This window comes from Serinus canaria, chromosome 7, assembly GCF_022539315.1.
Source record: "Serinus canaria isolate serCan28SL12 chromosome 7, serCan2020, whole genome shotgun sequence".
NCBI lineage: Eukaryota > Metazoa > Chordata > Aves > Passeriformes > Fringillidae > Serinus > Serinus canaria.
In genome coordinates, this window is record NC_066321.1 from 8175131 (window position 1) to 8319309 (window position 144179).

Consider the following 144179-nt stretch of genomic DNA (forward strand, 5'->3'; position numbering starts at 1 on the left):
CAAACTCATCTGGCAAATACTGTATGATCTTACTCAACTCCAGTTCAGTTCAGTCAAACTCCTGAAGTTCAGTACAGGTTCCCTACATTCAAAGACTGCATTCAGACTTCTCTAACCCATTTCAAAGGGTTTTGATGTCATCACCTCTGGAGACACCATGCTTGCTATATCCCAGTCATACACCAGCTGTATCTCTAGTGGTAAAACATGCTCATCCAAGCAACTTTTCTTTCTCAGACTATGCAGAGCCTTTTTCCAGACACCAGCCTGGAAACAAATTCATGCCTTCTGTCTTGTCCTCTTGACATCAGCTCTAAAAACACAAACCTACAAATGAAATGCTGCCTGTGAAGTTTGCTGCCCTCCTACCCTGATCACCAGAAGACAACTTTTCCTTTTTGCTAGCAGCACACCCCTGTGAAAACTTCCTGTTGGCTTGAAGCAAGCAAAGCAGAAAACATTCCCATATGAAACAGAGTGTATTCCATTTCCCCAGGCAGTGCAATGCCCTGAGTAACCCCAGCACCAGTCAGAAATAGTTATAAATTAGTACTTATGACTACATAAGCTGACTTCTGGTGATAAACTACTTAATCATGAGCTAATGGCTCTCTTACAGTCAGTTATTCCAGTGCCAGAGTCTGCTGGCTCAAGTTGCCCTATATGCCCTTGTGTTAATTACTTTGACTAACTACAGGAGTGACTTATTAAATTTACTGATTGCCCTGTCTATAAACCAATATTTTCCAATTCTTCTCCATCCATAACCAGAGTACTGCTCTGTTTAGCACTGATAATTTTTCATTGGCCTATGTTGCTTTTGTAGAAATTCAGTGAAATTTCCCTCTGTTTACAGGGCCAGATTCAGTGATTAAGTTGTTTTGTTATAGCCCTCTCCAAGGGCACTTTTTCTTCCAACTCCAAGGTTTTACATTTAGCAATCAGTAAAATAGACAAATATTATATGCCTTTGATATTAAGATGTATGGGACCTCATTCAATTTACATCTTCTTCCAATGCTGCTGAACCATTCTTGCAATTTGCAGAGATGCTGCAGCAGTTCAGGCATTATTAGCAGTGCCATTTTTAACTTCTTTCAAGTACAAGTTAATGTCATTATCATCACTATGTATCAGTGCCCCACCTGAGCTGACAATTATGAAAGGAAGAACACCACTGGAAAAAGTCAGAGACTTCCTCAGCATTACTAATTGTAATGCCAGAGTGCCTGTTAGTCTGCATATATGTATCAGGAAATAAATTATTTCAGTTTACTATTACATTTTCCATCCTCTCCCATCAGTAACTAGTTTCTGAAATTTCTGCTTATTTTGGTCATCCAAGACCACAAATTTAAATATCTTTGCATAGTGTGTCTTGAAGCAGACTAAAAAGGTCACCCTTCTGCTAGGAGCATTAAACTTGGCTCTCTCAGGTGCAGAGTTGGTGAGCACCTTGCTCCCCTCTCAATTAGTATAATTACTTATCCCTGTACTTCACCAGTGGCAGAATCCAGAGCAGGCAGGGATACAGCATTGCCTCTGGTACTGCAGGGTAACAATGGCAAGGTCTCACATTTATTTCAGACAACCTGAAGAGGAACAGAACTGTAATTTCTGGTGTCTCTAATGCATTATCTTCCATACATGTAATTCCCTTTAGCTTTTCAGAGAGTTATCTGGATTTGGAGGTCGTGCAGCAGCACAGCAGAGGCTGCTCAGCGCAGGAGAATTAAGGACTCATTAAACACCTTGGTGCCAGCTCCTGGAGGGAATGCAGCTTAATTAGGATAAGGAGAGGCTTTCCAAGGTACAGTAACCTCCCCAAACTGTTTTATGGCATTTTAGTATTGCCTAGAATGCCAGCAGAACTTTTTTTTTTTTTTTTTTTTTTTTTTGCAATTCAGTTCTCCCCATGCAGCATTCTGCACACTTTGCAAAGGAATTTTCAGAAGGCAGCATCTGATTATACCTAAGACAACAGAATATTTCCATGGTCAAGTGACAGACTCCTAGGAGTCATTCACCTTTATTTGGAGTAAGGAATGTAAAGAAGAGACAGACAATGAGGATTTCAGACCTTTCTCTGTATAATAAAAATTTCAATACATTTTAAAAAATAGTACCATTGTTTATATTAAAAATATTTATACTGTATTCCAAACATGGGAGCCATTGTAGAAGACTAAAACCAAAAAGCAATTTAATAAATTTCAGTTTTGTCACTGAGCTGCTATTTTACTAGGCACTAGAATTTAATAGTTACCCTGTATCATCATGAAGCACAAAGTTTTGTGAGTCCATGCTGTTCTGGAAGTAAGCCAGGCAATGAAATAATGAGGGATTTGGACATGAGTCAGAGATAAATGCCTCTGAATATTAAAGAAGGAAGGAAAAAAAAGAAAGACTCAGAAATATAATTGACCACAACAGAATAAAAATCTCAGTGTTTTAGAAATCATTGGTCATTTTTCTAATGCTGCAGCCAGAAAGATAATGAAGAACCTAAACCCAAATGGCTTTCTTTTCAGAGATTCTGAGCACTCTTTCATGCAGCTGGAACGGTTTCTGCTCAGTTTAAATGCTATTCCTTTCTAAAAGAAGTAATTTCCCACACTACTTCAGTCACCTTTCACAGTGTTATGACTACAAGCAGTCAAAGCCTTATGATGACACAGACTTCTGTTGAAAAAGGACAATTAGCTCTAAAAAAATTATGTTTCATGGTGAAAGCTTAGATTTGCAAATTTTATAAAGCTTTTCTACTGGAAACCTGGGTCAGACTTTTCAACTCTGGAGCTCATTCAACTTGGAAACATTTAAAATATTGCTCCCAAGGAACCAGAAGCATTATGAATCCCACAGTGAATCAAAGAATTTAGGGTCAAGGCAGTGCTTGGCATTTCACAGATCTAGTTTCTCTGTCACAAAATTTTGATCTTTAAAATTACAAACCTTCTGTTCCAAGATGATGATATTAAATAAAATTCTAAAATCTCAGACTACCCAAAACCCATATTTGCAAGTGTGTAAGATCCAATTATTCAGCAGCCCAGGATCTTTTTGGAGACTGAGGTTTCACCTAAAATGAGACAAATTACATGGCTTTTGGTTCTAATCTCTTGGAGATCACAGGGAACAAAATGAAATCTGTCACAAAATGAAATCTGTCATGTGTCATCTATAAGCCTTTTTCTCATTTTTTCTGGATTGCAGCTCTGGACCTAACATAAACAAAATATATATTTTTAGTGTGGGAAGTTAAGGCTCACAGCCAGGTTTAGACAGCGAGATACCCAAGAACCATTTCTTTACATTTCTATAGAGCTCCTTGGGACCTCCTACTAGAATGCGTAAAAATAATCATTAATATGGCAGAGCAGAGTCAGAGGGGCCCCAAGATACAGGTGTAACCTGAATTGCAAAGAGCAGAATATAAGGATTTGTGCCCTTTTATTTACTTTTTTACCACAAAGACAAATCATCTTTTTATCAGTCCACACTCCAAGCAGTAAATAAAAGTGTTATGGAAATTATTGATAAATATACATTCATATTCCTTAAGTAAGCCCTTCCACTCAATGACACTCCAAGAATGGGGAAGAAAAAATCCCAACTTCTCTTGATACAAGGCACAAAGGATTGAAGGACTTTAGAACCACCTATGAGGAAAAAACCCAGAAAAACTGATTTCTGTTCCCCAAATCTACCTTGCTCAAAAGAATGAAAGATCCATATCTTAAGTTCCCTTCCAGACATTCTCTAAAGCTTGCTCTACTTTACATCCTCAACTGTTTGATCAAAACTATTTCCTAGATATAAAAAAATGAATGAAATTTTTTTAAAAAGGGTTATTGACTTCTAAAACCTTCTCACTGCAGATGGATCAATAAAGCCTCCAATGGAAAAATCAGCTCATATCTCATTGTCCTTGCTGCATTTGCACTTACATCCACTGGATCTCCCAAACTTCCCAGGATGTGTGCTAGAGGGAATAGTGTGTGTGTGGATGGATGCCTGTACACCAGAGACTACCAAAAACTCAACATAAAAAATTTAGCTAATACATAGCCTGCACAGGAGAAAATAACATCTTGTAGGCAAATTTTGTTAAGAATTCCTGAGGATTTTTTCTGAAAGTGGTTTCAAATGTTATCAGTGGATTTCTCTCTCCCTGCTTCTCAGTAATCAGCATTGATTGGCTGGGCTGTGTACAGTGTTGTGCATGCAAACCAGGTACAAAATTGTTGTTAGCACTGGAAAATCACCTGCCTTCAAGCTGCACTCTGTGGAGGCAAATTTAGCCTGCTTATAAATGGAAAGCTTGAGAGGGGTACAGAATGCCTCTACAGCAGCTACAGCTCATAATATTAATCAGTTTGACATATATTTAGGCTGGATGAGCTGGGATTAATAACATCTCAGAGATAATAGATCTTTCTTCTTTAGATAATCAATCCAGGTTTTACTTTATCACTGTTTTATAGCAGCATGATGGCCCCTGTGAAACAAATTGGAGGTCCTGAAGTTTCCTAGTGAACAGCTTTGCCCACATGTCAAGGTCTTCCATCTCCAGCAGTATTTGTGGTCCCAGATGAAAGGTGAAAGCCTGAGTGAGCAAAAGTATATGCCAGGCTGGGATTTTCAAAGGCTGGATCAGGGCATTTTGTCAGACCCAGAAATCTCATTTCTTCACCTCCCACCTCAGGGTTAGAGAGCTCACCACTGCTGGAGAGGGCTGCTCTTCATCACCACCTCAGCACTGCCAGCTTCTCACTGAACACCAGCATGGCTGGTGGAGGCTGAGGGAGGATTCCTCTGAAATGCAGTGGTTGAGTGCTCTCCTGGCAAGAGGAGAACACATCAAACATTCCTCTGCCTGCAAAGGGACATCTGCTGAGCCACATTTCCTGGTGGGTACAGCTGGTGCATGAGGTCACAGGGCTCCTGTCCTCTCTTCTTCCTTGACACCCAAATTCTGTGTCCATCTAGGTTCAGGCAGCACTTGAAGCTGGTCCCCTTTCACTGTGTTTAACACAGCATTCCTGAACCTCCTGCAGGCACTGGGTATCTACAAGGATATCCATATAAGCACAAGCTTTGCCATACCTGCAACTCAACACAGGTATTTACATGGATGCCTCCCATTGCTTACAGCTGAGTCAGGAACTTAAATCCCTCTGAAAATGGTATCCTGCAATGGGATCCAATGGGATCCTCTTTTTCTAGCCTCACCCCATCAGGCTTTTGTTCCCTATGCTGGGAACTATCATTTTTGGTTACAAAAGGCTTACACTCAGACCGTACTGATGACCTAAATACAGCACTTCAATTTCTGAGAAGTGATTTTGAAATATGAGATAAATATGCCACAGCTCTTCTGCAGCATGGTTTCCAACTTATTTTACTGCTGACTATCAGCCTAAAATGAGATTTCATACAACCCAACCTAAAAATGGAAGTTTATCATAGAACTGCTGATGGACTCTGTGTAATATGATATATGCCAATGCTTTTAAAATGCCTTACCCACAACTGAATTTTAAGAAAAGTAGAAGAGAAGAATGAAACCTCACCACTTATACAGTCTTTTTACTGTGAAAAGATCTTAGGGTATTTCCATGCTTTACCCAAGGGTAATTCACCTTTCAGTTGCTAGCAAAAAAATTGCTATCGCCATAAAAAGAATTGCCTCAAGGAACTTGACAAAACTTGAACTATTCCATTAATGAGATTTTAATGAGCTACCCAGTAAAGATAAGGGAATTTCACAAGGATTTTTTTCCCCTGTTCCACAACTACAGTTGTATCACAACAGACTAAACACATCTCCACAAAAACGTTTGTCATTCTTCCTGGTTTTACAGAAGGGCTAAATTAGACCTAATACTTCTTGTGGCAGTTCTGTAGTGCTAGTCACAAAAACACCTTTATGCTTTTCTCTCAGCAGCAGAAACTTTGTTATTCCAAGCACTGAAAGCTGACCAACTGGATGCATCTCCCAGGCCATGTTTTGCTAGTCTTGGCAAAATAACCTCAATGCAGAATTTATTTCTTCTAAAATTGCATTTAGTTACAACACTTCAGCCTTTTGTCCCAGAAACAAAAAGGGATCAACAGTCTTATCTCAGAAATTTCAGCTAATACTCTTGATCTAGATTTTTCTGGTGTTACCTTCAGGTCATTATCAGTATGTTGGGTATTTCCTTATGTAGGAACTCCTCTGGATGTTTATTCTGCAACATGCAGATCCCCTTTCCGTAGGATCCTGCTTTCCAGTTGCATGTCTGTTGCTGTCACCAGCATTTCTCTTCTCCAGCTTATTCTCTGCACCCCTGTACCCAGCAAGGAGGATGGGATTGTGGGGGATTGGACAGCTGTGGGCATTTCCCAACACAATTACACAAATATCTTACTTGACAGCTATCACACCCCCCTTAAAAAATAGAATGGGAATCTCCACAGTCACTTCATTTGCAGGAGGGAAAGAGATAATATTTATAATATTTTAAAATCAATGGAAAAGCAGAAAGAAACTTTTCTTGAATCTAAGCTATTTTTTACAGTTACAGCTTTTACATACTTTTAATTCTAGATCCTCTCATCTCCAGCTGTAACAAATTTTTGAGCAAATTAATTACCACAGAAGTAGAAGAGTGCCACATACTAATTACACTCATAATTTGTGAGGAAATTAAATTGTTGTGATCACTGACAGGGAAAACAATACCCAATACAGTATTTGTTCAGAACAAATATAAAAATAAAAGCCAAAACCAAGCAAGAGTAACATTTCTCTTTGAACTCCTAAATTGTTTGTTTCAACTAGAAACTAACAGGCAGACACAGCAGAGGCTGACCACCTCAGAGGGATCAAAAAGAACTTCTTCAGCTCTCCCCAGAGGACATTTGCAATTGCAAATCAGACCATGGAACAAGCCCAGAGCAGTAACAGAAACCTCTTCCAGTCTGAATCTAATCCAGCTCTGTGACAGTAGTGAAGCTAACTTAGGTATCCTGGTTTAATAACCTCTTTTACAATAAAAACAACAATAAAGAAGGTTTAGCTACTAATTTTTATTAAGTGCCTTAATATTTAGTTTTCAGGTAAATTTAGAAATTGGGCTTTTGTTTTTCCTTCATTTTACCAAAGGCTGCAGCACAAGAGCAGCAGTGTCACCCCAGGTGGGGAGGGTCAGCAGCAGAGCTGGAACAGCAGTGTTCAGCTCACTGATATTCTGTGATCCCCCGGTCCAAGAAGGCAACCAGGAAACGGAGGCACCACAGTTTGTCCAGAGGTGCTATTTGTACCTCTGGAAGCACTCCTGACCCCTAATCTGGAGGGTACACAGTGAGGAACCAGAATCTAGTAGCATGTTTAAAGGTCTTATCCTGAGCACCTAGGAAAACCATAAACCTTTTTCACTGTATGTCCATTTTCCCTTTACATTAATCTACAGATGCACCCTCTTCACCATTCTCCACCTCAATCAGTGCATGTGCATTACTCAAAAATTCCCCATAAAATCCAAGTGTGGTTACAATTTTTCATAAACTGTATAAAATCAGCTCCTTTTTGAGATGACACTTTGTTTCAGTGTTTGGTTTCTCCACTCCCACACACATTTCAGATAGCCTAAAATGGCACAAGGACTCTGTTGAGCATGATTTATTGCCTTGATTTACAGAACTGAGCAATGACAGAGCTCCCACTTGACAAGTTTTCGTTTCTTCATGGCAAGTAATTAGCCTTCATATTGCCAAAGGGCCCTTCAGCTGCCCTGTCAATGCTGCTCCAACCTAATGAAAATACATCATCTTATCATGGTAAGACATTTACATTATTCACATGCTGCTTTCCAGTAGCCTCTCATTAGCTCCAGCCTGCTGGTTTATTTGTTGCAGCAAAACAAAAAATATGATGCTCAAGGAGGAAGGGAATCACCCAGCTGCAACTTTGCCTCTCTGCTGGGTTAAAATGACATCTTCTGACACCCCCATGCCAATGATTTTGAAGAGGGAATGTGAGGATCTACACCCCAGCACACATTCCTGGCTATATATTTTCTTTCTAGCCTTCACAGAGCTGCATCCTGTCATTAGGCACAGTCACAAATAACAGGCAGTGTTATAATCCTCACTTCATCACAGTCATAATCCCTCTCCTACCTCTTCCTCCTGACAGGTGCTTTACAGCTCTCTGATCCTGATACCAACCTCATCTCCTGCCAAGCTGCCAGTGCTCTAGCTGCAAACAAAATCTATAACCACATCCCTGCCTCTTCCCTGACTGCCTGGGGGGAGGATAAATGTCAGTTCAACAACCCTGCTAACTCCTTCAGGCTGGGACCAAGCCCTGTAGGCAGGCAGTCCAGCTGGGGAGGAAGAGGAGAGTGAGGGCATGTGCCCAAACCACAGTGCTGCCAGGGTTATACACGTGGTCTGCTGAGAAATCCCATAAAATCACACAAACAGTGCTCCCCCTGGAGATTTGCAAAGTACCTCAGCACCTTAGCACACATCACACACAGACCTACCCAAACAACTTTATACAGCCAGTGCAGCTGCCAAGAGCAATTCTATCCAGCAGCAAAATCTTCAAGGGTGTACCAAACCACCTTGGACCCCTGGTTAGGAAAAACACATTGTGCAAGAAAAATCACCTGGTGACAGTTTACAGACAAGCTGCCACAAAGTATAAATTCATCCAGGCTCTCTTATAAACAAATCATGACAGATCTTTTCAGAACTCTTTTAGCATTCCAACCCACAGATTAAGATTTTAAGGTGCTTTCTCCACCTTACAATTATTTTGTTCCTGTTTCTGGGGCAGGGAATCTCTTCCACATCCACATAGAACTGGTCGGTCTCTTGATTGGGAGTCTGGACTGCCAGAGAAATTAGAAAGCAAGGCATCATTATGAAGAAAATCTAATTTCTTCATCTGGAATGGATGATGAAAAAAGATGAGTTACACCTTGTAGACTTCAAAGTTATCAGTGAATTGCTTGTTCTATGGCAAGATTTTCAGTCTGCCACCAGCAAGTATTAAGGAGAGGGATGAATCCTACTAGGAGACAAGCACCTGGCAAAGCTGCTTCTACAGAAAGCTGCTTTCTTTGCAGAAGATACCTAATGGCCAGTGGAGTATTTAGAGAGTTTACTTTCAAGAAGCCAACTTCCATCTGGACTGCCAGAGCCCTGCTTTGGTCATGCCAGATAACTGTCTAATCCTAGGTGGATGCAAAAGAATAAAATAAGGAATAAGGCCCCCACAGCTCTGCTAAACTGTGCCTTGTGGCTTTCCTCAGACCTTGCCTTCTCCAGAAGATATAAAAGAGGGAAAAGAAAATCTCACCAGCCTCTGCTTAATCCTATCAGACAAGGATAGGGAGGAAAGGGGAAGTACATTCTCAGTCTCTGTACTCCCACTGGATTGCACACCTGAGAAATACAATTGGAAATATTCATGAACTGGGCATATTGCTCCCAGCAAGTGAGAGATAACAGATAAAAGCAGTGTTCTTCAAATCCCTCATTCTTCCCCATAGACCCTTTGGGGCATGATAAAGACATATCTAACTCCAAGTTCTGGTTTTCTGCTTCTGCCTTTTACTGTCCATAGAAGGAATGCCTCATCATCAATCTGCTCCTTACTCTTTTGTTTTACTTCAGCTTTCAGGACAAAAAATTCCCTGATGTAAAAAAAACTGTCCAGTAGAGCAAAGTCCAAAATGGATGTATTCTTCTGTTTGCTTGTGTTTATTTTTGCTGATATTGCCTTTCATACTAACAGTGTATCTTTCTTCCAACCTTCAAAGCACTTGGAATACTTTCTACTGCCCACTTAAGAAATATGAGATACTCATATAACATTACTTGGGAGTTACAAAAATTGAGCTGTCCTACAGCCATGTATTCTGACATAAAAAAAAAAAAAAAGTTTGATTAAATTCATGCTATACAGTTTAAGTGTTGCTATTCCAACTGTGAGCAAGTAGATACTTCATCTTAAGCTTGCTTTTCAAGGCAATGCCTTAGGAGGGTCTTTAGTCATCGTTCCCTCCTCATTTCAGAAGTTTCCCCATGCCAGTGCTACTATGCATAAACATCCTTGGAAGCTGTGGAAGAAAGCAAATATTGGGCTTCTGCTATTAAGGCCAAAGGCTGCAGATAAATAAGGTTGTGAGGACCCAAGGGAATATGCTGTATTTCTTCTAATTGCTTTTTTCATTTTCAATCTGAATGTACAGTGACAAAACCCTACTGAAATTTCAGGGTAGGGGAAGAAGGGTGAGAATAGAAAAGTAATCGCTTTTTCAAGTTTCCTTGAGCCCTGAGGAAGATTCAGTGTGAAGGCTTGAAAGTCAAAAAGTAGGTCCTGCTTTTTCATCTGAGTGATCAGAAAAAAAGCAATATGCTGAATTTGCCTAATAATTAAATCCTAAATGTAAAAATTAAAAAAAAAAAAAAAAAAAAAAGCTGAGAGTTGAGAGAAAACTTAAGTACATTTGTAAGGATTTTAATGACAAAAGAAAATCCGCCTTCTTTTCTTTCCTTTGACCCACCTAATATCAATTTCATTGAAATCTTGCTGTGGGTCATGCAAGCTCCAATGCCTCTCCTTTAAGCAGTAGGGAGCTTTCTTGTAGGCTGAAGGCTGTATGGCAGATAAACAGGCTCCCCAAGATGTGGGAGCTTCTCAATATCATTGATCCACTTTTGTATCCCTATTCTGCATTTCCTTATGAGGCCTTGTTATATATCTGCCAGCTCTGGAATTCTTACCTCTCCGCCTTGTTTTTTTTTGTTGTTGTTATTGTTTCCCACTGACACCTTTCTTTCCTTTCCTTTATAAGAAATACCCCTAATATTTCATTATTTGTCCTTTGGTCACATCTTCCTTCCTTGATTCCCTGGGTGAGGGGATGCTGTCATTCCCTATTGCATGTAACCCATGCAGGATATGCTGGAATTTCTCAAAGTACATTCCACTGCTCAGCTCAAAACCAGAGCTGTTTGCAACAGCCCTGGATCTGGTTTTCTCACAGAATTCCCAAGCCCTGCTGAACTGCAAAGAGCTGTCCTCAGAGGTGACAATTCACATGCAGACAGCTCATCTCTGAAAAGCTTTCTGTACTCACCTTGAGGAAGAGCTGGTAAAAGCAGGGGGAAAAGCTGTGTATCAGGGATTCTTTCCTGGTTTGAATATTGTTCAGTGGCTCTGAAACTACAGGCCAGTTTGCAAAGGTGGGGTGCAGCCAAGATGGGAAGTGCAGATACAGATGGTAGCTGGAAGGCAGTGGCAGGGCAGAAGATGATCTATTGTTAGATCTTGACAAGCTGGCACCAAGTCCTACAAGCTGCTGAGTTCATGAGTTTTGAGAACAGGACTGGAACAAAGATGTCCCTCAGGATAAAACTGATGTCCTTCAGGGACTGAAGCAGAGGCCTTGGAGAGAGGCTGGGTCAAGAGCAATTGCAGTTAATCAGTAAAACCTCTTCTTGCTGCAAAGCACCCACAAATCCCTTTCATTGTGAGTTACCACTCTGTACCTCAGAGACCTTTACAATATACCTTTCTCAAGCATCCACAAGCAAAGCAGATTCCTCCACAGAGCCCTTAACTACAGTTTTCAGCTCACCAGTGTATTACAGTCCTTTGTGTAACTCATGTGAGTCAAAGTAATACAGAGATTTTGCTTGCAGCAACCAAGTAAACTATAAATATCCTTTTTAATTCATGTAAGGCTTATACAGAGCCAATGGGGTTTTATAGCATTGCCAAGAAACCAAATATTTTACATTTCTCTGTTTTTCTTGATCTTGCAGAGTTCCTCCTCTTTAGGTGAATTTGTGAAGACTAAACAAGACACAACTGAGGGCAAAAAAAAATCACCAATGTTTTAAACTTTTCAGCGGTGTTTTTCAACGTTTTACTTTTTTTCTTCTGTTTGAAACTTCCAAAATAAAAGAGTTTAAAAAATTTTAAAAAAGAGGGACTTGGGGGTGGTGATGTTACAAGCATGATCCAAAGTCTAATGGCTTAGATATTCTTGGGATGCACACTTCTCTAGTCCATGCACCCCAGTGAGGGAGTCTCCCAAAATGCAATAGAAAGGATTTCTGCCCTCTATTCCTGCATTCCTACACAGAGGAGGAACCCAAGAACTCTGACAAACAGAACAAAACCAGAATGGAATGTCATAAGGGCTTTAAGATATTTCTTCTGATATCCTTTGCTCATCACTTTGTCATATCCAGATTAGATTTCCAGCATGTAAGAGATTGCAGAAGCTACATACAACAAACATTTTTTTATCATATGAAAAGAGATAGCAGTAAAACTGCCAAATATATATCCAAAACACCAAGCAGAAGAGTTAATAGAAAACTCACTTCAGTAGACATAACTCCCTTATCTTCCTCTCAGACCTGTCATAGAAAGTGAATTAGCAGAGACTCTTGCTGGGTGACATTACTTGTAGCACTAATGTGATTATGAGAATAAGAAATTGGGGATATAACCTACCTTCTTTTTCTTTCAATACATTTGTTCAGTCACAGAAATTCCATTAGAAAAGAAGAAAACTGGGGTGAGGATGCATCTCAGCAACACTTGGGTGGCAGAGTAGGAAAATAACATGACAGGTCTTTTTTATAAAATGAGATATTAGAAATGCCATCATAGGGTTTATATAAAGTGTACAAGACATAAAGGGTACCAGACATGTACAATTAATGCATCTAATCTGCATGGATAATGTCCATGTAATGTATATGCCAACAGTCCCTATTTGAAATGGCTGATATGAAATCCTTACAAGAGTTAACTCAGGAGATTCTGTGCCTGAATCTCCACACAGAGTGGAATTTACTCACAGTTAAAACAAAGATGGGTGAAAGTGGAAATTACTGGCCCACAGACAGGATAACAGAGAGGGGACTTACGTATCACTCTTAAAAGTTTAAAAGCTCTTCTGCAGAAGGGAAGGAATAATCCCAGTGTGCCTCTAAACCCTGAGGTCAGTGTTCCTCCCAGAAGCACAAAAAGGAGAGAAGTGCTCCCTGGTGCACTCTGACCACTCTGATCTCTTCTATGCAAACCCTGGCTGAGCTGTCTTTACAGCTTTGATGATCCAACTAAGAATTTTGGCATTACAGATGCTAGCCCAACATTTAAGAGGAAAAACATACACTAATAATACAGCACTGGATAAGAGTATTTAAAAGCGTTTTTTAATTTCAAAAAGATCAGCTAAACTTGTTTGCACCTTCTAATAAGAGTCCCCTATCTATTCAAAGAATACAAATTGAACTAGAGGAGATATTATACAATTTTCATATAACTTATTAAAATAAATCATAATATCATCTGTTGATTCTTGTTATTTGTTACAATGAGATGAAGGAACAAATAAAAAAAGGTATTTTAATTAGATGTTTCTTCACGATAATATTCTTATCAGTACTCATTTCTTAACAAATGCAAGGCAACCATGTCATTTTAGGAAAAAAGCCTGGGAAATAATTACATCCTTAAATAAAATTCAAAAACTCTTTATCCTTTCCTTGTTACTGGAAGGTGAGAAAACACATAAAAAATGCACAAAGGTACAACTGCTCTCATGCAACCCCAAAAATTCTGCTTTCTGCAGGTCATGTTAACAACACATTTACGTGTCAAATCCAAACTGTCAATGCTTCAAAGTGCCAAGAGGGAAAAGGGAAGTAATACTGGAAGTAAAAAATCAGGGCTCATAGGGACATGGAAAGTTATTGTTTACAAAGCAAATTTGGGGGTTTATTCTCTGATAAGGATTTGAGCTATCAACTTTGGTGAGTCATTTTAAGAAATGCTTCAGTTCCACAGCCCTGCCTAATTTTAAGCAATGCAAATCCAAGTTACAGTCCTGAGTAAAATCATGCAGGTGACACTCCACAGACTCTTTACCTTCTTTCCCTGTCCTGTGTGCTCTCTCCTCCACCTGCTGAGCTCTGCAAGGAAGTGTCTGGCTTCCCCCACACCTTGGAGGGGGACAGTGGATGTCTGGTTTAGCTTAGGTCACAATGTCCTGGATGAAGTGATGAGCAGTAATTTTAAAGCCAGTACAACTCAGTGGCAAAGCTAAGCTGAACTGTTGGGCCAGCTCTGTTGGGACCCAGGCTTTAGGAATAAAATTCCAGGTTGCTGCAAACACAGCCCCATCATTAGAGAAGGAAGAGCTGGAAACTGAACTACTAGAGGAATGTGACCTCTAGAAATGGATGGGCCCTGACAATGAGCACTGAGGGTGTTAAGAGAGTGATTGCTGGTGTTGTGAGGCCATTCTCCATAATCTTTGACAAGTAATGAATGGATAAAGAAAGAAACTGTTGCTGTTTTATTGCCACACTCCATGCAGACATTCATGCAGAGACAAATACTACCTTATTGACTTCAGTAGCCACAGGACAGCTTAAGGCACTGAAGAAAACAGTTTTAGGAAGGCAGAAGCAATGGGTCCAGAGGGAAAAAGGGTTGAAATACGCTCCTCAGTTTTTGCTCAGCTACAGCTGCCCTTTCTTTTAGCTGGGCTGCAAGGTGTATGTGAAATATTGACAGACACAAGGAGAGTGTGTATGCACAGGCAGCTAATGTGGCAGACCTTGGCCTGTAAGACTGTGTTGATAGACAATCTTCAAGGGGTGGAATGCAGAAAATTCCCACTAACATAATAGGAGCAGTTAATTAAGAACAGAAAAAAGGGAAATAGTGTAGGGAAAGAAGAAAAAATTCAAAAGAAAGAATACAAGGCATATTAATCCATGCCTGGCCTGTAACAAATTAAAGGAACCCCATCAAAAAAGTTTAACTTCAGTGGGAAAAACAACCCAAAACCAACCAATTTTAAATAAAAGTTTTAAAAGGAAGAAACAGAAAAGAAGTTGCAATTTCACCTTCAGATAAAAGCTACTAAGAGAAAAAGAAAGTACAGAATGTAAAAGAGCATTTTCTTTAAAATAATATTTTACATATTTCAATTCTCATGTTCCCCTTGGGGTTTGCATATTTCAGTTACACAGTTATCCAATTAAAATGAAAACTCTGCATTATCCTTTAGGCAAGGACAGCTGCCAGCTGCTAAGTTTTATAAAGTCTTTAATCTTGTCCATAAATATTTAACAAGAATTGGTTGGTACACAAACCAAAGTAAAGTAAGAAATCAAAGGCATGAGCTCTGCAATAACCTCTGTATTGTCTGAATGGAGATGAACTACTTGAAGAAAATTATGACTTTTCCCTTTTTATGTTAAAATTATTATTAAAAAGTATTCAGGCAACTTTTCTGATCATTTTCCCATTTTCTCCTCCTCATGTAATGTAATGTAAAAAAGAGAAAGGAAGAACTAAACATTTCAAAATTGAGATTTTTTTCCAAAGAGAGTTTACAGCACAGCACAGCAAAGCACCAATCTCTGCCATTTTATCCCATGGCTTTAGGTGTTAATCAGTTGTTTCTCAAGCACATCTTGAGAAGGGTAACATCTTCTCATGATGCAGGTGCAATGAGCCTGCAGGTGCAGCCCACTCCAGGTCTTTGCATCATCAGCACCAGCACACCCTGGCACGTGGGATGCTGTGTAAAGCCAGCAGTGCTCACAGCCTTCTCATTTCCACTGATCTTCACCAGGCTGGCAGCCCAAGGCACACCCAGGAGCAAGGAGGAGCCTCTGTGTTTCCATGGATCATGTGCCCAGGAATGTACCTGGGAGGAAGGAGCCTCCAAAGGCACATGTTTGAGGAAAACGGTGATGCAGCAGCCCCGTGCCAAGCCAGGGAAAATTGACAGCCCTTGCTAGGACATAGAATATTCCAACAAGTGCTGAGCTGAGGGACTTGTACATTTCCATTTTTAAGGCTGCATGCCTTACATAGCCTCATTTTCCCAAGAAGCAGAGGAATGTTCCTGTTGGCTACAATGAAATGTTGTCCAGTGCTCCCTGGTAGGCCCAGGTCTCCAGCCCAGTGTTCTGCCCACCAAACCCCTCTGCCATGGCCTGGTCCATCATCCCCCCAGGATTTTACACCTATGGCACTAGGGAGAGCACACAAGGATGAAACAGCACCTTCCAAGTCCTCTCTACCAGGGATGGACAATTCATGCCCAAGACAGAGAATAACAACTGCTGACTCACGCTTGTAGTCTCTTTTTCCCAAATATTTGCAAACAGAGTAACATATTTTTGTGTTACTGTTTATGTTTTTGTGTTTAAGTGGATTTAGTCTGATTTCACATTCGCCTCAAGGAATTATTGTAGTAGAATTTTTGTTTGGATAAAATATATACTGCTAAGTATAATCAAACTGAGAAAAGGTCCTTTATCACAGCCTTCAAAAAATAACCATTAGAGTGACCAATTTCTTGCCCATTCAATTATTTGGCCTGTAGAAACTCAGAATTGAGAAACAGCACAGTGAGCAGTCTGAGTCTAGTAGAAAATACACAACAGCAAGCACTGCTCCTAATCCTATTGGTTTGAGAGCAGGTCTTCAAATATCATATTATTTCAATGGGAATAATATTGAAAACTGTAAGCACAAGCTCTCCAAGCACAGGCTACTGAAGAGGATCACCCAGATGACCTTATGTCTCTATCTCTGTGCCAAAAGCAAGTGCCTGTCGGCTGTACCCAGCTCAGGTGAGTCAGAGAGATGCTCTTAAACTGAGTGGTTTTTCCAAGGCAGCTGCAGCAGATATTAAAAAAAAATATTAATTTTAATTTCCATAAAGACTGCATCACTTATAAAAAAAATAAAAACCCTCTGTGTCAGAAAGTCACCCTTGTTGTAAGCAGTTAGATATTGGAACTTCACTCAGAAAACCACAGCTCCATATGCTGTAAATTGGTTATAAGGCACTCCCTGGCACAACAGAGCAAAGCAGGCACTGGAGCTTAATCCTCCTGCTTTCAGAATCAATAGAAATATTCTTCTCAATTTAGCAGGACGGGATGAAAGCACTAGATTCAGCTTCACAGAACTGGCAGAGTGAATTCTGAGGAACACTGGAGATGAAATTAAATGAAAGGGGTCATTGCCAGGACCTTTGTGAGTGACAGGTGCTTTTCAGAACTTTGCATTTTCGGTTTTAATCTGAAACCTGGAAATAAAGAAGCCTGACTTTTCAAAACAAGATCTTTGGCCATGTTATTTAGGTGGGAGGCTGGGAGGAAGACAGGCAAAGGAAAAGGGTTCTTGTGAGAGTTCTGGAAATTAAATCCTTGATATATTCAAAATCACCAGTCATTAATGAAAAAATATGACTCATTCTCCCATCTCTGTCACTGATGAGTCAAGAAAGCTTGAAAAATTATGGTTGGAAGTGCAGGTGACTGCAAGTCTCTCTGAAGTTAATGAAAGCTGCAGAGACTAAGCACAGTGGGAAAAGTCAGGTTATTAATATCCCTGCACTAAAATTTCACATATTTAGAAGCAATTCTGAGGCAGTACTGACTTACCTTCTTCGAGTAATTAAAATCAAAACATATCCATGAAAAAATGCTTTAATTCTTCTGAAGACAGACTCAAAGTACAAAGCTTATGGCATATCCCACCCAATCTGTGATTAAAATGCTATTTGAACTTTTGAGTTCTTCACAGGACTGTGAATTATTGAACAAAGGAATTCACTGCTATGGTCAAGGTGAGCAGAACTTGATAAATATTTTCATGGAGGAACTTATCCTCATAAGAAAATTTCATAGCAGAGATTCATCTCTGACATGTATTAATTATAGATGAGGGAGCTCAATGCAAAGATAAGCTAGGTTGGGTAGGTACCAGGAAAGACTCAGAAAATTTGCACTGAGGTTATCGAACAAACCCACTTTGGTCAATGCAGAGTTCCTCAGGCTCACAAGCTCTTAGGGCAGAGTTAATTATAAAGTTCAGACAGAGCAGCAAGAAGTGATGAGCTTGACTATTCCTCTGATGAAGAAAACAATCCAGGGGATACCCATGGAAGGCTGAACATAATCAACCTGAGGTGAAACATCCCAAGACTGAGGAAGGCCGTATGAAAATCACTGATATCTGGATGAAAAGAGCTGGGGTAAGCAGGAGGCAGTCCCATACTTTGCAGTGAGGGGCAGACAAAAGCAGGAAGTTATTTCTTTTTTTCTATTCAATGAAAACTTTTCTTCAGCAAAAACAGTTTGTGTGCCCAAGGGCAGTGTGACTAACTGAGCCTGAATTAGCTGTACAGAGCAATAAAACTGCACAGAGCTGCACAGAGCAACCAAACTACTGTTGGGTGAAGCCATGGCTCTGACAGCAATGCTGTGAGTGGATGAAAACATGTGCAGTTCAGCTCTAGAGACTGCCAGGGACACAGGGTGACTGCAAGCTGAAATGTGTCCCACAGCCACTGTGGCACAGGCAGGAGAGAGGGAGCATTTCCCCTCCAAGAGGAGGAACTGTCAGCAGAGCAATATTTGTCTGCCAGAAGAGAGGCATAGACATCCCTCTCCTGTTTTGGATCTCCCCTACAGACACTACAGGTAAGACATTGCACAAGACACAAGCAACTTGAAGTGCAGGACATATTGGAATTCTATTTTTACCTGATGCTACATTGGGAAAGACTGAAATTAAGCAAATAGGAACTTCCAAAGCAGCACCAACTCCCCTTAACTGATACTATTACTTCAACTGATTCCTTCAGCAAATAGCCAGCAATTGCCTTTATTTTCTAGCTTCCTCCCCCACAACAGTAATCGAATCCTTGTTAACAATTTTCAGGAGGAAATCTGAACAAACTAATCTCTGATAAAGTGCCTCTGCTCACAGCTGTGCAAGCTAACGTGTTTCTGAGAGAGAGACGTATTAAGCCCTGAAATTCTTCCATTTACTATCCTCATGCCAATGAGAAAATGGAACATTTTAATTGACTTTTGAAAGAGTGTTTGCAAACTGCTGACCTAGAAGGAAAGCCCTGCAAATCATTTGCCATAGATTTCTTACACGGCTAGCACGAAATCTGTCAGGAAGCAAAACAGCCACAGCCACAGCGAGTGAGTAGTGCATAAAGATCAAGGTAAACACTGTTTTTCATAAGCCTCAGCCAGAGCTAAATGTAGCTTTGATTCAGCAGCAACTGAAGCATTTTGCACCACAGTGTCATGCACACCATTTAAGCTTTCCTTGAAAAGGGAAAACCCAGGAAAAGCCAGGGAAATAGGAAAAAAGGTACAGATGATCTGGTTTATAGTGTTTGCCTCTCAGGTAGAAATTCAGATTGCTTAAGCAGCTATCTGTTTGTTCTCTAATTTAGAGGGACTCTACACAAATTATCATAAAACCTAAGAATAGAGTGGATACTCTCATCTCATTCTGATAAGAATTGATTCAGCATAATTCAACTGCCCTGAACAGGCCAGTGCAGCACACCACCATTAGGCAGCACACATAGATCTGCTCTAATGTGAACTTTCTGTGATAAATGTTTTGGGTTTCATTCTAAAACTACATTTCTGATAATGAAATGTGGTACTATGCTCAGAGATGCTTACAACTGCAGAGAAACACATACCAGAGTCACCAGTAAGGAAAAGCATGGAATGATACAAGCCACACTCTTGCACTTCCAGACCAGGGGATTACATTTTGGGTTAACTTGACAGGCTGGATTCCAATACTTCATATTTTGGGCAGACCATGCTTGAAATGGTTCCCTTCTACCCAGCCCTGATGAGACACATCTGGAGTCCTGAGTCCAGATCTGAATTCTCCAGACACACACATGTGATGCCCTGAATCTGTGATATGGTGATCCAGCCAATCAACATAGACTAAAAAGGGCTTTTACATACAAGTAAAAGCTGAGAGAGCTGAGGCTGTTCAGGCTGAAGAAAGGAATGCTCAGGGTGACCTAAGCAATGCATAATAGTACCTGATGGGAGAGTAAAGAAAATGGGCTCAGACTCTTCTCAGGAGTGCCCAGTGATCAGACAAGAGGCAATGGCCACAAACTGAAATACAAATATTTGTATAAATAAGAGAAAGCTTTTTCAATCAGAGGGTTCTCATGCTCTGGAACAGGCTTCCCAGAGAGGCTGTTAAGTGTTCATCCTTGGAGCTATTCCAAACCTGACTGGACAGGATCCTGAGCAATCTGCTTTAGCTGCCTCTGCTTTCAGAAGGGCAGCAGGATTGGATTATTTCCTGAGTTGCCTTCCACCATCAACCATTCTGGGATTATGGAATTTACCTTTTTGCTTAATTGTCTACACATCTTTCAGTCAGGTAGTTCAACAAAATTGTGAGAAGTCTATTATTTAATTTAAGAAATGTGTGTATGCCACCAGGCAGGATGCTGTGTTTGATGTTGTGTTTGACAGCTGCAGTCAGGGAGATGGTTTTGAAGGATACTTTATACTGCAGTGCATTAGTGTGACTGCTCCTACTGTCCAGGGACTGTTATTAGACAGAAGTACCTGAAAAAATGGATGCCATTGCTCTTTCCAAAGTAATGTGTCTAGGAAAGAGTTCAGCCTCTTTGTTAATGCACAAAGAAACTGTAACTCATATTTTATATATTTTAAAGCTTCCATAATTCAAAGATACCAGCACTTACATGTTATTGATTATACTTACAGCTTCTAAGTTCTGGGACTCGTTTCTCAGAGACAAGGATCACCTTTTTTTCCCTCTAATACATCCATATTTTTCATTGAAGAGCTGCTTCACACACAGGCAAACACTTGTATTCAGTTGCTGCTTCATAGCAACCACTGCCTCTCTGTTTTTCCTCTTAGCTTTAGTATGATCTCAACAGCAATTCTGTACTGATTGATGCTACTTAAATGTAGTGTATACATGTCTCAAATAGCACAAATATTGAATTACAAAATGCCACCTTACCATTCTGGTATTTCTCTGCCTTGGTTTCCTTTCTGAATCTGCTAGTGTCATCTATAAACTTTTTTGGATCAAGAAGCATTTCAACTAAAGCATTCAGGTGGACAGAAATAGTAGGAAATCTCTCTCACTGCATGCTGCAAGAAGGCCTTGCTGTAGAAATCTCTCTCACTGCATGCTGCAAGAAGGTCTTGGCTTCTCTGTGCATGTGCACCTTCAGAAAACAGATTGAGATGACTGAACACAGGAAGACTTTGCTATGGTGAGGAGGGAATGTAATCAGATAGGACTTGAATAAATATATTAAAAAACAAACTAAAAGGAAACAAAGTTCCATTTTCTCTAGAAAATTCAATATCATGACTACCTTTCTCCATCGATCTCCTCCCTGTCAGAAGTATTAAATGCTGATATGGTGCCAACTTAGCTGGTCAATAGTGAGTGGCTGGGCTGGGGCTTGGTGTGGTCTCATCAGCATTCAGTAGAACTACAGCATTCTGCAGCAGGGGTGAGACAGGAAGGAGGAGGGAGAGAAGGAAAAAAGGATTAGGACAAACATTATTTCTTAAATTACACAGTAGGTTTTTATGTTAATTGATATCCCCTTGCAGACTTCATGCTAAGTAAAGAAATTGGCTTAGAAAATACCAAAGACAGAAGCATGATTATTTTTGGTGGTTATGCTTTGGCAGGAGTTTTGGCAGCCTTATTCCACACAGACATGTAAACATATCCTTCACTCTGTAAACAAGCCTCCACTAGAGCCAGAACGACTTCTTCTATTGTTGTCTTCTCTCTCTGCTCCTCAGACAACACCAGCTTTTCTTGAGTGAAGAACACAATCCAAGGTCTTCCCAGAGTCAGACCTGTCTTTCTGGTGCTATCAGATTTTTTATATATAATTATATTATGTTCTTTTTGAGGATTGTATGTTTTTATTTTCACCCTTAAAGCTTTTTCAACTGGGCCAAAAATTTGGTAGTTTCTGCCTTTAATGAAACACTGAACTTTTCAAGCAAAAATCTACCTGGCTTAGCACGGAGCCTGAGCTGTCGCCATGAACAATCCCATGTGGAGCTGCCAGCCTATTTCCTTCTGCTCTTCTGGCAATCCTGTGATCTAGAGCCTTCCCAGTCCCACCCTAACCAGCTGTACTGGCTGCTGGGGTAGAATGCAGCCACAATCCCAGTTTCACCTCCATAGAGTCACATAAAATTTGGTAGGTGGGATTAACAGTACAATTTCTTCTTAAGGATTTCTGGGAAGTGCATTCACTGCAGAAGAAAGGAGAGAGATGGAACTGAGATGAAGATATGGGTTTAAAGTTCCAACTTGTAGTTTCACATGGTGTTACTGTGAAAAGAAAAATCATTTCCATGTAAGCCTCCTCTCTCACTAATATTGCTGCATATATCAAGAGATTTCACTTTCAGATTTTGTCATTTAGTAATTTATAGACACATCTAGAGCTGGTTCTAATTTATTACTTCTACTTGTTTCAAAAACCCTACCTGAAATTTTATAAAATATAATGTCAGCAGTTTACTGCAGATCAATTCAAAGGGACCATAGATTTCTGATTCCCATTTGTATTGAAAATCAGTAACTAGGCATAAGACAAGAGATTTCTTATTAAAATGGAAGGTCAGGAACCCAGAAGTCTAGGTTATATTTCTGGGTTGAGTCTAGGTGCCTGTGGGTCCAAGCATATAATTTCATTTTTTTTGTACCTAGCTGCCTTTGTAAAATGAAGAGTTTAATTTGCAGAAGACTTGCAAAGGTTATAATTTATAAAGGTCCTGAAGTCTTCAGGTGGAAGGGCAGTCTGGTGTCACCAGACTAACAACAGGGGGCTGATCAGTTGAATATAAAGCAAGTGAAATGGGAAATATTAGGAACAAAGTTGGGCACAAGGCAATTAGTCAAGGCCAGTTCAGTTGCCCTGATTCCTTTCTCTTCTTGAGCACTGAATAAGGCAGGTACCCTGCAGAGAAATAAAATAGGATGTTATAATTGAGGACACTGGACATGTAGTTAATGTCGCATGGACAACCATAAATCTGGCAATTTTCAGCCTCAAAATACTTGATTTTGCAGCCTCAGCAGCTGTCTTAATGAACTTCATTGCTCCAAATAAAAGTACACTGTTAGTACAGACAAGCATCATTTTGAAATGTGAATAAATTTAAATAGCATCTTTATATTTGTTTTACCTATCTGAAGCTTACATCCCCAAAGTCATTTGTCAGTCCTTCTGTGGACACAGCTGCCAACCCCACAGCCCCATTCCATGGGGGTGCCTGTGTTTGCCTGAAGTTACTTCTGAATGTAGAAGATATCACTGTGCCCTGAAAGACTCCCAACCCATGGGTCAAACAAGCATTTACCAAAGAGATAAAATGGATATAACACCTCTTTACCTCCCCCCCACATTCTGCTTTTGTGTCATCCCTGACTTTGCTTCTCCCTGAGAAACACCAGTGCTGGCATCCACATCCTATGCCACACCCCAGCCATTAGCACCTGGAAAAGTCCCAGAGACTGCATTTAATTCTTCTTTGAACTGAACCATGCCTTTCTGTGAAAGAACAGTCTTGCTAGGTAGAAAGACAGAGAGATTTAAAGCTTACACTGCCTTGCTCTTTCTTGTACCACCCTCTCATGGAGGGGGAGGCTGTGGAGGTGGCAGGAGGTGCCCGGTTTCCCCGGAGCAACACCCTGGCTGTCAGTGTGTTTGCACAGCTGTGACTTAGCAAATGGGCCTGATGCTAAAGAGAGACAAGGAAAGGAGTGTTTTTCTTTGTGGTATTGGCTGAGCAAACCTCACAGGCACTGTGCTAACAGTGAAAAATCGTTCTGAGGTGTCTCTTGTCATGCTAGCCAGCGAGTATTATATACACTCTCTGAGTGCAGCCTGGTTGAGAAGGAAGAGACAATCATTACATAGTTACTTTTTGATCTACACTGTATTTTAAGGTAGAAGTATGTATTTGAAAGTGAGAACACAAAGACCAGTCAGAGAAGAAATGCTGCTTCATGTGGAATGAAACCAGCAATGGCAAAAAAGACAAGACTATCATGAAATATTTTCTTTTGCAGCATGAGCAACCAGCTTCAGCACAAAGCCTTGATGGCTGACCCAGACCCTACAGAAATGAACAGCAGATTTCCATACAGAATGTTCCTAGTTTCATCCTGCTGTGACTGCAGGATATATTTATACATTTCTTGCAACAGACAGGGTGTTTTGTACCTAGTGACAATCAGCCACTGTCATTACCCAGCCTGTGGAAGGCTGACTGCCTTCCATTATATATGCAAAATACCTAGAACTAGCTAGGCTGTGATCTGGCTGCTTTCACCTACTTGTTTATCCTTGTGGAAGTGCTGCATGATTGACAGCAGACAAAAAACAGTTTAGGATCCTTTTTAAGTGTGATTTTTGCCAGGTCTCCTCATTACAATGGTGCAGCTGGACTACATATGGCCCAAAAAAATGTATATATGAATGTCCCCCCAGCTCTCCAGACTGGGCTGTACCCAGCCTTCATTCATACCCTGGATTCACTCTTAGATGTTAAAATAAGCATTTCAACTTATTCTGGAGAGTTTAAGCAATCAGACAGGTGTCCCTCCTGAAGCAGCAAGAGTGAGAGGCATAAACTCTGTTGGCATTATATATATTCTTTCTGGAATAAAATGTAGAAACCAAAGAAATGGCTGGAGAAGTACAGCTGCACTGAGCAGAACAGATGGACCTTCATCTCCCACAGCTGTGCTCCCAGTGCAGCCTGGTCTCATCTCCCCAGTGTCAAGGACAAACAGCACTGGAGTTTCTATCTGTAATGTGCAGTTTTTGCAGTGCACCAAAAGCAGATACACAGACAACACACACAACGTGTGGAAAGATCCTACCAGCTGCTAAATGCAGTTCACAGCTGCATTAGTAGTTTGCAGAGTTCTGCCTCCAAAAACCTGGCAGATTTTGAAGTTGTCTCTAGAAATGTAGAGGTAGAACAGAATCACACAGAGAAAAAAAAAAGGTAATTTCAACCATTAAAAAAATTTTGGGAATTTCAAAAAGTAGATTCAGCACTAAAATGAACTGAAAATCTTTGCAACTTTTTACATGATTTTTGCAAAAATGTACTAGCTTGTTGTTTGGGGTTTTTTTTGTTTTTTTGTTTCTTTTTTTTTGACAAGAAGCAATTGATTTGTGCCAAAATTTCCATGCCAATAGAGGAGGCATTTCATGTGTCATTTCAGTGCCTTCATTGTGGGGATTTTAGCTTGTGGCACTTCAATGAAACACAGTCCTTTACAATGTAAATACTGCTGTCAGATGGACACTCATCAATCAAAGCACCAACTAGCTCCTTTCTGTGGAAAGCCTGAGTCACTCCTTTTTATATCAGAACTGAGCTGCAGGAAAGTGGCTGTGTCAGCTGCCCCACTCCAAGAAAATGTTTGATTTATTACAAAAAATACTTGAAATGATGAGAACCCACTGTCCATGACAGGTAGATGAAGGATGAAGGCACAGAAAGGGGAGAGATGCACTCTGCTGTGTCCCATGCTTTATGACTGTACAGGAAAAATCTGTAGGGGTGCTCAGGCTGCCTCTGCAAACTCTTTAGGGTCTAAGTCAAAAATCACTTCTTAAACTTGTTTCTGCAAATACAGACAAATCTAAGGGGGGATCAACAGACTGCCTGCTTGAGAAATTGTCTTTTTCCCATTTAAAAAGCAATGCATATTCAACATAAATAGGAAGCCAGAGGGGGCTCTTTTTACTTAAAACATTCTGGTTAAGATTGGTTTCTATGGCAGCAGAAAGGAAGGGGTTGGGGTTTTTTTCCCATACACACCCTCCCAGAGGAATTATTCAACTATTGAATTTAGGAAGAATTTTTTAGCTTATTAAAATATTTTTTATTATTTGATAATATGCATAAAGTGATAAAAGATCAGCTACTTGTTATCATATCTCACTTTTATAATTTCCTTCAATGTGTCTGCAACTGTACTTTCTTATTGCTCTTCCATGTTTCAAAAGAGGTGTTTGGAAATACAGCTAGGACATTTGATTATCCAGCTCCAGCCTAGGTCAGAAAACCACACTGAATAATGATACTAAGCTGAGGAGAGTCACAAAATGAATTATAATTTACATCAGACCTTCAGAAGCAGATAACCGTAGGTTTATAGGAATGACATCAGGGTTTGGATAATCAGCTATATGGCTGAAGATAATTTCTCCAATTAAAGGTATATGCATTTACAATTTCTACTTTTGTGTCTGATTGCAAGAGCTATAATCACCAATTTATGTTTCAGGTAAGAAAAGTTACATTCTAACATGTTCAGATGGGTAAAAAGTTGCAGACAAAAGAAATAGAGTCTACTTTAATTTTCCACCTTACATTAGTGGGCAAGTCCAAAGGCTCAGAGACTGTGATCTCTCTCTTTACATTAGAAGACCAATATATTCTCACATGGCACAATATGTAGATCCATGGTAAAAAAGAAATACGGCCAGGCAATCAGCAGTGGTGGAGTACTACAAGGGCAGGTTTAGGATAGCAGCTCAGGATTATTCACTGTTAGGCACTTGGAGATTGATCTTATTTCCACTGAAGTGAACAATTATGTTTCTCTTCACGTCCATGGTAGAGATTTGACACTTTGACTAAATAGTTTCCCTGTTGTTTGACAATCTTTTACAATAAAATGCATCAAGCTGCACAGCTTCCCAGCAGCAGAGGTGTGTCTATTTATAACTAACATCTGCTCAGACTTGTGCTCAGTCCAAACCACTACTGTGTCCACATTGTGTGGACACAATTTGGGTTTAAAGCTGCATAATCCCTTGATGTGTACTGAAAGAAGACAGTGTGAAAAGCTGGATCCCAGGTGTCCCTTAGCACAAGTCCAACTGCATCAATATCCATGATGATAGGACAGATATGCTACATTTAAGCTGTCTGCTACCAAATATCCCACTTGCTCTTGGAGCAGTGGCTGAGCTCTAGGAGACTTCTCATCTACAAGGTCTTTTCTGAGACCCTTTGGTGTGAACAAATATTACAAGGATTCCTGCAAGTGCATGCTATATGCAACAATCTACACACACTCCATATGTACAGCTCAATATTTACCTTCCTTTCAGGGCAGAATCCTTGAAATTCACAGGAGAAGCAGCTTTATCTATGCATATTCATCCCATGCTTTGCATGACCTCTTCCACCTTCTCAGCAGCACCAGACTAACATCTGGAACAGAACAAGTAAATAAAGGTCTTGTAATATCTTTGGGGTTTTCAGGGGGATTGAGTCACATGAAAATATTAGCATTAGCATGGTCTTGAGTCAAAGAACATTGTTATATGGACTTCACACCCTGCACTCGTAATTCTTTGCAAACCTGGCCCTATAACCTTCAGTTCTGATGCCACAAAAATTTACACAGATAAGGAGTTTCTGGGATAATTGAGTTTGGCTCAAAATGCACAATCCCACATTTGAAACACAGTTCAGCTGTCTATACATCTGTGTGAAAAGTGCTGCTCAATTTGGAGCACTGCCTTTATCACACCAATGCACTAAAACCATAACATTTCCTTTTATTGCAGGATGCCATAATGTTGAGATGTGCTCTGAGAAACTCTGCTGGACAAACATCCCATGAAGCCTTTCAGTTCTGCAACTGTTTTATTGCAAGGCTCTCTAGGCACAAAGAAGAGTGGTACCTCATCCCATTGACTGCACTGTGAATTATACTTCATTCCTTTTCAAGCCTCTCTCCTCCCCCTCTGAGATGGAGACTGTTCAATCTCTGCTGGAAAGAGAAGAAAAAGCCTGGATTAAAAAGGCAGCAAAGTGTATGGTGATTTGCCTTTTTCCCTGTCTACTGAGAACTGTCCCAGAAATGTTCTCCTAAAGTCAGATGAAACAGAATAATATATTTTAATATCACTTAAGGCTAAGTTTGACCTTTAAATATTAATATTTAAATATTAATGAAATAGCAGGAGAAAGCAGACTGACAGGTGTAATACAAGTCAGACAAATAGCACTGTAAAATTATTTCATGCATTGAAATTCTCATTAGTGATAATGAGAAATGCAACTATAATCCATGATCTGGTAATGTACTCCAGAAAATCCTAGTAGAATAAATGATCAGAAAAATTTGCTTGAAGTAATTATTCTTATTTTATAACTTAGGGGAAAATTCTGAAAGAGAGGAAAAGTCAGAAACCTGTACTTATCCATGTAAGTGGACTTTTTCTTTAAATTGGACCCTACTGGATTTGTTTCCTGAAATATTTTACTCCAGGGTCTATTTCCATTCCAAGAGCCTAGGAAAATCTTAATCTTTACACAGTTCTTCTTCTTTCTACATTAGTTCACTCGACTGTTCTTTACTGATGAAAGTGTATCTCTCAAACACACTCTGAGTACTGCTTTTATCACTAAAGCTGTCTGAGAATAACAGAAAATTACACTCTGAAATTATAAACATTTTCCCATTAAGTGCAATATAAGAAGAGGGAAGCAGAATTTTGAAGCAGGATCAGTTCTTCATTCTGCACTTTCACTGTTACATGGAAAGGTAAAACCAGAGAAGTCAGATGAAGACACTAGGAGCTTTCAAATCACACTTAAAATTGTGTGTTAATCTATTAGATGATTTGAGTATGAAACTCACAGAATCTGTCTTAAAATCAATGAAAAAACACAATAATAATGATGGAAAGATTAACAGATTCACACCTGCTGTCTCACTGGCCTGTATCTCTGCTAAAGCTGTGCTGTTTAAAGGAAAGATAATATGATGTTGGAAATTATGTAATTAAAAATTGTTTACAATTAGTTTGTTTATTCTTCTTACAGATAAGTTAACTGCCTAGAAGGTGTAAAGTTGTAGAAGGTGTGAATGTGTAGAAGTGGAGGTGAGGTTTAACTTCCCTGGAAGAAGTAAATATTCTGCACTAAAGTCAGACAAGGGCTGGCCAGGGAATTCAATTTTATCTATCTCCCAGTGTCTCTCAGCATCACCTCCCGTGCCAGACTTACTCAATGCCTTATCTTCTGTCAGACCAACAAAGTAAGAACATTTCTGTGGCACAAACAAAATGTCTTTACTTTGGCAGATAAATTCCTATCCCAAGTAATCAGACTCCGGAAAAGGCCTCATAGTGACCCACAAATAGCTGTACAACATCAGCCAGAGTCAGAGTACTGCAAAATCATGTATATACAACTGAAAATGGTGCATTCAAAGGGAGTGTCTATTCTGAGGAGGCCAAGGTCTGTGTGTGCCCTAAGTCTGAACTGCCAAAACATATCCTGAGAGGCCAAGGGCTTAGCAGAAGGACATAGGAAAGCCCTCCAGACTGTGTCCCTAACAGTGTCCAGGATTCCCTTCATGCCTTGGACCCCAGTCAAGGATTGATCATTTCATGGAAAAGCAAGCATAATGGTTACTGAACTCTATCCAAATGGTATGGGTGACACTCTAGGGCAGCACAGCATTTCAGCTCATGCAGGTGAATCTCACAACCTACAAACCCAGAGGAGCACCCAGCATGATTTCCCAAAATGCTTGGAAGGATTTCTCAGAGCCTGTTCACTCTGTACTCCCAACAGCCAGTGAAGAGAGACAGGCACCACTATGGAGCTCATGTGATACTGGAACTGCTTGGAGTGAGGGCTTTAACACAGGGTCCATGATACTGACCATGGTTACATGGCAGGAATGAGACCATGAATGATTTATTCCAATCCTGCAGGATGTCTGTGGTAAAGGTAGAAGCTCCACATGCATTTTCTGAGTTCCAGTACTACAGCCAACATGGAAATTTGGGTATATTATTAATGTTGTTTCTTTACACTGATCATGAGATGTATTCTCAATTTCATGAGAATGTTTTGAGCTGTCAGAGAATGGGGTAGTATAGAATCTAGTGTGTATATCATGGCTTTCTTCTTTGATTCATGCATATCCTCCAATCAGGCTCTGTAATTCTAATATCTGGTGTGCTCTTGCATACCCAGTAAATGACCTGTGTTTTACCACTATAAAAGCAGAGATGGAACATTTCTCTTTGAATGACTCAATGATTTAATAATTATTAATGAGACATTATGCTTTTAAACATTTCTGGCAAATGATTAAGCTAAATGTTTGACATGGCTTTTAAAGGCCCGGAGCATGATGCTGCCTAGCAACTGAAATGTCATACACTTTTTTCTGATATTTTGTGACGCAGATAAAATAACAAACTTTGGTAAATACACTCAGTGTCATTCATATGTCAAGGAGTTCTGTCATACTAAAGAGTTTTACATTTTCATGTATCCAAACTTTCAGTATTCCAAACCTGTACCCAGATACTCTTCATCATGTACACAATTCTCACCTGCAGAATCCTGGCAACTCCAGACATTTGCATTCTAGATGTGAACAGATCATCTTCCTGCATACCAAGTTTAAAATAGGGCTCTGCAGGATGTCTACAGGCATGGATGCTCAGGAAAACAGTGCCAAGACATTGAGTAACGTGCACCAAACTGAACAAGGTGAGCTGCAGGAGAAAGGTTAAGGACCTTTACACAAAAACATGACCTGGAGGTCTGTTATCACTAACTTGAAAAACCAAAACCTTCCCTTTACACTGCTGACAAATATGATGAGCGAGAATGGAGCTGGACATTTGGAGCAATGTACTGTTTTCCCTCTGTTTGGTTCTGCAACAAGTTCAGATAGCAACTAGAATTCTTAATAAATATTATCTAAGTTCTATATCTGCTCCCCTTATTTAACACTGTCTAAAAGAATGTATTTATTTTATTATTCTAATATTTCTATTAGTCAGTAAAGTGTTGTTTAAGAGAATTTGAATTATTTTTAAAGTGCAAAGCAAGACTTTTCCCCAGTGAAAGACAAAGTGTTGGTCCAAACAATGTATGAGCCTGATGTGGTTATGAATAATTACTGCTCTTGGTCTTTCCACACTTGCCATGCACCTCACTGCCGTTAAAGGGAAGCAGTGGTAATGCTGAGAGGCAGCTTTGGGAATCCAAAGACCATGATGACTGGGGAGATACAAGCTTATTAGTTTGCTAGAATTAAATCTATCACAGGTTCTAATAAATAATTGAAGGCAGATCATGGTTTTCCTAAGCTCTGTTTGAATTGCACTATGTCAATAAAGACAAAGACTTAATTTAAGCCACGTTTGTGCTCTCCTGTCCCACTTTCTGGTGTTTACTCTGCAGAAAAATATATAAAAAGGTGTGAAGTTTCTGTTCATGCTTGCAGCCAACAGCTCAAAAAAAAAAAAACCAAAACGGTATCTAATACTACCATGAAATAATTATTTCTCCAGTAAGAACAGACAGTCACACACCAGGACATTGATATGCCACTGGGTTATAAACAGATGTGACACTGTCTTTTGTCACATTACACAATAGAGATCAAAAGCACCACAGCCACTTAAAACCATCTTGATCCCCTGAGGAGGCACTGAGTTGTCCAAGAATGGTGACACATAAATTGAGGGACAAGTTATCAGCAAAACAGAGTGAGTCATGCAGTCTCTGGGTTACTATGCTTTTGCTGATTAAACATAGATGAATTAATTGAGTTTTGTTTCTATGCTGGTTTTCTGTGAAATGGCCTGCCTTCACATCAAGGGCACGGTGTCAGCAAGGTTGGATACCCACTGGCTTCTCCTCTGAGCTACCAGGGAGCAGAGAACTGTACTTCAGGTATCTTGAAAGAGCCAGGTGAGAAAACTGCACTAAGGCCAATGTGAACCACAGGTCCCCCTGGATTTATTGAACCACAGGTCCCCCTGGATTTCTATGACAGTTCAAGATCTGACAACTGAAAGAAAAGCCTCTGGAAGATACCGGGGCATGAAACGGTTTCCTGTGCCAACCAGACAAGAAATGTGGTCCTTCCTTCACCTCATTTTAAATTTTTTGCCTATCCTGGGGCACAAGAACAGAAATTGTAGTCACCAACAGATTAAACTGTGATCCATTAAGAAAGACTGCCATCTCCTGGTTTCTTCCACAACAGCCTTCCTCGGGAAAAAAGAGTCGGTTTAGTTAAAGCTTATGGTTGATCATAAAGTCATGCTTGCTCTGAACCTTTAAGGGAAAATGTCACAGTTAATAAAGGACAGGCAAGTGAAAGCTGGAAAGGCTAATGCATCATGACTGCACGATATAGGTTAAGCCAACATGTGCAATAATTATAACTATCACAGCTTGACACAGTTTATAAAGGACTGAACTGTAAAAGCTTGGAGCCTAGTAATACAGGCTACTTAAACATTCTCTTCTGGAGTGCCGACCCTCCAATCTTCTGCTGACTTTCAATCAGGAAAAACAATGTTACACAATGGCTGATAGGAACCAATCATTCTCAGGGACATTAAATCTCCTCTAAATGCCAATCTGAAAGGGTCTTAGGAGTAAAAGTGACTTACACGGTGTTTAGGGACATGCAGAATTATGCACAGCAGAAGACTACTGTAAAACTATGGATGTACAAGCATAATAATGATATTGGGCAAGGGAGAGGTGAGCCACTCCAAGAAAAATGTGAGAATGAACTTTTGATATTTTCTTGAAGGTGTTCAAGAATGGGCTAAAATGACAGCCAGCTGGAGGTATCACAGATTATTTGACATGGTCTGTGTTCCCTATTAAGTCTTCTCCTCTCTCCAGGTTGATGAGAATTTGTTCCCACTAGATGTATACTTTGCAATAATATAGTATTTTACTATCACTTGTATATTTAAATTTTAGTGGTTAAGAATAACACACTTTTGTGTAATCAGTATTACAATAGTGCCCAGAGCTCCCTGAGACACATGGGCCTTCTCTGTCCAATACAGACTCTGCCTCTTTAGGTCCCATGCATACCTGGTTTAAAACAGTTCTTTCTTCAAGGCCTTGCAACCTAAACACAAACAGGCAATGGGAGTGAAGAAGTAAGGCTATCCTCACCTTACTGATGAAGATATTCCACTGTGTGGATGACACAAATGAAAAGAGAACAGCCCCTGAAGGTAACAGGAGCACCTACAACTCAATAAGACATTGCGGTCCGTCCTCACAAGTCCCACACTTGGGATGTCTTCAAGGAAACAAACATTTAAAGCATAAAAGTCACTTTGAACATAGACATGCTGTCTGTATTACTGAATTCAGAGGCGTGAGCTCAAGGAGTTGATAATTATAAGAATGCTAATACCATTGTTTAATCAATGTTTTGTTTAATTCAAGATTTTAAACCTCATCTTCATCAAAGGAAGAAGTTTGTATTGTTTAGAATAAAGGTAAAGGGAATTTTGAACTGTTACATACAGAAAGTACTACTCTTCAGCACAAAAAGGTTTACACATTTTAGGAAGAAATGTGACAACTCAGCTCATCATATTATTTGGAAGTTTTTCACAAAAGTTACCAATCCATCCTTTTATAAGCTTTAAGACTTCCAGGTGAATGTATGAAAATTACTGTTACTGAAGAAAATTCAGAAATTTATGGCACTTTGTTCTTTATCATCTCTTTCACTAACAGTTTAAGAAACATAGTGTTACTACTCATCAAGGAAGTAAAACCCGATTCCAAATTTCAGAACCTACTTTTAAAAAGCAATTAAAAATTATAAATGGCATGAGAGAATTTTCTTATAAATACTCAGCAAGGTGGAGAAAATCTTGCAGTGAAACAGTGCTCCAGGATAGGTAAATGAACTAAGACACGTGATGGACACTTAAAAAAAAAAAAAAGGTACCCTCAATCTCTGATTATCTTTCCTCTTCAGCTAAAAGCATTTGTGTGTTGGAGCTCTCTCACAGCGAGGGTGACATCTTGTGTTCATTCCAGCCACAAACTGCCACTAATCAGCCTCCATCCAGCTGCTATGCACCAGAATATCCTTCCCCTTCAAATTTTATCTTCAAAAGAGCTGCAGAGTTTTAGCTGACCCTATATATTTCCCTTACTGTGTCAGATTTCATATTCTCTTTGAGTTTAATCATGACTTTATATCGTTTGAGCAGAGCTATTTTAAATGAAGATCTCTAAATGATAAAGCTATATAAAAGACACACTCCTTCTGAATAGGAGACAGTAATATATTTACTAGGATTCTTTAAATTAATGAGGGCACTGTAAAAGGAATGCCTTTCATGCTTGAGAAAATCATTATTTTAAGGGTTATGAACCTGTCAGTCTGTAAGTTATAAACTACTTGCTACACTTGCAGTTTGATTAATCTAATAATAAATCACTTGAGCTTACTTGTAGGCTTTGCAGCATTTTGAGAAACCTTCACTAAGTTTTCTAAAACAGGAAAACATTGGATCATTGAAGGTAAAAAAACAATACTGTGAATTTATATGCTGTCTTAATAAAAGTGGTTGTAGCTTACTGTCATGTGCAAAACAGGCTATTTTTCAACATCTCCTAGGGTTTGTAGAATAGAAGAAGCAAGGCTGTAAACAGCCCCCTAAAACAGAAAATGTTTGAATATTATTTCATCTGATTCAGAAAAGCAGCTTCTGAGGACCCCAAAAATATTTTGCAAGTTTAAATTGCAAACATCAGAAACCAACTTTAAATAAAAATAAAATTAAATAAAATAGAATCTAAACTCTTCAGCTGTGTGTCATGCATAATATTTGCACTTCAGTTACTCTCCAGGTATCCTCCTGCCTGCCAGTGGTACATTACAAACTGTGCACTTCTCTTGCATTATGTATTTTTTTGTTCTCTCATTGCCTCTCTGAGGATAAAAATGTGCACAGCACCTTGTTTTCCTGAAGACTTTTTGTTTGCAGTGTGTAGGTGATAAACATAAAATAATCTCTTACTGCAAAGGAAGAATTCCAACATTTCCTACAAGGTGGCATTTCCTGGACTTGGGTCCTCTGCGTGACAAAGAGGAGATCATGCATTAGAACAATTGCAATGGTTTCAGTTCCAGCTGTAAAATATGGGCTGAATGAGAAATAAAAAATTCACTGATGTGATTTGAATCCAGCTCTATTGCCATGTCCACAAAGTGCTGCTGCTGTCAGTTATAACTGAGACCAGACTGCCACACGGCACAAGGGACACATTAGCTGAAAGCAGCATTAAACCAAGCCCCTAAAAATATGTGATTGTGATAGCCTACCTTGCTTTTTCCAAACATGGATACCTTACTCTCCTAGTAAGCCATACTTTGAATTTCCTCACAGTTTCAGTGATATTCAGTGATACCCTATAAAGACATGATTTGTACCATCAATTTCTAACTCACATTAACATTGAAATGTTCTATAAATCAAGTAATCTATTCTCCATGTGATGTATCTGAATATATCTGTATCTATGCCATTTATATCAGGTCAGGTTTGGGTTACTTTTCTCTGTCAAAGTCCACAATTCAGAATTATATATCTTCACTAAATCAGAAAATTTATTATTTCTGCAGACACCTTTGTATCCATCATTTGTATATGTACACACACTGGTAAGGTAGACACTTTTGAAAAAAAAATCTGATTTTAAACCAAGTCTCTTTGTATTACTTTCTGACAGATAAATGTGTCTAACATGGAAAATAATAATCTGCTAAAAATTAAAAGACAGCTCTGAACAGTTTTCCAGTTTGTGGCTGCAAGCAATAAAGGCTTTTGTTTTCTAGTTCAGAACTTTTAGCTGAATGGTGTAGATGTTCATAAATTACATCAGTGTTGATTTTCTTCATGTTCAACTTAAGACATCAGAAAAGCATTTCTTCAAAAATTCTGATTTTTGAAAATAAAACTTGTCTTCTTTAATTCAGCTCTGTACCCAAAATCCTGTATTAAAAAATGACTATACACTTTTGTTTCATGACCTTTTCTAGATGGGGTCTTGGCACCTTTTGTATAAATTACAGGTTCTACTTGAAATGATACAACTGAAATCAATGACTACTTCTGTGTTACATTTTAATCAACACAAGTTAGTTTATGGTAAGTAGGCACAAATATTCTGAATTTGGCTATAAGGATCTCTGTATCTGGGAGATATAATACTGACACTGGCAGCCCATTAAAAATATTCACCTTTATCTCATATGGAGTTATTCATCTCTATAAAGGTTTTACTCACACAAAACATCTTTCCCTACAAACCTTCCTGCAAGATCATGGGCAGAAAATTTGGGACATTTTGACAACAAATCAATAACCATCTGAGAAAATCCTATTGTTAGTAATGATTGCCTGGTAACTCAAGCAATTAGGAATGAATGTATTGGACAAAAATGACACTTGTACTAGAGGGGATTCATACCCTATCTAAGAAATGCCAACATTCAGAGACGAACTATTTACATAAGTTAGTGGTTTAAATTACTGTCTAGACTTGTCACAATAATATTATCATTATTATCTTCTGAGTCTTCTTTTTTTTTTAATTTTTTGTGACTTTCCACAATAACAGCTTGAAGAAAAACAAATAGATGCTAAAAGAAGGAATCTCAAAAACACATTTTGAAATTTCCAGAGAAGCACATTTGTTTGCTAATTCTAAGTAACATGTTTTACAAGATACTGAGAGAAAGCAATTTTGGAGCTCATGATAATTTGCTACCTAAAAAAAAAAATCTGTACTTCCTGAATTCTGATACAGAATGCCCTGACATCTGTGTACACAGATGCAAGACCATCTTTTGTCTATAAAGCTTTCCTTGTGTGCCATGCTGATTGTAGCCAACAGAGCAGGTCAGTGTGATCTGACATAACTGCTCAGGACAGTTTATCAATGTGGGCCTTGTGCCACACTAATGCGATTTCACAAAGACTTGCCAAGTCAGCCAGAACCCAGCACAGACACTGAGGTGAGTTCTTTATATAAAGGCTTTTACCTGACCAGAATCCTTTTCCAGGATTACCTCTAGTAGGTCCTAATTCTTGGAAGAGCTGGGGGTGTGATGACGTGTGTGAAAGCAAAAATACTGATGATCCTGGCACTACTGGTTAAGATGGGAACATGAAGACCATGCCATGCCCAAAGGATATAACTTTGTCCTCCCTCAGTGTACTAGTGTCAGCTCCCTGCTGTCCAGATCTTTATACATTTTATCTGCACAATGACCATATTCCAGAAAGAAGCACTGCCCGGGTTAAATCTGCATCCAAATAGTAAACTAGTACATCCATATAAATCAGTACAGATTAGGAAGAGCAAACCCATGTCTACTTATAAATACATTCTGCAAATGCAATATAAGGTAGCCGGGAGAAAACACACACGAAACCTAAATTATACTGAGCTGAGTAAGGAACTTTCACCTGCTTAAAATTAAGCAGGTAAAACTGAGTTACTCTGGAGTCTGTACCAAAAGTCTTTCTTGCTGAGGATGGATCAGTTTAGTTTCAAATGCAGCTGATGGAAATAGCAATAATCCATTCAATTTATTAAAGCAGTGGCATCCAGTCTGTGACAGTCTGGACAGGCAGCATGGCTCACGGTCTGAAGCTCTGGTAAGACAAATACTCATCCTGGTGATCCAAATGACCTATGGAAGACAATAATTACAGATGGTGAAAAATTACTTTCGTTATTAATATAGAATTAGTTCCGCAGTTTATTCTGTGTTACAGCAAGGTATCAGGAGCTGACCCTCACTCAGTTTGTAGTCTCGGGTCTCTCAGAAGCGCTGGTTTCTGGTTTCGGGTGGCAAAGCACATCCCTGTGCTGTCTGTGCCCTCTGCTGTCAGGAAGCAGCCGGGAATCCTCTTTGGAGGAATGGGGAAGTAACTCTGCCTCTGTATTTGCACTGGTGATGCCCCACCTGGAGTGCTGTGCCCTCAGTTCCAGGACACAGAGGGGGTGCAGCGGGTGCAGAGTAAGGCAGTGAGGCTGGGCAAGGGCTGATGAGCAGCGCTGAGGGAGCTGGGCGTGTTTAGCCTGGAAAAAAAGCAGCTTCGGGGGGCCCTTCTGCCCTCCACAATCCCTGACAGGACGGGGCACCCGGGGCGGCGAGCTCTGCTCCCAGGGAACAGGACAAGAGCACATGGCTTCAAGCTGCGCCACGGGAGGCTTAGGCTGGATATTAGAAAGAATTTATTCACAAATTGTGATTAAACATTGGAGTGAACTGCCCGGGGAGGTGGTGGAGTCACCATCCCTCGAGATGTTAAAGGAAAGCCTGGACATGGTGCTCAGTGCCATGGGGTAGTCGACATGCTGATTTTGCTCGTAGGTTGGACTTGATGATCTCAGACTTCTTTTCCAACCCGATTATTTAGTTCTGTCTCTTTCTCCCGTTGAACACACTCCTCCATGGGTGGAGGCAGCACCACCGGGCAGACGGGTGTTGTCAGCCTGGGGGGGGGGGTCTGTGTGCGAGCCCTCTCCGCAGGGAAACCCGGGCCGTGTTCCGTGTCGGCGGCTGAGAGCGGGGCCGGGACCGGAGCAGGGACGGGGGCCGGGAATGGGGCGGGCATCGAGGCCGGAAGCAGGAGCGGTGATCGGTATCTCGATCGGGGCAGGGCTCCAATCCGCTGCCTCCGCCGGGCCCCCAGAGGGCGCTGCCCGGTGCCCGTGAGGCCCCGCGGGCGGCGGTTCCGGCGGGTCCGGTCGCGGCCTCCCCACGTGTGCCGAGAGCGCGGGGTTCCCACTGCTGCTGCCGCGATGTCGGTGCCGGCTGCTGCCAGCAACCTGCCCATGCGGCTGCTCCGCAGGAAGATCCACAAGCGCAACCTGAAGCTGCGGCAGCGCAACCTGAAGCTGCGGGCGGCCCAGGGGGCAGGTACGGGCGGGCGGCGCCGCGGAGCCTCTCCGGGCTCAGCGCCGGCGGAGCCGTGACTAACTTTGTGTTCTCTCCCCTCTCTCTCCTCCTGCTGTCTCTGTCTCCGCCGTGCAGTGCCCCCTCCGAGCGAGGCGGCTTCTCAGGGACCCCCAGAGGAGGAAGAGGTGGAGGAGGTGGAGGAAGCGGCGGTGCCACAGGAGGATGCCGCGGCCGAGGAGGGCGCGGAGCCTGCGGACGGAGCCGGACCCCGCAGTGGGGAGAAGAAGAAAAAGAAGAAGAAAAAAAGAAAGGCGGTGGCCAACGGAGGAGATGGTGCGTGGTCTTAGCAAAGACAGCGTGTCTCCCAAGGCTGAGTTAGCCTGGGAGACTGCACAAGCGCCTCCATAGGGTTCCCGCGGCATCGGGGAAAGTTTGAATGCCATGTGCCGGTCAGATGTGCGCTTTAAAGTACTTGAGGTCTAAAGATTTACCCGTTTCATTCCAGCTGCGATATTTGAGTCCTTAATTCATAGTAATAGCCAAGTTATTTGTTCCATAGGATTGTGCTTTGTAACATTGACTGGATATTTTGCTTATTTATTATTCAAGTACATGCCCTGTGTTTCAGGGCTCTGGTAGATGAGTGCTCTCTGTACTTAGCTGTGCAGCCAATACAGCTTTTTAGCAATATGTCCAGCCTTTGGTAACATTTATATATTATGAAACTGAAGTATACTGGAAAACTACCAAAAAAGCTCAAAAAGCACCACGCAAATATTGCTGGGTTTGCATATGTTTTTATATGCATAGATTTATGGATACATATCTAGACATACATGGGAAATAGAAGATTTCAAAATGTATTTGATTTTTGGGACATGCATCATGGTTATGGCAATGAAGAGGTGCTTTCATCTCTAAAGATTCAGGTACCTAAAATGCAACTTCTCACATATCGTGAGCACAAACGGTGTGGGAAATTTTGTGTCTGCATTTTAGATGGGAAAGAATTTTGTTACCAGTTTAGGGACAATTTATCTTGCTTCCACACCAGATGTCATATAATATATGTCAAGCTACATTGTTTCACTGTGCAAAGTGGGTTGTGGGGAAGGAACTTGGGGAATTTTGGCTCTGTGCCTCAGAAAATTCCATAGAAACCCTGACTCTCCTCCAGCCTCCTTCCACCCCAAAAAGCATGATCTTTGTACATGGTTTGCAGACTAAAGGAAATTCAGTCTGTGGAACAGCTTTTCATGATAACCATGACCTTTGTATTTCTAACTGACTTGTTTTCTGTAAAAATAACACTCCAGATATAGAAACCAAAAAAGCAAAAACTGAAGAAGATGACTCTGCAGAGGCAGAAGATGGAGATAAGCAGGACTCTGGAGAAAAAGAAGTGGAAGAGGAGGAGGATGAAGTGCCCAGTTTGCCACTAGGTGTAACAGGTATCTTATGTTCTCTTTTTCATGCACAGGCAAAATCCCAAGGTCTAACCCTTTCCTTCCAGAGCAAGTTGCAGTTTTCAAGTGAGCTTTGTGAGTCAGGTGTTTGGATATATGATGTGACACTGGCAGCTGTACAGCTCTCACCCTGCTGCGGTTCTTGGAAATTTGCATTATAGACACACCTCTTGGTCCTACTTTACTAGTGAAAGTGTTTTTTAAACCTTTATACACATATGCTTATCTATAAAGAAAGAAGTCCATGAAGAGCAAGCTGGAGGTGTAGAACTAGTAAATCTGACAGAAGAAGCAGTGCATTCATCTTAATTTTTATTAACTCTGTGTAGTTTTCTTATGAACTCATTAATACAGAGTATTTTGCCAGTGTCTTTAAATTTTGTGGTAGAATGCAATAAGAAGAAGTCCTTTGATTTTTTTCATATACATCAATTTGAACTGGTTAATCTCAGACGGCAGAGGAAATAGAAGAAATAAGTTTAAATATTTTTCATTTTGCCCCTCACTTTAGGTGCTTTTGAAGACAATTCCTTTGCTTCCCTGGCTGGTTCTGTCAGTGAGAATACATTGAAAGGCATAAACGACATGGGCTTTACGCACATGACTGAAATCCAACATAAAAGTATTAAACCTCTTCTGGAAGGCAGGTAAGAAGTAGGGCTTTTTAGTCACTCTAATGACCCCAGATGTTTTGTAAATTTTGCTGGCAAGCTCCATACGTGAATCATAAAATCAAATTATGGTATCAAGGTTGGAAAAGACCTCCATGATCATTGAGGCCAGCCTTTCAGTGACTAATTGCTGTGACTTGCCTCTGCCAGCAAGCTCCTAGTACCAACTCCTCTGGTCTTCTTTAAGCCATCTTAGTTTTTTACATTGTCAGCATGGATCAGAGTGAGATTGCTCTTCTCTTGGTATGGTCAATTAAATACTTATTTTTCTATTGCTGCTTACAGGGACATTTTAGCAGCTGCAAAAACAGGCAGTGGAAAAACACTTGCATTTCTCATTCCTGCAGTAGAGCTCATCTACAAGCTGAAATTCATGCCTAGGAATGGTAAGGCTCTTCATTTCACAGCTGAATTTTACTGCAAAGCAGCCATTTAGAGGATTGGATGAGTTGTAAGTGACTCTCTGGTTGATGTATTTTTTAGGAACAGGTGTCATTATTCTTTCTCCTACCCGAGAGCTGGCCATGCAAACCTACGGAGTTCTTAAGGAACTTATGAATCATCACGTTCATACCTATGGTCTGATAATGGGGGGCAGTAACAGATCAGCAGAAGCACAGAAGCTTGGAAACGGAATCAACATCATTGTAGCCACACCAGGAAGACTGCTGGATCATATGCAGGTAGATACAATATTGATGTTTAATTTGGTTGTTAAAACATAATAAAATTCCTTTCCCTGTCTGACTGTGAGTTTGTTACTCTTCTAGAACACTCCAGGTTTCATGTACAAGAACTTGCAGTGTTTGGTAATTGATGAGGCAGATCGAATCTTGGAGGTTGGATTTGAAGAAGAAATGAAACAGATCATAAAACTTTTACCAAGTAAGAAAAAAAAAAGTCTCTTTCCTGGAAATCACTTGACTAACATTATGTCTTCTTTCTGACTCAATTATTATAGGAGACGTTATTAATTTTTATAGTTCTGTAAATGAACTTCATAGTGGTTTTCTTACTCTATCCTTTTTTTCTGCTAGCCAGTATATATTACTTATTCAACATCATTTATCTGAAGAACAGGGTTTTCAAATGCCCTTCAGAGACACAATTCTGTTCATATAAAATCCTTTTAGTTTAATAGTTTCATTTTCTCATTCATCTTCCTCTGCCTGTTTATTTCCTGCAATTCATTATTTCCTAATAAGGTTTAAATTCAAGGAAAAAGGGCTTCTGACTTGCAGTTCAATCTTTTTTGATACATCCAAGACCAGTAACTTGAAGAAGTTTAAGTATTTACCTTAAATTTTTCTCTTCCTAATTTTTCCTGTAACTATTCCTTGTAATTGATGTATTAAACACAATTTGAATTGTTTTTTCAAACAAAAATATTGTAGTATTCTTGGAAAATAATTTCAAATTAGAAGATTGATCTCAGTGTTGTTTTGTGTCTGAACTGGATTGCAAATGATTATTAACATTTTTACAGAGAAAGAACACTGTGGTTTTGATAGTGGTTAGGAATTTGGGGGTGGGGACAGCTGAAATAAGCATGATGTACACCACATAATAAAACTACACCTCTTTCTTTGTCAGTAGCAGTATGTTTGAATTAGAATTTAATTGGAAGATTTGCCCAGGGAAGTTTACAGTTAGATTTTATGGAATCACTGTTAGAATTCTTTAAAAAGTGAAGCTGTCTTTCAAATATTTCCCAGAGCGCAGACAGACGATGCTTTTCTCTGCCACACAAACCAGAAAGGTGGAAGATCTGGCCAAGATCTCTCTGAAGAAAGAGCCACTGTATGTTGGGGTTGATGACAACAAGGAGACAGCAACTGTAGATGGTCTGGAACAGGTAAGGCAAACATTAGTGGGAGGGTTGAGATCTCTGAACACACTGAGCGCTGTGCTTGTTTTACCTGGGATGCTTCAGATGTAGAACTGTTTGGTGAAGTTTTTTTTCACAAAGTAGCCCTTCCCTGATGTAGTTGTGTTCCTAAAACACAAGTTTGCTCCCTACTACTTTCATTTAATAATGTTTAAAATTTTTGCAGGGTTATGTGGTCTGTCCATCGGAAAAAAGATTCCTTTTGCTCTTCACATTCCTCAAGAAGAACAGGAAGAAGAAACTGATGGTATTTTTTTCTTCATGTATGTCAGTGAAGTACCACTATGAATTACTCAACTACATTGATCTGCCTGTTTTGGCCATTCATGTAAGTATCTTATTCATAGATTTATTTTGAATTATTCTGATAACACCTGTAAGCTGTTACTGGCTCTACATTTGCCTGGTTTGTTTCAGTCTAGTTTCTAATAAACTGACAGCCTGCTCATAAAACTGATGATGGTCTTGATTAGTCTGTAGAGGAAGGAGATAAAGCGAAGATGATATATTAACACTTTAGTAATTAGACTTGCTATTTTTTGAACCAGTGCTGAACACTGATACTAATTTATGCTCTCTTTGCAGCAACAATTCTTTCTTCTTCCAAGAAGTTAGCTTTCACAAGCACTAAAATTCAGTACGTGGAGTGAATTTCTTGTCAGAGAAATCCAGAGTCTGATGCTTGAAGTGTTTGATGCTTTTTCTAACGCCTGGGTGATGTTTGGATTTACTATGCCAATTCTTACCATTTGGATGAGCATTGTAAATTTTTTTGTCAAAACTACAGAATGCACAGTTTAGAACAAAGAATTGACTGAAAGTCTATGAAATTAATCACAAATGTCCTTTTTTATTTTGTTTTAGGGGAAATGTCTTGCTATTCTTTGCTAGAACTGTGACAAGTGTCAGTTTTGTTTGGTTGTTCGCTTTTATAACCTGTAATCTGTCTAACATATTGCCAGACTTGCAAATGTCCTTTTTCTGGACTTGAAACATGCATGTTGTGCTTGTGAGAAGAATGTTTATGCAATTTTTAATGTTTTAGGAGATACATTGTAATCTCTGAGTGATGCCACTTCTTGTAACCGTGTATTTTCTTTATTTCTTCACTGCAAATGGTCCTGCTTGCTCTACAAAACCACAATTTGGAAAGATGTCTCAAATTTTTTTATTAGTTGATACTTCATCCTCAGTGTGTTGTTTCCTTTCAGGGCAAGCAGAAGCAGACCAAACGTACTACAACGTTTTTCCAGTTCTGTAATGCAGAGTCTGGGATACTGCTGTGCACTGATGTGGCTGCCAGAGGACTGGACATTCCTGAGGTGGACTGGATTGTCCAGTATGACCCTCCAGATGATCCAAAGGTAGGTTAAGGATGTAGACAACTGTCACAGCAAGAAATCAAATTCTGACTACAAACTTAGTTGCAGAGAAGAGCTGAAACTGCTGCTTGACAGAGGGCAGGATTCAGCTATGGTCATATCCAGCTGCTTGTTTCTTTGACTGCCCTTCACCAACTCCTAGGAAATGCTGCCTGTAGCCAAGACCCTGGTTGTCTTAAGAATTGCATTTTAAAATATTGTTTGTGCTGTGAAATTAAAATCTAATCAGCCAAACACTTCTCAAGAGGAGGGTAAGTTTATGCATCCCTGAGCTTTCCCAGTTGAAATTTGCTTTTTGTTTAAAGATAATATTCTTACTTGACTAAAAGTCTACTGTAAACAAAGGAAATTCAAAAATCTCTAAGATCAAGGTTTAATTTTCAGTTACTGTGGACTAAGATTTTTTCCTTCAGAAAAAAAAGAATGCTTTCATTGGGAGCTCTGTCTCAGCCTCATGTTGCTTTACACCTTCAGCATTTGTTTTCCCTTATCCATGTGTCAGTGCCTAGAAACAGTCTTACCAAATAGTGAATGATGCATTACATTATACTGAGGTTAACTTTGGTGTAATTTTTGTAGATGATTAAGACTGCCTGACCTTGTTGTCTGTTACTCTTTCCCAAAGGAATATATCCATCGTGTTGGTAGGACTGCCAGAGGAATAAACGGTAGAGGACATGCTCTGCTCATCTTGAGACCAGAAGAACTGGGCTTCCTTCGTTACCTGAAACAAGCCAGGGTAAACTGTCCAGTTTTTAAAGGCAAAACTTGTTGGCTTGGTTTGGTTTGGTGTGGTTTGGTTTTTCAGCTATCAGTTTCATTGTGTTTAATTCCAAAAGAAGAACAGTCTTCTTTTAAAGGTAATAATTTTAACAGAACTGCACAGATCTGCTTGCTTGCTCTCCTTTTGGACTTGTTTTGTGACTTTAATTAAAGTGATTTAACTTCTAAAGCAAAAGTGGTAAAAAATAGTGTCATACTGAGTGTCTCTATTACTCTGGCTTAAAGGAAGTGATAATACTGTCATATTGATGTAAAGGCACTTTCCAGATACAGCTGTGGTATTAAAAAAAATCTGTTATCTAGCAGATTGTTTTCTATTTGTCCTTGGTCTAAAACACATTCACTATATTTTCACAGTGAAAATAATGTTGATACTTCATTTCTTTTGTTTTTAAGGTACCACTAAGTGAATTTGAATTTTCTTGGTCAAAAATCTCAGACATCCAGTCTCAGGTATGACATGTTTTTACACTTCAACTACTTTGAATATCTTTGTTATAATTTGCATGGAGAATGTTACAGTCTGTAATGACTGCAAATCAAAACTATGTGTGCTTCTTCAGGAATGTTAGTATATAAGCCCATGTGTGTTTTTAATTATCTGGTGTTAATAAAGCCCAACATCAGCTAAAATTCTTTTGTGCTCCTGTGCTACAAAAATAGCCAAGGAACACAGAGTTGGGGGGAATAATTCTGAAGATGTGAGTTTCTGTTGTTGATTACTTCTGTGAATCATTCTTTTGATAAGAGTCCTGTAAAGTTTCTTTGCAGTAGCTTGAATTTAAAGTAGCAAGTACAGGGAGCAGTGAAGACAGTCCTTACAGAGAGAGGTTCCTTAATAAGCATAATCAGGAAGAAGTGGTGCCTAATATAGCTTATTTTTAGAATGCTGAGGTAATGTATTTTAAACATCAAATGAAACACTGGGATCTAGTCAGTATTGGGAACTTGGCCCACATCAAATGAAATGATAGTTTACCCTGGTGTATCTTCATTTTTGGTTTAGAATTCATACTGCTGATTTCACAATGCATTGGCACCGTGGTAGATCAGACTGTGCATGGAGTTGCATGGAATCACACAGCTGAGATGTCAGGCTGGCAGTTCTCATACACATGGTTTCATGGTGTGGCTGCAGGTGTATTGTCCTTGATTAACTTGTTTGGGACAACCCAGTGTAATATTTCTGTAAGTTTTCATATTGCTGAGGCTTTTTTTGTACTGTTAAGTCAGCTTCAGGATTTTTTGTCCCTCTACTTGTTTATAAAAGCATTTTTATACCTGAATGTGCACTTAGATGTCACAGGGCAGTTTTAGTGAAGTGAGGAGTGAATGTCATTGGTACTCATACAGTAAAAATGTCTGAATATAGACTTTTAACAGCTATAATTGTTTATGTCTCTTATGGTTTTTATTTCCCTCACCAGCTGGAAAAACTGATAGAGAAGAACTACTTCCTTCACAAGTCAGCCCAGGAGGCTTACAAAGCTTACATCAGAGCTTATGACTCCCATTCTCTGAAGCAGATCTATGATGTCAATAATTTGGATCTTCCCAAAGTCTGCCTTTCGTTTGGTTTTAAAGTTCCTCCGTTTGTTGACCTCAGTATCCTTTTACTGCAGTGTTTCAGAGCTGAATTTCTGCATTATAAATGTTCAGTGCAACTTGCTGAATTCCTCTGGTACCTCAAGTTCTGCTGTTTTGTTGTTGGGGTTGGAGTTTTTCTGCTAATAACCATAAAAATGCATCATGCTCCAACAGTACTTTATCAAAGAAAATGTAAATATTAGCTGCAGAAATGCCTACTAACATCTCTTGTAGCACATGTCCATTCTGTACAGGCCTAAGCTGCTGTTGGGGCAGATCCTGGAATGCATCCATGTTCCAAAGTATTGTTCTCCTCCATGCAAAATTATTTTCATTGAAATGTACTTGTTTAAGTTACATAGTCATGGAATAATGGCATAGAGGGACAAGAGCAGGAACTAGAAGACTATATCTAAATTCCTGTCAAAGCTGACAGTGGATGGAATTTGAAGCAGTAGTGCATTGGACAGTTGAATGGGAGGAGTATTTAGAACCACAGGCACAAAGTTCTGGCTTTCTCTCTAATTAGGCAGCTCAACTTTTTCTCTGTTTTTTCTCACATCAATAACCCTTAGTAAACCCAAAATGCAATATTTCAAATTACTCCTTTTTAAATTCCTTAACCAATGAAATTTCAGATGTGAACAGCAACCATGGCAGAAGACTACAGAAGAGAGGTGGAGGTGGGGGATTTGGCTACCAGAAATCAAAGAACGTCCACAAAGCAAAAATCTTCAAACACATCAGCAAGAAATCTGACAATCGGCAGTTTTCTCGTTAATTCTGGCCATTAAAATGCCTTGGAGTAGCCTACCTTGATCAAAGCCATCTGGCAGTTACTTCTAATTTAAACAGCTCCTTTCCCATTTTTAGGTCTCTCTAAGGATTTCTTTCTTTTCTGGGAACATCATCTTTCTCACTTCAGGAAGACTCTTAAGAACTGTGGCTAAAGGAGAATATGGCCAAGGAATTTTGCCATACTGGTTGTAAGGAAGAAGATTATTTTAATTACCTGAAGTCAATACTACAGAGATTTTTATTAAAGAAAGAGAGAATACCTTTAGGTTTTGTAGAAGAATGTGCTTTACATTACCCTTCTTTGTATGCATACCTCTGAAAATTGTTAGAGTGGACAACATAAGGACATTGTGAGATAAAAAAAGGTTTTGCTCACATGAATCATTGCAAGGGATTTTAATGCTGCAGAACTCTGCTTTGGCCATCAAATATGCTAAAGACTATAAGAAGATTCCTTTAGAACTGAACCATGGATGAATAATTAAGGCTGTATGAGCTTGTGAATAATTTCAGACATGGTATCTGTATAACAAGTACAGTGTCCAAAATAAAACAAATATCTTACATCAGTTCTGGTACATGATTAATACTGGTTTAATGTGATATAATGGTAACACTATACTGAAATACTTAGTTTTCCGTCATGTTAAAATCTGAATTTATTAATCTGGGGATGTCTGGTGTACTCTGCAAAGAATTAAGGAAAGCAGATTACATAACTTAAAGCACTCAAACCAGGTATTTTTTAAAGATGCTTCATAACCTTGATGCTTAGAGAAGTTCTGCAGTTATACCTTGTAAATTACAGAAGTGAATTGCTTTCAAGTCTTTATATCAGATCAGCAATGAGCAAAGTCAAAGATACTGGGACTGGGTGGGGTGGAGAGACTCAGTAAGTGAAAAAGTGAAGGCTTATAGATGTACTAGAAGGTCATTTTGAAGGAGGAATATAGAAAACTGAAATGGAAGAGGGTGGAATACACATTGCAGACAGGAAAAAATGTGGAGGCTTCAGTACAAGAAGAATACGTATGTTGGGTAAAAGAGTAATTGTATTACACATATTATTTCCATCTCTCTGCCATTGTAGCAGTAGGTAACTGCTCTTACGAGGCTGCAGTGGTGGTGAGAAGTGTTTAAAAAATGTTCATGTGTCAAGGAAGGACTAAAATGTCACAAAATCCAGAAATGTGGGCCATCAGTGATAACAGTAAAACAGCTTTTAATTACATTTAAAATGTAACCCTGGAGCAGTTACAGATACAAAAGCAAAAGTAGTTATTCCAGTATAAATTGGAGTGTTATTTCTTAGGTCTTCTGAGGTAGCATGTCAGATTTAAAACTGATACATGCATTGAAATATTCTTTTAAAAATCAGTGGACTTTCTTTTCATCCTTGGGGAAAGCAGATGGGGAGAATAATAGGACCATTCTGTTTCTGGTGCTTCCACAGTTCAGATTTGAGCATTGTTTGGTTTTCCCTCTTATGAAATGGCTGATCTTAGACCCTAATGGACTTTTGAGATTTTTAATGTCAAAATAATTCTGTTACTAGAATTTGAATGTCTTGTGCTTCTAAGCTTGCAATGAAATAGCAAAATCTTCTCTAAAGCATAAGCAGTGCTAAGTATGATGGCTGTCTCATTGAGTTCTAATCTTTGATTCTGGGTTTTCTTAAAAATTTATAAACAATAGATGTCAAACTAATTTTCACGTCTTTATTAATAGCACATCTTAGGAGTTCTCTCTGAGATCTACATCTCATATAGTTTAGGGCTTCTGTTTATACCTGCCAGCTGTGCAGTTACTGTATGGGAATAGTCTTTCATTAAAGCAAAAGAAATGCTGAGGGACTCATTAGATGAACTGCAAAATTAATTACTGGGAAAGAGATGTAAGCAAAGCTGCAGTAAACCAGTGTGAAGATCAGAGTGTGGTTGTGTGGGTGCAAGCAGTGGCTGCAGTACTGTGGAGTATTGGTTTGGAACAGGAAAAACTTGGGATATGGCATCAGTGATCACCAGTCTGACCGTGTGTTCTTGGCCAGAACTGGTTGGGCTTAAAAGTGCATCAAAATTGCTGCCACTTTTAAAGTCTGATACATGGAAAACTGACAAAGAGCCTGCGCTACTCCTCCCTGTGATGCTTGGGTTGTATTTCCTAATTTTCTAATACAAAGAAATCTTTGAAACAAACTTCTGTAGGAGATGGAAGGACAGGATGTTATAGCTCTAGAGTAATAGAAGCTTACACTGAAGGAAAACAAAGTTAACACTGTTACTTAAACAAAGAGATGTAATGGCTCCACCTTGCCTGTAGTAGCTACAAAGTCAGGTCTAATTTCCTGATTAAGCAGAACAGAAATTCATGAGCTGAGACTAACTGGGAATCAAAAGCTTCCTGTCTTGTGCAGATGCAATTACCTTTTGCTTTGTTTATGAAATCGTAAATGACAAACAGTTTCTGACTAAATATCTGTGTATTGGACAGCATCTATACCACCATGGTATTGCAAGAAGTGCAAAAGATTGTCAAACTGGAATTCTGAGGTTTCCTTTGCAGCTTCCCCTGTTATCAATCTTGTGAGCAGTTAATAGACCTCGGCCATCAGGCTCTCAAGGCTTGTCTCACAGCAGTGACCAATCGCTTGGGGACTAATACCATGTGCCTTGAGAAATTGCTTTCTTCCTCTGAGAACCTTGACAAAGAAATTGGGCTCTTTAAACCACTTAAGGGGGTGATCAAAACTGTCCTGCTTGAACTGGAAGATGTTTTTGACAGTTCCTGGAACAGGCTCATAAAGGAGCACTCTGCCACCGAGTTACTGCTCATAAGTGTGAAAAATCTTGTCATGGTCTGAGTTTCCTGTGCCATAAAGCTGCAGAATTACAGACAAGCACAACGCTGGTCAGAAGGTGTTGCTATCAAATTTTTCAGGGTGAATGTCACAGGTAGAAGGCACTTTTATTGACACTGTAGAGCAAGAGTAGTTGAGAATTGAGTAGGATATCTACTGAGGTCTGCTGTAAATAAGATGTTTATATTTTGGCAGTAATCAGCCTTTCTGATTGATGTATGACTTGATGACTCAATTTAAGTAAGCTACCAAAGCTCTGATGATTTGCTTTCAAGCCAGTGACTTGAAGCTCAGGGAAAGCAACTCACAGGAAGGGTGAAAAGGGCATTGTGATTTAAAAAAATAATATTCTAGTGGAGGTCCCACAGTGAAGGAAGACATGGTGCTGACAGGATACTGCACAGGTCTGTGATGTTTGGTTTTGGTTCTACCACTGCTCTGCTTAGGAGATCATTGTCCAGTCACTACAAGTGCCCAAAACTTAGAAGGGATTTTACAGAGCCCTGAAAACAGCCAGAAAAGAGACAGTTATTAGCCCTTGAAAGGTGGGTTGGTTGTTGGGTTTGGGTTTTTTAATTTTTTTCAAATTAATGCTGAAAGAAGCCTATAATCAAGGGGCTAAGCATAAAGTCTAAATAAAGTCTATCACTGCTCCTGACTTTTGCTCTATTGGCTTGATTACCTCAGGATTTTAGCTGACAGGAGAATTCATGCAATGCTTACTGAGGCTTTTGTTTGTCCAATGCTTTTAGATTTATAGAAGGTGTTGAGCCCTGACAGTAAGAATTCAGCCTCTTGAGCTGGAATGCTCTTAGCTGGTAAAAAAATCTGCTGGCTTGCATCAAAGTCATAAATACCATGATGTTGCTTCTGTCAAATCTCTTTATTGCACAGCCACGTGGGGAAGAGATTACTTTGGTTTTTCCTCTTAGCCACCACGATAAAATTTTGATATGGAGTTGTGAGGACAGGTGGAGGAAAGATGCCATTAGAAGAAGGGAAGACAAATGGAAAGTCAGGGTCTTGTCTAGAAACACATTCACTTTGCTATATGGGTGTCATCCAGCTTAAGAACTGCATTCACTTTTCAAAAAAAACCCAAAACCTTAGCATACTCCTCAATAGCAGTCCATCTTCCCAGACACTTTTGTAAGCTGTAACACTGAAAAACATAACCATCTACTATTTTTTCCCAGTTGATTAGAATTTAAAGGAAAAAAAAGAAAAAAAGGAAAATTGTAGGCTCTGCAAAATCTTGTATAACAGTTACAAAACTTCCAAACTCTCTATTCTGGCTGTCAGCTAAAGATATTGAGATATTGATATTGATAAAGATATTGAGATACCCAGGGCTTTCTGGGCTCCTCTATGAGTGGTTGCAATAAATCACCTATGAATGTTTTTATTATTAATCAAACCAATACTACCTGGCATCCATGTGACATCTAGATTCTCCATCACATTGTCAATCGTGAAAGTATGGAACCAGCTGTCAGCTTTGGAAGATTTGTTTTTCATCTTGAGCCAAAATTTTCTGTATATTTCTCAAATCTATTGCAGGATTTATATAACTGACTTTTCTTAAAAATGCTTTAGAAAGGCTGATTTTCTACTAAAGAGGATGGAATAAAAGTGCATCTGCTAGAACCTTTTTAGCACTTTTGAATCTAAAACAAAAAATGGAAAATATGTAAAGAGTCAAGTTCAGTGTAGTCCCTTTATAATGGTCTAAAAATAATCTGCCTGTAATGGATTTAAAAAAACTTCTGGAAAATGTAACATTAAATTTTATATAGTTGCTATAAAAATACTGCATCACTTCACAAAATGGGCTGGAATTTTGTTATCTCTGGATGAATCATCACCCACCAGAGCTGTTACTAAGCTGTGTGCTGTCCTTGGACGTGCTTGGAAATGGTGCTGTAACAACGCTGGCCTGGGCAGCAGCTCCCTGGGGAGGACAGACACCTCCTCAGCACAGCTGAGCACAGGGGAGCATGGACACTGATTACAAGGATGCAGGGAGGGTTAAGCCAGAAAGAACTTTCAGACTGACAGAAAGAAATAGTATGACAAGACTGAGTCCAAAAAGATTCAGTTAGAGAGTCCTGAAGGGATGTTTGGTGAAGTGATGAGGACTAGTAAATATGTTTTGCAATTCCTCCCCTCTGTCACAAGTCCTTTTCTCCTAAATTTTCAGGTCAACAGGGAAAAGTGAGAACAGATGCAAAGGAAGATGTGAAGTATTTAGACTTAGAAGAGATTGTTATTTTCCACCCTTTTGTGTTTTGCATCCCTCAGACTTCTGAAAAGCACCACAAAGCACCAAACATCCAGATGGAAAGATGACATTCCCTTGTATTCACTGTTGATTCTATTGTCCATCTCCAAGCCCTTGGTCACACATTTGATTGCTTATTTTAAGAGCAATGAAATGGTTGGAGGGAGCTCTGAGGGAACATGGCAGGAAAGGGCTGTGAAGAGATGAGGGTGTCCCATAGGGAGAAGGGGGTGTCCTGTCACTACCTGGGGCTGTGGGGACACAGACTATTGCTGTCTGCTTGATCCTGGGGAGGCCACATCTGAGCACTGTGTCCAAATCAGGGCTGGAGAGGGTCCAGCAGAGGCCACGAAGGTCATGGGGGTCAGGAGCATCTCTCTTATGAGGAGAGACTGCAAGAGCTGAGCCTGTTTAGTCTGGAGAAGTCAGGACAGAGAGGCGATCTCAGTGATGCACATTAAGATCTCAAAGGCAGGTGCCAAGAGGATGGCGCCAGACTCTTTTCAGTGGTGCCCAGCGACACCACTGAAAAACTAAAACACAAGAAGTTAAACCTCAACATGAGGATGAACTTCTTTACACTGAGGGTGGCAGCGCAATAAAAGCTGCCCAGGGAGGGCGCAGAATGTCCCTCTCCAGAGACATTCTAAACTTCACCTGGACGTGTTCCTGTGACACCTGCCCGAGGTGACCCTGCCTGGGCAGGGCGGTGGGACGGGGTGATCTCCAGCGGTCCCTCCAGCCCGGCAGCTGAGAGATCCAGGGAGGCGCGGCCGCCTAGCCCCTCAGGGGCCGCGGGCAGCGGCCGGGGAGGCACCGCCTCCCGCCCCACACGGCCCGGCCGCGCCGCCGCCTCCCGCCCCACACGGCCCGGCCGCGCCGCCGCCTCCCGCCCCACACGGCCCGGCCGCGCCGCCGCCTCCCGCCCCACACGGCCCGGCCGCGCCACCGCCCCCGAGGCGGCCGCTGGGGCGGGGCGGCAGCGGCGGTGCCGCCCGCCCGTTCTCGCTGCCCATGCCGGAGCCTCGCCGCGGTCCCACCGCGCCTCCCTCCCTTCTCCAGCCTGCCTCCCTTCTCCTGCCGCCCGGGATGGGCGTGCGGAGCAGCGGGCGCGGGCGGGAGCCGCGGGCAGCGCTGGGGCGGCGGCACATGTGGGGCGGCCGCTGAGCGGAGGCGCGTCCCGGTGCAGGGCTCCCGCTCGCCGGCAGCGGGGCTGGGGACGGTGCCGGCGGCCTGGGAGGGGGCAGTAGTGACGGGTCGAGCCCTGGTCCCGGGCATGGCGGAAACCGTGAGCCCCTGCTCCCCACGGGGCCAGTGCCAGCCCAGCATGGGCGCCAATACCTCGTCTGCCAACTTGGACGCCAACGCCTCCTCCTCGGTGGTGGGCGGCAGCGCGTGGAGGGGCCGGGAGCCCTTCTCCATCTTCACCGTCCTTGTCCTGACCCTGCTGGTGCTCCTGACCGTGGCCACCTTCCTCTGGAACCTGCTGGTGCTGGCGACCATCCTGCGGGTGAAGGCCTTCCACCGTGTGCCCCACAACCTGGTGGCCTCCACGGCGGTGTCGGACGTGCTGGTGGCGGCCCTGGTGATGCCGCTGAGCCTGGTGAAGGAGCTGTCGGCCGGGCGGCGGTGGCGGCTGGGCCGGGAGCTGTGCCTCGTGTGGGTGTGCTTCGACATGCTGTGCTGCACGGCCAGCATCTGGAACGTGACGGCCATCGCCCTGGACCGCTACTGGTCCGTCACCCGGCAGCTGCAGTACACTCTGCTCGCCCGCCGCCGCATCTCCAACGTGATGATCGCTCTCACCTGGCTGCTGTCCGCCGCCATCTCCCTCGCCCCGCTCCTGGGCTGGGGGGAGACCTACAGCCCCGAGCAGGAGCGCTGCCAGCTTAGCCAGGAGCCGTCCTACACCATCGTCTCCACGGGCGGGGCCTTCTACCTGCCCCTCTGCGTGGTGCTCTTCGTCTACTGGAAGATCTACAAGGCCTCCAAGTTCCACATGGGGGTCCGCAGGAGGAACGCCGTGGTGCCCCTGCCCGAGGCTGCCCAGGTAAGGCTGGGCAAGGGGAGGGAGCCCTTGCTGCTCCCCTGGGCACTGCGGTCCTGCTTCTCCTCAGCCCCGGCCCTCATCCCTGCCATGGTGGGTTCGGCACGGCGAGAAGGCTTCCAGGCGCCCTGGAGCTCCTGTGTGTTTGTCGCACACTGGATGGGAGCAGTAATTAGCCAGTCAAAAAGTGCAGCTCCTGGAGAAGAGCTTTATTCTCATTTTTTTCCTTGTGTTATAAGAGTAAGAGACCGTTGCACTCAGTGTCAGTCGGGAGAGACCTTTGAAAATCGTCTCTTTGTTCTAAATTTGCCATTCCTTGGGTTTTGTTTTTTATTTTTTCCTGTTTATGTTTTTTATAACATTAGTGGGGTAAAAAAGGACGTGAACAGATCCCTAGGTCCTGTACTCAGATAAATGTGCATTTACCTACCAGCACAGACTTTGTGTGTCTGAATAGATTTTGGTAAGCAAATTACACGCTACACACAATATAAACATATATATTGATGTGCTTGGGCAATTTTTCCTTGAATGGTGCTCACTGCATAGTGTTGAATCAGTGAGCAATTGTTTCTGGTTTAAAATTACCTGCTGGCTTCAAAACCATGTTCTCCTTATCCCAAAGATTGTCTGTAATCCTGCAGTGCCCTAGCCATTTGGGAGGTCTTGTTCACTTTGGGGATACACTTTGCTGACAGGAAAGCTGTGTCCCTTCAGAAGGGTTGGGGTTGGCTCCTTGTGCTCCATAAGTCAGGCTCTCTGCATGATGCTGCTGTCACCCATTCCATGCCTCCACCGAGCTCGGCTGTGCCCTCTGTTAACTTTCCCTGCTTTCTGTCGCATACTCTTGCTCTCGCTCCTGCAGTCTTTATGTTTTTGTGATTATGTGTAGCACTTCCTAAGCCCAGTCCCCTCCCAGTAGCCAAAGATCAGCTGTGTGGATGTTAGAGATACTCACAGAGAACTTTTCTGTTCCATTGGGGTTAATCCTGCAGAGCCTCATTCCCCTGCAAAATCCTGTCTTTGATCTGGAGGCAAGGAAGCTCATTATGATGGTCACAAGTAAGAGTCTGTAGGTTGTGTCCCCAGATAATTGCACAATTACACTGGCAATAATTGCATAATGCACTGGCAATTATGTGTGATTAGACTCACAGATTTGGATCACAATGTCTTGAAGCTACTTCTAATATATATTGATTTATGAAAAAGCAAAATATTTGTTAGAAAAGTAGAGAAAGTCTCCTCTAGTGGCATTTTTTTTCCTATGATTTTCAGCCCCTAGTTTGCACCATATTTCTTCCGAATTGTTTCAAGTACAATGAAAGTATTGCTTGGAGTTAATGCATAATCTCTTCAAGCACAAAAGCCAGCTGATTATTTGTAGTGTTTTTGCAAGCTCTATCTTTTACATACACACATACCCATACAGGACTAGTTGTCTGGAATCTAAAATTCCTGGAAGTGAAATGAGCTGAGGCATTGCTGCTCGAGCCAGTGGAGAGACACATCACATGACAGTTTCAGCAAGACTGAGTCTGGCTGCAAAATGTCATGGTTCTGTCTGCAGGAGGCCCTGCGTGGGCCCAGCATGGCTGCCAGGTGAGTGCTTTTTGTGATGCCAAGTCTGGGGGCTGGCTTAGCCTGCACTGACAAAAGGGCTCTGTCACAGTGAGCTAGACACCCATTTTGGAGGGGTTCTTGCAATGCCAGCAGATGCTCAAGCCAGTAGGTCTTCTTTCTCATTGGTATGATTGACATATTAACTGTGATTGACTTCTCCTGACAGGGATTCTTGAGTCTGCAATTGGTGTGTAGTGGCAACTTCCTCTGTTGTCCCAGCAGCTCCATTTGCTGATGTAAATTAAAAGACTTCTGTGATTCAGATGCAAACTTTACTCCTCTCCTGAAGGAAGAACTGATACTGCACACATGTACATTAAATGAACTCGAGGATCAAGCAAGCTGGCATTCGGGATGCATTTCTTGTTTTCTTTCTAAATTAAGATACTGAGATTTACTCACTGAGTGTAAAGTGAGTAAATCCTGATCCTTTTTAAGCTTGTGGTAGTAGGATCCATCACTTTCACAGGAAGAGTAGCAGTTCCTCAGTGAATTCTGGAGGGAAATCTTCACACACATCACTACTGTTCTTTGGCAAAACCCTGCTGTTTTTTTAACATGCAAACACAAAGGCAACATTGCCAAGCTTTGCTTCTCTGCACGCAGGGCTGATCAGGCTGTCAGCAGCAGCTCTGTCCTCTCTGATGGGGCAAATTCTGTTCTGCTTCTCATGGTTTGCCCATCAGCTCATTCTGATTTTCCCATTCTTTCTCCCTTGATGTCTCTTCTCCCTCTACTTTCTTCCATCTCTGTTCTCAGAGAATGCTCACCTGTCATGCTCACCCTGGCAACGTTTTCCTTCTGTCACTGTGACTCTGGATGTGAATTCCCCTCTGCATCTATGTCAGTCCTCACTCCAGGTTGCCCTGCACTAGTTGATCTGGGGGATATTAGCAGGGATTTTTTGGCAGACGATGCCAAAGGCTGGCAGTGCTTCCCAGTCTGGAGGTGAGCAATAACAGCAGGGATCCCTGCTGGGAGAGATGTCTGTGCTGCACTCAGGAATGAGCTGTCAGGTGGTGCTGGACTGGAACTGCACAGCAGGGCTGCACTTGGTGGCCTGAGGTACAACCAGCTGGTTAATTCTGGCACATCTAAGGACAGAAAAGGTCTGAGTTCATAGCACTCAGATGCCAGTAGGGGTATCTTGGAAAAACCAGTGCACCAAGTGGAGCAGTGAGGGTGATACTTTGACGTTTGTCAGCCAGCAGAGTCAGGCACCAAAGTGTTTTGCAGGTTGCTTATATATGTGTGTGTATATAATGGTTTGGGTTTTTTTCCACTGAGAAAGGGCATTCCTTTCAAAGTGGGAGTTGGCATACATACCTTATGTTCTTACAGAGCTGCAGAATAGAATAGGTACAAAATAACTATTCTAAGTCATTCTCTGGTTAAAATTTTACTTGTGTTTTTGAAAAATACTTTTCAAAACCTTTGAAAAAATTCAGGTGAGGGAGATGGGTGTGAAACACCTGAGATGCTTCTGGTTTTAATGAGAGTTGGTTTTTGCTTTTCTTTGAAATAAATTAATTGCCAAATTGGGATTCTTAATTAAGCTGGTGCTTTTATAATTTTTGGTTTGCCAATTATGAAACTCCCTGAAAAGTGAATTCTGCAGGCAGCACTGTCGTGGGTGACCCTCATTAAAAACCTAGTGACATATCATCACTGACAGAGAGCTATGCTCTGTCACACCTGCTTGACAGCAGGCAATAATTCTCTCTCTAAACAGTCAAATTGAAATAAATGAGACTGCTTGAAAACCAGCAGATACTGCTGGATTTTAAATCAATGAAATCACTTGTAGCATAGGGATAGCCCAGCAAAACCAAGGATGATGGGATCTGAATGTCTGCATTACTTACATGTAGCAATTGCAAAATCAGATTTAAATTTTCATGTGAAGAGTTAAAAATCAAGTTCTGTTGGTGATTGGTGGAGGTTTTTTCTGAATTTTTTTTCTGTTGTTGTTTTTTAATTTTTTTTTATTTCTCCCCTCTCAAAGTACTTTTGTAGTGTATAAAAGCATTAGGCATGATCCAAACCTTAGAGTTTTGTGAGAGTCATTCCCCCGTTTGGATAACATCAGGCCCCAGAGCTCCAGAGGTGCTGTGTTGTTCTGCACCTTGGCCCATTCAGTTTCTCCAACTCACTTAACCAGTCAGGATAACGTGGGAGGAAAAAAATCAGATTCTCCTTTTCTGAAGGGGTCACGGGCCTTTTATTTTTCATTTATGCCTCTGTACAAGTAGAAGAGATGGGTCAGGAAACAAAGTTCAGCTGTCCAGAAGAGGTGTAAAAAATGTCCAGAAAAGAGTGGGTCAGGAAGCAAAGTGAGTCAAGGGTGGGTAGTTATTTCCTAGGAGAAATACAGTTAGTCCTGCTTACAGCAGAAGAAATTCCTGTGAGAGAAAGCAGGTGCTCTTCTGCCTGTCAAATGAGCTGTTTGTCATGTTGGTGGAGCATCCAAGACAGTGTAGGCCTTTCTTTGTTTTGATCCTTTGTTGTGCATTTAGCTTCTTGTGCTCTTGTTCCAAGAGCAAGAAGTGTGCCAGGGCTGCACTGAGGCATAATGACCTTTGCTGAACCACACTGTGATAGGCAAAGCTCTAGATCTGTGGTACTAAGCCTGATTTGATTGATGTTTATCATTACTGTTGTTTTGTTATTGCAGACCCTGCAGGTGCAGCACAGACACAGAGCACCTGCCACAAAGGACCAGTAATAACAATCATTAAAGCTATAAGGAACATTTTAAATCAAGGGATTTTGTCAGAAGCTCCTTGGTGGCATGTTTTCTATGACATTCTAGGAATACAGGAATTGGGAACATACAGCTCTGGGAACATGTGTCCATTTAGGAGTAGTAATTTACTGGGGACAGACAAACAAGAGAATAGGCATTGAACTGTAATTGCTGATCAGTGTACAGAAGAATTCTGGAACTACAGCCAAACTCCTTTGTGACTGTAGAAGGATTTGCACTTGAGCTCATTTCCTTAATTTACTTTTTATTAGTCTCACAGAACAGCAGTTATCTCTGCAGTTCTCACAGCCCATTGCCCTGGGAATAGCTGATTTCATGAGTTCAGAACCAAATTCTGGCCTCAGAGGAGCAGTCCTTTCATGCCAGCTATTTCCCCAGTGCTCCTGACTCCCAGCTCCTGGAGCAGTGCCTGGGCAGATGGAAGGAAATCTGTGCCCAAGGCAGAGTGTGCTGCTAGGCACTGAGAGCAGTGTGCAGCGCTGCAGAGATGGCTCCAGCAAAACCCAAGGCATCTCCATGGACTGCTCTAATTTACAGTCTGTGACCACCTGTGCTGTCACAGCCTGGTTGCTAGTGCTCATCAGTATGCCCAAAAAGGGGGGCAAAAGTTCTATACTTGTCCTTTGTTCTGTGTGGTATGGGGATAAAGGTCAGCTGTTGTGACGTACGTTGGAAAGTGGTCATGAGAAGCCTCTGGGGCTGGCAGTGGGAACTGCAGATTTGATACAGTTAGAGCTGCATTTGGTTCTAACAAGTAATTTACAAAACATACCGTGATCTAGTTTCACTTGCTGTTTTGTTTTCAGAGACCTGACCTAACAACTAGGTAAGTTTATAAAAACTCCTCTTACTTCAGTAGGGGCTTGACCAGGCTGTAAATGCAGGCTTCATTGTGGAAAACACCTGAGGACTGAGATATCTTCTAGCAAAGGAAATGAAATAACCTGTTCTTAAGTGATAAAAGGGTCACTGCTAGGAAATTCTGCAGTCAGAAGTAGGGAGAGTGAGAAGGCTCTGATTTGATTTTGTGATTTGATGATGGCATACAGCAAGCTCTATCTTCTGAGCAAGAGTTGAAGGTTAAATACAGTACCAAACTGTGCCTGCTGCTCATGAGGAAGTCCTTTGTATGGCTGCTCCCAAGAGGCACTTACGTAACTGTTCCTCAGGGCTAAGACATCATCTTTCAGGTTGCTTGTCACAGATTTGTCCTCGTGTCATACATTCATCCCTTTTTGCAGAGTGTGATTAAGGATGTGCAGAGCAAGTCCTTCTGCAGACAAATGGTGTGATCCTTGCTACATGAGGGGTGTCCCATTTTAATTGTCGGAACAGATGTGATTTTCATTTTCCTCCATTATTTGCCTGTGCCCATAATCTGCTGCTCTTACGTTCTGCAGCCCAGGCTCGTGTCTGAGGGTGCAGACAGGGATATCCATCTTGAAGAGTGATTGTTCAGCCACTGCCAGTGCTCCACTGTCTGAATTGCTGTGCTCATACTCAGTACAGGCCCTCTTTCTATTAAAAAGGTAGCACATGAATGTGCAATATGTAACTAATTTAACAACGGCCCATATTTGGAGTGCCTGTGATTTACCACTCAGGCAAATTTTACAGCCTTAAGCTGTTGCTTTTATTGTGCTCTCTTCATAACTGTAGTGCCTAGAAGAACTTTAATATCACAGACACTTCCATCTTCAGATTAAAATCTCTAGGGAGTGTCTTCATCTGGTCAGTCTCAAAGCACACAGATAACATCTGCCCAGAAGCTGTTTGCCCTCAGTGAGAGGAGACAAGGAGCACTTTCGACAGCCTGGAGTAGCTGAAATTTCTTCCTCTCTACTGAAACCAGAGTTTGAACTGAAGGTCAGTTGAAATGGTGTTCTTCTGGCAATGGTGTACTTTTTGAGAAAGTACAGATTCACAGAGTGGTTGGAATTGGAAGGAACCTCTGGAGATGCTCTAGTCCAAGCCCTGCTGAAGCAGTTCACCTAGAGCAGGTCTGAAGGCCATGTAGCAGCATATGAGTCTGGGGCAGGGATAGGCAGCAGACATGGGCCTTTGTTAGCCTGCCTCAACCTCATTTCCCCCTAGCTTTGAAGGCATCCAGTACAATGAACTGAAAGAGTCCCTCAACACACACGGTACCAGGTACTCTTTATTTAGCTCTGTTTGTCAGTTACACTTGGCAGCTTTTCCATTGTAATGAGTTTGGCACTCTGGGGCATTTTCTTTTTTTTAGCATGGAAGGAATGAAGTTCAGGCCTTTTGTGGTAGGTGCACAGATGTTGTGCTGTCATTTGAAAGTAATACTTCACTCAAACAAACTGTCTTGGTAAGAAACTGTATTTTCTTTTGTTTGAGGTGAAGGAAGCTTCGCAGGAACCACAGATGGTGTTTACAGCTCGTCGTGCAGCTATCACTTTCCAGACAGATGGAGAAACATGGAGAGAACAGAAAGAGAAAAAGGCAGCTCTGATGGTTGGCATCTTAATTGGAGTTTTTGTACTGTGCTGGATCCCTTTCTTCATCACAGAATTAATAAGTCCCCTCTGTTCCTGCAACATCCCGCCCATCTGGAAAAGCATCTTTCTTTGGCTTGGCTACTCAAATTCTTTCTTTAATCCTCTCATTTATACAGCATTTAACAAAAATTACAACAATGCCTTCAAGAACCTTTTTGTAAAGCAAAGATAAAAGGGGACACGGAGGAGAAAACGATTATTGCATAATAGAGAGATTTCTTGAGGGAAACATGCCTGTGATATGAACAGTTTCCATGCACAAGAGCTACTTGAGGGGATTTAGCAGCAGTGGAAAAGAAGATGGAAGATGTCTGGATATAAACCTACTGAGAGTTTACAGTCCCCCCTTAGAAATACAGATGTGCTACACCAATGTTTGGCAAAGAAGGTGGAAGCAGGGAATGCCTCCCCTCTGCTCTTCAGTCATCACAGGCTGAGGTGTGTTGGTGCCTTGGCTGTCACACCCAACACGGCTGATCCCGCCCAGCCTGCCCCGGGGCCCTGCTGGAGCTCTCCTCATTAGCAAAGGCACCGGGGGAAGCTGCTAATTGAGCAATCCTGACATGTTTGTGATATGAACAGGATGCTGGCTTCGGGTTTGAGATTTATTTGGAAGGGAATAAACATGCTGCAATCAGTCCTTGAGTTGATGTGAAATTAAAGTGAATGACCAAGCAGCTCAGCAACACAGCCTGTCAGGACTGAGGGGCTGTGTTCTCTGCAAGCAGCAGGGCTTGATGGGCAGGCTTGGTCAAACAGGGGTCAGCTGTGTCCCCTGGACTTAAGTGAAACTTAAAAGTCAAGCCTAGAATTATTCAGAGCCCCTGAGAATGTGTTCTCACTGTTTGCAGAGGAGGATCTAGTGAGGATTTTTCACTTGTGTTGTCCTTTCTCACTCTGCCAGGCTCAGACTCTCCCTGTTTTGTGAAACCCAGGTGAGCTCAAGATAGACACCAACACCTCCAAGTAAATGGGGACTGTTTGTTTTCATGCTACCCTAAAACTGAGCAGGCATCTGTGTTACCAACTCCAGACAGGATGTTCAGTCACACCAGGTGTGCTGGCAGCAGTGTGTGGCTGCTTGTAGTGGTAGGTGAGTGCCTGCACCATCAGTGTGCTCAGCACCCAACCTGGGTGAAGTCCACAATTTGTCAGCTGGCATCAACTTCTTCCTACATAGGTGTTGATGCTGTTGGGTTTAAGAGACTCCCCAAAACCCAAAGAGCCTCAAACCCAGGCCTTAAATAGTTTTCCCAAGATCTGACAAACATCCCTAACCCAACAATATATACATAAATAATCTATTTCCTTGCATACTGCCAAGTCCATCTTGCTCCATATTTGTTTCTCTGGTGGGTTTTACTTCCTCCCCTGCTCTGAGTGGGAGAGCTGACAGCATCTCTGAGTATTTCTAGCGTGGCACTGAGTCCCAGGAAGCTTAAGGGAGCTTAGCTGCATCTCAAGAGCACAGTGTATGGTGCTGTACCTCACACCTGCAGTGCTGTGACAGTCCAGTGTGACCTGCTGTGCTCACAGCCACCTGTGTGTCGTGCATTCCTGCAGAGGATGCTTCTCTCAATTTCAGTGGGAATTCAGGAGTTTTAATTACCTAGAATTTCAAAGAGTTGTTAGACTGTGACTCAGACTTAAATAACTTTCCCTTGTGACTCTCAACTTGCCTGCATATGGAGCAGCTACCATTCCAACCAGTGTTTGGAGGCTTAATTAAACCAGAAGGAAGGCACATATGTAAGAAACTGAATGTTACTAAAACCTGCAGCCTCATTCAGAACCACTGACAAATTTGTCAAGTCAGTTGATTTTTTTCATGTAGGAGAGTCACTGCTCTAAAACCTTTAAAATCCAAACAGATTGACATGGAAGGAGGAAACAGAGGTCATCTTGAGCTGGTGTTGAAAAGCATACAAATCTTCTGCATGTGGCACTCCTGAAGTTTCTAGTAATCATGTTTTGGACAGATTTTAGTGCCTGTACTCCCTGAGCCTGGTAAGCCAAGCCATTACTGTCACACAAATCCAATGCCAACACTGGTGCCCTGGCCCATCCCAGTCTGGCTGCAGGAGCTGCAGTGATCTCCAGCTGCACATTCCAGCTGACTGGAGCAGCACCCATCCCCAGTTCCAGAAGCAACACAGGCTGTGCAGGCATCTTCTTGGCACCATGGCTCGGCCTCTGGAACTTGGGAGGACACCACAGAGCTGCAAGGCCCCTATGCAGTTCCTGCAGCTGCACACATGCAGGGCACTGCTGCAGACACTGATCTGCAGCAGAGTGCCTTCAGCAAGCAGGAGAGCAGCAGCAGGGCACTGGCACAGCTCTCCTCCTCATGAATTTAGCTCCCTTAGGAAGCGAGGCTGGGCCTCTGGAATTTTGCGGTGAGGAGCTCTGAAGTTAAGCAGTCAGTGCTCTGCCCACCCAAGCATCTGTGTCAGCAGTGTGTTACAGTGACGGGCGTACACACCCAGAAGCAATGAGAGGCTAGCAGAGCTTTCATTTCATTGCAGTGGCTTTAGAAAGCTCTCAACAAAATCAGCTTCCCACACTGGCTCTAAATGCAGACTGCATTTAGAAGAGTAGCAGCACAGATTGAGGATTTAAAATTCTGGTTTTTAATCACAGCTTGTTGTGAGGCAAAGAAAATATGTTATCAGTGGTTGATGCCTAACCTGCTGGATGTTCCTACATGAACTAAGATTAATGACACAATATCTTGACTATCCAAATAGAAAAAAAAAAAATCAAATATTCTAAAGGGACATCATTTGGCAGAGCTTAGATGTTATGTGTTTATTTCCCCGATAGAAGCTGCCAATTTGGAGTACACCTATCATCTCTGCTTGTAAGCAGTGGACTACTAGTTTTAAACTTTATTTCCTGACACTGAATTTGCTCCTAGAAAAATTTACTGAAGCCCATTGCTCAGCAGAGGGGCAGAGTTGCATCCTGCAGCAAGGCTTTGAGAATCCTGCATCAGCTGCATTGTAGGAGCCCAGAATGTGCAGCAGTGAAAGGGCTTTGGAAGATGAATGTGAGCAGACTATGCTAATAACCCTAATAAAGAAATTAGATTTTGCTGCAAGTCCCATAAGTGTTACTTTACAAGTCTTACAAGGTAACAGCAAATGAGTTCAGGGCAAGACCTTTCTCTTTCAGCAAGGAAATCCAGCAATACTGAAGAAAAATTCTGAGAATTCCTTGCTTGCAACCAGCTGAGATGGAGAATTAAGGCAGATTCTCCTTGCTGTCGGATCCTCCCAGCTCTGAGGAGAAATGGCACCCAACACACAGAGCCTGTGCCAGAAAGCAAGAACAGCTGATGGAACTGTTTTCACACCTTCACCAGCTCCTTTCTTCTCCTTTTCACACAGGCCTCACACCAAAGGTTGTGCCCATCTGCCCCAGGCCCCATCTACAGCAAACAGTGAATTATGATCTGGACTCTGATTTATCCTTTGTGAGCAACAACTGCATTTTCACAAACCTCAGACTTCTGTCTTAGTCAAAATCACACAAATCCTAGTCAGAACAACAGATCTCACATTTTTATATTCCTTGTGGAAGCTTCCAGGTTACTCTGTTTATAGCATGTAAGCATAAATTTTAGCATTATACCCAACAAATAATTACATAATTTATTCTACATGCAAGTTCATTATTTACCCTACTATTTACCAAAGCTAGGAAATTTTGCTTGATGCTAAAAAACTATTGAGATTAAAATGATAAATCCCAAATTGAAATGCCCATTCAAGTTACTTTTTTAGAGTTGCATGGTACTCAAACACAGTCCAGCTTGAATTCCCAAGCAGGTCTCCTTGGTGCCAAAGCTGAGTTATTAAATTTACAAACTGGAAAGGGCCTTATATAGTTTTTGTAGAGGGCAAAGTTTGTAGACACAAATAATGCCTCCTATATCAAAGCTGACTACAGAAAGTCTGCAAGTAGCACTCAATGCAGGTTTCCTTCTTTGAAGGAATGTTGAATGTAAATTTTTCCTTCTTTGAAGGGACTTGGAATCTGATTTTGCCTTCATTATTTTGCTAGCCCTGGGCAGACTGACTTTTGAACAGATTCAAGAGGAGCAGCCCAGATCTATATTCTCACTAACCAGTGTGGGGGAGCAAGGTCCCAGCTGGCTCGGTGGGAAGGTTTCCTTTCTCTTTGTGCTGAAGGAACAGGACATCACAAAAACAGTGACTCAGTTAACTATGGACCCGATTCATCTTTTAATGCACTTGTAATTCAGGAGCCTGGGAAAGCTTCTGAGGCAAGTTCCACCTTAAAAACACAATATCAGAATGTCACTGGATTCCAAACATCCTTTATTTTATATCTGCTGCCATAGACAGTAATCAAACAGCGCTGTCATCAGTGTCAGTGGCAAAAAGGAACATGGGTCTTCTTCTGAAGATGTCATGTACATTAAGAAGTCAGTCCAAAATCCTGGAGTTAAGTACAAAAAGCAACTGTTTGAATTATAAAATACTGTATATACAGATATAAAAATGTCTCAGAAAGTGTCCCACAGAGTTTCTGAACTTTCAAGAGCAAATCTTCAGCAGGGTAAGTAGGTTGTTTTCTTCAAAGGTGAGCATCAGTTCATTAGAGCAGAATGTCTCAATCTTTATCTTCCTATGTTACAGGTGACAGACTCTGATTTTCATCCCAGCCAGGGATAACGTGGTGATCCTAGTATTAAGGTGTTTTTTTTCCTGGAGCTATTAATTTAACAAGCACACTCTCTATATATAAAAATGAAATTTCAAAGAAATTTATACAACAGCTAGACTTTATAAAAATATAGATCTATAATTTACACCAGGAATTATCCAAGGTAAGTTTTCATTTTCTTAGCCATTAGAAATTAATTGTTATCCTCTGGAATTCCTATATATGGCTAGAGTATAAACTAAAATAATGTGAAGTTATTAGCTGGAAAAGTGAGTTTGAAGAATCTCATTCTGTGGGGTTTTTTTGGGCCAAAATTAACAAACTACTGCATTCTGCAGTGCTCATCCTGTGGGGTGGTGGACCTACTACACAGCACATGTAAACTTATTCCAGAATTTTCACCTAATTCAGTGTTAAAACCCAAATAAAAAACCATTCCCCACTGTCCTTACTATAAAAAAAAAAAAACCCAAACCCAAATAAATAAAATTAGACAATATTTCTATTTTGCTGTACTGTGTTCTCTCTTTACTGTGTAGTGGAGGCAATAATGAAAAATACAGCCATGTGATGAGGGAATGTAAACTGAACACATACTGGAAAAACCAGACTTTTACAGCTGTGTGTATATATATTTTTTATATATATCTATATATATACATCTACATTGCAGTTATAACTGTCACCTCACAAAAGAGATTCAATGGACTGAACAATCTTCTCTAAATTCCCCCACTGGAGCTCTTCAGGAAGAACTGGCTTTCAGCTTGGACAGCAGCATTTCATTCTTACGGCATTCCTGTTAACAGAGAGCAAACAAGTAATGAGGAATTGCTCTAAACTCTGCTACCTGTATCTCCACATCAACAGAACCAAACCCTTTCTTTCATTTTGAAACATCTCCACAATCCAAAGCAGCCTGGAGTGAGTGATGAGTTAAAGGTAATTCTGATTCATCCATAATGTTATTCCAATGGCAATACTCATTAAACTTTATGACATGCAAGCCAGAAGGAACACTGCCTGACCACCCATCTGAAGTTTTTGCTGAAGCAAATTCAGCTTTTTGCTTATAAGTAGAACAAATCTGAAATGGATATTACTTGTAGATGATCTAGAACTTCTCAGGACAGTTTGCAAAAGAGTCAGTGCTCAGGGAACAACTCTTGGTCAGGAAATGTATTTACATAAGTACAACTATGACTTTTTTATTTTTAAGGGTAGCAGAGTTGGACAGAAATTCCCTCACATGGCAAGGGAAGAAAAATAGGTAAAAAACCTAAGAATAAATCTATCTAAATTCTGCAAGTAGGATGTAAAATTCTGCATGTCAGACAAGCAGCTGAACAGCCCCTGTCATTCTGCCAGAGTATGCTGTCTGAAACAGGAAGGAACTGTCTCAGAACAAAGCAGGAATAATTACACAAAGATGTTTTTCCTTGAACATATGAAGCCAAATGACAATTTTGCCTGCAGCATTCCTTTTCATTCATTCATTCTCACGGAGACAGCAAGTAACAGAAGCCCATGATGATTAAAAGCTTGGGAAAGGCTAAATCAATGAAATGTTACACAGTGCTTTCACAACCATTAGGCAACAAGGCTGATTCCTGAAGATTAATTAGCAAGATCCTGCATTTCCACACACCTCTTTGCTCCAATAACTAACTGCTCACAGACCTTCACGAGATTCCACTTGAAAACCTAAATACACCACTTGCTTGATAACCTCTCACTGTAACATGGAGAGGTGCCAGTCTAGCAGTGAAGGAACTCCCAGAATCAAATTCAGAGTCCAAGATTCATATGGAGAAAATGACCAAGACACATCATGAACATGGTGTGATAAGCACCATATCAGGAAATCTTGTGGATATGTTAATGCACAAGTACATCAAAATAGGTCACAGAACGCTACAGTTGACATAGCAAAAGTGTTCTTACCTCTTTAAATTCTTTCACTGTTTTGAAGTAAAGCCTCTGTTTCTCGAGAAGCTCCAAGTATTCATCATTCAACTGGTCTCTTCTCATTTTGTTTTCTTGCTTCTTCCTTTCCATCTGTTGGTATGCAGGAAGGGCAAGAGATCATATGTATGGGATACACATGGACACACTGCATAAGGAACAGCTATCTTTAACACTCTAGGGGAGACAGATACTTCATAAATGATACCCCCAGCTCGTGCTTGAAATGCAATGAACATTTAGGTCAGCTCTTAAAAATTAAGAGCCTAATGCTGAAGTCTCAGTACCAGTGGCACTGTAGGTGCAAGTGGGACAAGGGCACATGATGGCTGGGACTTTGAGGTGCTGCTGACCCTCTTCAGCAGCAGAAAATGTCAGTCAGCTCCCACAGTCAGAGAAACCATGCCTGAGGTGCAGGTCTGACTGCACCCACAGTCCAAATGGAAGAGTTCTCACTGATTTCAGTGGCATTCAGTGGTCTCAGGCATTTAAATCACTACAGTGCCAGTAATGAAGTAGAGAGGTATGAGATTCCTGTCAGGACAGAGGTGTTACAACACCTCTCTCATACTCTATTCATTGACATTTAGTGGTGAGAAGTAATAATACTTTTTAGTTGCTTGCCTAATTTGCACCTCATGTAATGGATAATAATTGTGCATAGAGAGATCCAAGAGGCTTTGCTGAGATAATTCCCAGGTTCCAGCAAAGAAAGTGAGGGGAGTCAGACCTTCATTCGATTCTGTTTGATGCCTTCTACAATCTGCTCCATCTGCCGCAAAAACTGCTCCCGAGATCCGGATGATGCCATGGCTCTGGAAAGAAGAAAATGGAACACCTGACAGGGATGTGGGACACTGTGTCTCAGCTGCTGCTGTCTTGCACATCCACCCATGTCCAAAGGTCTCATTGCTTAGTGCTCTGTGTAAAAATTCATCCTTTTAATCACTGTACCACTGAGAGTCCAGCTCTTCAGGTACCAAAGAGATGGGCACAGAGAGCTCAGAGCCCATCACACCTGTGCTCCCTGTCAGCTCAAGTCTGTTCCTTGCTCTCATGTCCTGTACAGAAATCAACTGCTAATAACTAAATAAAACCATTGTTTTTAAAGAAAAGCCTCTGTTGTGAATAGTAAGAAGGTGACTAGAGGTCTAGGAGAACAGCAAATGTTGTATAATTTCACACTGCAATAGGGAAAACCTAGAAGTCATTTTAGGCCTCGAAATCACTAGGGCAAAATAAACACTGGCTGATTAACACACCGATCTTTGACCATGAACTTCCAAGGCAACCACAGTTTTACACAGACTCCACAATTTATCAAAATCTCCAAATACAGAGGTAGGTTATAATAAACATGTCTGAAATATGCCCCAGTCTAATGCTTTGCACATAATGTAATAACAACAACTCCACAAAAAGGAGGAAAATACTTAAGTCCAGGAAAATTATGACTGAATCTCCACATCGAAAGAGTCAGACACTAACAACATATGTTGGCTATAAAAGTTACATATTTCTAAGTCTGTGATTACCCAAACTGGCTTGAACAGAGTTAATAAACTATTCTATAAATCAGTTTATGACTATCAAATCTTTTAAGAAATTTATAGTCTCCCTAACTGGTGCCCACTCCCATCTGTCCAACCAACTCTACCACTCTTTGCAACTATTATGAGATAAAGAACCATAACTTACTGGTGGAAGTTGTCATGGATAGAATTCAGTAAGTTAACCTGTGAGTTGGAAAAAAAAATGACAAAAATACACATTTGCCTTTCTGGTATGAGTTTTCACAGACAATAACATGAATTTTATTTTTTAAAAAAGTTACTATATAGATAATGCCCTCAAAAGCAGAGAGATCTACAAAAATCACCATGAGTTTTCTTTCAGAAGATAAATCACAATCCTTTTGATTTAGGAAAATCTATCCCACTGGTTGAATGACAGAAGTAGAAGTGTAGGACCACAACATATTTTTAATTTTACTGGCACTCAATTATAGCACTGAGAGTTTTCCAGCATGATGCCTTCCCAGACTAAAGCAATAAAGTAAAATGGCCTGTACATGTGTGCAACATGTGTTGGAATTTGACATAAAAGCAGATGCTGGTCCAGCGTTCAACAGTGACTGCTGACATGTGCACAAGCACATCACAAATAAACAGGAAAAAACCACTTTTGCCTTTGAGATGGGAACCACTCAACATATTCTATTTCCACACAGGGCTCTGGATAATCTCCAAGCAGGTGAGTTCCTGCACTGCTTTTTTGTGCAGATGAGGTTTACAGATTCCCTACCATCATTAGTCACTTTGCTTATGTGTATTTTACTGGCTGCTAAAAGGTGAACTAACAAAAAGTACAGAATGGCATTTCAGAGGTGTGGCTTTTCTTACAAGACAGTAACATTGCACTGAATGAAGACAAAAATAGACATTTATAACATTTGTTCCCATGAATATTTTGCTGCTTGTATAAATTTCCGCAACTAATAAAAACTACATGGAATACATCCTATGTAACTGTCTTTGATATTTTTTCCTGTTTTTTAAATACTGCCTAGAGCATTAAAATTCAACAACTGGAAATTAATGTGATCCTTTCTCTCAGCTTTGAATACATCTTGCAAGTCTCCTGTGGTTAAGCCTTCCAAGCAGTTTCTCCTTTTGATGAGTACTTGAAGAGTTCTGCACTAAGCAAACCCAAGGGCTGCAAACAGAATCACCTGCCCCACTGCCACAGAAAACTGAACTCATATCCTAAATCTATAATCCTCCACCTGAAGGACATAACAATAAGCAGCCATGGCAGAATCTGCAGGTGTTCCTGACCTTCCCTTGGATAAATTCAAACAAATTCTGAACAGACTCCTAAGCAGCCAAGGTGCTTAAGAATTCTGTAATTTACAGCAGTGAAAATATTGCATTACTTATCAATATTTGCCATGTTCACAGCCCTGCTTCACAATACTTCCACTAAGCCTGTGCTTGAGAACAGAATTACAATTTATACATATATATATATATTCAAGCCAGGAAAAGTAGCTCTACACAGCAGTGCTGCACAACCATGGCATAGGAAGAGTGTGGATGTGTCACACTACAGTGAAATAAGCAAACACACCCCAAAATTGAAAGACATTATGAAAAAAATCATTTTTAAAGCCTTTTAAAAAAATGCATCTTTCTCAAAATAGGGTTAAATATGAGCCATGATCACAGAAACCTTTCATGTCAGAACTAAAGCCCTCATAGCCAAAATTCAACTGTACAACAACTCTTGCTATTGTTGTTTTAAAGCAATGATGCTCAGTGTGTTTTACAAAAGGGCTGGTCTGGGGAGGAAAAAGGGGAAAAAGATCTCCCCAAAACCCAGGAACAAGACGAAGTGAAAGTATATTTCAGAAATCTTTAGGAAGCAGAGATGCCGAAGACATATTTTATACATTATTAGACATATTTACTTGCTGAAACCTTGGGTCTAATATTAAATGCATCTCAAGGAAATCTCAATGATATCATATATTTAACTAAGTTATGATGGCATCAGAAGACATTCAGAATTCCCCCTGTGAACCCCCCAAAGGCATTGAATTATTTTGGCAAGAGTAGTCCCAGTTTATACAATAGTGAAGTAAATCTGTTCTACATTCTGTTTCCATATTGTCTATAATCTGCTTTTTATGTCCCCATTTCAAAACCAGTCTCTATAATTTTTAAATTTTCAGATTTGCCCTCAAAAAAAACCAAACCAAAATATAACAAAACCCCCAACAAATAATCCTGTATTAAATACTAATGTGGGGGAGAAGTTAAAGTAATGTTAAGAAATATAGCTTGTACTTCATGCATTTTTTAAAATATGGTATATGACTTCTTCTGAATAGAAAAAATGAAAACTACCTAATGTGGATTAGAATCAGCTGCTTAAGGGAAGGAAATGGTTGCTCATGATCTCTAAAACAGGATGTGAAAGGACACTGAAAAAGTCTTTACATAATCAGAAATTTGACCACTGCTTGTCTCACAAACTAAAGAAATATATCTAAATAATGCAAAACTCACTCATCTGTTATTTTATTAGAATAAACAGAGGAACCTGAGGTATCAAAACATTTTGTATTTTAAAAACAAAGTCATAATTTTGATTTCCTCTTGTTTCCTCCTATTTCTCCATCTTTACTGAAATCAGACACTTGTCATTGCAAAAAAAGAAGACTGAAATCACTCAGTTATGCCCAAGAAAGAAGTGAACACTACATAGATGGGAAAGAGGAGGGGAAAAAAACATTCTTCCATGAAAACTACTCTTCTGACCCAGTAAAATCACCAGCAAATAAAGTTTAAGCAGCTCAGACCCTGAGAACTAAATTTGATGCTGCTGACAGCAGCTTAAATTTGCTCTCCAAAGTTACTGACTGTGGTTTGGGTTCATAATAAAAGTATTGACTAAAAAGAGAGAAAAGGGTATTTTGGTGCTATGATTACAGAGATATTTGCTGATCAAATGTTACTCATGTTTTCGGAGCACAGTGAGTGTTTAAATATGCTGTACTAACAGCAATTCTTTTACAACACAGACCATTGCCCCTCCAAGATTACAAATATTCCTATGAATCTGTTGTTCCATTTTTGTTTACAAAGACCAGTAAGTTTGCTCTAACAGGACTGAATATGGTGAAAGCCATGCAAAAACTTTTTATTTCCTTCCCCACAGACTGAAGACTTAGAAAACAGTAATAACATTTTCTTACCTCCTTTTCCAAATATACTTTCTTATCATCCAGTGTATTGTAAAGAGTAAAAAACTGCTTTGTTTCTTTGTGAGTTGCTGAGACTGCAAATAAAAAAAAAGGGGTAGAATAATAAAAGAATATGAGGTCAAATGGAATCTGTAAAAATACTCTGTAGGCTTTACATAACATATTTTCCACTATCAATAATGGAACACCATCACTAATGTACATGCAGAGGGAACATCCTCCCAGAGTTTCTCCCAGCAGGGTTCCAGCTATCATCTCTTATAAGAACAACACAGCTCAGTGTCTAAATTAAGCCCCAGCTGCTGACAGCTTTTTCTGCCAACCCATGTTGGCACCATCAGCTGCCAGTTTGTGCTTCCTTCCCAAGCTGTGCTCTGATACCACCCAGGCAGCTGTGCTGCTCACAGTGCCCTTGCCTGGGTTGTTGGAGGGGCACAGGCTCAGCAGGGACAGGGAAGAGCAGATAATCTTGGTAGTACTGTGTGGAAAAAAAAGTGCATTAGACCATAAATGTCAAGCTACACTTGTGCAAGATGCCCAACAAAGCTTTTGCTGTTTTAAGGTATTTTTATCTTATAATCTATGTGTGGTGATAGAATGAAATAATACTTTCTGGTTTAGGTGGTAACAGCAGGCATTGGTTAGAGCTCAGCTGGAAGGCAAGGCTCAGTCATGCCTTTTCTTTGGGCCTACAAGATGATACTCAAATCTGCTGAGTCTTACTTGAGTCTTTAGTTTTTAAATGCCTAAGGAGATCCAATATATTTGTGACTCCCAAGGAAGGAGTTCAACAGGCAGAAAAAGTAATTTCCAGCTAGAAACCACAAGCTGGAAAAAATGTATGGGTTCAAAATGATAAATCTTGCTCATTAGTCTGGGATTTGCAGAATTGCTGCCAAATGAAAGAGGCCTTCCCCAAACCATTTCCTTCATGCACCTCCTTCTGCTCTTCCAGCAGCTCTGGTAGTCATATGGCTTTCATGAGTGGATTCCACAAAACAACTCAGAAAACCTTTCAAGATTTCACCTGTGTTGGAAAGTTGTGCCAACTTAAGGAGCCTTATGGACACACACCAGAAGCCATGCAGGGTAAAACAAAGGGGGAAGAGGAAGAGGGAACCAATTGGCTCATTGGTTCTCCTAAACATTTTCAATGGAAGAGGTTCAGTTAGGTCAAAACCAAAACACTGAATATAACTGAAAAGGATTCTGGTACAAAAATCACAAAATCACCAAGGTTTGAGGTTAGTGCTGAAGATTTTCCTGTCTAACCCCTTGAAGCAAAGTTCAAAAAAAACATGTTTTGGCAACTGAAGATCACCTGAATCTGGCTAAATGAAAAACCTCTAAGTACCTCTAAAACTACAACAATTCACAGAACTGTCTAGAGATTTCCAGCTCATTTCTCTGGAAGCTTAGGCTGTGCAATGCAGGCTCCCAACCATGACTGAGCAGTGTGTTATCCTGAGATGCTACTTACACTTTGTACTTTAGAAAACAAAGTCCCATAAAATTCAAAGCTTAAATCTACATCCAAAGTGCCCAAGTCTCTTTGATGCTAACCTCTCTGTACTTCAGATATAAAGAAAGCTCCACCTTTTGATCAGGTCGATCTGACCAGACATGAAAGAGAATTTGCAGAAAATTTAAGGAAAAACAACAAAACTCTTTATAGCTGAACTGGATTAAATAAACTGCATGGCACAGCAAAGGGGGGGAAGGAGCCTGTGACTTGTACTTACATGCATTGCATGTATTTGGACAATACCAGTGGAGGACAGAACTGTGCCACTGGAGATGCCTCACCAAGGCAGGGGATTTGGATCCCACTCAGATAACAAGTTTGGAACTGCTCACCCTTCCAGAGCTTGCTTCACACATATATTTAATAAATGCAGAATACCTCTGAATCATTAGCTAGGTTTTCTTAGGCTAACACAGAAGTTAGTTAAATATACACCAGTAAGCATATTGGTCTGCTATCAGTTTAATGGAACAACTTTGAAATTTTATTCCATTTGTACCTTTTCCAATTTTATAAGTCCTGATCATAACAGTTCAAGACAATTTGTATTCTGCTCCTACCAAGATTTAGCAGGATTGTGTTAATTAAAAATGAAAGAAACCAATCCCCTCAAGAGACTGTTTTTACTTTGTAGTTCTTGACATAGTTTAGTTCAGAACCAGTTATGTCATGTCAGTGGAAACAATAAAAGCAATCTCATGGTAAGGCAAATTAATTAAATGTGATTCAAACTTACAGCAATCTCATTTGTAAATGGTGAATTAAGGACTTTCAGAACATACTGGCCATTAACCTAAATGACAGAACCTGCTGCAGATAAAATTTAGTCCAGAGATCGTGCATTGAGTTTCGCTTTCAGGAGGCTTCTTAAAGCCCAGCTTATAAAACCTCAAAAATATGATGTGTAACATGAATACCAAATTAGTAGGTGCTGTTGTTACATGCCATATGCTTAAAATGCAACTGCCCTCATTTCAGGGCTTTAGCCTTCAGCAGGATGCTCCTGCTTGATATACATACCCTGACTGTACAGTTCAATAAATCTCTTCTGATACTGTGTGAGCTCAGCTCGGCTGGGTACTTCATCAATCTTGCGTTGTAAAATGGCTATTTCTCTGTTTCTTCGTGCCTGAATAGAAAGTTAGGAGGGGAGAAAACAAAGCCTCTTCTTGTTCTCTTCTTAAAATGGATGAAGCCCCCCCCAGCAGTACTTTGTTATTAAATAATTGATTTTAAAAACAAAAAGCTTTGGCTGAGGATAATTTTTTTTTTTTTTGCAATTGATTTGTGATAGAAACACTTGTAAAAATTAGAACAACAAGACAAAGTATTAGAAATTCCAAGATAAGACAAACATCAGCAATTTTGCACAAGTAAGGACACGAGTAACTCACCAGCAGCAGGCGGATCTTCTGAAGTTTCTCTTTCTCAGCTTTGTACTGCTGTTCTATAATCTTATTTGGCTCCTGGAAGTTGAGAACCCAAAACAATTGTGTATTACAGTAGCATACGAGAGCTGCAGTGCAAAAATGAGCAGATTTGGTTTATTTTCTGGTTTTGCCTATCTTTGGCTCCCGCAATAACACCCCCATTCATTGTTTGGGGTTTTTTTAGAATAATAATTTATTATCTGTATTAAAAGCCTGACATCATTTACTCTAAACAAGGACATTTAAATGGTTTTTAACTTTTGATATTTTAGTTTTTAAGAGTTATCAGTAACTTTTGCACTACTTTACAAGAGTCACACTTTAAATGAAGATACAAATTCAAAGACTGTCAGTACCCCTGTCTGAGTGCTTATACTTTGATTCACTGGTGGGGTTAAGAATAAACAAAGCACCTGAACAGAACATAAATCCTCTGACATTTGTTCTAAACTTCCTACAGTGCAAACTTCAAGCTAAATTTTTCTTGCTGAAAAATTTAAGATTTCAGTTTGCACTTTTATTTTTTTCATGCTGTGTTGATGAGGACAGCAGCATCATGGAAGTTGTAATCTGCCTTGTTCCAGAGGTATGAATGCATCAAATGTTTACCCACTGAAAATAAAGTCATTGAAGCTTTTCCTTTTCTGTTCATTCATTATTCATTGCCATCAGTCTGGATGCACTTGTGTTAAAGTCTAACTTCTGACAGCTGCTCACTGCATGCAGTGCACCGAGCCCCTGAAAGCTCGTGCTTTCATCCTTCAGATAACCCCACTTCTAAGAAAAAAAACAACCAAACCAGACATTCTTTCTGAGGAAGACATGTTTCTGTCAGAGATATGCACAGTTTTTAGCACAACACCCAGAGATTCTTCTCTGGTACTACAAAGAAAGAAGTAAAAGGCACAAATGCATCTACGAGCAGAGCCCCGTGGATTCTGCGAAAAGAACAGACAACACTGTTGCTGTTTGCACACTCCTGTATTTCTAGGATTATTAGCCTGAACTGTGGCTTTACAGAGCTTTTTAAAATATTCCAGCAGATACTTTAAGGCTTACAAGAATGTCCCAGAAGCCAGAAAGACTTAAACAAACATTCCAAGATACAATTTGAAAATAAGAACTTAGGCTTTTGATATTACCTGTTCCTCCCCATCTTCTGCTGTTTCGGCTTTCAGAGTCTCAATATTTTGTTGTAGTCTCTCCATTTCTTCCTTTAAAACAAACAAAAGTTGATTTTTTTTTAACTGAGACCTCTTAAGAGAGGTGAGGGAAGGATCTTGACAACACAACTTCTAACAAAATTTAAGAACTGACCACATTATATTTAAATTTGGACACACAGTATTTAAGTTTGGAAGATTAAACAGCATTCCTTGCTTAAAGGTATTAAGGAAGGCCACACCAGCTCAGATCCTTCCTCACTCCTCCCTGCTCCAGGGCTGCTAATATTCACTATAGACCTGGAGTTAGCAGTACCTGGAGGTGTGGGACAGATGACAGACAGGCACACACAGCACAACAATACACCAAGAAAGTGCTTATTTACCAAGTTTCAAATGAATCCTTCTAGGAGACACTGGAACTTACCCTACAATGTGCTTTGAACTCTTGCTCCTGGCTCTTCAAGTTTTCATTCATGGCTACCAGTGCTCTCAGACTCTGTAAAATGCTAAATTTGAAGATCCAGTAAACTATGTTAGATTTTTAGTTTCTAATTTAAACAGATCAAGAATTAACATATATTAAAACAAGCTTAGTTTTAAATAAATTTACAATAAAACCTGGGTAAATTAAAACCCCAAATATCAGCACTGATATACCAAGGTCAAAATAAAGATGGAGTGTTTTACTGAATATTCTGATGGCTTTGTTATGTTTTAACCTCATTACTATGAAAGTTTTGAGAGACTTCTATTTAATTTATGTGAGATGAAGGCTTCAAATATGAACACAATGAATCAAGAAGGCCTCATCTACTTGTCAGATGTGTCTAGGGTTCTTCTGCTTTAAACACCTACAATTATTTTGAACTACAGACTGACACTTTTCATTCTGACTGAATCCTATTGCAATATTTCTCTGTCTCTGGAAAGCAAGCTGGAGAATAATTTAATTTTTAAATTTTAGTTATTTGTTAAGGTTGACAAACCAAGAAACATTGAATGATTCATTTTAAAACCATTCTTTTTCAGAATTTCAAATGTAACAAAGGTAGAAACTTACCTAGAATCTGCTTGGGATTCTATTGCTTCTAAGGCTGCCAATTCCTTGTCCAGCTTTTCACTGTAACTCTTAACCTAAGGGTTACAATTAATAATAAATTGACACTAAACTGATTAATAACAAATTGACTTTCCCACACCATGAGATCAGTGAGTTAAGCTGGCAAACACCTTCACTTTTCAATACATCCCTTCACAAATGGAATTTCTCAAAAAAGTTTCAGCTACAAACAGCACAGAAAAAAACAAAGATTACCTCTGCTAATGTCTTTTTTGCTTTGGTACATTTTGCCTGCAGATCAGCACATTTAGCTTGCAACTGTTACAAAAGAGAGAAAAAAAAAAAGAGTTGGATTCTATATTCACACTAATTACACCTGTAATGGAGAACAGAGAATATTTGAGCTGTTCATAATGGTTGTCTGTCAAACAGCAGGCCAAGCATAACAAACACTGTCTTTTCTTGTCAGCTACTCTTGCAACTGATTGCAGGGATTCTGACTGAATATTTAATTACTAATAGCAAATATTTACCACCTGATCCTTTAGGTCCATAAAGTCCCAGAATAAACAACAGCTTTTCCAAAATAGAGGCCAACAGAATGGTGACTTATTGGACAGAATCTCTGCTAAACTGCTCAAACTTTTCTAGCCTGGCTGTACTGGCCTAGTTTCACTCTAAGCTAAGAATGAGTTCCATTTTATACTTCTCCAAATAAGTCAGGGCAATTCAAGACTTGCACAGAAGCACCATGGCACCAAACCACAGACACTTCCACACCAAATAACTAAGCAGCTTTATAGTTTTCTTCTGTGCAACTATGGAAAGTCTAATAAGGCAGAGAGCAAAATATGTATTATAAACAAATATTAGATATTTCACTTGTCAATTAATTTACAGAAGCTAATTTTAGAAGAACATCCTTCTTTAAATTTCCTGTGATTTAAGATAACGTGGCAAAAAGCAACAGCAAAAGTAGGACATGGTTTACAAAAGTGGAGCAAAAGTGAGCAAACAAAAAATGCACATGTAGCTCAGTTCCACTTCCTTTCATGCTATTTTAATGTGCTGTTCACAACACAGAGCTGTGACATAATGCTCCACTCTTCCCTTTCCAAATTTATAAAAATAAAGCTTTTTCATTGTTTTTCAGAATTTTTTACCAACAGTTCACCAACAAATTTTATTCTAAGTAAAAAAATTTAAGTCTGAAGTCCACATCTCATGAAAACTGACATGAATTGTTAGTTTTGAGAAATCTTGCCAAAACTTACTGCAGTATTGAAGCCAGAACTCCATAAATATTTCTTAAAAGACAGGGTTCTTGACTGTCACTGATTTCAAAAGCTGCTTTTGGCAAATGGTAAATGAAATTCAGCCAGGAAATTCTTACTTTAGTAAAGTGATAAAAGGATTATATTTGGCTCACAGCTGTCAGTACATTTTTTCCCCATATAAAAACAGCACTGAGATGGTTATGTACTGAAAATAAGCTGCACAGAATTAAAGGGCCCTCAACTGTTAAAATCATGGTCCTTCCCAAAATTAAGGCTGAGCTAACTGCCCCCAGGAACACAACCTGTTCTCACAATCCAAGGGCAATGCAAGCAGAGAAATCAGTGATCAGCATGACAAATTGCTGGTGCAGAAGATGGCTTGCAGGTATTTTCTGGATGGCAAAAACTTTGTGATCAACCACTTTTATCAATGTTTTTTTCTTTACTACACACACAACACTTACCTCTTCGAGGAGTTTGGTTTTCTGCAGGATCTGCTTGTTGAGAGATGCCACCTTCCTTCTGTGTTGCTGGGCAGCTCCAAGCCTTTCTGGTCGCTCCTCAGCAGAAAGCTCAGATTGCTGAAAAACCACCACCAACAGCCTTTTGGACCTCACAGCACTGTTTTCTGCTTCTTCAGAAGCTCAGGAAGTACCACAGAGGGACACATCTATGATACCCCTTATCAACAACTGTGTCCCACTATCCAAAAGAATGGCTTACTGATTTATCTCACATCAAAATAAGGAAGCAGGTGAAGAACTATATTCCAAAATTTGCAAGTAAAGTAAGCTAAAAAAGTCAGTTGCCCTGGGATAGTTGGAAAGTACTACAGTGTACTAGAAGACAGATTATTTTTTTTTTTGTATCAGCATTATGGTTAAACCTGGTAGAGCCCTCCAATGGAAAAAAATACAAAAATTCTAAAAAACACCTTAAGCCATGGTATTCACTGAACTTGTTGAATCAGAGATGTTCCACACCCCAACAAATAGCTCCAGAATTTTCAGAAGCCTTGAACAATAATGTATCCAGAAAGAGAGGGTTGGATGCATCTCCATGCTGAATGACAATGACATACTCAGTGTGGTAGATGCATTTACCACTCTGGGGGTTTTTTGTGTGTGTGCATGTGCACTGCTGACACCAGCCTTTGAGAACTACTCCATCCAGCATGGATTGCCAAGAGTGTCTCATAAATGCATAACAGAGACAGCAATCTGGATTCCAGCCTCCTCGTCTCTCTGAATTGTGAAAGCAAAGCTGACAGAAACATTATTTATAAAAAAACCATTTAGAATAGAAATTGTATATTTGCAGTAGTCAAAAAATCATTAAAAACCAGTGATATCTTGATCTCTAAGGGATTATTTGCCTAAAAATTATTTGTACCTTTTGAAAGTCTTTACTTTGATACTTACATCCATCTGTTTTTGTAATTTGCTTCATGCACTCAGGCTTCTTTTTTTCACTTAATCCATTTTCCAATATTTCACTAGAGAACCAGTTAATTTTCAAGTACCTCAAGTGCTAATTCATAGTCTGTCAAAGATTTCAATACTAAGTGCTTTTTGAATAATTACCCAATGTTGACAACTGCTACAATGCATAATTAGCTAAAATGCTACAAGGAATGTGATATACTCTTCACTCATATTTGCTCCTGGTTCCACTCCAGGCATATGGGTAAGCAGCTTAATTTTAAATGAAAATAAGAAGCAAAGCCTGTCTTCCTCCTCTACATTTTCTACGTAATTCATATTGAAGAGCAGCTTAATGATCTGTTATGTTTTTACATCTACAGCAATAAAAGCCCAATTCTGATGGCTTAACCCAACAATTCAGAGGCTTTCTTTGCTTTTCTTGTTAGGAAAGGAAGAAATGCCTCTAAGCAACACCCATGACCCTGAACTATACTCAGTCTTACTTATTCCTCTCATTATTTAGTCAAATCACATTCCTTCATCATCTTATGCAGTTCAAAACCTTATCCTTCTCACCACATTTAGCCTCTCACATGCATAAGATACAAATGGAGAAAAATGGAAATGCAAGAGAAACAAACACGAGCTAAACTAGCCTGAGACTGATGTTTGCAGAAATAGTAAAAATCCATGCAACTTTGCCATTAAAAAAAGTGGTCATATTTCAACAAGTGAACTTTACAGCTTGCTTTTTGAAAATGGGAAAGAACCATCACTAATGTCTCTGGCTATTTAAAGATGATCAATTTGCTACTCATTAATAATTTTTTGCCAGCATTTTCAGAAGGTGAGGAATGACACTACAATCCTTCCTCCAGTTCACTCTGCAGGTTAACATGGCAGCAGAATGGAGGGGCAAATGCAGGAAATTCTAAGCATTGTTCTTGTGCAAAAAATGCCTCTTGTAAGAAAGGCCCTGGCATCAGGACCTCCTACCTAGAATTTGGCTTGTCAGGTATCTTTACAGGGCTTGTGGATTCTCTTAAGATTCTGGTAAACAAATAAGCACTGCTGTGTTTCTCAGGCTATGTACAGTTACCAGAGGCTAAGACTATTAGAATTACATCCAAACATTGCTGATACTTCAATAAACTCCTTGATAACATCCTTAATTCTTTTCCTGGTGCATGCATACGTGCACAGAAATTCTATTTTTTTTATCACATCCCATAGATTTGAAAAGTGATCTATTTTTGGTTTGACTTGAATCAGTTCTTACTTTTCAGAGTATTAATCACTGCTCTACTATAATAGTCAAGGTCCTGCTCCCTTCTCTCAGAACAGAAGAAATGTAACATTGAAATATGACCCTTGGGCTTCTGTTCTTCCAATCTTTTATAATAAAGAAAGGCCAAGAATTTGCTGTTGAGCTATAGGGTTTATCTCCAAAATGGGAAAGCTCCATACCTCAAATGTGTCAACAAAAAGGAAGAAATATGAGAAGACTATTGGACAAGTAAGAACGACCTATAACTCTTATCTGGCAGTGATGTATTGGATGCATTAATTGCTTGAAGAGCCAGATTTTCTTTTCACATTACTGCAAAAAACAAATCACAGCTGAACACAGTAACTGGAGCAAACACACACATTTAATTGCTTTGACTTCTCAAAGCCACAAAGGTTTGGGTTTGATGAGATGAGATTCAAAACTTGAGATCCAGGGCATGACTGAGAACTGGAGTCCAGCACAAACATCTGGAAATCTGAGTGCAGGAGGCCTAGACTTCTCTCTGAGCAGGCCCACAGAACTGTATTTCTGTGCTTAACACTGAACATTTTAGAGCACATCAAGAATTTAGGCCTCTAGTTTGAATAGATACAACTCAGGCCTCTCTTCACCCATGAAAGCATTCAGGCAGGTGCTTAAACCCAAATTAGTCACAAATGCAATCCCACCAAAAGCCTGGGTATGTTCAAGTCTCTCTAAAGTACTTTCTTGAACTCTGGCTGTTCTGCTGCCCACAGCATGTATTAAAAAGTGTGTTTCAAGAGAGTCATGGCAATGAAGTTGGCAGCTTAAAGCCTAAATTAAAATGCTATCAAATACCACGTGGTTAAACCCACTCAGGTAACACACTTACCTTCTCAGCATATTCAGATACAATTTGCTTGATCTCATCTGACTGCAGTCCAACAATCTGGCCAACTGTGCTTGCTGTCAGTTTGCCCTGAAATTGTATCAAGAGAATGCTTGGAGCTTTGGAGCAGCCTGTACTTTTACATGGTAATTTCCAGTAAGTTCTAATTTTAAACAGAAATTTGCACAATGAGTAAAAGTCTCTAATCATAAGAAAAGTCCAGGAAACATTCCACCCTTCAAACATAATTTTGCTGATAGAAATTTCTCACTTAAATCTTTTTAGGAAATTATTCTTATTTCAGAAACTTAATTTTTATTCTTTATACTGAATTTTACATTTGCTTAACAAGCAGGCATGTGCAAGAATTCACCTTTAAACTGCATGCATGTATAAAGCCAGTTTTCAAACAGAACTGAATTCTACAGTGGATTTCAGTAGAAAGCATGTCAGCCAGCTCTGAGACTAGACTAATTATTACCTTTTCTTTCATGACTCCAGCATAAAGAGAAACAATGTTTAACGGCTGAAATTATTTCCAGTCCTTTCACACAGAAATCAAAGAACAGACTACAAGTTCCACTATGTCATTAAATACAATGAATTAAGAAAAGAAGATGCATATCTTAGACATAGATAGATGAAAATACATAGATGTATTTTCTATGTCTTAGTCTAATGTATTTATAAGTGTTTTGAAAAGAACCTTGAAAGGCACAGTTTTCTTCTCTCACAGCACTCTCCCCAGTAATCCTCTGAATAATTTCACAAGATGAATAAAGTAAGACAGTGCATCTTGGGTAGTTGCAGAGTGATATCTTTGCCCTGAATTCTTGTAGAAACCATTTGAAATAGGTATTCATTTATATTGTCATTATCATTGATGATAATGCAAATGATGAACTAATTAGCCTTGTAAAATTTACTGTCTTCCTAATTCAACCATTTTTATGCACTCTCCTTATGAAAATTTAAACACAGTCATTCCATGACTTCAGACCCAAATCAGCAGCCTGATTTTAAGAATAATTATCACAATCAAACATAATTTAAAGAAAGCTGTATCAGCTACTGACCTCTTCTGTTGCCATTGCAGCCATTCCAGTCATCAGAGTTTTAATGCGAAGCTACAGCAAAACATGAAGAATTATACATAACAATTTAACTTCTATTAATTAGATATTTTTCTGCCAGGAACACATACATAAAATTAGTATCATATGATGTGTATTTTAAAACATACAATGGGGCCCTAAGTCTATGAAAAGAAGAGGTGGCCAAAGTTACCAAATATAAGGAAAAATTCTTGTAACAGTAAACTTTCACTCAGATTATTCACCTCCCACTGTCAACCAAAAATCAACCTTTTTAAAAAATTCTCAGATTCAAGAAATAAAAAAGAGGTTTTGGGTGTTAAACACCAACAACATTAATTTGGTAGATCAATTTCAGGCTCTGTATTCTCCTGTGGGATGCAACTCTCACTTCAACTAACCATGGACATTTTCCTTCTTTTGGAGAATGACTGGGCAGTGAAAATTGCTGCTCTCCCCCCAGGTTAATAACTCCCATGCCTACTGTGTCTGGGGCTCACCTCTTCAGCAGCCTGAAGGTCATCTTCATCACAAGGCTCAGCTTTCCCTGCTGCTGCAAGCCCTGGAGGTAGCACTGCTTTTTTATCTTCAGCCTTTTAAAGAAAAATTAAGACATTATTATACCTAGCTCCAATATTCTAAAGTGTCAAGAAAGACATCAAGGAGAAAACTTGAATGTAGCTGTTCTGTTTACATGACTACATTTCAGCTGCTGGAATGTCCTCACCCTCCAAATCATGCCAACTGAAATGTAAGCCCTCCTGATTTCTCACAAGTATTCCAACTGTGTCTCTGGCTTCCTATGGACTTATCTGGTCTGAATATTTTTTTTTAATAAATCGTTTTAGCAACTTAATATTGGTGTAACAAACATACAACATAAAAATTGCAAACACGCCTGGTTTAGTTAGAAGAATTTGCACCACTGAAGTAAAGAGAACTGGGGACAGCCAGCCTCAATTTCTAGGTCGCCCTACCACACTACTAACATATTTCACTGTCCACTTCTGCCTTACTGGAGACTCAGCTCCCACAGCAATCATGATGAACATCTAATACACAATATCCCAAAGGCAACAGAATTTTTGAAGAAACAAAATGAACCCTATAAACATGACTAGTGGTGACTCTCAAGGGAAAATAGGCATGCCTAGGTTGAGAAATATCTCCATTTATAAAAACATAAATGTGACATTTGTATGTGGAATATTGAGATAATGAAGAAGAGCAAATTTAATGCATTACCTTCATTGTCTCTGTAATAAAGACTTGTAGCCAAATTAATATCTGCACTGAAATCACAAAACTGCAGACACCCTGCATTTTATGGACATTTTAAGATGCCATAATCGTCAAAAGCACAGCAAGGATGCTCATTTTCAAGAAGGACAATGATTTATTTATAATTTTATTGATGTATAGGTTTCTCTATCACATTAAACAAACATTACAAAACAGTGTTTTGTAATAAATGTCTACAATATTTCTTACCAAGTTGAATGATTCTTTAAAAAGAAAAACCCTTCAATGATCACATTATGGAACACTCAGTTGAAAAATATAAACAGACAAAATATGTCATTACCTAATAATAAAAGTCAAACCAAACAAACCCAATGCCCAACCCTCTTTCTTCTAAACAAAAAAAGCACTTTGCAAATGTGATCTGTGAGCAGAGATGAAGGAAATCCTTTAAAAAGGGTAATCAATTACACCTTTCATGGCATGCAGATTTTTAAATGCAGTTAGCCATTTCTAAAACCTGTCAATAGTAGAAGTTATAGCTGTCTATTCTACTGTATTCTTTTAAGATTTAACAGTAACCAACACTTCAACAATGCAGCTCTTCTCACAATTTGAGCATTTTAAATTAGTATATTTTTTACCTGTTCTGTTTTTCCTGCTTGTCTGCTAAATCCATATCTCCTAAAAGAACAATAGTAACATGAAAGAAAAATACTGTTGTTTATGACTTCCACAAATACATTAAATTTTTATCACTTTTCAGCATAAGATATGCACCAAGAGCCAGGATCAAATTAGTTCTGGAATGTTTTGAGTAAACTAAATAAGCAGGTACTGGAGCATATTTACAGAATGGTTTCAGATCCATTATCTGAATATTCCATATCCCATCAAGATTTGCAAATCTTGACTTTCCGTAAAATATTATCATGTAAATCTCATGAGAGAAAAAGGCAATGCTCTCTTCCCATTTGAAAGTCAATCCTGAGCTATTACACTGCAGTTCATGTTACTGTTAAAAGGAAAGTACTCAAAACAGTGACACAAAAAAAAAAAAATCAAAAATCTATGGCTTTGGGGGAAAAGAAGCCCCAGAAGATACAAAATGGAATTCAGATGTAATCTGCACTTGTTAAGTATTAAGAGCTCAGACAGCAGACAAGATGTTCTTACCACTAAATTGTGAAAAGAAAACAGGAAATAGAAACTAGACATAGAGGCTCTGTAACTTCATTTTTATGTGTTTGGAGAGCTCTCAGTAAACCAGAGGGACTTTCAGAGATAATGGAAAATTGAAAGCCCTGGTAACTTTGTCTCTGAATGAAAGTTTGCAGGAAAGTGAGAAGATAAAACATTCAACCATGATTCAGCCTCCTGATGCAGCAACCACATGAGAAGGAGAAACAGAAGCAACAGCAAGTGCAGGTCCTTTTCCATCAAATTTTCAGTGGATTTCTTGCAAAAAACCTAATATTGATTGACACATACTATCTGGAAGGATGATGTATTTAAGCTGTTTTTATAAAAACCAGGTATTTTTAAAAAACACACCCTAAAAGGAGCATAAAGCCTGGTCTCCCATTGCACAAAATATGGTTCACAAATATGAGGACTGTCCAGTCCCCAGAGAACTTACAGGGTAAGGAAACAAAATCTGAGACCAAACAGGAGTAAATCTGAAATAGCTCAATTCTGAAGCAGTAGGAAAACCCTATCACAATCCAAATTTTATCTGAACTGCTTGTAATACACACTATAAAACCCAGAGAGAGCTAAATGAAGCCTTTCACCTGCCATATTCCAGAAGTGTAGCATGAACCTTTGATTCCTCATCCAGCAGTTCCTCAGCTCCTGTCTGACGTTTGTATTTTCTCTGGGGTTTGTAAACCTCCTGCAAGACAGTGAATGAGTTCAGAGCTTGTAAAAGGGTTTTTTATAAAAAAATAAAGGAGGAATTGTCATCTAGTGATATACACACTGTTTGCTTTCCAACTCAATATACTTAGCCAAATAAACATCCTTCATTTTCTCTTTCTGGAATTACATTATAAAACCGTACTGAATTAATTTCTAAGCAATTTGCTACAGAAATTTTCTAAGTTTAAAAAAACATTATAAATGACTGTTCAACATGAAACAATGTCTCAACCATCTCCTCTGTCAAGTTTGAAAGAAGAATAAAAAGTAACACATTCAACATCTGTTAAAATGATTTGGCTAGTGTCTAGAAATGTTACCTTCTTTGTGAGTTAATTCTATTTCAAAACTCTGATTAGATAATAAAGTGCAATTATTATTTACTCAATGATCATGTGTTACAATGGAATTACAGCAAATTTTATTACAATTTAAGGGAAAAAAAGTCTCAAGGAGTTTGGTAGTAAAATGACTTTAATATCCTGCTATCCAAGGGTAATCCAATAGTTCAACAACAGCCCATCAAATAAACAAGAATTCTCAATTACTATTTTGTACTGACAGAGCTGCTTCCAATTTAAAAACAAAAGGGAGAGCATTTCTTTTAAAATCTGGCTTTCCATACCACACAAACTATTATTTTCAACAAACAGTTCCTACAACATAACACTGCTGAAATGGCTTTCCATCTTTTTCAAAGATGTAATCCCAAAATGGAGATTTCAAACAAGTACAAATTGACAGAGGGTGAGCTAAGTGTAAAACAGAATACATGCCTCACCAGAAAGGCAAGTGTTTCCAGGTGGAGTAAAAGGCTCATTGTAAGCCTGCCAATAATTAAAAAACCCAATGAAACATGGGTAACAACACTTTAGAAACTAATTGAGATTTCCAAAGCAAGCACAATTATTCAAGTAGATTAACAAAGGATCTACATTGGTCATCACCTGGAGACTTTCATTGCAATGTTATTCTACAAACACATGCTGTAATTCAACCACATATATTACACTCAGCAGCACTCAGGTCATTTGCACAGAAAAACAACTACCTCCCTCCAAAACCTGACAAAAGAGTAAGGTGATTTGTCTGGCCCATTTCACAACCTCTCATGTGGCTCCTTACACCAGCACTGAGCACCTCCATCTATGCATGAAGAGCTCAGGGTGCCTGGCTAGAGCTGTCTGAAAAAACAGTGATTTTTCTCAGGAGAGCAGGGTTTCACTTTCTGTTGAAGAGCCTTGAAAATGTCCCATTCAAAGCAAACCCAGATTTCTCCTCTCTTGTCAAATGCTGCCCTGGAATTTATCAAGATGGTCCAAAAAACCCCCAAAGCAGTAGCAAACTACTGAGTCAGAAATGGTGAATTGAGGTCCTAAGCAAAGAGGGAAATCAGAAAGCAAGAAGAGAAACTCCAGTGGCCAGCCAGACAGCTGAATTCAGGTATGACAGTGAGAGCCCAGGTATTTTACTACTTTACCTCTCTGTAGCATTCATGAACAAGCTTTCAAAAAATATATACAAACAGTTTATCCAAGAGTTAAAAGATTTGCATGTGAAAAGAGGGAACACAGGTGAGACCACCTTTCCCAACCAACATCTGCTACTTGAAGAAAACAGTCCTGAAGGAGGGTGTTTACTTTCATTGCTAATTACAAGAAGTGAAAAAGTCAAGTTCTGAAATGCAGATAATTGAGATCATCACCACATGAACTAATTTAAAGACAAATAGCACAACTGCTGACTTTTGTTTGATAGTGTGGGATTCCACACAGCCCATGCAGGCAGTGAATATGGTTTATCTCCTCATACAGTGCTCATCTATCAATGTGATATATTGGCATTTGAGACCCATCTGAAGGATGAAGATCAATATGTAACTTAATTGGGATCTTCTCATGATAAAACCCAATTAACCAGAATTAACCACCTCCATTTCAGCATTAAAACCACTCATTTGGCCATAAAAAAAAGAAATCTAACATACTTACAAAGATATCAGTAACCGTTTTGAGTGCCTTCTCTTTTCTTTGCATGAATTCATCATCCTGAAAGACATTAGTGGAGGTAATTAAAAATACCAGGAATGGACACTAAATTTCAAACATTCTAATGATTCTGTGAAACAAAGCTGTCAAACAGTTTCTGAGTTGCCCAGTGATTTGGTGAAATGTTAGTGATTTGCTGTAACAAGAGAAGTACTTGCTTCTGCCTTCAGATGGGTGATAGGTCATCAAAACTTGTCCAGATCAGCAGCCTGGCTGCTCTCTGTTCAGAGAGTACCTGACACAAAAGCAGTCCCAGCCCACTACTGGCACCTCCAATCTTTAATACACTATTAAGAAATTAAGCTGAGATAGACTTGATGTGGGAAAGAGAAGTTTCCTTTACTATTTAGTTTCTAAGCATTAAAGATAATAATTATTAAAAAAAAAAAAATCTCAATTAACTACATTAGGTTCTCCAAAGCATGCTGAGTGTTTCTGAACAGTTAGAATGACAAAAAAATACCAAATACTACAGAAAAACTAAGGCAATCATTGGGCAAAAATTAACCAGAATCTACAAAATCTCACAATAATGCTTCAATTTTTTTCCAGATAAATTTGTAGGGGATTCCTTCAACACTCACTCACAAAACAATGGCACTTTACTCCGGTAAAGTGTGCAGATTTCAGAGCTGTGAGGCTGATATTGCAACTGAAGATCTGAGTTAACAGAAACAAGAACTGCCTTGGTCTTACCTCTGGCAGTCTGTGAGTTTTTTGAAACTGTGATATAGAGTAAGAACGGACATAATCTCCCATTTCTTCCCTTGTTTCTATTGCACGTTTCACCAGCCACTGAAAAAAAATGCATTAGCTGAAAACAAAAGAATAATAGCAGCAAGCACCAAACTGCTGCCTAATTTTTTAATACATGATAAAAGCTAAAAGCACATTCTTAAGCATGGAAACAAGAGTATGTGATTTATTTGTAAACATGGCAACTCTTTGGCCTAACCCTAACAAAATGTGTCAGTATTTGCTACTTTATAAACACTTCTTTTTCTTTTGTGCATATGTTTCTTGTATGAAATTCTCCTACTGTAAATTACTGGTTTAAAAGACTACAGCTCCACCATGAACAGACAGAACTTCAAGCCTATGAAGCGCTCATGAAGAACCACATGCCTATGCAAGAAAAAAGGCTTCTTCTGACATTTATAAGACCACACAAAAAGCCACAAAGTACTGAAGTACAATTTTAACAATGTTGGAGAAGATAAATCTTACAGACTGTTGACAGCCTGTGCAGGAGGTCACAGAAGAGATGAGATCAGTTGTGGGATTCAAGTTTGAACCAACAACCGTTTCCTGTGCTATAACCATGAACCCCTGGAAAGTGAAGGGAACATGATGACAACAAGAGACGAAAATGAAGAATATTAATTACCAAGAACATCTCAACACAAGACTGTACATACTTTTGCCTGTGATCATATGCAGAATTTATTAGGAAGAACAATGACATTTCTGCCTAATGGAATATTTGTAAGATTTTTAAAATTTTTTTTTAAATTCTGCTACAGTCTATGGCAGTGAGCCAACTCAGCCTAATTTCTTCCTGTAGGGAAGGATCCATCTAAATTCTTGCACAGTGCAAGAGCTAATGGGACAGAATGCCAGACTTGAGAGCAAGCATTTGTAGTATTTGAAAATTGATTTGAGATTTACAGATAGCAAGTGGAATCTTGATTTTAACAGGGCATTGAATAAAGTGCCATTATCAAATACATAATTCCTACATGGTGCAGTCAGCATTTTATATTTTGCATGGTTTTTTTCAGAATTCTGGTGACACCAACAAGTTTTCTTGAAAGTCTTTCTTGGCTGGGATGAAATGAGAAACCTGCAGTATGTAGAGCAGGCAGAACTTCACAGGGACCTGATAGAAAGCCACAATTTTTAAACCAAGATCCTCTACATACCAAAAACTAAGCTCATCAAAATAGACTTGTATGGGTCAGCTATACCACCTACTGGCTAGCTACAAATACTGAGAGTCACTGCTCTCAGAGAAACCCAGAACTAGATTTCCTCCCTGTTTTGAATTAATAGTTCTCCTTTCCAGAAGTAATATCCCACACCAGGATTTGGGATAAAGCAGGTGAGAGAAAAGAACACCTAGTGCTATTGTTTTTACAGAAGGAGGAATACATTTCCTATGAAAGCAGCCTAGTATTTGATAAATGTAACCATTCATTGCCATCCAGTGACCAGGGCAAGAAACTCACCTGGGCTGAATTTTTTTTTTTTTTCTGTGTAGGAAATAAGGGTTCAGAAGAAAAACTCACATTAGCAAGATACAAACTTTCCACCTTAAGCAGCATGATTACAGCCTGAAAGCTGCATAAGAGCAGCACACACCACAGAATATTTTGTGGGGAGTGCAGTTAAGTGTGGTTTTCTTCAAGAGCTTCCAACTAGAAGATAAGAGGAAAGAGCACCAGGAAGTTTTTCCCGCTTCTTACAGACTGAAATTTAGATTCTTCTTACTTGCTAAATTCCTTCACAGGCATGAGGTAAGAAGATATTTATTGGGAAAGAAGCTTGCTTAATAGTTTTCATTTTCCCTATCTGTCAAAGACACCTTTCTGTGCACAGATGAAAGGAAAATCAAAAAATGCCAAGGATTCTCAAAATACCACATGTAACTGGAACACATCAAGTGCTAGCTTCAATCGTAATAAACTTGAGAACGAGGCACATGGTGAGTTAGTGGTGCTCAACAAATACACAGTAAGAGGATCACTGGTCAGAACTCAGTTTTAAGTGATAGGAAATAAGGATGAATTATGCTTAAAGAAATTACCCCAATGACTTCTGCCTTATTCATATCCTTCAGATCTACCTGCATAACTTACTCCATAAGCTTAAAAACAGACTGGAAAGTATTTGTTTTATTTCCTAATCTAACAAAGCAAACTATAAGATTCCACAACAAGATTAAACTTCAGTTTCTTTAAGCAGGCATTGCACAATAGGCACAATCTGACTCCACTGCAAAGAATTCAGAGTTTGTTTTGTTTACTTTCTAAATGTGGATCAAACAATACTGAAAAATTCTATCTTCCATAATGGCACCTCATTCTTTAAAAAATTTAATTCAAACTACTTCTCTGTGCTTATTTATTCCAAAGTCAAAGAGCCAAACAATAATGCAAAGCTTTGTTCTATTTTTTATGCAATTTTTATTACTTTTTTCAGCAAAGTATCAATACACCACGAAATTATTACCTGTACAACAGGAAATATATGAATGAAATCCAATCCCTGGATCTGATGTGGTTCCAAACGATGTGGACACTTCATTTTTGGTAATACTGACACGATTTTTTCAGTTAAGGCACTGTTATAAAAACAACAAAAAGATGTTACAAAAAGACAGATATGCTACAATTTTCTTTTGTACATTACAGGTTATTTTTGCAAACACAGTAGATCAAAGATTCCCTCAAGTAACTTCCACTATATATAATGAAAAGCAATCAAACTTATTTACAAAACAGCTTTTACAGGCACTATTTATATCATCAGTCTGTGAAGAGGTGATTAAGCCCCACTTACAGGCTCCTACCTTGGAAATTCATTTAACTACTACAGAAAATTTCAAGATCTGCATGTCTGGACAGATAAAATACCCACATAAAATACACCACCAGAAACACCTTTGCATGTTATAGGGTACACCCAACATGAAGAGACAGTATCTTTAAGAACAGTTACATTAAGTAAGAGAAGAAGTCCAGAAACAAATGTAAGGACTTAAAACTTTATTTAGCAGAACTCTCAAAATAAATATTGATGCTACTCCTGAAACTTTTTGAATTTAAATACATACTGCACTTAAAGGCTAAATACACAGTACACTTCACATTCTTTTCAAGTGACTAAAATTGAATTTGCTGGCAGCAATCTCATTCTAGAGCTCAGTAAGAGCTGGTTAAGTGAAAGGATTACCCTGCCACAAGGGATCCATCTGCAAGAACTTCATCCTGTTTCCACTGAATACCTAATTTTAGGGCAAGAATTTTCTTTTGCTGTCAATGTTGGCAAGTACATTTTTAAAGCAGGTGTAACCACTGAGAAAGAAAACTTTACTTGGAAAACCAAAGCTATTTTCCCATGAAGGAAAGAAAATGAACTGGTCCAGTACTGACCTCACTGATATTTATACTGTGCAAATGGACAACTAAGGTCCTGGAAGAACAAAAGAGGATCAAGAGATATGAGACAGTGACCAAAATATGGGAATAGAGCCTGAAACACTTTACATCCTAAAAGGAAGTGAAGCACAATCAAAGAAGATGCAATTAAAACAAAAAGCTATTTATCCAACAGATGCAAGATCCTCTCCTAATGTATGCTACCATGTTTATTTCAGCCCAGCAAATAAATAACAGGACAGCATCACAATGGTGTAACACCATCACTTTGGAATAATACTGAGAAAACACAGTTTAACTTTTCTTTATCTTGAAAACACCACAGAAGCCCTGAGCCTCTACCAACACAAACATTACATGAACATCAAAACAGCCTATGCTCCTATGTTCTGAACACTTGAGATTTACAAATAAATCATTGTTGCTGTTTTCGGAGAGGCGTGGTTTTTGTTTTGCCAGTTTTGCATCCAGTCAGCTGGAAAAATAGAACATTTTGAGAACAACTTAACCAGTTCCTACCCTGTTGTTCCTAAGGATAGGAAAACCAAAAAACTATCACTATCATTTCCATTCCTAGTCTCTAATTAATTTTTTGCACTCAGCAATGCTTTATGTAGTTATTTATCTATGATGGTTTGAGTGTCTCCAAATGCAATTGCAATACCCACAAATATTTATTTTGAAAACACTTGCCAATGCTCTATGACTTAAGAAAACACAGGAAGATGCTCTTTTTAACTACACTGAGTAAATAAGTCTCTTAATAAGCCACTGTAACTTACCAGGTTAAAGTTATTTCCTGCAAATTTTAATTATGTCTCTTTTATCACAGATATACATAAAGAAATAATGGAGTTTAGAATGTGTTCCCTTTCCCAGCATAAACAATGTCTATAAGCTCCCTGGCACAGGAACTAGCTGGCTTATGAGCAAATTCCATGCATAAGAAATGAATCAAAACAAAATGTTCTCATTGGGTCACCCTAAGGAAGGAAATCCTCCCCCTCAGTATGGGGCAGGTAACTATTTTGGCAACAGTGACATGCTTTAAATTCTGTTTGCTGATGCCTACAATTCTAACCCAGAACCATAAAAGGGAGTCAGAGGTTATTTACACAGCAGAACTGCAGACAGGGAACTCAGGGAAGGCCTTCTAATGTTGCACTCCAGCTTCCAGCAGCATGGTCTCCCTCTGCCCTTTGCTTTGGCCTCTGCATCATCCCCTTGTGCCAGCACAAGCATCTGTACAGCTGCACAGAGAACTGGATCCAGGAATTCATTCATGTTAAAACTATTTTCTTTTTTTTTTTTTTTTTTCCTTTTGGGTTTTGGTTTTCAAGGTTTTGTTTTTTTTTTTTTTGTAGGTCTTAATTTGGATCAGTTCCCAATACAGTTCAATGTGGAGCCACATAAATGCTTTTAGTGCTTAGTTGGGATATAAGAACATGGCAGCCCAAAGGGAACAGCCCTGCCTTTTTTGAGATAAGCTTCTTTCTGGATTTAGAATTTGTGGAACTACAGTCTGAGAAACCCAAAAACCTGTGCAATGCTTTGTAAACAGGCAGTCCTCAAAAGCAGGAAATTTGAACTAAAACTCTTTCTTAGAAACACAGCAGGTAACTTCCCCTTCCCCACCCACTTTTTATTTTTTAAGAAGAAGAAGAAGAAGGAAAATCCCCCCCCCCTTGCCATTTAATCAGCTTACATTTTTTGACCAATAGTAGAGTTTTCCTGAAACAATAAATCCACGTCGATATCAAAGCTGCAGGTAGTGATACACCACGTCATGCCTCCCACCACCTGGCAAAGGAGCAACAGCATGGTCAGGGCCATTTTAAACTGAAGAGGTAAACCCAAATACATCTTTGAGGCTTTATTTATTTCAGAAACTATATCTCAGTAATCTCACCATCCTCAGTATCCTCTCTGCTCTAAGTCAGAAACAGGTAACATAACCATTCCAACTTCATACAATACTGTACACAATACATGTGTACAAGAAGACAGAAACCAACCCAGCAGTTATTGACAATCTAAATTCCTCTCTTAGCTTTAGATATTAGTTTTGAAACAACTCTCAGATTGAAAAAAGAAAACCAACCAACCAAAAGGATAAAACAAAACAGTATGTTAAAAGTCATGACCTCTAAAAAGGGATCATATCAAAGTTTTATCAAGGATCATAATTACTGCAGTCTTATATTTACCTTTTTATATACATCTTTGCTACTATTATTTATTGCTTGCTGATACATGCAACACTAAGTGCTAGACACAGCATCAGCACAGCAATGGAAATCCCCAGCTCTGCAGAAATCTCTATTTCAGGCCCTATTCTGACATGGGCATATTTAAACTCCTGAGCCATTTAATCAACTTTACATAAATATTTAAAGACAACCTTGCATAAACATGTGCAAAATAACCTAAATGTATGAAAAGGCAAAGAAGAGAAAAAGGGATTAAAAAGTGGAATAACTTGCCATTATCACACAACAAATTAGGAACCTTGGTTTCTAACAAGGTTTGTGACATATTCTCCCTCTCACACCCCCCTCTGTGTTAACCTACATATCCCTTTTGCATTAGCAGTGTGATCATTTTCAGTAGCAAGGCTCATTTTGACGAGGTTGAGCACTGCAATAGAATGGTAACTTTGCAATTCTATTTAAGTACCTATAAGTGATTTCTACACATAAATGCAACAATGTAACATCCTAAGGCAGTCTCCTTGAAACTTCTCTGTGAGCACAGACTCCTGAGCAGCAACTGTTAGCAATACCAAGGAGTTTGAATAAAATAAAACTGCATTGCAAAGTAAGGCTGTGCTATGATCAGAGAGAGAGCAGAAAACAGAAGAATCCATTTCAAGGCTTCTGTGTTTTCAAACCTTGGTTCAGGAATTTCTCACAGAGTCAGCATTAAAGCAACTCAGAAATCTCTCTTCAACCTGAACTTTGCTCACTGTTAGCATCACACACTTCCTGTCTAGAACAATGAACGCTTAACAAATATGACATTATAAAGATATGTAAAAACAGCCCCAAAATAATCTCACCAGGCTAACTGCTCCGTTCTTACACAGATACTTCCTCATTTCTCATCAATGTTGTTTTTAAAATTACCATGCTATCTCCAAGTATTCAAAGACTCCAAGTATTCAAAGACTAGCTATTCTAACTGCTGTTGGGAGAGAGAGGAAAATTCCCTGCACACAACTCTAGCATAGGCCATAACACCCCAAAAAAGCAGACAGCAGTAAGTCTGCATCCAACTGTCTCCTCTAAAACAGGCCTTGCTGCACAAAATTGTCTTCCAAGACTGAGGAGGTCCTGTCTGTCTGAAACTAGGTCATTTGCAGAATTATTCACACAGGGAAGCCTCATAGGTTGCAACTGTCTTTTATAAAGTCACCCAGAATTGCTAAGCAAACCAGCAAAATGTATAAGCCTCTTATACTTGAAAGAAATGTTTGAAATATTGTAATGGCCTCACCTTGTCAAAGGGTGATAACCCCTTGATTCTTGCTCGAAAATATCCAGCAGCCACCAACAGTTCCAAGATTTCAGTCAACTTGATGTTTTGTTCCTCATCCTCTCTTGTTTCAACCTGACAATCAACACAACAAAACACTAATTCAGTTTTTCTCATTCATTTGAAGAGCGAGCATTTTTCGAGCCTTGGCACAGATCGCATACCAGGGGAAACCTGCCTTCCATTAGCAAATTGGTTGTTAATTTGAAAGACGTTGAAGAAACAGGTAACACATTTCTACTGGGCTTAACATCATATATTTTCACCCAGTTAAACATTTTAATCTGCTTTTACTGTTCAAATTCCTGGTCCACTGCTTGCCTCTAGTTACTAAGATTGTCCTATTGCCATAAGCCAGCTAACTTATTCTCCATTTCACACATTTCTTTCAATTTCAGGGTTTATAAACTCACACACCTCAATTTAACCTCTATCCCAGCCGAAACCAGGACACGCTCCTCTAATCCTTCTACAAGAACAGGAGGAGACGCTCACATGGAATTCCACTTTTTGGGCAATGCAATTTCAAAGCACGGCAGTAACAAAACTAAACTGTGACGGGCAGCCCGGACAGCCTCAGTGCTCCGAAGCCTCACCAGCACAGCCAGCCAGTCTCAGGGCTTTTATCCCCGCTTTACAGGATGAAACCCCCCAGCTCCGGGGATACACGCGATTTCCTAGAGGCACAGAACATCCCAGCACCTCAGCCCTAGGCCGGAGAGCCGCTCACAGGGTCCAGGTCTGCCCCGAGGGGCTGCACGGACCAACCTGCACACCCTTCCCACCTCCACCCCTCTGGGCACCCTGCTCCACTCCGCTCCCTGCCACGGGAACCCGGCCAGCCGGGCTTGCAGCGGGGACACGGCAAGGCGATGGTGCACCGAAGGTGACCCGCATAGCGCTGCCGGCAGCCCCGCAGGCCTCCCCGCGTCCCCCGCGCCCAGCGCGCTGCGCGGCACCGACCCCCGCGCTGCCGGCGAGGGCCGGGAACCGGGGCAGGAGCAGGCGGGGATCCCGGGGACGCCGGTGCAGCGGGGCCGGAGGAACAGCGGCCGCGCCCGGGCACGGGGGGCTGGGAGAGACGCGGCTCCGGTACCTCCTGCGGGGCCTGGCGCTCCTGTCCCCGCGGGAACCCCATCGCCCTCCGCCGCCGGCCGCGCCGCTGTCACGTCCGCTCCCCGCCGCCGCAGCGCCCCGGCGAAGGGGTGTTCCCGGCCGGCGGCTGCCGGGTTCCCCCGCCCCCGCTCAATGGTTCGCCCGCACCCTCCTTGCGTACAAGCGCATCCGGGCCGTGCCATTCGCGGCCGAGGGGTGCCGGGGAAGGAGGGCGGCGGCTCATGTGACTGACTGGCTGCGCGGAGCGCAACGGCCGCGGCCCCGCCCGCGGGCTGCGCCCTTGCCCCCGGGTGCCCCCGTGCCCGCGGCCCCTCAGAGCGCGGCTCCTCCTCGCGGGTCCCGGGCGTTTCCCCTGCGCGGCGCTGCCCTTCGGCCGCCGCTCTTTTCTCCTTTTTTTTCGTCTTGCAAGGGGTCCTGAGGCCTCCCGCCAGCATGGAGGACAAGTTACTGAGTGCTCTGACTGCGAGGCCCCTCACTGCCGCTCATGCCGCGCTGGGCGCTGACACTTCTTCATTGCCAGCCGTGTTTCCTTTGATGTCCTAAGAACTGAAGCGGGGTTTAATTCTGTTTTTTCTCCCCTGCACACATGTCAAAGAATCATTGAATCCATTAGTTTGGAAAAGACCTCTGAGATCAGCAAGTCCAACATCGAACACCACCATGTCAACTGGACCTTGGCATCAAGAGCCATTTCCAGGCTTTCCTTAAACACTTCCAGGGACGGTGGCTCCACCGCTTCCCTAAGCACGCTGTGTTCCTCAATAAAATCACACCAAAGCACAGGGATTTGATGGGCTGAACAGCTGGAGAAAACCATGGCAGCATTTCATGGCTAGCATCCTTGTTGGTGATGGCTTAGGAAATACTTGACGGTGGTGTCTTTTCAAGTCTATCACAGATGTTCTGTTTCCAGACTCTTCACCACACACAGAATATTAAAAAAAAATAACCTTGCACTCAGCTGTGGCTGGAAGCATCTCGATAAGGTGAAGGAACAGGAGTGCAGCATTCCCAGCCTTTGGAGGGCAGCAGAGTATACATGAGCCAGTCCATTATGACTGCTGCCCTGACAGAGTGATCAAAAGAATTATTATTATTATTATTATTATTATTATTATTATTATTATTATTATTATTATTATTATTATTATTATTATTATTATTATTATTAATTATCAACTACTATCATCAAAAATAGGCCAGACCAGCTCAGGCCATGTACTGGTGTAACCACAGGCCACATCTTAAACAGAGCTGCAGAACACTGTTCCACAGCCCCAGAGGGTAATGTGGTCACCACAGCAATATGGGCTTTCTGTGTTTTGTCTGCCTTCTCCTCACAGAGAAGTGCATGGCTCTGATTTGACTGCCATGCAGAGGAAGACTGAAGCCCACAAAAAGCAAAGGCAAGGGCTGAAACAGGAGAGTGTTAGGGAGGGATGTAGATGACCTTCAGATGCAGCAGCAACTGCAGAAATAAACAAAAATGATAAATAAAAGCCAAAGGTATTATGAACTAGGGGCTTAAGTGGTAACTGAGTATCAGATAAGGGAGGGAACTAACCTACATTGGGAAATGGAACTGTTTGTCTGATTTTTTAAAGCACAGTAAGGTAAGGGAGGGAGACAGGGCTAACTGCTATGAACTTTAAAACTCATGCATCTGACACCCAAAATCACATAGCTGGCTTGAAATTATGTGCTAACAGAAATGTAATAGGTTCTTTTCATTTGCTTTATGTCCATGAGACAACAAAGACTGGAAACATTTTTCTCCTTTATATGCTGGAATTTTCCTTCATCTGGTATGTAGTTAGGAAAGAAAAGAGTAAAGCAGGAAAATAGAAAAATCTATGGTTATTGCAACTCATCTTGGATCACTTAAACCTCAATAAAATACTTTGCGAAAGCACTGCTTCCCAACACCTCATTGTGATGCAAATTCACTCAGTTACTCAGACAGAGCTGCTGTCCCCTATGACATTTGGATAATCAATCTTCTAAATACCAATTAGTTTTAAAAGGAGTCCCAAGAGAGGTACCACTGAAAAAGGAAAAACCTCCTTTCCTTCAGATTTTTAGATTTCGTGCTTTCAAATCTCTAGCAGTTTCAATTTAGGCTTAGTTTTCCCTTTCCCTACTTTATTTTGATCTGTGAAGGTAAGTGAGCTCTAGTTCTTGGTGCAGCTGCTTTCAGCAATCCTGTCTTGATTTTTCTATTTCATTAATCTTGATCCCACAAAGCTGAGCTAAAAAGCTTCCTCATTTTTTTATAGCCATGTGATTCATTTTGCTGCTCAGCCTGGACTTGTGACAACATTAAGCTCAGTCACCTCTGAAAATGTAGCAGTCGATCTCACTGTATCTTTTAGCACATATTTGTTTCTTCTTGTAATAAAAATAAAAGCATGAATTGGAGTCCTGACAGCAACAGCAAGGGCTCCACTGTCTGTAGAGTAGACACAGTTAGATAAACAAAGTAATTTAATTAACTTTCCAATGTTCTCTATTCTGAGAAAGCCTAAAAGAGATTTATTTCCATTTTGCATGATAGATAAAGTATGTATAACTTCCTGTGCAATGGTCCTTTCTACAGCATTTCTTGTTACCGTGCAACGTTCTTGTAAGGATACCATAAAGTGTAACAGACAGATCTCAGAGTAAATGGAAAGGATCTCAGTGGTTGCATCAGGCCATGGACGTATGTGCTGCCATGACTGAATCTTCCCAGTTGGATTCCTACTTACAGGAGAAGCTGAAGCCACTTGTAAGGAACTAAGCCCAGGCCTTCCAAACTCAGTATCAGATTTTGCATTGGTTTCTGTGGCTCATATCTTGAGTGGGCTCTTTTTTCAACCCATGTTGTTGCCTGGCAGCCCCAGCATAGAGATGACTTCCATTCCTCTCCTTAATGAAATGATTCCTGTAATAAAGGTTTTCATCCAGATTTCTGGAATCAGCAGTACTGTTTGCTACAGCACAAGTATCTTCCTCTGTATGCATTTACTCTTTTAATTTGTTGTCTTGGTTGTATCCCATCTCCTTAGAGTTACCCAGTTCCCCTTCATCTCTTTCCTGAGATGTAGTAGGCATAGAGAACCATTCAGTGGGCAATTGCAAATTCCCAATTATTGTCAGTGAAAGTGAGGCTGTGCACTGTGAAATGAAAAAGTCACAGACCTGTTACAGTGGCCACTGTGTTAGGGGCTGCAGCAGACCATTGCATCCCATCAGACCAGCTGATATTCTTTGCAAGGTATTGTGCCCTTTCAGCACTCATATATAACAGGAAAGAGTGGTGTTTTAAACATGCTCACTGTTGTACCCATGGGTGACATTTAGAAGGTCCAGTCCAGCCAAGGTCCTGTTCGGTCTCTCTGAGCAATTCCTATTTTCAGCACTTAATAGTTTAATACATACAGGCAGACAAGAAGACATCTTTTTCTTGAAAATTATGTTTGTGTAATTTTAATATTATTTTGTAAGATTGGCAATATGAATGCAAACATTTTTAGCTGACTTACTTGGCATAGGAAAGATTTTGTGGCCTGTGAAATTTGTAGAGGAAAAGGTAATCTGATAGTGGAAATATTGAGATTCTAGTAAGAAAAAAAATCACAGCTTCCTCATGGTCTACATGACAGAACTTGACAGAATTGGTGTCCAGTCCTCTCTACAATTTCATCTGTGCCATATCTAGAAGTCTCCTGGAGAGAAATGAGAATACTATAGCTAAGGATGTGATGAATATAAAGTTTTCATCGGACTTCTCTTGATTTTGATCGCATGACTCAAAGACTGTAGTCACCATATGGAAGTAGCCAATCATTTTGGGTATTTCAATTTTTGAGAGGCTGGATTTTCAGAGAGTGTTACTGTGCTCTCTTTGAAAACCAGGCTGCTGAGGAGTTTCTCAGTTTCTACATGAGTATGCATTACAAAGTCCAGGCAAGGACAGGCACAGCACACCTTGACACAGAGTAGTCTCCCACAGAGAGGTTTGTTTGGGACCGTGCCTTTGCACATCTTTTCTGAAAGTCTCAGGTCATCTGTAGCTGTTGTGCTCAAAATAAATTAATCTCCAGGAGAATGACATGGGTCTTTCTAACTCACATATCATCCATGGAACAACTAATTAAATCTGATTTACTGAGCCTCGACCTGGGAAGGAACAAACAAAATAAGAACCTTTGCACTGGAAGTGCATCACAGACTCCTTGATTTGGGCCAGGATATTAAATTTCAGATCACAGCCCTGTGAAGAAATGTTTTCCTTCATTTTTATATTGAGACTGAGCAAATCTGATATGGAATTTTTGGAAAACAAAATGCCCAGGAACTTATAATATATTTGTGAAAGGTAAAACTTCTCCGAACAGAATCACTAGTTAAGATTTACTTGAAGTTCAAAGAATAAGATACTACAGGTCATTGGATTACTGATTTACAAATCCTTACAAAGAGGCAGAGAGGTTTATATTTTTGCTGTGGCATTCTTAGGCCAAAATAAAATATATGGATTTAGACTTTACCTTCTACATGCCATAATACTACTACTTCACTTAAAATAGTTGTAAGAATGAACAGTTAATTTCCCAATGGAGTGAGAGAGTCTGACACAGTAACAGACTTCTCACAGGTACACCTCACTCCCAAGAGAATGATGATCTAAGATGGAGGAGTTTTTTCAGCTTTTCTTCTTTCATGTTGATTTTTTGAAAGAGAATTGAAAAGGTAGATGAATGGTAAGAGAAGCAAGATAAAATATCAGTGATGTAGAGATGAAAAAGACAGAACTGTAGAGATTCGAGGTGAGCATTGTAAGTGTAACCTTGGACAAAACTAAGCAAAAAAGGAAAATAGCCTGCAGGGAAAAAAATGGCTGTATACCATCTGGATAGACATCCAGTTTAACATGAGTAATTTACACATGTGTGCATTTTGAAATGAAACAGTCCTACCAAGCAATGTTTTTTAGGAATTTTAGCCTGACTGCAACTTAACCCTAAGTGAAAAGCAAACTTTGCTGCCATTCACTACCACTCCCTCCATCTTCAGACTGCTTCTAAGCAGGGGATTCTGGCGTAATCCAAAACTGCCAGTAGAAACACGCGTCCTTTTAAGAACCAAATGTTGCTTCCACTCAGGCAGGCACTGTGACAAATGGTGGGAGAGCACCCTCTGGTGACAGCAGGCACACGCTGTGCTCTGCTGCCAGCAGGAAACGCGTTCCCGCAGTACGGGCGGGGCTCTGGAAAGCCGCCTGGATGGGCTTTCTTGAGTAGGTTTTAATTCATTATTCCGTTATCCGTAGGGAAGTACAAGAGTGAGCGTCCTGAAAACAAATCAGGGATGACAGTGACCTTACTTCTGTCTCTTAAATCACCGAGTTCTTGTAATTTGAATCAAACATTTTCTGAATTGTCCTGAGACATTTTTTAGAAGGGTTTGGAGCAGGTTTTATGGGCACCATGAAATGCAGTCCCAAGTTTTATTGCACTGGACAGTTCAAGGCTCTTCAGAGTGTGATCCAAGTGTTTTCTTACAGTGTTCAAGAAACTTGGCTGAGCTGTCTTTTCAAAGATTTTCCACAGAAGCAATTATTAAGAAAAATGAATTACCTTTTGCTGTTCTAGCTATTCAAAAGTAAGGAAAAAGGATGGATCTTAACCTAACTATTATTTGCAAATCATAGTTCATTTCAGCACAAATAGAAGCCAAATATGCTAACAAATAAAATACATGATTTTTCTGAATGGATTCTTCATCTCAATGTTGAGGGCACCCATTTCATTAATCTCCAAGGGCAAGCTAATGTGAGCTTCATCAGGAGTTAATAAAAGCAGTTAGTGTTTATAATAACTTTAGGAAACACATTCTGGAATTTTAGTTGGCAAAGAACTGATTTTCTAAGGCAGGAGTTTGTGCAGACTGATTCTCTTACCCTTCAAAAGCTGTGCAAAGCCCCTAAACATCAGGGAACCTTGCCAAAAACTAGGTAAAGGTAAAAAAAGTTGAAACCATTAAAGTTCTTAATTGTAATTCAGTATGTAATTCATGAAAAAATGATCATGTAATTACCAAATTATTTTTAATTTATCATATGAATCTGATCCACATAATATTAATCTTTTATTTAGTAAGATAATACAGCACTGCATCTCCAAAGTGTAAAGATTATCCTCAGAATGTCACCTAGTATAAAACTGAATGAATCAGCACAGAGTATCTCATGATTACCATGAAAGAAAAGTGATATGTTGTGCTTCCTCCCAGCATCTCATAACAGTGAGTGGAAAAATTGAAGAAAACCTTTGTTTCTTGATTAAAACAGAGACTATCACCTAATCCCTTGATTCTGGGAGCTGGGCTATAAACAAACATCAAATATTGCAAGGCTCATAATAAAAATAAGAATTGTCAATGCCTTCTTATACAACTTCACATCCTTTATGCAGGGCCACTCAGGAGAAAGATTTACCTCTAAGATTGTCAGCATTTTCCTTATCAGTCACCTCAAAAGCTGCAGCATGGCTGACTCCAGTGACTGTGTTGGATTTTTTTACAGTTCAAGGCTAATGAAGTCTTTTGTTGTAGAATTCTCCTAGCAATTCCTCTACTGTCTCCAGTAGTTCATATCCTTGTGATTTTGAAAGGCTGGGAGTAATACATTTGGAGTTACACTGCTTATCTCCAAGGCATGCCTCTTATCAGGAACTATGCCTTCTAGAAACAAGGTGGGAAAGGATACCTTGTAATTTCCATGACTTCTGAAATTAGGAGGAAAGTTCCTACAGGTGCACAAACACCTGAGGCACACCTGGACACAGCACCATGTGCTGGCCCAGCACAGTTTGTTTGGAATGGCTGGTAAAGCCACAGCTCAGTCACGAGGCAAGTGTTACGAACTCCTACAAGCTCTGCTGCTCACTGCAGCTGCCTTCCTTCTTGGGGTCCGTGTTAGTTTTACTCACTATAAGAAATAGACATGCAGCTACATCCTGGTTCCGAAATCTGTCTCTGTGAGGGAATATAACCTCTTCCAGCTTCCCATCTCTTGGCCTTGCTGTGACAACTTACCATGCTCCAGGCTGTGATTTCCTGCAGTTGGAGAGATGAATTGCTTCTCTTACTCAGACTTTTTGTAAACTAAAAAGCCATGCCAAACTCTTCATTTCCTACAGATGGACTCAGCAGAAATGACTTCCTTCCACTTTGGGAAGCCTGGGGCTGGTGGGAAGCTGAGCACTGAGCACAGAGCAGTGCCATAACTGGAGCCATAGGGAGCAGAAGTGACTGAATCCAGGGACTGCTTCTAGGGAGGAGATGAAGTCACTCCCATTAATTCAGAGACTATCACTTCCACCAAAAGAATAATTAACCTTTTACCTTGCCTACTATTATACTCAGCTTAAAGCCATTTCTCTGTCTTCATCTCTTCTGCTGAAACTACCTCCCAGTTCCCTTTTTACTGCAGATTTAAAGAAAAATCTGACAGTGCATTTTCTTTTTTGCCAGTCTTTGCTTTCCTAACTGGCTGTCATCTAGTCAATCCATTGACTATACTCTTCCCTTTGTATGGCAAAAAAAAAAAAAAATCCTGCAATTTTTTGATTTAGAAAGTAGGATGAATTGAGTGCATATGCCCTATCAGAACATCACACCAGGATTCACCTACTATTATTTCTGGAAGTAAAGCAGCATGTTTCACAGTGGCTCAGAGAAAACAGGTTTGTGCTGGTCTGTGAGAGACAGAACAGCCAAGCCTGCTTTCAGGAAGACAAAGTGAACTGGGAGCTCCAAAGTGAGAAGGACAGCAGTGGTTCTTGTGCCATGCAGTAAGTCAGAACTATCAAGTACCAGTAATTTCCCATGAACTTGCCAACACACAGAATTTCAAATGTTAAGCCAGTTCTGAAGAGATTTAGCTCATGAATTCTGCCTCCACATATGCTGGGTGGTTGTGCAGAAGAGTGGATGTTCTCAGCTGAGTATCCATTTTTTTCATAGGAGACACTGAGGAAACAAAGAAATGTATGGGAAACGGTTAGGTTCAGAACAAAATATTTTATGGAGAAATAAAGCATAAAGCGGGAAAAAATCAACATCTCTGGCCTTAGACCATGGTGAACTCTAGCCCAACTTTTTTGCAAAGTGTTTTCTGTAACTCTTTAATTTTCAGAGTTTTTTGTTCCACTTTTCATACTGAGTATTTTCAGGAGATCTGGACATGAGTTTGACTGTCACTGCATTCTGCCCACCAGAACACCCTCCTGTGCTAACAGTTACCAAATGCTGGACAAGACTTTTTCACATACATCTTGTTTCCTTGAGGGATGTTCTTCTCCTAAGGAGCCAACACATTGGTGTTCCATTTTGATGCTTCTTCTGAACTCCATATCAAATTCACCCCATTTATAAAACAAAATAAAATTTTCTAACTGCCTGGTCTGCACTTAACACAGTATCTGAAAACTGAACTACATTTTTTTAGTTCATAATTTAGCTTTGATAGTGACAGATCTAAGATCAGGACTGAAATGCAATTTTATTGTTTAGACTTAAGAGGACATAGACTATATCTTGCTTTTTCTGCATCTGTACTGATCATCACCCCTTTTAGTAATTAAAAAAAGAAAATCAGAAAAGCAAGGAGATTGAAAGCATTGCCATGAGGAAAGATTTAATACCAGAGTAGGAAACTGCCACAGACAAGAGCCTATTCTTGACATTGCAGAATAAAAATATACTGTTTGTAATAAATGTGCATAACTGTAATATCATTTACCTTTCAAGGCTATTAGGTTAACTATCTGAACACAATGTTATGTTAATCTTCAAATATCACTTAATCTTCCACTGTAATTTTGCTAGAAGTCTCAGCCTAGCCCTGCTGTGGTCAAAGGAAAGTTTTGTTGTTTCCTATTGAATCAGGCCAAAGAATTAAGTCATTGAGTCAAAGCTGGAAACATCTACATAGGAAGCAACAGAAAATGTCATGCTTTTACAGACTTCCTGTCTCTAACTCCACCCATCAGTAGCAGAATATATTCCACTTTTGACATCTTTTTCCATAAGCAGACTATTTTTTCAATTCACAGCCTAAATATATATATATATATATATATATTTCTGGGGTTTTTTTTGAGTGGGTGCTGTTCAGTTGGTTGAGTGTCTTTTTTTTTTTTCCCTGGATGCAACCCATTATCCACACTGAGTGTTATTTTTCAGATGCAGTGAAAATGCCAGGATGAAGTGACTAGACTGGAAGGAACTTCCTGACAGACAGAATGACAGAAGCTGATGATCCATCTGCTCCAGCACTCTCTGCCTGATAAATTGATGGTGCTTCCATTGCACAAAATGAGAGATATTGCTCATTACTGATAATTAATGATTCATTTTCAAGCCCTTATTCTATGTACTTTTGTGTTGGGTGGAAAAGATGGGATTTTCCAGGATCTGTTTGAAGGAACATAGGGCAATAGTGCTGTCAAAAAGAACATGAGCAAAATGGGAGGAAGATGCAGAAGGAAAACGTGCCCAAAGAATGATGGCATGATTTAGCTTGGTGCTGCTGGAGTATTCACCAGGTGTGACAGGGAGAGAACACTCCCTTGGATGAGGTAAGGCTGCACAGGACACAAACCTTATGAACAACTGCTTCCTTCCTGCCTTTACAACACAGTAAAATTGGGTAAGAGTTGGAAATGCTTTGGCAAGCCAAACCTGGGCACATCACAGCTATTTCCCAGCCCTGCAGGCCAGGTTCTCTTCCTTAACAGCAGATGGCAGTGAAGTTAAACAAATGAGTGGAAATAAGTCGAGAAAATATGCTTTGCCTGGTGGCTGGTGTTGCTGCAGATAGCTCATAGAGCTCTGGGCATATTCAGACAGTGCAAGGTTGATTTCCAATGCAGAGATCTCCTGCAGCACGTTCAGGAGGCAGAAATATTAATTCATCCATAGCTGTTTGCAGTCCAAGTAATTTATTTCGTTTGTGATGTCTTTGGTGACAGTAGAACAGAGAGAATCTGTTATAGTTTCTTTCTTACATCCCTCTTTCATACATTTAAAATCTATGCACAGCTGAACATATGAGGATGAACTCATTTTCAAGTGAGTAAATTTCTACTCTTTATTATGTCTTGTGCTTCCTTTGAGACACTGAAGATACAGCACTATGGGTTGCTTTCAAACTTTTATATTGCCAATTATTTTTTGCTGCCAAAAAACTGTGTGAAAAGGTTATTAAGGCCACAAGAACAGAGATGGAGAGTAAACTTTGTTTACAGTCTTGCCTTGCACTTTAGATTATTCTCATTTCTGGTGGCAGGATGGGAGAGGGGGCTGATTGTTTTCCAATTTCCATCAGGCAAATGATGGAACTGTCAGTACAGATATTTGATTGCAGCTTCTAAATTCCTTGCCCAAAGTGAAAAAGGGATGAAAAGATATTAGGGATATCTACATAATGTCATAGCTTAGCTCCATGGCAGTGTCATGAATAAAAGGTGTTTGTGTGGTCTGTGATTTCCAGTCAGATGCTAGACCACCACTTAAATAGAGTATCTGCTTCCCTTATTTACTGCTCAGTGCTTGATCCATCTGAGGAAACCCAGGAGGACTCTCCCTCCCTCACATACCAAGGTAATCCCTCAATCCTGTAGGATCATGCAGAGCACTGAGGAGTGCTATGAATATGTACCACAAAGACCCAGAACTTCATTTCAAAACCCCTTCAAGACAAAGCCAGCTCTGGGGTGAAGCCTTGGCTCTTCTCAGTGCTGACCTGGGTGTCACTACTGGGACAGCAGGAGGAGAGGAACCAGAGGAACATTTCTTGCCCTGCTCTTTTGGATCACTAATGCTCTGCAACACAGACTTGGACTCTGCACTCCTGCTCTTAAGAGAGGTGCCAGGCCACTGGGACTGCTCAGAGAAGAGAGGACTGCTCCCAAGAGTTGGATGCTTTGATGCCTTATTGTGGATCCATAGAATATGTCCTCTTTTCAAGCTCATATTCACACATCCAATAGTCTCAATATGCTTTTACCTTCCTGTTGTATTTAAACTTCTAGTTAAAAAATTCACATGACACCCCAGCAGACATATTTATAACAAGCAAGGGCACGGGCCTCAATCACTTGTGAAGAAGCAGCCCTTCATAATCTGTCAGTCAATCCATGCACAAAATGCACAGAGCATCAATTTCTTTTTAGGTTATTCACTGTGACTTCTGTATCTGCCAATAAATCTCAAATACAGGTCAAAGAATATGTAGCTCAAGTAAATCTATAAATGTTGCAGAAAAGCTTCACTACCTCAGATTGCCAAAGCTGAGGTCATTTCCTTGTTGTGAAAAATACCGAGTCCATAAATTGTTTTTATCACCTCTGGGACAATGCAAACAGTTTCCCACAGATGCTGAAAGTATGATATGTTTTTTATTTGATATAAGAACACCACTTTTACACAGCTCTTAAAATACAAGCTCCAAGATTCTGCTTGAGCTTTAAGGTCCCAATTCAGCAACATATTAAAACAGATGCTTCAGGTCCTGACATTAAACACGTGCCAAAGTGCTTTGTTGCATAGTCACAAATTGCTGAATGGAAGCCTAAAGACTAAATCTTTTTCCTATGAAATTCTGGATTTACCTTCTGTTTTTCTTCAAGGAAAACAAGGCATTTATTCAAACATAATATAAAAAAACACTCAAAAACATTCAAAAATGCTTGACTTTCAGAGCAACTGGGTGAGCCATAGCTCTGGAAGTAAACCTTGGACAAAAATTGATGTAGCATTTTTTACAACAGTTTAACTGGTGTTTACTAAAGATTTAGTTAATGCTTATGTCCACAAAGAAAATAAAAATACTTTGAACATGTGAAGACATAAGCATGAATGGTGAATGTCCTACAGAGAACTTTGGAGAAAACACCACTGAATTAACTTACAGTACATTTGTTAAACATGAGCAGCTCTAATAATGACATTTCATTTAACAATGCCCTTTGTCTTTTCAGTTCATCAGTTACCTATTTCAGTAATGAACTGCAGTCATACCATTCTGATTTTCTCCTAATGTAAAGGCTGAGATCACTTCACTTGCAGTGAAGCGTGATGCTATTATTCTGTTTGTGGCTTAGGAAAAAAGCTATAGAATATATCACAACTGCAATTGGCTAACAAATATTAAAGTCTGTGATCAGTAAGGATACCAATAACTTTGTTTAGCTATTAATAGAAACAAGTAAAATTAAAAATAATAGAAATGGTTGAAAACGCTCAGAATACCTGTTTCATGAGCAGAGGAGCAAGTATTCATCTGGGAAAAAAAATGAACCGCGCATTAAACGTTAGTTTAATTTTTTATCAAGAATCCATGCATAGAACTTAACATCAACATTTTCAGATAGGATGGATATTCTCAGTTGCAAAAATAAAATGGAGTTGCCTGCCTGTGCAAGAAGGATTTTCTAAAGAAGTAGAAGAAGTCAGATTAAGTGGATAATATCCCACTTTGCACTATGTAAACACAAGAGAGATAAAAAATATCATAGATCTACTTGATATGATCCATAAGTCTTACAAGGGGTAATGGAGCTTGCTTTTACTCATTTGCCTCCCTCTTTTTTTGGGTTTCTTAGATTTCAAAAGCTTTTTCATTGCCTTTCTAGCTGCAAGAGAGATATTTTACCCAGGCTGCTGTTTTCACTTTTCTATTCATTGTGATCCATTAAAAATATTTTCAGTGCTCACCAAAAACATTTAATTAGCAGCCAGTGGTGTCCAGCATTTCATAATCTTTTCGCAACTGAACCAAATCTGCACAATTTACAATAGATCTTTGGAAAACTGCTTTTTACTGTGTGCTGCATCTATAGATCTCTCTCAATTACCCACAGTAAATTTAGGCATTGTACAAGAGCAAATTTTACAGTCCATGAAGAGATGAAGTGAAATCTAGATGAAATTCATTGTGACAGATTCTCAGTTAGTGCCCTGATGTGTCTGTATTACAGAAGATAGACATTCTATTAGCATGGAAGCTCCCATAATGGACTGTGAATCATTTCAGGTAATAGAGATGCCAACTGGAATGACTGAAAAGCACTATTGAATTCCATTAGAGCTCTTTGTTTTTAAATCAGTCATTTCTTTGTGAATATCCAACTATATACTTCTTGACCTTAGCTGAGAGTAATAATTGTGAACTAATATTACAAAACATTAATCTGAGTTACTGTTCAATTAATGTTTCTGTTTGAGGGTTATTTTTCTGCTGCAAATGTGAAGGAGACTGTGGCTTGTATTACAAATATGTATTTGGACTTGAGCTAGTGCAGAATGCAATTTTCACTTGTATTTCTCTCTCCACTGTATTCAGTCTCATCTCATTAGCTGTAAAAAGACTCAGGTATTGGCTTTTCTTTTTCCATGTCATCCTACCAGAATAAAATAGCTATAACCAACAAATCTATAAAGATAAACATTTTTATAAGAGATGCCACAAATAGTCTTCTTTCATTTCAGTGCTTGGTTAATTATCAGCAAAATAACTAACACCATATCCTCTTACCCAAACAGCCCCACCTTATCTATCAATCATGTATGATTTATCAGACTTGATAATTGCTTGGATAATTAACACAGAATTTAGGTTTATTCAGTCTGCTGAAACCTCAGAAATGCCTGCATAATTGCCATTTGTGTAGTAGATGAAGTTATGAATAATTCTTTTTCACATAAATATGAAGGCTGGATTGCAGGCAGCACAATTTCCTCACCCATAGCTATTAATGCAGATATTATGTCACACAAGAGCTATGGTATTGTCACATGTTAACTATATGTACATAGTTCAAGTAATTAAAATGAAAATAAAGGGAAAATCTTTGCCTTTGTTTGTAGGCACTGCATGCTTCTCTTTTGAAGAAGTACAGAAGGAGAATGAAGGAAAATTAGTCTGCTTGGTACAGAAGCAACCAGATTTGAGTCCCTGTGATATTCACACATAAATCCTTTGGGAAGCCTTTAAAGAGAGTAGGTTCTGTATCTTCTGTCTAGGATCATCTATTTTCACATCAGAATGAGCAACATTATCCTTATATGCCAGAGTTTCTGTGTCTACAGCTTGAAAATGAGCCTCTCCTTACTGCTGTAATGACAGGTGTAAGATTAACTTTGTTAGGTGTCTAGCCACTCATGCAAACTAAATTAAATTAATGGAACAAATTTCTCTCATAATTAAGATAAAAATTCATGTCAGCTGTAACCTTGCTGTACACTAATTATATACAAATGATTTATCATCTGCTTCGCCCAGAATATTAATCCTCAACTCATTGATAACTGCAGCCAGTGTTAAGAGATGAGAGTTGATTAACTATGACAGATTGGGCAACCACAGTACCAAGTGCCTGAACAACCAGTGAAACCAATAATATTCAAATAGCACTTCTTATTTAAAAATGCATTCCCATGGAAACAGATGCATGTTTAATGAGGGATACGGAGATTATTTCAATAATGACTGATATTGGAAGAGTGGGCAGAACTAATCAATAATAATTAAGTCCTTAGCCTGGATAAGATATGGTTTTATAAAGCAGGTTATGTACACATTAGTGAGGTACTAGTTCAGGCCATGTTACCCATAATGTCTTCATGTATTGCTGTTGGTTATTTATTTTCCTACTGCAGCAGATATTGCAGAGTTGACAAAAGTTAAAAAGTCTACAGTCTAGTCTTGGGCCCCACCAGCTCCAATAAAAAGAAGAAATTGATGCCACCAACTGTCCTTTGAAAGTCAACTCCTGCAGTAATTCTGCTTTGGGAAGTTTCTTTATAAAAATGTCATTCTTCAAAAAACCCCAAACAATACTTGAAGCATCCCCTGTTCAGAAAAGCACTCATTCATCTCTTGGAATATAATGTTTTATTTTAATTAAAATTAAAATTATTAAAATTAACTTGTACAACTTAAAAAAATTATTATTTTTTAATGAGTGATATGTATTTGGGGAAGATTGCTAGTTAATGATGTATCCTTTGTTAAATACAAAGAATAACAAAATTGCAGACATCTCAAAGATTTTCAAGTTAGGTCTTGGGCCTTTTTAGTACTAATTCTGTCTCCTCAGGACAGCTTTTTTAAACTAATTGCTCATTGAGGCTCCAAGAATTCCTGTCAGAAGAAAAAAACCCAGTCTTGTTCCTAAGCACTAATAAGGCACAACCAGCCAGCTGGATGAACTAAGTGATATTGCTGTAAATTAATTACTTCCATGAAAAGCTGGTGTGTCTGGAGACAAGTTATGTATGAGAAGGAAACTTAAATACTAATATAAAACTGAAGACAATTGCAAAATCAATTTGGGCATGAACCCGTCATTCCCAGTGGCCGGGTGGGACAAGCCCAGGGACGGAGACCTGCTCTGCAGGGAATGTAGCGATGGCACAGAGCTGGGGACAGGTACCCTGAGCTGCCCCCCACCCAGGCACTGCAGCCACAGCTCAGGCTTTCCTGTTCACCAGACTGTTTCCATTCTGACTCAGAGGGAAAATCCAAGACATTTGCTCCTGTCCTGTGGCTGCTCAGGTCCTGGGTTCATGAGAGCCAAGCTTTCTCTGTCTGCTCATATGGAGACACCAATTCCTTTGGAACTGGGGTGGCTATTTCACTTAGGCTACACCAGGATTATGTCTCAAATGAGAGTTTGAACCCTTTCTTCTGCTCCCACCTTCCTTAACACCCACTCAGCCTCTGGCTGGACACAGGTATTCCTGCACAGGTAGCTCCAAAGCTTAGCTTGGATAACAATTTGAGTTCCTGCTGGGGACTGTGGAGCCAGCTGAATGCCAGCCCACAGCAGGGATGGGCTGGACACAGCAGATGGTGTGGTGCTGAAGGTTTGGCTGTGCTTTGTGGTGACCTTGTAGGCTGGTACTGAGCACACAAACCTCTAGAAACACCCAGCATTGCTCCCAGCCCAGCTTCAGCTGCCAGGAGAACCAAAACACCAGATCCCTGCCATCCCAGCACCAGAACTCTCAACATGTGGATATAGGCTCAGCCTCTCAAAAAGTGTTTGAATCACCAGCCCAGGAAGCAAATATTCTATTTCAAGATAATGGTCCTTTTCAGCCTCCTGTCCCATAAGGGACTTTCTTTTTTTTTTTTTTTTACACTTGTCTTATGTGCTTCAAAAGAAATTAAAGTTCCACTTAAATGAAAAAGCAAATGTGAACTTTATGAGAAATAAAAATTCAAACATTTCTTTCTCTACACTTCTAGCTGTTTCAGGGCTAATTGCCTTTGAATTTGTAAATGCAGATAATGAGAAGAATCCTATGTATATGGAATTGAAAAGAATATATGTAGAGCAAGTCAAGCACTTGATATCCAATTTAACTTGGAGTTGTATATCAACTTTAAATAAGCAAAAAGGCCTTAAGATTTTTTCATCATCTTATCCCTAGGGGATACATATCTGCTATGAACCTAATCAGCTACAGAGCACCACACATCCTCTAATGAACATTCCTATGGTGGAATAGAGATGGATCATCAGCACTGCAGCTCCAGTGGGGCAACCAGACACTGCCCTACACACTTCTACAAAGATTCACTTGATGCAAAAGTTTGTGTGTAAAGTGCTTTTCAGGTCTTGGGGATGACCACACAGAAACAAACCACCAGTAGAAACACTTTACAATGAAGGCATAGAAGAAATTCTTCATGTAAAATTACTTTTCTGAGCAATTGTAGTGACATGCAAACCGTCACCTACCAATGCTAACAGCATCTAGTGAGATGCTGAGCTAGACTTTGTCCACACCAAAGCCATGGCAGAAAGGGCTGTGCTGCAGCTCCCAGAATCACTCTTTGCAGCAAAGCAAGCAGCAGCTCCCATCAATACTAAGGTCCCATCCTACACTGTGGTCCTACTGCTCTGGTGGTTGGAGTAAACTGCAACCTGGATTTCCAGAGCATATAACAGTTAATGGATCCACTTCAGGGGAAATGCCAGTGTGGAAGTCAGTGGCACTCTTTGCCTAGGAAAAGAAGTAAACTGGAAAGACAGCATTAATTAGAGGGAAGGTATGTGGTCATCTAGCACATCTTTTCTAGCAGAAGCACAGCACAGGCATTTGCCAGTGACAGTGTCTAAATGCAGCCTTCTAGGAATGGCTAAAATGGTTCTATATTGACTAGTGCTACTTTGGCTAACTGCTGGAGGTAGGAACTAGAAACCCCTGGTAGTCCTCATTACCAGTTAGAGCTATAGCTGATGGACTTAAACTCTGCTCATGCTGACACAAACAATAGCACACCACCCCAAGGGAGGCTCCTCCAGTTTAACACACACAAGGAGAACCCCACACAAAAAATGGAGTGTCCTTGTCCTCAGTCTCTTTTGCACACTGAATTATCTTGAGCACCTTCTGCCCTTTCCACTCAGAGTAAGAAGTGGGATTATGCTGCCTTGCCTAGCAGTATGCCTTCATTCCATTGATCAGGTTCTGCAAACAATGCAATTATCTCAGAAAGGAATGCAGCAAGCCCTGGTTTTGCTACTTCCACTTATTACTGAGGAGCATCAAAGTACCCAGGCATTTTCCTGCAGCCATCTTTAGAAAAGGCAATGATCTCAATGTGCTGCTAACCTAATGAGGGCTGTGTGTGACAGAGCCATAGATACATTTTCTCACTAGCCTAATGAGCAAAGTGACAGACAGTGAAACAGTTCACACTTGAGTAATTTTCTAGTCATCAGCAACTGCAGTGTTCATGGGAGCAGGAGCCAGAGAGGGGACGGAGAGCTGTACAATAAATACACACTGGCTCCATTGGCCAGAATAAGTTATCACTAGGATAGAGGTCTTGGGGCAAATTCCCTTAGGAAATTCAAACAAAAAGAGTCAATTTAAGGCATCTCTAACAGTGCATTCAATTAAAATTAAATTTCAAACGTAGGATCAGCTGTTAGGCCACCTGCCCAAAGGAAGAAAAAAATTAGAGATGTAACGAACCTTTACTCCTGATGTCTGCAAGCTGCTCATGAATCACTGAACAGCACCAGCTTCTCACAAGCATCCATTCAGCACAAAGTCCAGTTCTCCTTTGTCTCCCACCCCAAGAAGGAAACCAGCAGCACATAGCTCATTATCTATATTGACAGCAAATGTTTCTGTGAAAAATGCTGTCCTTCTTACATTTTTAATGTTCTGGCAACTTCTCCCAGTGAAACCATTATTTCTCAAAGGAATGTTACTATGAGCCAGGCCTTGGAACATCCACTGGCACAGGCTCCAGGATAGATTCCACAAGGAAACAGCAAAAGCCATTCAGAGCTATGCAGCTCTCCAGGCACTGTTAGTGCACCTAGCACCTCCCACTGCCCTGATGATCAAGTATGGGAGTGGAGAAGAGACAAAGCCCAGTTTCAAGGGAAGGAGCCATTCCCAAAGATGGGAAAACCAATTGGTCCAAGGAGAAGCATTTCACCTGCCAGTGGTGTGGTCCAGGTCTTGAAGGCATGCCACTTATCCTTCCTATCCCTCCTTGATCCCTCTCCTTGGATATTGCCATTTTTACCACTGATAAAATATGCCCACCTCTCTTCCTTCTTCTCTCAGATGAAGAGAGGAGACATTTGATGCTGCTGGGACAAATAAAGCAGCAGCTGCAGAGTCCACCTGTCTGATCCCAAAGCTGTCCACCTGCAAACTGGCCTCTCTCAGCAGATGGGATGTCAGGAAATAGAATCTTGTGGTTCCTCACCTGGGTCCTTCTGCTGTGACCATTCCTGCCACATACAGGAACCAAGCTGTGAGAAGAGGGACAAGTCCTGTTAACATTCTGTGCTGGAATCTCTTCCTGTGGACATGTTTTAGAGGTGCAGCAATCAGGAGTGGCAGAGCTCATGCTGCCCTTCAGACCTGGTGCTGCTCCACAGGCAGCAGTGATCACTGCAACTCTTTCTTTGAGCTGCCCTGTGGGAATTGGTTGATGCTCAAAAGGCCTAAACTGCACCAGTCTGAGTCAGGTTCAGCTCATGGAGCTGCGTGGGCAAGTACAGGGGCTAAAGGATGCAACAAAATACCTCCCAATGACCTCAGCAGCATCAGATGAGCCCTCATGCAATTCAGTCATCCCCTGCAAGAGGCTGGAGACAGCACATGTCTCAGGGTCTCCCCTCCCACTGAGGGCAGAGTTCTTGCACAGTGTTAGTTAGCTAATTCTCCACTCACTAAGTCATTTCTGCCCAGATTTTCAGGCTGAAGGACTTGCCAGGAGTCACCAGAAGCACAGGTGCAGTTAGCCAGGAATCAAACTCAGAGGTCTGGGTTCTGCTCCTCAGCACAGGCTGCTTGGCCAAAGCCTGTTTATCCAAACCCACTGTGAGCTTGGCTGAGCTGTTGTTTTGTCTGACATTTCTCCTTGCACATGTGAAAGAATCCCCTTGGCTCTGAGAGAAGGGCTTTGGTTCAGGAGGTGAATGGGCTCTGAGTCAGGTGCCTCTGTTCTACTGTCTCTGCTTCTGCTTCCCTGGGTCACCCAAGGCACGGCATTTTAACTTCCTGCACCACACTTGTCATGTTAGAAAAACCCCAAATTTATCCTAAAATGTTGTTTTCCCAGCTTGGGGTAGGCCAATAAACACTGAGATCTTTAAAAATTTGGAAATTCAGTGCTTATCTCTCCCTGACTTTCAGTAGGGTTCAGCATTCAATTCCTTTAGGATATCTTAAAGATCCTTGTCTAGAAAAAGAAACTGGCATTTATGGGCATAGCACAAATATTAAACTGCTTTGAATAACTCTCCATGTGGAACTGCTCATGTGCAATAAAAATGGCAGTGTTTTCCAGTAGAAATAATCACTCATTTCTTGAAATCATAAATCATTCACCTTTTAAATTATTTGGGTGTCAAGGGATAAACTGTTAAATCTATATCTAGTATCTAACTTAAAATCCTGCCTGGTTGTCAGAAGTACTGCACACTCTTCAGCTGGGAGAATTTGTACATCAGATCCTTAGGATAAAAGTGCTTAAATTTGAACTTATATGCTTACATTTAAAACTTCACCCAACATTTAGGAGTACTGAAAATTGGTTAAAATCTGTTTTGAGCATTATCAAAAATTACACAGTGGAAGGTGTTCCAGGTGAAAATGCTCATCACAGAGATCCTGGAACACAAAATCCTGTCTCTGGCCATAGCATCTATGCTCTGGATCACTCAACAGGGGCAGAGAGTGAAAAAGCCAGGCTTGGGGTTGAAACCAGCCAGTTGTTCCAGGGAAATGGGACATCAGGATGGGACAGAGCCTGTGATGCAGCGCTGCAAAGGAGAACTGCACCACCCTCGTGATGGGAGATACCAGCCAACAGTGTAACTCTCACCATCACCATGCTGGGTTTGACCGGTCTGTGCACCAGTAAAAACCCTGCAGCCCAGGTGATGTCAATACCCTGAGCCATTTGAGTGTCTTTCCCAGACTAGATATGGTGCCAAGTTTTTAGAGGGACCTATATGAAACTGTTCGAGTCCCTGAGTAGAGATGGACACACAGAATCTGCCAAAAAAATAGTCATCCAACCAAAAAGTGTCAAGAGGATTTTATACAGGAAAAAAGATTTTAAGAAATTCAGTGGTTAAGGAAATGTTCATTTTACTTTGTAATTCACCTTAACTGATCCTGCATGTGAACCAAAACCCCTGAGACAAGAAATGTGTGCAAAAGATATAAACCTGTGAAATGGTGGGACAAATAGTTTCTCCTTCTCTAGTAAAAATGAAATGATTCTTTCTTAGGAAAAGAATCTATGTGCCAAATCTGTAAATATGTTCTACCTCTTTTTATGCTGCTGCTATAATTAATGTAAGAACCTTTAAAATTCCTATCTGATACTTACACTTGTTATAGCAACATATTTAATTCCAGAGCTACATCCTTTAGCCAATTCTTTTACTTCATTCAAATTACTAATCTTTTAGATTCTCTCTGAAAGTCTTTCCTCCCTCACTCCCCATGCATGCTTAACCTAATTAACTATAAATGAGAAAAAATGCTATTCACATAAAAAGAAAATGTTAACCTATAAATTATCCAGTGCTCCCTCCTGAGGCTGGCAACGCCTCTCACAGAAAAGCTCAAATGTTGGTGCAGTATTCTTGGCTTCCTATCCAGTTTCTGCCACCCAAAATCATTTTATACAACACATTACTCTGCCATTTTGTACATCTGGCAACATTTACTGATACTAAGTCCTCTCCCGTGTTTTCAAGATTACACGAAGGAGGATTTCTAGGATGATTAATTGGAGAGAGAAAATCATCCCTTTACATTTCAAGGAACATTTGCAGAAGACTAATGGTCACTTATGGAAATATGGCCTCTTTATACCCATTAATGTCTTCCAGTGCTCCCTGTGGGTCACACAATTAACCACCCCTTTGTGTTTCTTTGCTGCCGTCATCCAAAATCCTCTTAGTTGTTTTCATCCGTTGAAAATCTTCTGCTTTGCCATGGCCAGATCAAAAGCACACTCAGGTTTGTGGGACTGGAGCCATCTAAAATACTTACTTTACACATTTCTCCTCAAAATACATTTTTTCCAGAGGTTCTCAACTGCATTTTGCCAAATTCGATACTGACAACCATTTCCAAATGTATTTGTAAATCCAAATAAAAAGTAGAGAGAGACAGTCCTTCATTTCCTAATTCTATTCCATGCTTTTGTGATTTTATTTGTCCCACTCTCCAGTGGTGATGGAAAGGGCTTTGCTGTGCCTAGCACAATATAATCTGATCCAGAGCTAGAGCTGCAAAGCACTGTTGTACCTTATGGCTATTGACACTAGTGTTACCATTATTCGGAATTGTAACAGCTCCAATGAAACCTGACACAACAGATCCCTGTCCAGTGAACCTGTGCCCAGGTACCAGGTCACATCTTGGGCACCACCAGGGATGCCCAAGTGAAGACTGGCACTAGGCACATATGAGGGAAATGACCTTTCCATCACATTTTCTGTAGCTCCCTGTCCCTACCTCCCTGTCACTGCAGGGCTTTGGGTCAGTGTCCCAAGGGCATAAATAGGCCCTGATGGCCCAGGGATGGTGTCACACAATGTGTTGCCCAGTTTTTTCCCTTTGCCAATGTGAACATATTGACCTAGCAACAGTCTCTTGCCAGACATTTCTGTGCCCCTGTTTTGGAGTTGCCATCTCACCAGCTCATGGTTTAATTTGCCAACAACCTCTCCAGAGAGGCAGAGGATTTACAGCTGTCAGCCAACACCAGGGATCTGCTGACAGCTGGGCTTTGTTACAGCTTCCTTTCCCTGTAACCTCTTCCAGGTATTTTATCAAGTGAAAAATATCAACACAGGGGTTTTTTGCCCTTGGTATCAAAAAACACAAACCCAAGCATAGAAGAAAACAAGAGAGAAAAAGGAGAAACGAGGACAACACTGATAAAATCAGGGAGAAATGCTAGATCAAAACACTGTAAGTTAAAAAAAGAGACAAATGGCTTATCTGTTCATTCCATATTCCCTGAAATTGTCTCCATTTTGATGGTGCTTGATCACAAGCTGAGAAGAGACGGGCCTTCCAGCTGTGAGGAGACAGCCTCATACCAGAACAGGAAAGAGAAGCATAACCTACTTGCCATTCCTGAATACAGTAAAAGACAATTTCAGGAACAAACTGCTGGCATTTTGCTTTAGCTTCCTGCATAGTAAAATCAAGACAGATTTAATGAGTGTGCACTGTCACCATTACATAAATTAGCTGAAATTTTTATATGAACACAATTCTGCTACAATATTCTTATTAAAGGTACATGTAAAATTCAAGAGAATATAAAGCCATCTAATCTCTTCTTTGTTTACCATTGCTTCAGGATGATTTACAGCACTTTAGCAGAGAATTACAAAAGCTATCCATGTACATTCAGTCATATTTTTACCCTGATTTTCCTACAGGAAGCCCCATGCTCTTTTCTGTGGTCAGTCCGAAGACTGAACCAGCACCACAACACCTTGCAGACAGACCCCCACCACACCGATCCCCCCTGCTCTCTCCCCATAGTCTCACCCTTGATACCCGAATTTTGTGTCCCTGTGTCCCATTTCCCACCAGAGACTGAGCCCATTCCTCCAACCCTCTCCAGGGAACAGCAGCCACTCCTGCCTTTTTCCACAAACCCCTCATTCCAGTGCCTGCACAAACCTCAACTGTTTCCTTTTCTGTTCACTGCCAGGAATCCCCTTCATCAATGGGTTTGCAGCACTGCAATTGTTAAGAATTTTATTTAATTGGTACTAATTATAGTTAAGAGTAACGAGAGGCTCATTCACGGGGGGGAGGGAGGGCTGAGGGGGAGAAATATAATTCAGTATGCTTTCAACTCTGTACATACACTTAGCTGAGCAGGGTTAATAAGAGCATCAGCCTGGTTCCTGAGCACACAAGAGGTAAATAGAAGCCATTTTTCATGTTTTATTCTGCAGACACACTTTCACCATGGCCTGTTTTACAAGTGAGGTAAATGAGTCATAGAAAAAGCAAGTAGCTTGACCAAGGCCTTGCAGTAAGACACTGGCAACACAGAGAGAGCACTGCAGGAACTACTTTCCAGCCCACTTGGTCCTCATGGGAACACAATCTTGCTTTATTTTTATTATCATTATCCCTGTGTAGTAGCTAGGATCAGAAATTTTAGGCTAAGCTGTGGCACAGCTGCACAATTGAATTTGAAATAATCAATCTTTAATCTCTGATTAGGTAAACACAGCAAGAAGAACATATCTGAGGGAAAGAAAACTTCTATCAGGAATGAAATTATTACTTGAGAGGCTAACATCCTGCATCAGTTTACTGTGGCATTCACATTCCCTGAAAAATCCCTTTGCTGGGGATTTTTTCCCTGGGAAGCTGAGAAGCCTCAGAGGAAAATCCTGGGCAAAGAGATTTTTCAGAGAATGTGAATGCCACAGTTTACAACTGGTAAGATTCAATATGCAGTTGTGGAAAAATATTAGAAAATCTATTAGAAGACACTTAGGTGAATGTTGTGTTCCAGCCTTTAAAACCCAAGCTGTGCCTTAAGATTGTAACTATTGTTTTGCTCCAGAACAACAACAACAACAAAAAAAAAAATCAAAAGGCACAACTATTAAGCAAGGATAAAGGTTGAGTCATAAGCAAATGTCATGTTATAGATTTACCTACCAACAGGAAGGCAGCAGGGTTCAGGTCACAGGTTAATGAAAGACATCCAAAGGACATTTGGTGATTATGTGAGAGCATGAGTTTAATAGGGCACGGGGACGACAGACACTGACAGAAGATTTATACCAGAGGTGATGACACCGCTCCGAAGAGTGCTGATAAAAAGAGCCCCAATATGGGCCTGAACAGAATGATGAATGGTGCACAGGGCTGCTCACACTTCTCATTATAAGCTCCTTCACTCATGGTGGCACTTAGCAGCGTTTATTTACTGGGGTTTGATGGTACTGAGCAGAAGCACAGTATATCTAATACTTTAAATGTAGACTTGCCATATAAAAATGAAACAAGAGATAAGATTAGACCATTGAATAATTGCCCAGCTTTCCTGCAGAGATTATATTCACCAGTGCTAACATTATTTTTTTCCTAATGTTCTAGTGTAGGAACAGCTCAAGTGAATTAATTTTCTAAGGCAGAAGGTCAAAGGAAAGTAACTGATAAGGGTTGTGCCTGCTATAGAAGATCACTTTACAATATTCTCGCCTCCTCATTTATCAGATAGAGAGGAAGAGATAATATAATAAAGGTATATAAACATATTTTTTGTCACGACGAATTTAGTTTTAGCTGTCCCAAGAGCTATTTTTCTTGTGGCTCTTAGTAGGAAGAGGATCAGAGAAGTCAGCCAAAAATGTCAAAATAAAACAAAAAAATCACAAAAAACCAACAACCAACCTTAGGGCCAAACCCAAGGAAAACTGAGACCTGATAAATAACATGCACTGCACCAAGAAACTCCTTTTCAGACTGTTATATATTTATCAAACCACTGGAGTGTGAATTTATGAATAAGTCTTATCATCTTTCAGGCAGCAGGCACAATAAAAATTAGAAGCACAGAAAATTGTGGGTATTACAAAAGGTTATTTCTATCAGCTCATGTGTATCTGCAGATGGGAATGTCACAGAAGGAAGTTCTGCACATCTCTGCACTCCCACCTTCACCCAGAGACAGAGCAGCACTGCATGACGTCATAGTTAACATTCAGCTGCACATGCAGCAACATAAATAAATTCTAAATAAATAAATAACTCAACCAAGAGGTCTTCTGAAGAGTGTATGTAATTTTAAGAGGTGGGGAGCTGTAACATTCTGGGCATCCAGTATCAGCCCTGTCCAAGAGGGTTCATTTAAGTACCTCGCCTCTGCTGCCATCATTGCTGCTTCCCAATGCATCTCTATTTTACACCATATCCATCTCTCAGTGCCTGAATATGTGATAAACAGGAAAAAAACTTTACCTGCATTTCAGAAAGAAAGAAATATCTCCTGGCTACCTTGAAAATCACACAGTGGGTATCTAATACCTGAAGGGCATCTGAAGGTCCAGCAGATTTCCCAGGATAAGGGGCTCCAGGAAACCAGATGTATGTCAGGCAAAAGTTGCTGAAGTGTCACATCTAGTTAATGGAGAGAGAGATTACAGTCACTTACACCTCCGCTTGACTAGGAAGAGTGAAAAAAGAAAAAGAAATGTAAATAACACCTTATCCCTTTGCAGCACAGGAGACCTGTGCACTGTGTGAGCTAAAAGGGAACACGAGAGGTGCTGGCTTTGTACCAGGCTCTGCAACATGGCAAACTCTAACCTGGGAGGAAGAAATGTCTTTTGTTACTAATCCAGGCATTCCAGCAACTCACACCCCTGATACAAGTCACAGACTGGAATTTCTCAGTCATCTCTTTTGTCTATGCCCAGAGCAGAGGGATATCTCTCTTTATGTATATATGTGAATACATATTTGTTTATTTATTTATTTATTTGTGCTTTCAAAGGACCTCAATCAGTTTTCCAATATTTTCCAAGTACTGTAGAATAATTTACCAAAAATACATGTAACCAACATTTCTCAGTAGTGGTTGTTTATTGATCTTCAACATCTGGAAACCTATTTTTTTATCATTAAAAATTAACAGAAATGTATCCACAAGGCCACTAAAATACAGCATGTGTGTGCAGGGTACATTCAGATACATGGAAACTGATGAAAAGGCAGGAGGCAGAATGGTTTCCCTTTACAGCTCTCTAGTCATCGGTGACACTCTGTCATTCAGCATGTTGTATTGTCCACCTGAATCTAATGAATAGAACAATCTAAGGGAAGCCACAGTGTTTCTGGATAGGCAATGTATTTGTTAGTGAGGCAGACAATAAAATGTTAGTAAAGCATCTGAAGTAGCTGTACGCCAAATGAGGATAAGATTTCTTATTTATGAAAAAGGAAAAAAACCTTGAATGACACTCATTATTTATTGTGCAGAAAAAGAGACAGCCAGGATGACTGAAACGCTGCCTACAGAGCAAACAGAAAATGTATCAGTTTTCCAGCACAGCCACAAGAGACCAAGTTTCATTTGAGGATATAAGATGTAACATCACTGCTGGTTCTGAAGTTAAGATCACTTTTTCTGAAGCAGCAGAAATGGAGAAACATTACTCATTTTGGCCCATGTTCTGGTTACAAGCATGTAAAACTACTTTTAAAGCCTCTAATAATGTATAGCTAAAATCTCATAACTGGAATAAAACATGATCTTTATTCTACTGCACCACAAATGCTGGAAAATGATCTAAGAGTCCAGAAATTGTATAAGCAGATTACTCTCAAAAAGACTGGTGCATGAAATTCCCTTTTAAAAAATAATATATTTGGCAACTGACACATGGCTTTGAATTTATTTGGAATGGATCTTCACAAGACTCTAAGGATGCACATATGAGAAGCTGGTGCTCTTTTCCAAAGTAATTATGTTATCTGGAGTCCAGCATCTGCCCTGCAAATCTAAACTCAAAATAAACTAATATTATCAGATATTCTAATCTGCCAGGTTTAGATCAAATCTCCAGAAGAACTGGTTTCTAACTGTAGGTGTATGCATGTATATATGTGCATCTGTATGGACAATATTTTTAGTTTACCACTCTGTGAATTTAATTAATTTAGTTCTTGAAAAAGCTTTCTTCCAAGAAAGGCCAGAAAATAAAGTACTGTGACAACAGCCATAAATCCACAGCAGAAGATCAGCAGGGTAAATAGCACAGGGCACAAGCTGTATTTAAAGAGTTTGTGTTCACTTTGAGTATGTGTGTTTATCTTTATGCAAGTCCTGGCCTGCTCAGAGTACTTCAATTCCTGGGTAATGGAAAGACCATCAGAAACCTGAATCTCATCATTCTGTTTCATAAATGAATCACTAGAGCAAAAAAGAAGAAAACAACTTACCAAAAAAACCCACTAAGAGCAATCCAAACACAAACACAATACTGAGATTTTGCCTTTGCAACATTAACGCCAAATTCTTCGCTGGGGTAAATTTGCAATGCCAGCAGAAATTCACATTTGAAAGGTGTAGTGTAGGAGTAAAGGGCTAAGACAAAACCCAGGAGCCACTTTAAGCTGGTCATAGTTCAGTGTTCCACATCAGCAACACAGCTGGGAACGTATTTTTCATTACCTCTGAAGTCCTGTGGACTTCAGTTCAACTTGTGTGTGAAAATTCTACTAAAAGAGGTAAGAATTTAAAAAAATATCTTTCTCATTAAACCTTCTTAAGCCTTCCTCATTAAACCTTAAAAATATGTGGAAGAGAACATAACTGATGCTGTTAACAGATCCATTTGCCATCACATTAAAATATAAGTTCAGAAGGTTCATACCCCATGTTCTGGTAGTAACATCAAATCTTACACAACATGCCTAAGCCCCTGCTTTCATCAGAAAAGGTCAAGTTTAAGCAGTAGCTCAGAAATCCAGGGCAGCCTAACAATTCTTTGCTGACACCAACCAGTGGGTCATTATAGAATAAAGAGACAATTCTTTATCTTTTCACAGCGATTATAGCAGAAGTGGTAATATAATTATGAAATAGGAAAAGACCTGAGAACTCTACAATTCCAATTCCATTTATACTATATTCCCATAGAATCACAGAATGGTTTGGGTTGGAAAGGACCTTAAAGATCATCCTGTTCCAAACCCCCTGCCACGGGCAGGAACATCTTCCATTGTACCAGGTTGCTCACAGCTGCAGCCAGCCTGGACCAGTTGTTCTCATCTTCCTTCTCTACCACATGGCTCTCCAGTGTTGCCTCTGTGACTTTGAGACTTAAAAAAAAAAATTATATATATAATAATGCTGACTCAGACAATTATTAATCCTCCTTGTCTTTTTATAGCTTCAGGGAGACTCACAGATTTGATTACTAGTTACTGCTCCATTTATCCTGGTGTTCCTTGCACAATCCAGTTGCCCAACATCAGATTTCTCTTTTTTCTTGCCAGGCTGGCTGTGGCTGCATGCCATGTGCTCCAAGTGCTCCTAGGACAGCTCAGGCTCCTGCTGAGAGTGCCTGCCCTGCACCCTGCCTCCTTCTCTAGGCCTGGACAGAGGCACTGGCTGAGCCAGCTCCCAGTGTGCTGCACTTGCTGGAGATCACAGCATGGAGCTCCACTGCAGGAATTTCTGGCTGCTCTGGTGCAAAATAACCAGGAGGGGCCAAAAGAATGTCATGAATTTAGGGTGAGATTCCAGGGAACTGTGCTCCTGCCCCCTCTCCTTTATCAGGCTCTGACAGCCCACTAGTAATGGCATCAGATGGGATGGTTTATTGCCTGAAATTGGAGAGATTCTGAGACTAATTGTGCAGCCACAGGGTGTGCAATGCTATTCCAGATGCCCTGGAGTGCCCCTCCCCATCCCCAGCCCAGCCTCAGCAAGGGTCTTGAAGGCTGATGTCACATCCCCAGCTCCATGCAGGTGTCCTGGATGCCTTAAAGTATTTCTAAGACAGACCATGAATCCTGTGTTTAGGCACCTGCATTGCTTACTGACTGTCAAAAGCAACTCCAGCTGATGGAATATATTTCATTAAAACTGCTTTTAATGGAAAATTGTGTTTCCAAGTGAGCTCTTGGTTCCTTTACTTTTGCATTTTGCATCTTGTGCTTTCTGAGGGAAAGGTCAAATTTGTGAGGAAGCTGAATGCTGCAAAATGGAAATATTTGTTGGAAATGAGAACTTGTTGTATTTGAATTGTCACTGTAAATCTGCAGATTTCTGTTGCCTAAGAGGAATAGACATTTCTCAAACTGCTCTGTAATGTGTCCTTCCCAGCACTGTCAATGCCAGCAGTGATTGCTGTCTGACAGAAGTGCCTGAGACTGCTGCAACACAAACATTCCTCAACACTGACCCAGATAACCTGGGCTATTGAGCAAATTACACAGGATAACATCATTATCTCCTTATTCTGAGGCCTAAAAGTTAGATGTCTATGAAGTTTGGCACCTTTTCCATCTGCAACTGGTGAAGGAAAGAAACAGGCCTCTCCAGAACACAACTTTTTAACTTAAAATAGATGCATCAAATGCGCACAATGATCATACTCTGTGTGTGCTATTTCTTTTTACCACCTGCAGAGGAATCTGTTGCTCTCTCTGGACTGTAAATCTGCAGGAGCATAAATTGTTCATAGATTCATAGGACACCCTGAGTTTGAAGGGACCCACAGAATCATCAAGTTCAACTCCTGAGCCTGCCCAGCAGCACCCCAAGATGTGTGCCTGAGAGATTCACACTCTGCCTTTGTACACTGAAGGGCAAAACAGGGTGGGTTATTGCCCTATCTCACAATAATTTGAGTTGTTGATATTTTTTGTAGGCCTAAGTTTAAAATCTGTATCTCTACAAATATAGTGCCAATTGAAATAAATTCAGTCAACAGTATTGCCAAATGCAATTGTCAGTGTGACTGCCTGCTAATGACTACACAGAAAACCTTGGGATCCTGGGCAGAAGCTTTCAAGTGCAGTTCCTACAATCTTCTCCTTCCTTGTGCATCCGAGATGCCACAAAGGGAATGAAGGAGGAGAGGGAAAAGGAGGGAGGAAGGGAAAAAGGAAGAGAATCTGAGAGAGATTAACGGATAGAGAAACCGTGAACCTCCAGACTTAAAATATGTTAATTTTCATTGTAACTTCAATGACACATACGTTCAAAATATTTTCAATCAAGCCCAGAAAAAAGTTTAACTTCTTGTGCAAGGCTGCTTTCATTCTAGACTGCAGTTTTTCTGTTTGCATTTCTTATGCCATTTTCCTCATCCACTTAGCCATCTATTTTTAGCTTGATTTGACATGAACTTCCTTCCTGCCCTTTTTAAAATATACTTACTCAACTGCACTGACCTTATTTTGACTCTTAGCTTGTGACACACTTATGACAGATGCACACACTCACAGGACTAGAATGCATTCATGTACATTCCCTGCGTACCTTCAGGCTCCACACTGTCCTTGCTTCTCACCAGAAGCCACCACCAAAAAAAATTACCACTGAAAAAAATACATGAAGATCAGTGTCCTATCTACTTAGTCTGTCCCTTGAACCTAGATATTGCCTGGTGCATATATAAAAATGTGGCAGGAAGTCTTTAATTTCTAAATTCCACATTTGGATGCATTCTAACATGATGATTACCTTGCATTTTCAGTATCATGTTTAAATGTCACAGTCCTTCAATGCTCCAGCTGTTTGTGGCTCTTTGGCACACGTTGCAATGAGGTTATCTTGGCAAATTTCTGACTGGGCTGGACTCCATATCTCAGAAACCACGGCCATGGTTGGCAGTGTTTACTCCCTAGGTGACTATTTCAGCAAGTACTGAATAAGTGTGGAAACCAGATCAGGGCTGAGCCACGCTGGCAGAGTGACACAGGGAAACCCAGGCTGCATTCGTCCATGCAGCACCTTTCAGCACATAAATAAAGGACTTTAGCCCCTGGAGCTGACAACTCAGAGTCTTTTGCAAGTGGCTAAATAAATAAACAAAAATGCCTTTGATAGCTGCCCTAAAACTGCATATCCTGTTGCTAACCTGAGATAAGCACAAGCCCTTTTCATATGTGAGAATGCATGTGATCCTATGGCTTCACACTGCTGGTGCTTCTTTTCCCTTTCCTCTCTAAAATGCCAACACTATTGGAAAATCAATTTTATGGAACTTGTGCACTGCTCACTTCGCTGCTGCCAAGACCCCAGAGTAGTTCACAGCACGCTGCTCTTTGTGCCTAACAAGCTCCTGTGCTGCAGGACTTGTCAGCCCTGCTGCTCTCTGCCTGTGACCCAGCTGTGTGCTAACCTGGGTGGCTACTGCACCTCCTGCTGCAGATAACAAAACACCAAACAGCATCCTCAGCTACTGAGATAAAAGGCATTTCTGGAGAACATGCCTAGTTCTATTCTTCTTTATTTATGAAGGCCCTCCAGAAGGCTTCTGTATGGATGGAGAACTTCCAAAAAGGCTTTGGAAGAGATTTATATTCCTGAAGAATATTTAGAACTTACAACATCTTTTTTTTTTTTTTTTTTTTTTTTTTTTTTTTTTTTTTTTTTTTTTTACTATCCTAGCTAAAGGCCCCAGAAAACAGCAATACTTGATATAGTTGTCTGCAAAGTGGATTGGAGGGACAGGAATTCTTTGTTGCAAAACTGCTGCTGGTCATTGGCCATGCTTCAGCACAGCTCACAAACAGGCTTCTGCAGAAGGGCTGTCATAGATATTTAGGATCTGCAGACTGTGCTTGAAGAGCTCTATGGATATTCATTCATGCACCTGACAGAATGGAAACCTGGCCTAATCCCTGGGAACAAGGCTCCCACACAAATGGTTTTCTTACAAAGAAAAGTGTGGCTGTCACACTATTGGACACAGCAAAGGCCTTGGGAAAGAACAAAAACTTTGACCTGATGTTGTCCTTTATTTATATAAATTCTGGAAGCCCTAACAGGAATCAGCTCCAGCCTTCTACAGAAGGCTTTCTCTTGCCATACACATAGGCTTTTCCCAAGTTACATGTGATACAGGTTCAGTAACACCTGATATTTTATCATGGATCACCACACAAAGACTCGGGTTAAGTTTTTCTACCTACTCTCTTATTTTCTTTTTCACTTTCTCACCCATCCATCCATATAGCCATGAAACAATTGTCTTCTTACTATTCCTTTAGAGTCCTGCTGTGAACACACCTCCAGTCAAGCCAACTGGCCTTGGCTCACTCAACCAGTGTCTGAGGCAGCTCTGAGGGCCTTTAAAAAGTACAGCTTTTAAAAAGCCACTGTTAGGGACAGGAGAGCAATTCCACTTTTTCTATAGGTATGTGTTGCAATTCCACTTTTTCTGTAGGTATGTGGCTGCATTAGGCTCCTCTGCTTTGTATGAGCTTCCCCGAGTTTTTCACTATCATATTTATTATATCCAGAGCAACACCAACGTCCCAAAACTAAACTCAGAACATTCTGTATTATCTTGTTCTGCAGCCAGTGCAATCAAACAACTCTGTGCCAACAGATGATTCTCCCACAATGTTTCATAGCAATTTCAGTCAATTCAGAGCAGATGCCACTTCTCTTCAGGTCATATCTCTACCTTCTTTCTCTGTAAAAATATTTAACAATGCATTTATTTTGGCAATTTCCAATTCAGATACATTTTTGTATGATTTTCCCTCATGCTTCTCCCATTTTCATGCAATAGGATAAGGTGCCCTCTGAGATAATCAGATGGATGTAGGGACAGAGACTTCAGTTCATTAATACGATAATATAAGAATATATATGATATACAAATGAATGCAACAGCATTATTCTCACATATATAAATGGTGGTTTTTACTGTTATGCCTTTACCATCCCTAAGACAGGCTAAAGCAAATTGTTTTCTGCTTCATGTTGTACGTTTTCCTCCAAAGGCCCAAACTGGAGTGGAAAATGTGGCTTCTGCAATATGGAGATGTGCAATTTTGTCCTCCATCAATAAAGTCAAGCATATGGGAAAGTCCTTGTGGGACCAGGCGTTCAGGAAGGCTGGAGCTGGGCTGGGAGCTTCAGCTGGGGACGAGGACTTCATTCCCACCATGTGTGTTCCTGAAGGTGGAACGGGCTGTGGTACTGCCCCCAGCCCAGCTGGGAGCGTGGCCATGAGGCAAACAGCCCAACACATCCAGCTTTTCTTCTAATTGTTGGATCACAGAATATTAAGGGTTGGAAGGAACCTTAAGGATCATCCAGTCCCAACACCCCCTGCCATTGCCAGGGACAACTCGCATAGACAGGGCTGACCAAGGCCTTATGGACCTGGCCTTGAACACTGCCAGGCTTGGGGCATCCACAGCCCTCCTGGGCAACTGTTCCAGGGTCTCATCACCCTCAGAGTGAAGAATTTCTTCCTAATGCCTGACCCAAATTTCCTGTCTTTCAATTTGTACCCATTACTCCTGCACACTGCACTCCAAGTGAAGGGCACCTCTAATAAAGTTCTTGACCCTGCTCCGGGCCCGCTCCGCAGCCGCGGCACCGAGCGCTCTCCGAGGCGGAGCGGGCGGCTCCCGGCCGAGCATCCCGCGCCCCCCCCGCGCTGCTCGTGCCCGGCGCGGCCGAGGCCCGGCGGGCGCTGCGGAGGCTGCGCGGGGCGGGGACTGCGGAACATGGCGGAGGCCGAGTGAGTCCCGGCGTTGCGGAGGGGCCGGGCCGGGCCGGGCCGGGGCTGTGGAGCCGCGGGCCGGGGGGACGGGCCGAGCCGGGCGGGCAGCAGCGCCCCTCGGCTCCTGCTGCTCGCGGGCCGGGGCGATGCTTCGGGTTAGGGCCGGGGGTGACGGAGGTAGAGGCCGGCGGGGCCGTTCCCCGGCAGCCGGGACAGCCCGTGCCCGGCGGGGCTCCCCGGGCCCGCGGCCCCTCCGCCGGCCGGGCCGGGCCGGGCCGGGCCGGGCTGGGCTGGGCCGGAGGTGGTGGCGCTGCCCAGGCGGGCTGGGTTCCCCTGGCCCGGGGTCCGGGGCAGAACCGCCGCCCGATGTCTGAGAGGCGATGGTTTTGTTTGCTTTTGGCGTTGCCTCGCTGCAGACGGATGGTTTCTTGCCATCTCCTGCGTGGTGTTGCCCAAATAAACCCTCTCGTTGTCGGCCTCGGCGCGCCGTGCCCGGTGTGTCTGTGCGGTGTCAGAAGTTGTGAATGGCTCTCGGTGCGCAGGGACAGCTCAGGGGAGCAGGAGGGATCTTCTCCTTAGGAGACAGTTAAGTGACTGAGTTTTTTAAAAAGGTTCAGGGTGATAATTTACTTGTTAACTTTTTGCGCAATGCCATACGCCGTGTGGCTGCCTTGCGAGTCGTGTCTGGTGCACGGTGTGTTGAAAAGCTTGGGCTGCAGTCCGCGTGTGCCAGCGAGCATGGAAGTGCAGCTGAGACTCCGGCAGTGCCCAGCCTGCAGCTTTCAGAGCCGTGTTACAGCTGGGAATGTGCATTCCCCAGGAAATGAAGGCTCAGAAGTCTTGTTGGTTCAATATGTTGTGATCTGTTCCTATCTGAGAGGAAACCTGCAGTAAAGCATAAGCCTTAAAAGGAGACAGAGTCTCCACTGTCTCCAGGAACAGTGGCCTTCTAGTCAGAAAGAATTGAAGTCTTTAGAGATAGTAATTTGATTTCCATGAGAGGTGATGGTAGTATATATCTGTGCTGTGCCAGGGCATTGAGAGCCTTGGCTGGCTGGGGCAATGTAGAATGTTTCCTGAGCGCTGATCGCTTTGCTCTGTTCCCCAGTTGCTCTGTGGCATGTCAGAAGGTCTCAGAGTCAGTGGAAAATCTGGAAACTGATAAAACAACTAGGAATTTTATGTGTAGGGTGAGAAACCACCAGGTGCAAACAACTACATCATGCTAGGTTCAGACTTTGAATTGCTTTCATGAATGTCTGTCAGTATGTACCTACCCAGGTGCCCTTGCTGTGGTCAGGCTGTTTACCTGCTAATAAAAATCTGTTCTGGTGTCTTGAATAACTTGCACCTGCAGTTGTTGTGAAGAAGCAGTAAGTTATTTCCTTCCTGTTGCCTTTAGATAAGCCTTCAGAATTAAATAAGTATTTGCTGCGTGGCATATGTGGAAATTATACAAGTGCAGGTTTTATGATTTGAAAGTGATTTATACTGGCAATAAAATTGGACTTTTACTTGATCATCAGCGCTTCTAGGAGAAAAACCAGTAAGAGCCGATTGGTGTTTACATTAGTGTTGCCATGTGGGATAGTTGGTGATTCTTAATTAGGCTGAAGATTCCTGTAGATGAAGAATTACGAGAAGCAGAGTCTTGTTAGAGGGAGACACCAAGAGAGAGTGTAAAATGGGGAAATAATCAATGCAGGGAAATTATTTCTCGATTTCATCAAAGACGGGGACTTGGGCTGATCTCTCTAAGTATTTGGGGAGTGGAACTAGATGATCTCTAGGGTCTCTTCCAATCCAAAACATCCTATGATTCTATTTTAGTTGATAAGCTTTGTGCACAAATTAGGGTGCAGTAAGATGCCTGCTGAGGACCCAAAGCTGGCAACATTTGCAGGGCCAAAGAGGACTGAAAGATCCTGCAGGAAAAGTGGGTTGAAGTTGGCTGTCAGAAATAAATGACACCTATGGGCTGAAATGCAGTGTGCAAGGTCTGGAGCTGGTGCCAGGGAACAAGGACTTCATGAACAGGAAAGAGGAGAGATTTGAATGTAGTAAAGGATCACAAGACATGAGCAAACTGCTTTATGACTGAAAAAAGAAACTCTTAACCTGTGTGCTGCTCATTAGAGGCAGAAATAAAAGTGTGAGCTTCCTTATATATCAGCTTGGGTCATGCATTTAAAAAAAGGAATTATGCCGACTTCAGGAAGTGCCAAAAGCTGTTGGTATGGTGAAGGAAGTGGAGAATTAAGAGTTTAGTTTATTTCCCTAGGTAAGCCAAAGCTGAGAAGGGACATAACAGTTTGAAAACCCATATTAGGCACAGTATTCCTGCAGAGTTTTTAATTGGGAACTATTGAGGCTATTTTAATAGCCTCCAATGCCCTGTGTTAGAAAGACTCCTGTAAATTCTGAGAATTCCAGTGATTACCTGGTGTAATCCCAGGTAATCCCAAAGCCCCAGGGGGCACGAGGGAGACTCTCAGTAGCAATAATGATGTTTTTGCGACTCCGTGGTTTCTTTGCTGGAGGCTAAAAGTATGATCCAAGTATGCTAAGCTCCAGTGCTGTGCCATCCAGAGCAGGAAAGAAAAATCTGGAGCACCTCCTTTTTGCTTGAAGGAAGTGTTGTAGTGCCAGTGATACAGACATCAAGGCTGGCAGTCTGACTCAGGAAGCAGATGAAGCAGCCTGACACCTTGGTGTTTCTCTTTCCCCCCCCAAGGTGTGTTCTTGTGAGGAATTGGCTGTGTGGAAGAGAGCCTGTGTTCTTAGGAAGACACTGTTGCCTCCCCAAACTGCCATGGGAAGTTTTGTATGAAGAGAACTTTTTTCTTTTTTGTCCTCTTTTTTTTTTCCTTTCTGTTGGAACTTTCTTCATGTGATGGAGTATGCCATGGTGTGGCACCACATCTGTGCAGTTGGCTGGAGTATCTTAACTAGCCTGGATGTATTTAACTTTCCTTTGGCTTTCAGTCAGCAGAAGTGAATGAATGCTGAGTCCTCTGCTCTGCTGCTGTGTCTGCAGAGAGCTTCCTCGGGCTTGGCTGGAGCTGAGAGGGAAGGGGATGGATGTTCTGGTTTGGCTCCCCATGTGCCATAAATAAGAGTTAACAGAAGCTGCTACCACCTGGCAGTTTCAGATTTAAAAACAATGTCAGGGCTTTTTTTCTGAAGTTCCAGGTGGCTAAGCTGTCGATCAGAATCGCTGTTGTACACGAATGTGGCACTGGATCCATGTATAACAAGACTCATGATGGACGGGTTTTGTTTTTTTTGAGGAAGGGGTTGGGGTGGGAACTCTGCCATTCTCATAGCGCCGGCAGTTACTCATGTCAGAGGCTTCCTAGTGGGAAGGCAGGCGGAGCTCCTTTTCCTTTGCCCTCAGGTGCTTCTGTGCCTGATTGCAGTTAGGATTTGTCATGATGTAGGGCAGTTTTCACCAGATGTGTGTGTTACTTCGGTAAATATTTCTCTCTGTTGAAGTTACTGCTCTGGTTTGCTGAGCTGTTTGCTCTTACTGGAGGTTACAAAACATGTATGCTGCAGGATTGCTGAAATTCTGACTCCAGCCTGAAAGTTACTTCAGAGATTTCACTTTCCAGTTGAGAAATTTTTTTTTAGTGTCTCTTCAAGAAAAGAGGTCTCTGAACCTCTGTGACTGACTCGGAATTGAGGGCTTTCTTTACTTGCTGCTGAATTATATAACCTCTCCAGTTGTTGCTTCAAGGAAGGGAGTAAACCAATTTATTCTTACTGCAAAGCAAGCCTTTCTTCCATCTGATACCTGTGTCATTTCTTCACCTCCTGGAATGTACTTTCACATTCCTGCTTGTCCCATCCCACATGTTTCCTCCTCTGTCTCCTAAAAGAAATAACTGGTTGTGAAACCTATTCCCTTTCTAAGGCATTTTTGTAGCTGTGGTTTGTTTATTCTGCTATCAAAGGATTAATTACCTCTTCAGAAAATTCAGAAAAAATATAATAAGCATTTTTTTTAACCCAATCTCCAAATAAGTTGAGGGAAATACATGTAGTGTTTCTTATATCTGAATTTTCATTCTTTTTTTTATTATTTTTCAGGGTTTGGGTGTCTCCTAATTGAAGAGAGTTGAAATATTGATTGCAAGTGAATCCTCAGTCAGCCTCTTGGATGCCTCTGATAACTTAAGAAGTCATGGCAGAAAATGATGCAATGCCAACCTTACCAAAAAAGTGTGGCCCATACATTTCATCTGTAACCAGTCGTGGCATGAATTTGGTAATTCGTGGTGTAGTGCTGTTTTTTATTGGTGTATTTCTTGCATTAGTATTAAACTTGCTTCAGATCCAGAGAAACGTTACTCTCTTCCCCCCTGATGTGATCACAAGCATCTTCTCCTCAGCTTGGTGGGTACCACCTTGCTGTGGCACAGCATCAGGTAAGTTCAGTCATGTGTCTATGCCTGGTGTGCTGAGAGAGGTAGTTGCAAAAAACTGTGTGAGAGGTGGGGAAGATAAAATATTACCTTAGAGCATCACTGTCCTCATTGAGCTGTTAGTATCCTTCCAATCTTTTTGTATACACAAATACACATGTCCAGGAATTAGTTTTTGTCCTTTCCTGGGTCGCGTAAGACCACTGCAGGGAACTTGGGAAGGCTACATCTTGCCATCATCTCACAAGAAACTTGTGGGTCTTTCTGGGCCTGATGGGTTGGTAGTTTTGATGGAAAAGCTGGATATGTCTTGCAAAGTGCACTGTTTGATTCTTGATTTTTAAGTCATCTGATTTAAAGATACTACAGCCTTAATTAGCTTTTCCCAGCAGGAGTCACTCTGTTGAGGTGTTCAGGGTTTGTTTTTTCATTATTAGTCTTCTCCATTTTTTTTCCTTATCTTCTCTGCTGGCATGCATACAGGGAACCTCTGTGGTAAATGCTGATAATTCACCCATTTTCTTGCCATTTGTACTTTCACAGCCTTCGTGGAATTGACGTAACATTTCTCTGCAGCATGGTTTATTATTATGAGCAGAATAAAGGTATTTTGCATATTTATAATCAGGGGTGATCGAGGCTGCATTCAGAAAAGTCCTTTCATCCATCACCATTATTAGTCATGAGTTTGGCCCAAGGCCTTTGGCAAGAAAATTGCTCAGGGAGGTTTTTTTCCACTCCAGTTTTACTGATGATTTATTTTCCTGAATCCTGGGGATCAGTTTCCTCTGTGGCAGAGGAAAGAGCATTTGCAGTGTTACCCCCAGCAGTGTGCTGGACTGAAGGCCCTGCAGTCTGTACCAAAGACTCAGGCTCTGCTGTGCTCACACCACTACAGTCTAATATTAAGGCACCATTATAGTTCCTTAGTGTGGTTGGTAAAAATCTTTTTAGCTGCTGTTGCAGTAGAGAACACATTTGTGCTCTTCCACATTTGTGGAAGAGCATCTCAATTCCCTGGGGCTGGAATTCCTGTTTGCTTTCTGTATTCAACAGCTACTGTAGGCTCTTGGCATTCTCTCTTCTGGGTGAGCTTGAGAGTAGCATTGAAGAAGAGAAAAATGTTATCCAAACAAAGCCTGCTTGTAACAAGAACAGAAGGAAACACAAAATATTGATGTTATAAACCACACGGTGCTGTGGTGTGTTGGTTTTGCAGTTATTTTAAACATGTTTCATGTGTGGGATTTTTGGAAGTGCCAACCTGTAAGCTATTAGTGCTCTTTCTGAACTACAGTGGAGACTTTGGTGTGGGGGAGAGCTCTGTCATCCTCTGCCCCTGGTTCAAATTGTCTCTGTATTGCTACTTCTGCTGCAGTGGCTGAAGGTGCTGATGAACTTCATGGAGTTTTTTAAATAATGAAACTCTTGGAAATTCCTCTTTTACAATGTATGTGCTGTTTATCCTTAAAATATGTGTTTTAGTAGTGACTCTAATTGTCAAAGATAGCCTTTATTCTAGGCTATTAAATGTTGCCTTTTTTTGTTGCCTATTAAATGTTCAGGGCCTTTTTTCTCTCCTGTCTCCACAGCTGTGATTGGGTTATTGTACCCCTGCATGGACAGACATCTGGGAGAGCCACATAAGTTCAAGAGAGAATGGTCCAGTGTCATGCGATGTGTAGCAGTCTTTGTGGGAATAAATCATGCCAGTGCTGTATCCTGTAACCAAATGACATTGGTGGTAACAAATGGGTTTCCTCTTAAAAAAAGCTCACACAGTCAGTTGTGGTGAATTTGAATTGGTGTTAAAGGTGTAGCATGCAGTATTTTTGCAAGGAGAAGGCAGATTATGTGTTAGTGTCAAACTTGTAGCAATATTGGAGGTGAAGAGTCTCACATCTTTTTGGTCTGAAAAATATTTTCATTAGGGCTGTCTTAATAGTGGGCTTTGTTTTACTTAGGGTCTTTATTTTCTTTGAATAATTAAAATTAGTGTGGGAAGATATTCATGCAGTAGGTATTACAGAAAAGTGCTTTAGGTTGTTGCAAGCTGATGTCCTCTTAATAGCATAGTAGGAGTTTGAGGCCCTGTCTAAGGTCATGAGTGAAGCACATGCACTTTGCAAAGAGTAGGGAAAGCTCATGACTATGCAATGCCAGGAAATGTTGCTACCCACTTCTGCAAAGGATGCCTTCCTTGATGCCAAGAGAGCACTCTGGGTGATCAGATGCATTTCTCATGGACTTGTGCACCTTACTGCAGTGCTGTGGATCTGAGAGACTTTCTGCAATTATGTCTAGTGCCTCCTCTGTCAGCTAAAACCAGGGTCTGGTGAAAATTGGGGTCTTGGAAAGAAAGTTGATCATCTGTGCAATGCTCATCTCCAACACAGTTCACAAAAATGGTGCTAAAAGTTCTGTTCATGTGCTGCTGGATCTCTTCATTCCCAGGAAGAGAGGGCACATTAAGTGAAAGGTGGGAGAGGTAGCTGAATTCTCACTAGGGTTGCTTGGCCACTGATGGGTTTTGTTGCTGTGTGGTTTTTCCCCACCCTCTGCTCTCCAGTGTGGATGGATGAGCTGGAGCTGCCGAGGTTCCTAGTCCCTCCCTCTGTCCCTCACAAACCTCACTTTCCCTCCAGAGATGCTCTGCTCTGGTGCTGTGGTTCTCACTGCCTGGCCTGTACCTGTTGGGTGAGCCCGGGGCAGCTTTGCTGCTTTTAAGAAATAAGAGTTGACAGCTCCTTTTTACATGGGTCTGATTATTTACAGCGAATTTTCTGCAGTTCTCTAGCAGCTGTTCCCCATATCCCAGGACATCAGTAATTTACTGTCTGTATTTCCTGCTTGACAGCTCTCCAGACTGCTTTCTCTTCAGCTGTTGCCAGTTTTGCATATTGCCAGATTTGGTGAGGGTTCTGTCTTCCTTGACACTTTTTCTGGAGCTATTGATTTTTATCCTGTAGTTATTTATTTCAGCTAGTCAAGCTTGTTTCTCATTTCCGGTAGGTCTCCCTCCAGATTTTTGTGAGGAAATAGGACAGTGGTTTTTATACTGTCATCCCATAAGTTTTCTTTCAGGCAAAAGCAACATGACAAGCCCCTTTTTAATTATCTGTTTTGCACAGGAGTAATGAGAATGAGTTAGTGTTTCCAAAACATTTTGAAGGATGTGGAACACACAAAAATATCTGAAGTGACTTCACAATTCTTGCACAAGCTGACAAAACTGACTTTCATTGTTGATTTACATGAACACTTTCCAGTAAGATTTTCATTTTGATTTATTGAACACATTAACATTTTAATGCTGAGCTGAATGTAAAGCATCATGTAATTAAAACAAAAGTGCAATTAATAGTGATAAATACCTTTCTTTGGTAAATCCCTATCAGTTTAAGAAATTCAATGCTAGATTTAAGATTTCATATTCAATGTAATAAAGAGCCAGGTGAGGGTGAGAATTAACATGTGCATCATGTGTCTGTATAAAATGCTTGATTGTTTGGTAGGGGAAGAGGCTCTTTAGTCTTGTTGAGTGCAGAGACCCTAAAATTTGAAGAAGTATCATAAGTTCTTAGTTTCCTGAAATATTGACAATTACAATCCTTAATTCCTCACATCTGATAGCTGTGTGAGAGGTGATACAGGTAACACTGTACTTGTCTTAATGATATTTTTTTTCTGTGATGCCAAAGTAGAAACAGAATGACAAAAATTGCTTTATCCTTGTACATGGTATTTCCAAGCTGATCCTTAACAGCCAGCACAGAAGGTGGATTTTGCCAACAATATCCAGCTGTCTCTCACGTTGGCAGCCCTCTCCATTGGGCTGTGGTGGACCTTTGACAGGTCACGAAGTGGCTTTGGTCTTGGAGTAGGAATTGCTTTCCTGGCCACGTTGGTGTCACAGCTTCTGGTGTACAATGGAGTTTATCAGTAAGTATTTGCTCCCCTGAGGTGAAATGATAATGTTCTGAAGCTGTAACATTGAATCAGAATAACTGAAGGGGTACAATTTGACATGATTTTCGGAGCTGTCAGCACTAGCTAATTTTGAGCACAGCACAAATTGGACTGTTTGTGAAAGCTCTTATCTGAGTGTAAGGGAGAAATCTAGTTGGAGATGCTAATTGAAATAAAATTGCTACCTTGCCAACGATGTAACACACTTTGTTTGGTTGAATAAATGCAGCTATAATCAATAAAACCTCCTTTTTTGTTTGCTGCAAGAAATTAAATTTCTATAATGTGGATCATTTTGAGTTAAAATATCCTCCTAATTGTGAGTTTGCCTTGTGTTTGGTAGACTCTGTATTGTACAACACTGAGCTCAAAAATGTGTCTTCTTTTCCAGATACACATCCCCAGACTTCCTCTATGTCCGCTCCTGGTTGCCATGTATATTTTTTGCTGGTGGAATAACAATGGGCAATATTGGCAGGCAGCTGGCAATGGTGAGTCTGGAGGAGGGGGTTGATTGCCTTCCAGTAGAAGTTTAAATGTATATATCATTTCTTCCTCCATGTATCCAGCCAACCATTTGGCTCAAGGGTGTGCAGTGAGGTAGAAACCAGCAATCACTTCTTGGTGATGTACGTAGTGAGCTGATCAGTCTGTAAATCAGAGTACACCCATGCTTTGCTCAGTACACTCGGTTACATACTTTGAGGACCATGAGCTAAGAGCTCTTGTGTTTGGGGAGAAATCAGGCCATCCCCAAAGTCTGATCTGCTCAGGGGACAGAAATGGCAGTCACCAGTATGTGCACAGAACTTAAAGAGATCAAACTTACCTGAGTGGAGTTTACCAAGAGCTATTTTAACACCCATTTTGTAGAAAAATCACTCAAGTCTTTTTCACTAGTTATGTAAATTAATATTATTTTGTCAATTTCTGTTTTTCAGTATGAATGCAAAGTCATTGCAGAGAAGTCTCACGAGGACTGAGAAGAAATAATATGCACCTTTTAAACAGGAAAATGTCTGACAAATGACTGTTGGAGGAGCATAAGGAACACTTGACTATGAAATTGCCAAAATGCAATTTTTTTCCCTTGAGTGGTATACTTTACTGCAATCTGTGATTGCTGCTTCTATAGAAACCTTGATGTCTGATTTTGATTACTGTGAAGTTACAATAGTATGCAATACATTTGACAATATTGGTTCAATTATAGGATTCTTTTTTTCCAAATCTAAACAGTTTACCATAAATTCCTGTCTGTCTGTAATGTTGCAGTGCCAAACTGAACCTTTGCACTATGTTTCTGTAGCTGAAACTTCTTGATTCACTTTATCTTGAAAGTTTTGAGGAATTTGTTCTTTACAGCTAGTAAAAGACAGAGAGGGTTCACGTTTAGCAATGAAGACCTCTTTCCATGATAGCCCATAATATCTCTATGAAGTTTATGGATTACCGGTGAACTTTGATGCAATAAGTAACTGATTTATGCCTATTAACACAGTATATAATTCTTCTGACCCACATTACTGGTGAGGAAACTCACTGCAAGTTTCATGGGTTATTGCCATAGCATTTCATTTGTCTGTGGTGTGTGCCCAGTATCACAGAAATGGAAACTGAGTCTGGAAACTATTCACTGTTTTTCCCCTGGTGCACCCAGCATCTATGCTTGTTTTTGATTTTATGTGAACCGTGGACAGATTCTGAAACTACGTGTGTGCAAAAGAGGATACAGCTCAGGTCATTCCTGTACAACCCTTTAAGCTGATTTGTGTTGATTGGAAAACAGCTTAAGGAGTTTTTATTTCAAAATTCAATTCTGAAGTAAATCAGCCACTACCATCAAGTGTCATAAACCCCTCCATTACCAATGTTACTTTTGGTGGTTCTTTTCCCTGCTCTGTTGGCAGGGATCAGCAGTGCTGTATTTTAGGTAGTGATGGAGCCCTCATTGCTGTTTCTGTGTCCAGGCAACCATAAATGCCTTTGTCCTTGGAGCAGTTTTCTGAGGCAGAGAAATGCTGTTAGCCCTGTTTGACAGGTGCCTGTGCACAGACAGCCTGGTAGGACAGCGAGCTGAAATAGGCTGTGTGCTGAGCACTTCCCTTCTTAAGAAGGATTTTGGTGTGTGACCCATAGCTGGGGGCATACATGGAATTTTCTCTTGGCTTTGCAGCTGGCTTTTAAGACCATGAGCTGGAAGAAGTGCAAGAAGGCAGAAAGCAGATTTCAAGAGGACACTACTAACCTGAGCCTGCAGTGAGTTTGGCTTGGGATGTCTCCGCTTTGTTTTCCCATTCTTTGTTGATGATGTTTAAATGTATTTGTTTTCCTTTTTTGTCTTTAAGCTCTATTTTTTAAGTCTTCCATGAAAGGTTTATAAGACATGTTACAGTTACCTGGGGAGGCTGGAGTTGGTCCAAAGAACAAATAGATGTTTAGACAAGTTTTTATTAATAAATGTGTGAATGCGTTGTACACAAAGCTGTAACTAGGCAACCTTTTCAGTCTTACCTGCTTACCTCCAAGTCTGAAAAGTGGAATGAGCACTTCCAAAAGCATTGTAACAAAAGAAAAATTTCTTGAAAGGGAAATTGTAAAAATAATAAATAGGCAAGTGGTGTATGAAAAGCTTGGTTCTGCAGCTCCAGAAAGTGTCATCACCTGCAGCTCACTGTTCTGGGACGATGTTTCGGGAAAGCACCTACAGAGGCACTTTGCTTTAAGCAGAGGCAGAACATGTCTGAGTAGATCCCTGACCAGAGGTTTTCTCTTAATCAAACCAAAAGGCAATAAGAAGCATTTTGTTGGTAAAACCAAGAAGCTGGGCAGGAAAGAAGGGTGAGTTTCTTTCGGCAGGCTCTGGCAATTTGCTGAAGAAGCTGTTGGGTCTCTCTCTTACAGTATTTCACCTCATCCACCTTTACTTCAAGAAATGGCTTCAGCTTGGTGGACAGTGTGAGAAGTCCCTATTGAGTTATCAGGGCATGAGTGGCATAAAAATTCAGATGTTTCTTATCCTAACTGTAGGGAATAGCATGGTACCTCAGTAGCCAGTGTGCTGACTTGGTAAACAATAGTTTCATCATGACCAACAAGTGTGTACAACTGAAGATGAGTTGGTTTTGTTATTTCCTTGGTGGTAGAATTGCTCTTACCTGCCAGCCTGATACTTACACAGAAGCAGCCTTGTGTGTGTTGAAATGTGCAGTATGTGAGAAGTGGTTGTTGTGCATCTGTGGCACCCACTTTGCACTCACATTCAGCTAAACCTGGTTAGACTGTGCTGTCTGCTGACTTTTAAATTTCATTTTGGAAATTTTGAGCATGTTGTGCAAAGGCAGCAATCATCCAAAATAAATTTGGGTGGAGTCCTTCATTATATGTGTCTGTACTGTTTTTATTCTTACTTGACTGACATCAATACAGGATGACATCATGGGTGTCCTGTTGTTTCAAACTGCTGTGATTTGATGGCTGGTGTATTCAAACCCTGAGAAAGGTTCATGATGAGAATGGTGACATGGCCTTAACTTTTGTGGTGTGGACATGCTGCTACTGTATAGCATGTACTTATAACATTAGATTGTCTGAAAAATGTTGTTTAATAAAGAATGAATAAGGTATAATTTAGATACAGCTTTAAAAGCACTCTAAACTCTTCACCAATTAACTCCTGTAAGGTCTATGCTGTTTAAACTGGCAAATTGCTGTTTAAAGGCAAAATGTGCATTAAACACAATTGCAACCTTGATTGATAGGTTTCCTCTTTCTTTAAGAAGTTATATTGATATTTAAAATACACTGAGTTGCCTTCTATCGTAATAATTCTGACCATTTAGCTGGCATATTGGTTGCACAAATGTATAAAAATGAAAAAGAAGCAGGGAAGATCAAATCAGCTGTGATTCTATCTTAATTACCATGCTGAGCAGCCTTGGAAAATATACTCTTTTGAATCTGCAGGGGGAATAAGATAATTTCACTCACAATACAGAAAATAGAGATTTAGATATAAATAGCTAATATGGATATGAAA

The 144179-nt window shown here is 40.5% G+C and overlaps 4 protein-coding genes across 5 annotated transcripts; 3 read left to right on the top strand and 1 right to left on the bottom strand.

The window, feature by feature from the left end:
* Positions 1–38514: 38514 nt before the first annotated feature.
* Positions 38515–47845, top strand: DDX18 (DEAD-box helicase 18). The gene is made up of 14 exons (XM_009088246.4): positions 38515–38722; positions 38837–39034; positions 40018–40152; positions 40679–40814; positions 41124–41224; positions 41322–41521; positions 41609–41723; positions 42554–42693; positions 42893–43054; positions 43938–44090; positions 44734–44847; positions 45288–45344; positions 46319–46496; positions 47117–47845. The coding sequence occupies exons 1-14, from the start codon at positions 38605–38607 to the stop codon at positions 47257–47259; spliced, it is 1950 nt and encodes a 649-aa protein (XP_009086494.3). The 5' UTR covers positions 38515–38604; the 3' UTR covers positions 47260–47845.
* A 5761-nt stretch (positions 47846–53606) lies between these two features.
* On the top strand, positions 53607–62021 carry LOC103814634 (5-hydroxytryptamine receptor 5B-like). Its single transcript, XM_009088247.4, has 2 exons — positions 53607–54464; positions 61216–62021. Exons 1-2 carry the CDS (start codon positions 53691–53693, stop codon positions 61546–61548), a joined length of 1107 nt encoding a protein of 368 aa, XP_009086495.1. The 5' UTR covers positions 53607–53690; the 3' UTR covers positions 61549–62021.
* A 3680-nt stretch (positions 62022–65701) lies between these two features.
* Positions 65702–98061, bottom strand: CCDC93 (coiled-coil domain containing 93). Of its 2 annotated transcripts, XM_030241507.2 has the most exons (23): positions 97919–98061; positions 96784–96897; positions 94994–95088; positions 92360–92471; positions 89825–89923; positions 89072–89128; positions 86954–87054; positions 85805–85844; positions 84419–84511; positions 83901–83951; positions 82828–82914; positions 79724–79840; positions 78238–78300; positions 77983–78056; positions 77347–77428; positions 76899–76970; positions 75721–75792; positions 75347–75455; positions 72793–72875; positions 69732–69769; positions 68764–68848; positions 68013–68126; positions 65702–66867 (listed from the first exon to the last, which is right to left on the bottom strand). In XM_030241507.2, exons 1-23 carry the CDS (start codon positions 97958–97960, stop codon positions 66814–66816), a joined length of 1854 nt encoding a protein of 617 aa, XP_030097367.1. In that variant the 5' UTR covers positions 97961–98061; the 3' UTR covers positions 65702–66813. The 2 variants fall into 2 exon arrangements, with proteins under 2 accessions (XP_030097367.1, XP_050832776.1); XM_050976819.1 differs by lacking the exons at positions 65702–66867; positions 68013–68126 and having other exon boundaries at positions 68769–68871.
* Positions 98062–131673: 33612 nt separating this feature from the next.
* On the top strand, positions 131674–143522 carry INSIG2 (insulin induced gene 2). Its single transcript, XM_030241788.2, has 6 exons — positions 131674–131762; positions 135837–136174; positions 137764–137888; positions 139947–140113; positions 140532–140631; positions 141082–143522. The coding sequence occupies exons 2-6, from the start codon at positions 135931–135933 to the stop codon at positions 141121–141123; spliced, it is 678 nt and encodes a 225-aa protein (XP_030097648.1). The 5' UTR covers positions 131674–131762; positions 135837–135930; the 3' UTR covers positions 141124–143522.
* The last annotated feature ends 657 nt before the right edge of the window (positions 143523–144179 follow it).

What these genes read in the sequence shown, in the direction of transcription:
- LOC103814634 (XM_009088247.4), top strand. Translation starts at nt 53,691, where the DNA reads ATGGCGGAAACCGTGAGCCCCTGCTCCCCACGGGGCCAGTGCCAGCCC. An exon ending in CCCTGCCCGAGGCTGCCCAG is followed by an intron (nt 54,465 to 61,215) that starts GTAAGGCTGGGC and finishes CTTTTGTTTGAG; the next exon opens with GTGAAGGAAGCTTCGCAGGA.
- DDX18 (XM_009088246.4), top strand. Translation starts at nt 38,605, where the DNA reads ATGTCGGTGCCGGCTGCTGCCAGCAACCTGCCCATGCGGCTGCTCCGC. An exon ending in GGTGGCCAACGGAGGAGATG is followed by an intron (nt 39,035 to 40,017) that starts GTGCGTGGTCTT and finishes ATAACACTCCAG; the next exon opens with ATATAGAAACCAAAAAAGCA. An exon ending in TTTGCCACTAGGTGTAACAG is followed by an intron (nt 40,153 to 40,678) that starts GTATCTTATGTT and finishes CCCTCACTTTAG; the next exon opens with GTGCTTTTGAAGACAATTCC.
- INSIG2 (XM_030241788.2), top strand. Translation starts at nt 135,931, where the DNA reads ATGGCAGAAAATGATGCAATGCCAACCTTACCAAAAAAGTGTGGCCCA. An exon ending in TTGCTGTGGCACAGCATCAG is followed by an intron (nt 136,175 to 137,763) that starts GTAAGTTCAGTC and finishes CTGTCTCCACAG; the next exon opens with CTGTGATTGGGTTATTGTAC. An exon ending in TTGGCAGGCAGCTGGCAATG is followed by an intron (nt 140,632 to 141,081) that starts GTGAGTCTGGAG and finishes TCTGTTTTTCAG; the next exon opens with TATGAATGCAAAGTCATTGC.
- CCDC93 (XM_030241507.2), bottom strand. Translation starts at nt 97,960, where the DNA reads ATGGGGTTCCCGCGGGGACAGGAGCGCCAGGCCCCGCAGGAG. An exon ending in AAACCAAACTCCTCGAAGAG is followed by an intron (nt 78,301 to 79,723) that starts GTAAGTGTTGTG and finishes CTTTTGTAACAG; the next exon opens with TTGCAAGCTAAATGTGCTGA. An exon ending in CAAAAAAGACATTAGCAGAG is followed by an intron (nt 78,057 to 78,237) that starts GTAATCTTTGTT and finishes TGTAACCCTTAG; the next exon opens with GTTAAGAGTTACAGTGAAAA.